This window comes from Mya arenaria, chromosome 12 (genome assembly GCF_026914265.1).
Source record: "Mya arenaria isolate MELC-2E11 chromosome 12, ASM2691426v1".
Taxonomy (NCBI): domain Eukaryota; kingdom Metazoa; phylum Mollusca; class Bivalvia; order Myida; family Myidae; genus Mya; species Mya arenaria.
Window position 1 is genome coordinate 5432711 of NC_069133.1, and position 144179 is coordinate 5576889.

General features: G+C 33.1%; 1 pseudogene; it reads right to left on the minus strand.

Moving 5' to 3' along the window:
* Nucleotides 1-11131: 11131 nt before the first annotated feature.
* LOC128211705 (uncharacterized) lies at nt 11132-117324 on the minus strand (annotated as a pseudogene).
* Between the last annotated feature and the right edge of the window lie 26855 nt (nt 117325-144179).

Here is a 144179-nt window from a genome sequence, read left to right on the forward strand (position 1 = left end):
TTAGGAAATTGACTTAAGTTAGGAAATGACTTAATACCGGGAATACCGCCCAAGTGTTGCAAAAGTAATCGCATACATATAACCTTTCATCAAGTATTCTAGATGTTAATGTAAAAATCACGTTTATGTTCAGTTGGAGCATGAATACTCCATGTGTAAACAAGGTACAAGGACAGCAGTCTTGTCCATGCATGATGGTAATGAATTTCCTCCTTGTCTAAACACAATTCGATCAGATATATCCAATGCAGAATTCCGCAACACTGATAGAAAGTGTCTATCACTTTAAATTAGATTGCATTGTTATGCATTGTACACTGGCGGGCTTGAAATAACACTTTCGTATACAAACAGTTGTTCAGGTACAAGAATATCCTCTATTGATAATATAACCAACATAACAGGGAAAGGCTCAGTATCCAAACATTTAACGTCGACCTTTAACTTCAGGCCCAAGATTAAGGCCAAAGGGGCCTACAATACGACATTCACACCATTATACGAGAATAAACACATATTACATACACTTCCAGCAGACTCGCTCATGTCATGGCAGTATTTTCCCAGTATCGCATATGAAAACATTTATAGCATACCCATTTTACTCTTTTATACAGAAATTGCAAAAGAAAATCACTGCAAACATATTTAAAACTTTTCTTGATTTAGTTACTTAACTCCCAACATGACTTCAAAAGACTGTTAATATGGTGCGAATGTTTAATCTCTAGATTCATATACCACCAAGTGAAATCAATTTCTGGGTATTTATAGTTTTAAGAGACCTCTAGAAGTGGTGGTTGTTCAGCCTATGCAGGTATGCCGACTACAAGTAATTGAAATAATGGAAATCTCTATGGGAGTGTCATATCTTGTACGATATACGTTGAGAACCTGGAATAACACTTTGTTCGAATGATTGCAAATACAGAGTTAAGAATGTACGACGAGGCCTGCAGAAACAATTGGAGTCGAAACGCTAAACTAGAACTCGTTAAAAGCAAAATATTACGTTACAACAGACCTTAAAAGAAGTGCACACAAAGTCATGAAACAACAGAGACGGTCTACTGTTGCAGGTCTGGTGTAAAACAATCAAAGTGACAATTTTCCCCACACTACTGACAGTAAAATAGTACTATCTTGACTAAATTATTCAATACAGCTTCGAAACATAACTGAGTATATAAGGATCATTATTAATTAAACCGAAAAATTACATTTAGTGCAGTAATTATTTTTGCTACTGTAGCTTGTAACATACGCTTGAAAGTATTTTGTTACTTAAAGTATAAGCGCTTTTAAACCATTAAAGACTTCATTTAAGTCGCGACAAGTTCTTTAAACTGTAATGTAAACAATGTCTGCGTGCATGCATCTCATATTTAAAGCAAAACATATGTAAAAAGGAGTGATAAATATACCTGTTTAAAATGTATTACGTAAAAACTATAATATGGTATATACATCGTTTTCAGGCGTCTACACCTGTTCATATACGTCGCTCTAAATCACTCAGATTCGCGCAAGCCAATACAATTGATGATATTCATAATGGACGATGCCTAATAAACAAGCGTTTACTTAGTAAACTCCCAGTACGTTATTACCATATTTCATCAGTAGTCGCAAAAGCGAAATATTATCTTATTTGTAATATCCTTGTTGCCTCTTGAATAACTCCCGTTATTGTTTAGATTTTTCTCTTCACGTTAACTGTTACCATGATTACTGTTTGGTTTAAGCAATGTGCGTTAATAGGTTATTTATAAATGGCTGACTACTGGGCTTCTCCTGTATCATAAGTTTGCTAAATTCCATTACACGTTATGAGACAGTAAACACAATTTGCCATCAGCATAGTTTTACTTGTTTCGAAGCAGAACTGTAAAATAATGTTACAGCTTTAATTAGTTTAACGTAGCACTTGTAAGAGCTCTATTGTTAATGGATATGCTGATTGGATAACCTATGCGGATGTGACAATATTTACATGATAAGAAATTTCAATAGGATTACGTTATATTATATGATGAATGTTTAGCTAGAACATGGAATAAGAACTTTTACAATAACATATTTTACAAAACTGCATGGGCTTCAATGTTTTATCAATATCCGTTCCTTGTAAAATGCCCTTGAATGTTTCAAGAATGAGAATTGGACAGCTCGCATACTTACTATTTAATGTTGATGTGCCTTAATAACAAAAATGCCAATAAACTATACCAATCAAATCGAGATTGCTGATCTTCATCATTTTTAAAAATATTGTATTTCCGTTGGAATAGTGCGATTTCAGTGTTATAATAATACGATGGAATATGTAGGGACAGGCCCAGTATCCATAACGTAAACGAAGTTCCTGTTTAGAGGCACAATACTATGGCCCAACAGACATTCACATGTCGCAAAACAATAAGAAACGGTTATACACGTATACATGTTGGGGTCCCGATTTGGGCCTGTCAGCGAGACAGACGTTCACTTGAGCAAGTCTAACGTGATACGAGTAACATACGGTACACTGGTATTGGCACTGCTTTACGCATATTCCCATTAAATTGCAACAATGGACGTAATCATTTCTCTACCAATATCATCAAGCACTCTTTCTGCATTGACAATGATGACATCCAAACATAACTGACGATTCAGAAATCATATTGGTTTGAAAAGAAAATAGCTGTTTATACATGGAATGTCAAATGAAACATCATTGATACTGTCATAGATACCGTTATTCATTGGTGTCAAGGTGTTAATTCAATGTATCTCCGTTTCTCCTACCACCCTCTCCCCCTCTCTCTCTTCCTCTCTCACTTTCTCTCTCTTCCCCTCGCACTCTCTTTCTCTCTCTTTCTCTCTTTTTCTATCTCTCTCTCTCTCTCTCTCTCTCTATCTCGTTCTCCCTCTCTCCCCCCCCTCTCTCTCTATCGAATCTTCTCTCTCTAGCTACATCACACTCTCTCTCTCTCCCCCCTCTCTCTGCCTCTTTCTCTGTCTCCGACTGTACATCGTTGTTTATGTTTTGTGTCGTAGGAAACACATACGGTTCAGTTGTAGTCAATGCTTCAAAATGGCTTATAACGTTTGGTTCATTTAACAGCAACGCTTTGAGATCTATAACACGAAGATAATACGGTATACACATTCATTTTGGGAGTCTAGACGCACAACATCGACCTCGCCTTCAGTATCAGATTCAAGCAAGAGCATCAGATATATGGTAATCACCAAAGTAACAAAGACGAGGCATACAAGACAGCAAATAATTTTAATTCTGGTTTAGTAATCCCAGTGTATTCCTTTAAAACTAGCCATATATCATTGTAATTATGTGCAATATTGCAAGCAATGCTGAAAATCCAAGCATTTAACAAAATATATATTTCCGGTTTATTTTGGAAACAATCAAGCGACATATTATTTCCACTTTAATATATCGAATGTAAAAATATGTTTCTGCTTAGAGTTTTAATCAAATTAGTCATGAATAATTGTTTATGTTTGTACAAGCTTATTATTGAATAGACTGTTGTATTTAATTGTAATATCCTTGTTGCCTTCTGATTATTTACCTTTTATTGGTCGGATCGCTCTGTTAACGTTAATTGTAACGACACTGATGAAATTGAATTCATTCAGTAATACAAACGGGATTTTACTCAGATTGAAACACGAGGAATGAAATTAGTACGAAATATTTGACCGCAATTGATCAAGAATACGTGTCGTAAAAGTAATTATTAATGTACTAGAAACAGAGATGACTATGATAAAAAAAGCAAATATGTGAAGTTTCAAAAACAATAGAGGATACATGTAATTGTATGTGTTTGTGTATGACCACAGTTTTATTCCGTGAATGAACACCACGAGTGGCGTAGTATTGTATCATATACGTGTCGTTTATTACTAAAATAGAGAATATCAAAGCATTTGATTTGGACTGATCCCAAAATCGTTCATGTGTATCTACAATAATAATTTGAATAATTATCCCAGCTTCACGATTAATATTTCGAAGAACTTTTGGAAACAAGCATAACATACTTTAACATGACGTTGAACCAATTATACAATGGTACAACCTATTTATAGCACACTCTTCTTATGACAGGAGATTGATTTAATCATCGTAACACATCCAAAACTACAGTGAAAACTGCAAGGACAAGCCCAGCAGTCAAATAATTAATCAAAACCCCTATTTAGAAGATCAAGGACAGGGCCGAAAACACTGCTTTGTATGATAAACCGGTGTAAAATGGTTTACTACAACACCATAGACATTCCATTACCGTCATTTCAACAAGCGTGGATGGATTCTTTGTTACTTCAATGACCTTCAAAATACCATTTAATTAAGTGCATTGTTTTCTCCATTATACAATGTACTTGTCTTATCTTATTTCTACATGACATGAAAGACTAAACATTAAACAGTGGATATGCACATAATTATAATAGTAGAAATTAAAGGCAATTTCAGGATTAGATAATGGAAAGCCGAAACCATCACAATATGTTTCATATATGATAACGTCGAATATTGCCTATGAAGTGTTGTTTGACATCACGCGAAAAACAATAACCGACTTGGATGAATATCACCTGTAATCCGTTCCAAGCATTTCTGCATTGTTTGAGGATGGAACACAGATAAGAAGGTTCGATATACAATATATAATTGGTCAATTATCTTTACATATTTGCTATCGTTAAGAAAAGGCCCTGACGGTTACTGGCTTGAATTGTAAATTTACGTTCAGAGCTCCCTGTACAGTTATATTTGTTTTTCCTTTCATAAACAGCTTTATCGCAATAAACTAATGCTACAACATCTTTATATAAAATTGTATCTGTTAAAATGTGGTCTGATTATTTCACAGGAAATATTTCCGGAGTAATTCTTAGAGAATGGATTATGCCCTCGGGCAGTGTTGTTAGTTTCTTTCTGTTTATTAACACATTTAAAGAATGAGGTCAACGGTTTGGCGTATGATAACACTTGTCACTGATTCTAAAAGCATAAGGTTATCAATCTAAAAACATGTAAAGTGCTTTAGATGTTTTTTTAGTATGAACTGAATCAAACCGCCATCATGTTTGAAGTAATCCGTTTAAAAACAACGCTAAAACTAATGTTTTGTAGTGAACATGAGTTTGGCTCCTATGAGGCTTATATTTTCAATTTTGTATGTTTTTATGAAAGAAGGACAAGGATGAGATTCTCAGCATATAGGCGAGTGAACACGAGTTCCATTCCGTTTCACTGACCGTTAAAAAGAGGTTATCACATCAGTTTTTGATAAATATATAAAATTTGCATGGCTTCCAATGTGACAGTACATATTTTCAACATGAGGGAAATACTGTTTCCCAAGGCGAAGCCGTTTATATTAAACGATTGACTACAGGGCCTGTTTCTGTAAATTTGATAATTCATACGAAATATAGCAACATCTCTAGAAATCGAGTCAAAGATAAATGGAAATATTTGGCGAGATATTTGGATTTATTGCTGTCATTATTCAAAGCTTTGAACGGTCGATATCAGTATTTTTAATTATGTTGTTAATAACATTATCATTTAACAAACGATATTAAACGTGTATTCATATGTGTATTTTGCTTATCACGGTAACCTAAACAATTCATTATGCAATTGTAAAATAATGCTTTGTGTCTCTGAACTTCAATCTTTTGCGTCGAAACATGTTCGTTCTTTTTACTACTCGGCATGTTGCTGTCATCAATGTATTAATGGCTGCTGGGCCTGCCAACAATGGTGAACATATACAGCGATTCCAAATGTACAGACCAATAATCATGTAACGCTTAACAAAGAGAAGAGAAACACAATTGGATTTCCATGACGAAGGGTGAACATTAACATACAAATTACAAGCTTACTTCACCAACGTAAGATGAATATAAGAACTTGAAGACATGAATGATAGCTTGATCATGTCTTGATGTGTATTTTATTTCAACTCTTGATGGGATTTCGTTAATTCTTTATATATCTCGGTCGTAAATATACACGGACCTAATCTGCGTTATCAATCAACTTACGAGAGGCTTTTCAAAGCCTTATTGTCCCTTAGATAGGGGGTCAATCAGCCGGGAAATTAGATAGACAATTGGAACATATATATTTCAAGCTGATAGAAATGCCAATTTCTCAATAACAGTGATCTAATTGCAGATGCTAGTTAAGTTTAAGTTTGTCTTTAACAGTCAAAACAAAAAAGGCAGATATGGAAGTCCTTACAATACTAACGTTACAACTTTCTGGCATTTATAAATGATTATCAACAATACAGCAAATCAACAACACAATTTCAAACATAAAGAATGTATTTTCTTATCTTTCTGAATTTCTATAAACGTCTGTGTCTTTGATATATAACGTGGATAAATGTTGTAGTCGCTATCGAGTATTAGTACAATCCTGGCAATTCATGTTACCGGGACAATCAATACACGATAATATATTTTAGTTTAACTATTGATTCACAAACATCGACACAGGAGAAGTTAAGATACCACCCCGCCAGCCTGTTTTCAGTATTAATTTCCCGTGACAATGGAAAGACAACTATTTCAAGGAAATTGAAAAATAAAATATTCTGACACTTTTTACTGAATTGAGGATTAATATGTTTTTCAAAAGAAAGCTGCGCAATTTGATGAATAAATGGTTATATCATTCATCTTAATTGCAATTTCCCTGTTCCAGCTTCCAGCTATTGCGGGGATCCAACTGTTTCACTCAAATTGTTACGTTATTGATGAGTCCATAACATCAGCCATGCACACTGGGTTCAATAGAACTACTGCAGCGACTAAAAAGTATTCAAATAGTCACATTACTTATTTCCAATTACTTCCGTACAGCTCTTTGTAAAAGCTTTTTGCTTTTGCGAGTTTCTATTTCACTGTCGAGTTTATTGACTACATGTCACGAATTGCTATTGATTTGTTTTCGTTATGATTTGTTATTTAATAGAACAAATATGTTTAAAACAAGCTTTCGATCGGAAAAATTACGCATGACTTATATTGTCCATACATTCGTAAACAATCGGATGACATCAACGTTTTTTTTTTTCTAATACCAATTAGGTTTAAACTACTTTTTTTAATGGAATATTTGGACTATTGTATTTTGGCTTTTCACGTTTCTTCAAATGGAGTAAATTTATTCATTTACTTTAAATATTTAAATATCCAATAGGTTATTCGAACATTTACTTTCATACCTTAAGATCTATATTAACAAAAAAGTCTAATTTGAACATTTAAAGATGTTTCATCGTTGTTGCAAGCTATTTTGTCACATTTTACACGAATATTTCTTCTAAAATTTTCATCTTACCAAGTACTTTTTTTACAAGGAACAACGTAGAAAACTATTAATCTTAAATAACATAGTTAAGTTATCTTGGTATAATAACTTTTTTATCAAAACTCTATCCATTTCATCCGGCTGAATTTATATATACGACTGTCATGTTTTTTTGGGGTACAATATCTTATATCTAAATTCACACAGTATATCTAACTATATTTTGTCATTAAAGGATTGCAGTGTTTTCGACGTGGTATAGCCTCAAGGAAATAAATCAAAATGTTTCCAGGTGCTTTCAAATGATCAACTAATAAAATTTAAAAAGGTGTACTGCCGTCATTCTATTTGATTCCATGGAAAATCTGGCAAGCGATGTCTTATCTTTATTATATATAGAAAGTGTTCATTACTTCAAAGAAATTTCATGTGATACAGCATGCTTCATGTGTCGTCAACAGTATAATTATTCATTATCTGGTCATTATGCTTACACCGACATTTGAGGTTTTGATAAACTCCCATCAGGATTTTAAAAGCTTACAATTACCAGGCTTAGATAGGATCCATTCAAATACATATAAAAAGTAACTTTTCTTGGTGATATGGTTTCTATATTTTTTCCTGAAATCATTGTTATAAATAGGAACTGGTAACTTGCACGTTACCCTCCAGTCGTATGTAGTGTTGTTTGTATTGGAATTCATGATATCTCGGCGTTTGCGAACTCATACTAGGAACATATTTGATTTTTCTCCTTTTTTATTCCGTTCCTTACAATTATCTAATCACTACCAGATTCCATGAGATAATAGTTATATACTTTGAGTTATGCGGCCTGTTCCTTAAAATTTTGTTGACTTGAACAGTTTCAAAAATGTTGCTTCGACTGGCTGCATTCATTTCCATGTATCTTGTACTAACATATTTGAAGAAAATATATGCGTTGCTTTGCCCCTTTGTACGTGTAATTGCAATACTAAAGTTTATCTGGGAAAACCCAGTAGTCACAAATTTAACGGTCCAAGTTGACACCGACTCAATAACAGATTCTAAAAATTACATGGCTTTCACTGATTCATGTTTAAACCGTGTTGTGAGGTTGATGGCTCTTCAATTGATTGAACTGAAATGAATTGGGCAGCAATCTACTGTGTTGTCGCTTTTGAAATACAATACCAACATGTTTTTTCAACAAAGACGGGTATACTGAATTTAATTATGTTGGTATTATTTTGTAAGACGATGCATTAAAATTACAAGAAATACCATACTCAACGTCTTAATGAACTGTTTTGAAAGTGTACACCTCAGTAAATGTTTGACACAACTTTCCTTTTATATTCCCACCTATACTTCAATCAAAAACAAGGGAAGGAAACGTAGGCTCATCGATCTGACAAATCAAGTCAGATATAAACATGAAAATTCCCTTCGAATGATGAGTTAGGATTGGCCTTGTTCTTTGAAAAACAAACCATTGCCATTGTGAAGAAAGCCGATTCTTTAATAAACCTAATGAGTATATGTAACTATGTGATTATAGTTCTCTCCCTATTTCTTGATGACCTTTTCTCGTCGAATACGAGGGCTGAAAATATGATCAAGGAACTATATTGGTTTCCTTATCAGGATAAGTTTGCTTTTTGTATATGTTTGGAGTAATCGTCAATTGTCGTTTTAATGGTACCGAATTATGAAAAATCTACCACACATTTAGATCCACAGTAAAACAATCACCATTTATTGATTTGTCAGTTTTAAGAATGTACTTCACAGATGCTTTAAGAAGAATGCTTTCCATCAAAATGCTATCATCAAAATAATGAAAACTTATTGACTTCTCACAATGGAGTTTCTCTGAAATTGAGACATTAGGCAGTCTAAACTTGCGTGACAAGAACGCTGAATGAATTTTGAACGCCCACAATGTAATTTATACAGCCGATATGCAGTTAGATCTAATCTAGTTATGTGATTTATCCACGTATATAGGGACTTATGTTTAGTTAATTCAGAAGTAGGAACATCACTGGCAACATTACATCCAGGCATCCAGTTTCATTATCAGGTTTTAAAGATTAGACTGACAATATACATCGATCCGAGATACCAAGATAAGCTCCGCCCCCCTTAGATATTGTAACTACGCACCCCAAGCGTAAATTCAAAATGGCGGCTCTCGCTGCTACGAAAGCATCAGAATCCGATTCTCTCGCGAAGATTCCGGACAATATATCAGCTAAATATTTACCAGATCAAGCCAAACTATCGGGAAATGTTTTAGAAAAGGGATTAAATTACTTTCTACAAGGTTATATTCATGACATTAAAGTTTTGGAAGAGGAAATTATCTGCCAGGTAACCGCGATATGATGGCCTTCAATGAGAAAAAAACGACAAGCCTCATATGTAAAGTGTCGATGTGGAGAGGGATTCCATACGATATGCGTATTGCTCATGCAAGGCAGGGTATGTGGATTTCCATTTGTATTTAATAAATTTTAGTATACTAGTAGCTTTATTCTTAAATATGCATGTGTAATATAAGGAATTTTGGATCGCCATGTCTTTTACATTTCAAGCCGTGATACGGAATGCGAAAAAAATATTTGCAAGTCGTCGAGTAGGGAAAGAAATAATAATTATATGTTGTATTTCAATTTATTAGTTTTCGTATTTCTAGTTACTGCATTGTTTTAGACATTTAACATCTGGAAAGTCAAATGATACTTCACGGGTCAGAGTAGGATAAACACATGCCAATTTCACAGCATGATATCATGCTTTTGTTTTGAGAACTTCTGTCAACAATCTCTGTTTTCATTTTTAAACGATTGAGCGGTCATTGTTCACAGGTGGTCGGCTTAATTAAGTCACTTCAGGGACTCATGTTGCACAACTTCACACATGTTCCTGACCAAAAAAGTTGCACAAGTATTCCCCAACAATGGAATGTGCCAAGGAGATCAAAGATCAAGCCAGTTCCAGTGAACCATGTCGTAGTAGCACGGCCTCGGGAAGGTCGGAAAAGGAAACCTGTCCTTTGCCAGATAGATGCACAGACAAAGCATACAATTTTATATATAATTAAATAAATGAACTACAAACACACAATTCACTTTATTCCAATCATGAATAAACTAACAGCTATTCGATTATATCAAATCGTTTCAGAAGAAGAAATAAAACCATATTACTTGTCTTTAATTACCAGCATATTCTTTTGCAGAGATTATTAAATATAATATGCAGTAATATAATTATTAGGCTCTTGAAAAACCTGAGTATTGTGAATTTTGCTTCCAGAGTCCCAAATGTAGAACCCAAAGACATGCTACATCTGTCTTACCAAAAAGGCACCCCGCTGGAGTATAGAATTTTACCACAAATTCCTACAGTTTCAACACCACTTGGTGATGTGCAGATTGAATCAGCTTTATTATATCAAGTAATCATCTATGTTCTGGTGACGTTGTGAAAATTGTCATAATACGCCAGTAATGAATAGTATAGGCTTATTCAATGTAATATTAGGTTACTGTGTACCAGGTAATAAAACGTATTCAGATAATAAAAGGTTCAATACACACATTACCCACATATATCTTACAATAAATAGAAAACGTTCACATGATGAGTTTTACCAAAAGATCGTTTTACGGTTCAATGGTTTCTTTGAGCGAAAGGGTTTTGGTTTGAACTTTTCTTATCCTTGATAAAAGTATCCTGGAAGAGTGTGAGATGACAATATAACGGCCAAATTTTATTAACTCAATTAAATAATGAAGTTGGAATGCAAAATGACAATATTTTGTAGGTTTTAACTTTGCAAATGAGTCGCTCAGTATGAGTTCGATGTTTCGCTATTTTACTAAACTGTATACCACTTGAGGCAAATGGTGGAATGTTAATTTTTAATGCAACAGCATGAATTTCCTTTTAAATGTTGAATCCTTTATCTACCATAATGACATCTCCATCTTGTATAAATTTACTTTCTTTTAATGTTTTAATAACATCGTAAAATCCTGATTGTTTTGTTAAAGCCTTATCCGAAATAGATCAAGTGAACAGCTCTGACACAAACATCAAACAACCATTAGGATCACAACCTGTCAAACCCTTTAAAGCGTTGAAGATTTATAATCACTGTACATTTGACATTGTAATTACAGTGCACTGGGTGTTTGAGTTTTCACCTCAGAACCATCAATTATTATTAATGTTGTTGGGAAGTCATCGATAGTCTTCTGGCATGTTTTTTTTATAATTGTGTCCCTATGTGGCCAAATTGATAACTGACCGAGCTTTAAATACATAATGTCAATCCATGCTTTAAATCCTACACTAGTTGATTAAGTGCAAAGTCCAAATCGTGTAGCCATATATTTTAACCCGAAACCATGTCGCAGTCTGCAAAGTGTTAAAAACAATGCATCTTTTGGTTGAAAATCATTCAGCTCTCTTCTGCGAGACTCATATTTCATCAAAACCCTCTGGTTTTAAAAATGTCAATAATGCAAAAAAGGTGTAAATATAATTCCTGTATAATATTTAAACAAATTTTTAACTCTTGATTTTTTGAGCAGAACAATATCGACATTTAAATTTTGCTTAACTCCCAACAGTTTCTTTAAACTCTAAATTTCACTACACTTTAATGAAAGTGAAGACTGTAATTCTGCCACTTGGTCTTCTTTTTGTGACAACTGTTCTTTCAGGGAAGCATTCTTAGCGGCTAGTACAAACATGTCCAATGGTGATGTCCCTGAAAATAAATGCATATTATTTTTTTTATATTTTAGACAAGATGTTTAAAACACACGCCAACCCTTTCCCAAGAGTGTGGGAATACCTCTGTTTTAAACGCAGCACCTTGATCTACCGAAAGAGTTCACATCATTAAATGACCACACAACCTGTGAAGACCAAACTTAAATAGAAATCACAGCAAGATCACAGGCATTATCAGAGAGCTGGTTTAAGGAAAGATCAAAGCGTTTGACGGCCTCAAACTTTGGGAAAGTCCTGTACAGGAAGTCTGCCCCATCTGAGCAATTTTTTAATTCAATTTTTGAAAATAGAAATATCAAGGCCCAATCTCTTGAATATGGGAAAAGACATAAAAAAACGCAAAGGAAAGCTATCTGGGGTAATATCCATCACGGCATTTCCATGAAGTTGGATTCATCATAAAGAGTTTTCTTTTCTAGGAGCAACTCCTTATGGGAAGTTTTGCGACACAGGTATGTGTGGTTTAGTTGAAATTAAATGTCCATTTTCCGCCAGAAATATGACAATATCACATGCTTGTGATGAAATACGAGACTTCTGCCTTGAAAATGTTGATGAGAGTTGCCATTTAAAAAACATAATCAGTATTATGCTCAAGTGCAATGCCAGTTACTCATTACTGGTTGTGATTTTTGTGAGTTAATTGTCTACACAGAACAAGACATTAATGTTGAGCGTATTTAACCTGACATACCTTTTATGACTGTAATGTTGAATAAATTGGCAGAATTTTACCAAAAGCATGCATTAACCTACATAAGTTCAAAACAGTAACACTGTATGCACTAACATGGACACTCGGTCTGTGTTTCTACTCCCGGTACAGTGTCTGCATGATCCTCGACAAGCTTTTCTTGGTGTTCTCTGAAATAAATAGTTATAATGTTGATATATTTATATGTAAATTTACACAAAAATCTGTATAGTTTATGTGTAATAAATATGTTCTGTTCTGTTCTGTTGAGTGTTCTGTTCTGTAACAAACAAAATGCCTGTATTAAAATATATTTTACTATAATGCTGTTGTTTTTTATTGAATAAGGAACTGTGGCATTTTAAAAAATAAGAAGAAGCCTACAAAATAATATAGTGTATAGTCTAAGTTTTGCATTTTTAACCTACATTGTACATGTTATTTGGCACACGCCATAACGATACATTAAACTTACACTTACAGGCATGTGATATCTTGTAAATGCATACACTTGAGCATTGCATTTTGTGTATGAATGCTGTCAAATTTTTCCTTTTTAAGTGACCGCTTAGTGGGGAGTTTTCTTGAAAGTGCTTACATATACATAATAATAAAATTAATTAACATGACAAGACTCCACAATGCCAGTCAATAACATACTATACAATAAAACAGTAGTTTAAACAGGGCACATCCATAACCTGATGGAAAATGTTAGAGGTTTCAACTAGCAGGATTATAGAGGTCAATAATTAGAACACATGAAAGTAAACAATATAAACATTTGCGCGGAAGTCAGAATGTTTAATTGAAATAAATGTATTTTTGATCGTAATATTATAAAATCTCATTTTAATATACTAACCTTCGAGCAGACAGCTTTGTGCTTGGTAATACGTTTTACATTCAGTTGCTCGTGTGGCCGTCCACATGCTTTAATCCAGCGTTTGCACTTCTCAATATCTGATTTCGGGGTCGGGAATCTTATAAGTCGTCCCCCATCGCTGAACAATTTTCACATATAATTCAAAAAACTTCAATTATATGCGCGGTTGTAAACAGTTATCGCTGCTTTGTTTTGTGGGTAAAGATGGCGGACGGGACGCTGTGAATAATTTGCAGCTTTCTCATTGGTCAATAATGATTTGATTGATTGACATGTCGGATCGATGTATTTAACCAAATATGTTATGATTCAACCATCGTAAACAGGTTTTTAAATACTCCTGGTAGCAGACAATTGACATAAAATTATTCACATTTTTCTTAGCACTGTTTAGATAATGTCGGCATTATTGTCCACGCTGCAAACATATTTAGTAGTCCTAAAACTAACAGTTTATATAGTTAAAAATTTCAGAAATGCATATATTACCTCAAATGAATAATTATCGTTTAAAGACTAGAAAAATACGAAGGATTATGATTGTTGAAAATCTAGAATATATATTTATCCACTTTACCCATCCTTGATAATTCCATTATAAGTTTAAACTTGATGTGACGACTTGCGAGGATTCATCCACGCTTGCTATTCGATATCATTGTCGCAGCATTGAAGTTCGAGCATATTATTTAATGGGATTATTTTTACTAGCAGAAGGAGTGGCTATTATTTAATTGCAATTCGTTTTCTATTGTTTTCCTCATTCTTTTTAAAATAAACCAATAGCAATATAAACTTTAGTATATAAAGTAATACCTTATTCGAACCTTAGTTTATTGATGGCACGTCGTATAACGGCAAAACCAATGACGTTGATAGAAACAGAAATACAAAACAGACACATTAATATAAACATACAGGTAGTATGGATTACAAGTGAAACACTAGCTTAATATAATTAATGTAATACATTGTAAGTAATTGTTTATTTTTTATTTTATTTTACTTGATCATTATCTAAATGCATGTAACTATATGGCGCCGTGAAAGCCTTTCAGTATGTGACAAAACTGCAACTGAGTCTGTATACATTCATAACTTGCGAATATAAGGGTGCAATCATAAGGTCGAAAGGTTAGACTCGATGTCGTACGATAAACTTCATAACAGTATACAGCCAATGTCGTTTAAGGTTTGGACATGATTGACAATTCCTAATGGATTTCTCTCATAAATGAAAGGCATCCGCCCGACTGCGTGACATGAAGCAATAATCGAGAATATCGCTTTGCAGTTCCTACAGTCAATAATCGAATAATGTTAAATCCCTACATGCTGGCTGAGATCGACTAGACATACTCCCAGTTTCACCGCGCATATTTTCAACGAAGATCGTATATACGCGAAAACTATCATCGACAACATTGTTAATATTCGCCTATATTGTATACATTACAGTATATTTAAATGTATCGACAATATATCCAATAATGCATATAAAATCATCTGCCTCAATATCTTCCATAAATAGCGATCGTAGTTCAGCATTGTTTGTGCCGAATTTTGCAGCACATTATTAATTTCCGAATTATCAACTCTGTGCGCAACCAATGGGATATGGTTAGAACAATCTACCATTTATCATATTTATATGATGTGTAAACACACAACGTAAAACCCGACTGCATTGAAAATGTGGGGTTAATTTGTTCTCATCTATATTTACATATACGTATGCTTACATGCACATGATTATGACTTTATATAAAGGATTTGGAATTATACAAAATAATGGTCTTTAAATATACAATTATTCCAGGGGCTTTCGTACTAAAATAATGGGCATTTGTGGTGATCAAATGATGTTCGTTTCCTGTGTCGACGTTATTTTGATTAGATCGTTATTTTTCGGAGAAACTAATTTATTGTCCGTTAAATGGATACCGGGGTTATTAAACACCTTTGAGTATCTAGCAGACGATAAGACATCTTCTGACATTTCTTCGCAGTATATAATAATTATCTTGATAGATAATGCCATTGTTAGTTTTCATAACGGTATTTCTATAGGGTTAATCCACCTTTTTGAGGTCGTTACCATCTACAAAGGCTCGCAAAATGGTTTACAGCCGGAGTGCGTAGCACCATCACAATATCAGAAACGTTTGTGTTTAAAAATGCTGTTTAATGTCACGAAAATGCAAAAACAGTTAGATCAAAATAACCTCCATAACAGGCGCTTGTGTGACGTCATGAGTGATGTCATTGAAAAAGTTTTACAAGGTTATGATAATATCTCGATTTGTTTCCTGACATAAAACAGACTTGCTAATAGATAAATCCTAAATATGATATACGAGTTTTTTTCGTTCCATGAACAGCTTTAATAACATCGAACAAATTGTTAAAGCTAAAGCAATCCCTCCATATATTATGACATGATGTTTTGATGGGCTAAAACTATCAATCAGGCAAAGTCGAATTGGAAAACGTGAATGTACATAAAGTTAACAAAGAATGTTTGCAACTACTTTTCTTATATATGTTTGTAGATTTTTCGGACGTGATATTGATAAATTGAATGTGGTCACATATCTTCTCATATTTTTTTTTATTTAAACCGCTTAATTTGGAGAAGAGACGCATCACAATTACATATTATTCATTCGATATAGTTTCCTTTGCCCCAAATACCCCATATCGGGTCACCTTCTAACCCCTAAATTTATGATGTTTGCTTTTCATCAGAAACAGTACCACGACAAACGTAGATCGAAAAATGCATACTCATAGTAAGTGATTATTTTATCAACCATTGTTTGCTATTTACATTGATGTAAACTAAACCTAATTTTCTAATAAAGGCATAAATTTAAGTCCTTGAAATAATATATAACACTCTTATTTATGCCATTATTTTTTACAATTCATTAAAGATTTGTGTGTGTTTACGCTGTATGAACGGAGTGGGACACACGAGCGTATTCCATGAAGCGCATGTGCGTTAATTTAAATCAAATAATTAAGCATTGTACCAGTCGGTGAAACATTTCTTTATTTAATGAAGGATGAAACTGATCTTGTTGAATTAGCTGAAATAAAGCGTAGCATCAAAGTCTAATTTATTGCCTTCAATTGTTAGATGCGCAACGACTGCCAAATACGAAAAAAGTCACATACACAATACATTTTTGAGTTGTGAAATAGCAACTAACAATCATTTTCTAAACACAAAAAATAATAATAATTTTGATATGGTTGTCCTAGTTTTCTATTCATGTTTCTATTCTTTTTTCTGTATTTCTATATTAACCCATATGAATTGTAATCTCTTTTGAATATCGACAGGATCAGTAGTTTGCTATTTAAAGAATCATAAAAAACAGGGCATAATTTTAAATTGTTACTCATACATATATATTGTTGGGCCAAGTAAACAAGCAAAAATAGTTCATTATTGGAAGGAATGCATATATATTATTTTAAACTCTTTGTCTTGGTAAGGATATCAAAAATAAACATTTTTATGTAATGCATATTTCATGTTATTCTCAAAATGAGTCATCAAACTACACAAAAATATTTAGTTGTAACAAAAGTAATTGCCGACTTTGTTTTGGTTACATCTAACCGCGAACTACTATCTGATTTGTGTTGCTTTCTTAATACTTTCTTCCATTATTTATCATAGCCAACTTATGGAACATTTATATTATTGATTGTCTAGTATAGTAGGTGAATAGACTTTTAGAAAATATGTAATACCAAATTAATGCAAAACTAGACATACGAGTATTGTCATTTAACATGATCGAACTTGTGTGTATTAGCTCCAGTGAAACCGTGCTTTATGTTTATAATACATTGTCGTTTGGGCCCTTGCCTTGTGCCCCTAAACAGGTTTTTTGTTTTAAATTTATAATTATGGGCTTGTTCCTGAATTTTTATTGCATTATTGGTGTGTATTATACATATTCAATTCTAAATCAGTATATCACTTAATACGTTCTTAAAAATAAATGTATATTTTTAACAAGGATAATACAGCAAAATGAACATGATAACACACTTGTAGATACCTCTGTTTCATTCATTACCTCGTGTGCAAATCAAACACGTCAGGCTGTAGTGAGGCGATGAACTACTCCGGAAATAATGTTGGTCTGTGATAATATTTCTCTTATTATTTCTGACCCTTGGGTATTATAGCGTTGAAGACAATAAGACTAATTGTATGCCGTTGCTTCTCAGGCATGGTAAACATGCTTTTGCAAATGCTTTTCCTCTTCATTTCATTTCCGCTTTCCAACCAATCACATTTCCATCGACGTTTGATACATTTTGTATCATCGATAACAAAAAACCTTGTCAACATAAGCAGACAGGTATAATTGCAAAACTCTGGATTCATATACCACCAAGTTGAATACATTTCTAATTATTTATAGTTTTTATAGACCTATTGATACTGGAAGTAGTTACTGTTCAACATATACAGATATGCCGACCAAAAGTAATGAAATAATGGAAATCGCTATGGGAGTGTGGTATCTTGGATGTTGTACGGTGAAAGAGAACCTGGAATAACAATTTATGTTAAACGAACTGCAATAGCTTTAGCGTATGATCTATAGCCGTTACTTGACCTTGAATGTTCAAAGTATAAATACTGAACTACATGCACACTAGTTATTTAAATTAACATTAAATTATGTTGTGTATATGTTGCAATGATCAGTTTAGTTATAATATAGCTGTTAATGAGGAAATTGCAACTCACTGGGATATCTGGTTTTCTTCATATGAATGCATTTTGTTCTACTGTAGGATGATTGCAAATGCCGTGTTACAAAACTACTACGAGGCCTACAATGACAATAGAAGCAAACACGTAAACGTAGACCCTTTTGAAAAAGCACTACTACCCAACGGACCTTTAACGAAGTGCACACAAAGTCACAAAACAACATCTACTGGTGCAAGTCTGGTGTGAAACGGCATGGATATGGTCTTAGCTTAGGAATGCCTGAAATAAAGTTAATAACTACTGAATTGAATAATTAGGAGCTATTATCATAATTATACTTGGACATATGTTTAACATTTTAACGATCCCGACAAACATAGTTAGATATAACAGATTGTTTTCACTGTCAATTGACAACAGCAAAAGATCTACAGGTCGAAGCTCATAAGAATAGTATCAGCTGATAAACAAGAATGTCTTATTCTGTAAATTAGATTTTGTTTGTATGTGTTTATACAGTACAAGGACCATTTTTATCTGTTGTATGTTTTAACTGTTTTGTAACGGCACTTGTTTCACGATTAATAAAGTAAAGAGTTGCTTCGAATAAAACAAATTATGCGAGTCTCTCGGTATGAAATTGAGACTGTGTTCTTTTTTAAATTGAGACAAATAACACTATTTTATATGTTATTGCTACACTTGTCAATCTAAAAATAAAATACCGAAAGTAAGTTCACAGAATTTTGAATTCACTTGAGAAAGTTACCTAATATGAAAACAGCTTTTCTGTCATAGTTCGATATAGTAATTTTACTCCGGGTTCTGTGTTTATTTTTGCATGCATCTCTCACGGTTTCCTTGGCGACATACAAACAGTATGAATTGCAGCCAATAGCATTGCCAAAAATAAGACAAGCCGTATTTGTTTAAAGATAACCAAAGCAATAAATAAACTTAAAAAAAAAAAATAACCGATGCAACCTTTCGGTTGTGCAATATTGAACTTTCATCACTGTGCCACATTGGGATCGTTCAAACATGGTAATTTTATTAATGGTTTTAAAAGAGTTATGATTTAAACATGGCTCCAAAGTCGTTTATATGATCATTTGTTTTGTACTCCGTTTTCTGTGTTTAATAAGTGCCTTGGATAAAATTCTAAAATAATTAATTTTGTGAACTCAATAAGTTACTGCGCAATAACATAAGTGTGTTTAGACAAAACCCATATAATCTATTTCCCGGAGAACAAAGTAATCGAATGGAGATTATTTCAGATTTCTAATAGAAAATCTGTATTTGTGTCTGACAAACATGATTATTAAAACCACTTGCATTCGCTGAAGTGGGGTTGATGAGTTTAATAAGGTGTGTTCTTCAACATCTCTAAATAATCATATTGAATAAAGATCAATTACATGATATTGTGGTTGTCACAAATGATGAATATTGTACACTTAAACGTTCTAGCTATACCTCACGAGAAGTTCTACGTTTTATAAAACGAATGCATAAAATTGCAAATAGGGACAAACAAAAACAGAGAAGTCGATCAAAACAGATAATTTCGGCAATACTGGTCACATGTTTCCGCAATGATAAAATTTAAAATAGTAATTCTTCGCTGACCAACGAGATTTGTCTACTTGACGGCGACATCTTTGTCGGGCAAATTTAAATTCTGGCCATAGCTTAAACACATATTTGTACGTATCCACATTAACAGTCCAACCCATGTTTAAACGACATGTCATTGTGCATATGTGTATCAAACAATTAACACAAACAATACTTTCTTAATGGATTGCCAGGCCGACTTTTATCATGTTTTGTTAGCAAAGAAAAACGTTTTAATAAATATAATTCGGGTTATATTTCACTAGTAGTTTAACGTATACGTATGTGCACCACGTGCGGTTATTGGAATACCACACAAGTAAAACATGTCCGTCATGCCGTGAAAGCATCGTATGTCTAATGAATGCCAACTGGGTCGGGTCTTGTTGAGAGTGTTATAATGTTTTGGTATGTATAAAAAGAACACATGGACATAAAATGTGCTTGAACAAAATGACTTCTAACGCAATAATTTTTGCATGACTCTAAAAATAATGTGCCCAAAGTATGTTCTTCACATGTAATGCAACATTTAAACAGGCATTACAACGAGCATACACTTACATATCGAGGCCGTATTTTTTATTCATCAGACGTGATAACTTACAAATTTGCCTGCTGATTTACACTTTTACACTTGTGCTCTTGAGGAAAGAGACTGCTCGGCCAATGTGATTAGAAGAACAAAATCTGAACCATTACTAATGAGTATTGCATTATTAATTGAGTTTAAATGTACTTATAAGTATTATTATAAGAAGTTTCTTTATTTCTGTGTTTTTATTTTAGTCAACCGTTTAAGCATGCGATCTACGATCAGCAGTGTATTTTGTTCTCCTATTCTGTTAATGTATCACAGTACAGTTCTGATAAATTGATATTGACTGTATTGGTTACCAATTTGTTTCGATCAGCTGTACCACTTAGATACTGTGAGATAGAAATTATCAAGTGGAATTTACTGTTCGATTTTTGAAATAACAATACCTAATCATTTCTGATAACATATACTTCTAAATCAGACATTGAAGTACTTATTTGATTGATATAACACAAAATATAGAACATAATCATAAATTGTTTGCAAATTAAAAATATGCAAAACAGGGCACACTCTTTACTTGTTATTTAAACATTTTATTTGTAAAGCAAGTCCTATATGCATGTAATCATGGTAACGGGTGCGCAGCATCATGTATTACAAGAATCGAAGTCAGAGATAACCATGCCGGCCTTCTTTATGCGTCAATAAACTTGCATAAATATATATGTGCTAACAGTTTTGAAAATATTAAGCAAAACTATATATTTCCTGACGAAACTGCTTAATGCTCATATAATTGTTATATTTCAATTACAAAATTAATATTATCCTGGTAATTCATTTGCTTACAGACGAAAATGCATTTTATGAAACGGAGTAAATGGAAACAAACGGCTGAAACATTTGCATGAAAATATATTTTCTCACAACGAAAAAAAATCCGACATTTAATAATAACATATCCAGAAATAATTGAAATATTTTTGTCCGCTTTAGATTAATGTCAAACGGTTGTATATTATACGTCCATCTCAAAACGAATTATAAAACTGCTTATCGAACTCAAGGTCGTATGAACGTATTTGAGCCGCCTATCATATGTTTGTTTAACGCAAAACACTAACTACTTCCGGGTTGCGTGTTGCTTTCTGAATAGTTACTTCCACAAATCATCATGACCAACTAATGAAACAGTTACACCCTATTGTATGCCTTGTTGACATACATGTATAAATGTTTGCACTTATCAGGCTTTGTAAGCATGCCTTTTTTCAAATGCTGCTCCCCTCAATTTTATTTCCGCGAACAAAAAAAACATCCGATATTTGATAGATTTTGTATCATAGATAACAATAAACCATGTCACCGTTAGCTGACAAGAATCATCAACTTGAAGTATAATTGCAAACAGAGGTAAAAATGATGTGTTTAATGGCTCGTATAGCGACGGTTGCCGGACACTTTATTATCCTAAATCAGATATCATACAGTGGAAATGTTGTAAAAATTTTAGGTGCCGTCACTTCGCACTCATAGGCTGCTCAATTGCACCGTATCAGAAAATATGTTTTTTTACGAGTTCATTTGAATAGAGATTGAAGGATAAATAGGGATTTATTCTGATTTTTTTTTTCTTTTTCGTCTGCCGGTAAGAAATCAATCCTCCAACTGCATGATTTATTTAATGCACACACTGAATGATTCATCAGCTCATTGTAATGGATTAAAGTCTGGTTGAGGAAACAAGTTTTAAATGTCGAAGTTGGTCGTTAAGCCTACTCTACAGTAATTCAAGATTTTATAGACTTGCTTTGCATTTGATTTGGAGGAAGATTAGGCAAATGCAGAATAATCTGCAACACTGATGGAAAGTCACTTTATTTTTTATCTTATTGCGTTTTTAGTGGCGGATTTTACAAAAAGATTTCGTCAACACTCGAGTTGTCGAGTACATGGATGTCTTTCATTTAAAATAAAGTTGACACTCCAGGGTCTGGCTCAGCATCAAAACATTTAACAATCCACTCTAAATGAAAAGGCTTAGCATTTAAACGCTTAGTGAATGCCTTGCCTTAATGTCCTAAGATCATTGCCGAACGGACGTACAGCGTGAAACACACTGTCGTACAACGATTGAGTTAAACGCTTTGGAAAGGTCAGAGATTATCGGTAGTTCACTTCCATTTACTTGATAATCATTATGAAGGATAGTATTTTCTCTAACCGTGGACGAATAAGCTTATACGGCACCCGAAAAGGGAAGGGAGTAAAGGAAATTCAAGTAACACAGCTGATTGGCGCGCGAAGAATTTCCACACCGGACAAGAGTGATGATAAGCCCGCCAGAATCACGCATTTCAATGCAAGAGATACCAAGACAGAAGAGGCTATTGGCCAGTCGAGAAATTGTTGCTAAATATTATCTACACTTAAATGTTTGGATGCTGGGCTTGTCCCTGAAATTTCCATTTCCACAAATAATCCTGTAACGCTAGAGAAAGAATAGAAGAGAAACACAAGTTGATTTGCATGAAGTAGGGTGAACATTAACATTCAAATTTCATGACAACGTCACCAATATAACATAAATATAAGATATTTGCCATACAAAAATGGCAGCTTGAGCATGTCTTCATGTGTCTTTTCTTTCATCTCCAGTTAAACTTTTGTTCTCTTCTATATATCTTGGTTATTGATATACATGGACATAATCTGCGTTGTCAATCAACTCAGAGAGGCTTTGCAAAGCTGTATTGTTACTTTGACAGGGAGTCAATCAGCCGGAAAGGACAATTTGAATTGGTATATTTGCAAACTGATAAAATGCAAATGTCTCAATAACTGTTTTCCAACTAACAGCTGGCAGATGTTAATCAGGTTTGTCTTAAAATTCAAACAGACATTCATCGTCACAGGTCAAGATTTTGATACCGATTTTGATACCGACCCGCCAGCCTACATTCAGCATCGATACAATCTACAAAAAAAACCACAAATTTAAGGAAAATGAAAATATAAGCTGACACTTTTCATACACTTGAGGATTAATTATTATTAAAACGGAAAGCAGCGCATTGTTATTATGAACTGATTAGATCAATCAGGTTAATTGCAATATCCCTATTGCATCACGCTATTGGGGCGACCCCACTGTTTCACTGATTGGATATTAATGAGTACATGCCATCAGCCATGAACATTGGGTTAAAATGAACTACTGTAGTGACTTCAAAGTATCTAAATATTACTATTCACATTGTTACTTATTTGTAATAACAGTAAAACTGTCGGTAAATGTAAATAATTAAAAATGGGTTGTTTTCTTATGCTTTTTGCGAGTTTCTCTTTCTCTGTCGAGTATGGTGGCTTATTACAGTAAATGCTGCAATTGTTGTTAATTAAATGGTCGTTATGATTCGGTATTGAAAAGAAGAAATATCTGGTAGTCTTTTAGTAACTTTTTGCTACTGAGCTTGTTTCTGTAGCTTTTCGCATAAATATTTATTCCGTGAAATTTAACAAGTACAGCATGATGTCAAGAGTCAGCTAGTAAGCATTAATTGAAGAGGTTCAATGTAAACCTAATACCATAATAATTACAACACTTGGCAAAACATTGCCTATTCAAGGCCAAACGTGGGACAAATTTTCCTAGTTCGGTGGTTGTATGTTGCGATATGGCGCTGTCTTTAAAAATGCATTGTATCCATATTTTTACTTATGTTTTACTTAAGTTTTCGATCGAAACAAACACGCATACTTACATTATCCAAACATTTTTAAACATCGGATAACAATATATTTTATTTTTTTTATTTTTTTTTTAATTAGGTTTGAACAAATTATCAAATGGACTATTTCATTTTCACTTTAATTCAAATGGAGTAAATTTAATTATTTACCTAAAATATGTTAATATTCAATAGCGTTACTTACGATTTTCTGATAGTATGAACATTTACTGTCATGCCTTTAAATAAATATTAACAATAACACTCTAATCTGAACGTTTAAATAATATGTTTCATTATTGTTACAAGCAATATTTATGTTCATATTTGACTCTAAAGTTTCTTTTGAAAATCTAATCTGTCCCAATTATACGGAATCCCATTAAATTTCAATATTTGATGATAATTTTATAAAAGAGTACTGAAGGATAATAAAGAAACGTAGGCTTGTAATGGTGTTTACATTGAGCGAGATCTACGATTCCTGTAAATATTTTATGCACAGTGCACAGTGCAGAAATAATCAATTAAAAGCTGAGGCGACTAACAAAATGCACTATGTATGCGAAAAGCTACAGAAACAAGCTCAGTAGCATAACGTTTAACATAAACCCGGTTTAATGGCACTGGGTAAACGCCAAAGACATAAAACATAAAATCACAAAATCACAAACAAAAAACATGGAAGAAAAGCAAAAAACTCCACAAACAGCTCGGTGCATACACACCATATACAAAAAAAACTAGGAATGTTTATTAAGGATTGTTGGGTACCGCCTTGGAATGGTCAGTAAAATGTAAATCTACTGAGGGTTTAAACCAGTTAAGGTACACAAACCTCACTCATATTCTCGCTCTAAAACTATAATAATTACAACAATTGCCAAAAAATTGCCTATTCCAGGCGAAACGTGGGACAAATATTCCTAGTTCGGTGGTTGTATGTTGCGCTATAGTACTGGCTTTAAAGTTGATAATTTAACGTAAACTGTTGTTGTATTTTTTAAAAGGCAAAAAGGGCAGTATTGTATAAAAAAAAAACGGGTTAGAGGTTATCTATTGTGATATGTCTATTTAATTGTATTCATTATTTTACTTGTGTTTTACTTAAGTTTTCAATCGAAACAATAACGCTTACTAACATAATCCAAACATTTTTAAACATCGGATAACATCATTTTTTTTTCATTTTTTTTTTAGTTACAATTAGGTTTGAGAACAAATTTTTAAATGGACTATTTTATTTTTGGAAACAAACATTTTTTCGCTTTTATTAAAATGAGGATATTTACTTATTTACCTAAAATATGTTAATTTTTCAATACCGTTAATTACGATTTTCTGATAATATGAAAATTTACTGTCATACCTTTAAATAAATATTAACAATAATAATAACGCTTACTTGTTAATTTTGTAGTTATTCGTCAATGTTTAGACAAGGGTAATGCCATGACCATATAAACAAGTTTAAATAATTAGTAGACTCATTTGCCAGTTTACTCGATTTTTATTTCCAATTTAAAGACTGTTATCACATTTTTAATCAGTAAAACAAATGGGATGCGTGCGTGGCCTGTTTGTGGTGTTTGAACGTGCGTATGTGGTGTTGGTTTGTTTGTGTCTCTCGTCCAAGGGCTCTAAACAGACTAAGTTCTTGACTTGTCCCTTTAGATTTCATTGTATTATTAGAACACTCTCGCATAATAGCATGCCAACGAGAGTGATTAATTTAATGTTGTTATAATAACTTGTGTCACTATCGTTGTAAAACAAATATGTATAAACTAAACTTAGAGTTTCCAATGTGAACATGTGCTTTCATTGATGTATGTTCAAACCTTGGTGTGAGGTTTAAGTGAAAATGAAGGGAGAAATCGACTCTGTTATCGTCTTTACCGTCAGGTTATACTGAAAAATATTATAACTTAAAACGATCAAGTTGCTATTTATTTTGTAAGACGTTGCATTTAAACTAAAGTCACTACAGTGTCATATTAAACGTCTTTACCAACTGTTCTGAAAGTGTACCTTTTAGAATGATGCAGACGTTTCCCACCTTCCATTAGCCAAGTTAATGTTCGACACAGTTTTCCTTTTATTTTCCCAACATATGCTTTAGTGAAGAACAAGAGAAAGAAAATAGGTTTATCGATGCTGACAATCATGTCAAATATAAACACGAATAATCCCTTCTCATGTATTGATGACTTAGGAATGGCCTTGTTCTTTGACAGTCGTAGCATTATCATGCTAGAGAAAGCCAAATCAACCTAATGAGTATGTGTATGATTATTGTTCTCTTCCTACACTTAATGACGTTTCCTCGTCCGTCGAATACGATGACTACAAATATTAGGATGGAAACATATTGGTTTCCTTATAAGGATAAGTTTGCTATTTGTGTATCGTCAGAGTAGTCGTCAAAGAATAGCTGTTTAAATGGAAGTGATTCATGAAAAAAGTCTACCACAAGGAAACAATCACCCTTTGGTGATTTTTCAGTTTAAGAATGTGCTTCACGGATGCTTAAGGAACAATACTATACATCAAAATGCTATCATCAAACTAATGAAAACTTATTGAATGCCCATAATGGAATCTTCTCTGAAATTGAGACAGTAAGCAGTCTTAGCTTGCGTGACAAGAACGCCGAGTGAATGTCGATCACCTGCAATGTAATGTATCCACTGCCAGACGATATGCAGTTCGGTATTATCCAGTTTTGTGATTTATCAACGTATATTGCTTATTTTCAAGGAATTTACAAGAATGAAATCACTGGCATCGTAATATCCAGGCAGTTATATGATAGTTTTATTGTTATTTTTTAAATAGTAGACGGACAGATATTTAAGACAAAATAGTAAACCAAATATTTTATATTTAAACCATCGTAAACAAGACTTTAATTCTGCATTCATGTCACATTCATTAAGAAATAATTTTCTACTAAAAAAATCCAACATTCATGCATTTTATGTACAATAAGAATAATTTAAACACAAATAGTATTCACGCATGTCAATGAAATTCACGTATGTTTCAAACGACCATTGTCTTAACGAGGATATTTTGCTCGAATGATACTTCAATTCAACTTAGTTCAATCTGTTTCCTGCAAATTCCATCCTCAAAATTCAAAATATGATAATCGTCGGTTGAAGTTAACTGCTAACCGTACATAATAGAACAAGTATTGTACATGCTACAACTGGTAAACTATACATACCGCAGGTTGTCTCAACCTTCCTAATGATCTATTTTTAAACGGGCTCTTAGAAATGCTGCCGTCACGCATTGTTTTCTTATTTTAAGCATACATCCAACGGGGCATCGGGTCCTAATTTAAGCATTACATGTCATAGCGTACATCAGTTAATTCTCCTTTTGTGGTACATTGTCATTGAAATTGTCTGCTTGTCTGAAGGTTTGTTTTGCATCTTTGTTCCTATGAAACTATCATCTATTTTCAAAAGGGTATTTTATTTTCTGTTCAATGGTTGGTAGCCTTGCGGTCATTTGACCATCCCCGCAATATCTAGCAGACAATAAAATAATATTGTTCACATTTGTGTAAGTACTTTTTCGATAATGTCGGCATAATTGTCCACGCTGCAAACATATTAAGCAGTCCTAAAATTATCAGTTTATAATGTCAAAACTTACACAAATGTATATACCTAAAATAAATTATTTTTATTGAAATACTAGAAAAAAACGAAGGATTATGTTTGTTGAACAACTAGATTATATATGTATCCATTATTTGTTTGATGTGAAGACTTGATATCATTGTCGCGGCACTGAAGTTCGGGCATAATATTGTGTTGGTTTACGTTTTACAAGCAGAAGGAGTAGTTATTTTTTAATTGCAAAGCGTTTTCTATTGATAATTTTTATTTCTTGGCCATCGTCAAATGGTCAGGTTCAAAATGTGTTCATGAATTATAATGATGATCAGTCTTTGCATAAAACTCGAACCTCGAGCAGCACTGACGGTCCGCCTGGCACATATACCATGCTGGTTACCTTGATGTAGTGTGTACCTATTTTAATATAAAGGTTAAAAAAATTCAAAAACTCTCGTTTTAATAAAATAACATGTGAACATTATAAGTCATGTAGTCTGACCGTCACTATACAAGACACACTGCCTCAAGAACAACTTGAAATAATATACATGTAAATATCAAAACAGGATGGTGTTGTACCAAGCGTTCTGCCGAATGAGCCCCGTTAACCTGGTATGTTAATTTATTACCGAGTCGATACGTTAAGTTTACCTGCACACCGTATTATGCCCCGTTACCTGCTTAACTGTAAAAAACATTAGGGACTCGATATGTTTAATTTTCCTAGATACCTGCAGATAGATTATCGCTTCAACTCGGATGCAAGCAGCATGAAAGTTTCACGTATATTGTATTCATTTTTCTTTCAAAAATAAATGCATTAAAATATACTTTGTGAATAGTGTTTACACTGAAAGCGAATCTATATTGGCTCGAGTGTCATCATTCTGAGAGGTTTCCCTAAATCGGGAAGTGAAAATCGTTTAATTTACTAATTACTCATAGTTTTCCATTTAATATTTTTAATGATACTAGATTCTTTATAATTGAGAATATTTGCATTTTAATTTGTCCATCGGAAAATCCTCAAAAATGAATATTTTCTCCAATTTGCATCTGTTACAACATTGTTAATATTCGACTTCAGTTGCAGTCTTGACGTCGTACATATATCCAATTATGCGTATAAAATCATCTGACACATACGTTTCTCCAATACAGCGATCGTAGTTCAGTGTTGTTGTACCACTTTTGCTGCACGTTATCAATTTGCGGATGTTTAACACAATTTATGTGCGCGCAAACAATGCCAAATGGTCAGAAACATCACAGTGTTCGAGACATTAAAATATATATATATATATGATGTGATAACGCACAAACTATTGTAACGTTAATTTTAACGGCATTGGAAATGTGGGGCTCGTTTTTCTTATCTATATTTATATGCACATGATTATGACTTTACGATAAGTATTATCGCTATACACAATAATGGCCTTTAAACCTGCAATAAACCTCTATGGACTTTCTTACTTAACTAGGTGGATTTTGTGCTTATCAAATGATGTTCATTTCATGTGTCGACGTTATTTTGATTATAACGTTATTTTCAAGAAAAGCTAATTTATTGTCTGTTAAATGGATTCTGGGGTCATTAAACACCTTCTACTATCTAGCAGACAATAAAACATATTCCTGACATTTGTTCGCGGTATTTAATAGTTTTCTTGATAGATAATGGCATTGTCATTTTTCATAACGATAATCTTATTTTCATGAATTTATCTTTGGAAAACGATGAGTATAACTATAGTATTCATACAAACAGTGGAAATATATATTAAAAATGATCACCACTTGCTTATTGCTAACGTCAATGCTTAAATGTGAATCAAATCATCAAGATATTTAAGATATGTTAGGTGTACAGGTTTATGCACCCATTTTCACATTATATTTGCACCCTTTTAAAACAATGCATACAAATGATATGTTAGGTCCGTAATCTTAATCTTTCGATTCATGTTAATTTACATCATCAAATGAAAATTTTGGACATATATAATAACACATCTATATTCTGTTGCATCGTTAAGGCAGCTTATTGATGTGCATAAACTGTATTGATGTTTTAGTTGAAAGCATTGTACGACTGTCATTTATCCACGATAACATCTCAGTTCTTAATACTTATGACTTTTTAACGTCTATACATCTATTTCACAATCTTTAGTTACTAACAAATTGACTCGCCTTATCGAAAAAACTTTTGCGAGGGTGAGAACAACTTATATATATGGCGGTTAATGATAAAAAAGTTTTTTTTACCCATGATTGCTCAGATAAATATATCTATTGGACATGCACAGATGTCATTGAAGTTTTAAATTTTGAACTAAATATTTTTTTATTAAAATTCGGTAAATGTTTATATAAGCAAACAATTGGCGTTCCAATGGGTGCCAATTATGCACCTTTACTTGCAGACCTCTTTTTGTACTGCTATGAAAGTGAATATATGTTGAAAATATCTAAGTCCGGAGATCTAGCTCTTATTGATGAATTCAATAGCAACTTTGGATGTATTGATGATATTCTTAGTATGAAAATCCTGTACACCCTTTACAATTGCAACTTAATAAATCTAATACATCCGATTTAAAAGCATCCTATTAAGATCTGCAACTCGAAGTATAGGATTATATAGTAAGTATACATCTTTATGATAAACATGATGATTTTAATTTTAAAATAATTAATTACCTTTCTTTAGATGGAGATGTTTCTAGTTCACCATCATTTGATGTTTTTATTGCACAGTTGTTAAGATTTGCTAGAATATGTACAGATGTCAAAAATTTCAGTTCTCGCAGTGAACTTATGACGGAAAAACTTCTAAAACAGGGTTTGAGATATAATAAATTAAGGAAAACTTTCTCAAAATGTGTTAATGGTCATTATAATCTTATATCAAAGTTCAATACTAGTCTAAAATCACTGATTGCTAATAGTATTGCTCATCCCGATTTTTATATTGATGTTTTAAAGAAAACTCGTACAATTTAAAATTAAAATGTTGCCAGCAGGTAGTTGGGCAGATAGACTCATTGACTTATTTGGATTTTAATAAAAGCGTAGATATAAAGGCAATATTATTAATTTTATGACAATTTTGCAAATTCATTTTATCTTTGAAATCATCTCTAGCTGACTCTACTATGCTTCCAGTCCGTCGATTTTATGAAAATTTTGCAGATTCATGTTAACGTTAAACCGACTGACTGGGACGGAGTGTTTTGGCATTAGTCATTTTGTACAAATAGTTTTCATAGGTAAACATTTGAAAGAAAATATTATATATGTCGCTTTTATTTTTAAGACTTTTTTCTTTATTTGTTCCCAGTTTTAGTACAATGATGATTTTTATTATGAAACTCTATGATAACACAGTTTTATTTCTTTAACTTTATAAGGCAGACTGTGTGATGCTCATAGTTTCAAAAAAATGACTGCATCGTATCTTTGAAAAGTTTTTGCATTAGTTGCTCTGAACTGTATTCCTCCGTCTGCAGATAAAGTTGGGATCTCTTATCATTGAAGTACTTGGGGTTTACCTATTAGTTTATTATTATTTGTTTTATTTTTAAAAAGCCTCAAGTTAATGCATACTTTGATAAGATTTACCTTTTACGTTTTTTCTTTATTTAGGATTGTTGGGATAAGAGTGCGGTTTGTGCACGTAAACTGGTTTAAACCCCCAGTAAATTTACATTTCACTGACCGTACAAGGCGGTACCTAACCATTCATGATAAACATACCTAGTTTGTTTTATATAGTATATATGCACTGTGTTGTTTGTGGAGTCTAGTGCTGTTCTTCCATGTTTCTTGTTTGTGATTTTTTGTTTTTGTGTTCTGTCTTTAGTTTTACCCTGTGCCATTAAACCGGGTTCATGTTTAAACATGTTGCTACTGAGCTTGTTTCTGTAGTTTTAAAGGTGTTGCCCATAGCACCATCGTGTCTTTCATATTACTTATTGTGATATGTCACTTTTGTTTCATATGTTTATCCACCGAAATAACCCCCAAATTTATATATATCCAAAGACTGGGTATGTAAATTATATCGCAATTAAGTATGTATTTTTCGATTTAAATGATGTCAAACTAATATTTGTTTGTAGCAAATCTTTTTGTCATTATCATGATCTGGGACAAAAGGCATAAACAATGGACCGTATATCAAATATATATCAACATCATTGTTTCGATAGTTTACGGTAAACCTCAGCAATAATTTGATTCCGTTAAAAAGCATGTATTTTGCTAGGATAGATCTATCTTTCACTTTTACCCATGATTCATACCAATAATATTTTGGCTAGTTTGAACATTTTAATCATTTGGTTGGTTAACTGTATTTACTTAATATGATTATTATGACCAATTAATAAAAATTCTGGCAAACTTAGATAGGACTATTTTTTGTATTTACTATTTATTGAATGACCCGGAAAACATGAACTAAATTCGATATTTATATCACCAGTGATGCTGAATACGCCGATGACAACGACGGCAAGGGAATGATAATATCTCGACTTGTTTTCCTAAACAGAAACAGACTGGCTAGATAAATACTAGTTATGATGTATTGCTTGAGGATTTTTCGTTCCAAAAACATCCAACATATGTTTGACTTAATTATTATAATAAAACATAATCTTATTTATAATTTTATTGCTGCCCAACTGTTTATAGATACACCATATTCACAGTCTTATTACAAAGCGATAAACCCTCGAGGTTTCTAAACGATTCCAAGCTAAGCCTGTTATTAAATTACACGTTGATTGGTTTGTGGTTAGAGGATACATTTTGAGTACCAATTTAACGGCCATTGCCTGGCTTCACGTATTCAGAATAATGCCATGATATTACGATTACTGACTGGTCGATGCTTACAACTGTCGCTAAAGCATTCCCTCCATATGATATTACATGATTGTTTGATAGCCGATGGGCAATCAATCTGGCAACTTGAAATTAAAGAACATGAATGTACATCAAGTTAATAAAGGAATATGTTTTTAACTACTTTTCTTAAGTATGTTTGCATAATTTGTAGACGTGTTATTTATTCATTTTTTAATGGGGCCATTTATCTTTTCATAACGAATATTTAAATGCCATCATTTGAATAAGAGACACCACCTTAAGACATTGTATTAAGCGTCGCTCTAATCCGATATAGATCTCTTTGTTTCGTTACTCCCATATTAGGTCACCTACTAACCCCCTAATTTAAAATGTCTGCTTGTCATCAGAAACTGTATCACGACATGAGATGCATCAACATTGTAAATGATCATTTTATCAACCATTGTCTGTTATTGACTTTAATGTAAACTTAATCATGTTTTCTTTGACGATATGAGTTAAACAAACAAGATACAGTGTCTTCTTTATTATGATTCGATATTTTATTTGATGTTTTATCGCTAAAGCCAATGCTAGGGTGCGTTAACGCAAAACAAAAACAAAAAAAACAAACAACAACAGTAAACCCCAAACACAATTCATTAAAATGTTTGCGAGGTCCTTACTGTAAATAGGTCCTTACTGTAAATGTTCTGATTCATGGTAATGTACTTCATAACATTTAAGGCTTTGACGTCATTGGTAACATTTCTATTATCTATGTCATCTTTTTTGCAATTTATTTAAAGAATGATCGCTCTTTTTGCGTGCTTATGCTGTATGAACGCATTAGGGCATCCATGAAGCGAAGTAGCGCGTCATTTGGTTGCTGACTCTACTGCGTTCATATATAATTATTTAGCATTGTACCAGTCAGCGAACCATTTTTATATAATGCAAGATGATACTAATCTTGTTGTATTTGTTGAATCAAAAGCATCCAGGTCTTATTAATTACCTTCAATCTTATAATGCGCAACGACTGCCGATAGGAAAAAAGTCAGATAAACAAGTATTTGAATTAATATTATTTTGGAATAATAATTAACAATGATTAAAAAGCATATACTTTTGATCTCGTTGTCTGTTTTTATTAATTTGTCTAACATGTCTTTTTTCATTGTTAATCCACATGAATTATAATTTCTTTCCAATATCGACACGATCAATAGTTTGCAGTTAATGAAGCATAAACCGGTTACAATTTCATATATCTATTTTCTTAAGCAAATTCAAATATGCGCGTTACTATGGGATCGAGTGCTAACAAGACCTTCACTTCAGCATCTATCTCAATATATTTCCGGTACAGGAGATAGTTAAAGAACACCCTGCCGTCTTTCTAATGTATTGATAAACGTACATAGAAAACTTTCTGCTGACAGTTTTAATAACATTTAGCGTGAATGATTGTTTTTTTTAAGAAAACAGCTAATTGTTAAATAAATCTTTATATCTTAATTACAATATTCATTTATCCTGATAAACTTCCGCTGGGTCGGGATACCCGCTTTGTTACTTAAATCGTTACAACACAAATGCAAACGCTATTGGCTTTCAGGAAAAAGGGAGTATATATAAGCAAAAGTGTTGACGAAGTCAGTTCGAAGAATTGGGCATAGTAGATGTATAAGATTATTCTACAACAATCATTATTAACCTTGATTTTACTGAAGATGTGATTTTACGCGATACTCATATGTATTATTTTAATATTGTTCAAAGGGAACTTAATTTGTTCGGAAAATTTGCGCCTGGTATACAAGTAAAAGTAATTCATTATCGCAACGAATGTATCGACAACACAAACAAAACAATTAAAAGTCTTGTCGGGGTAAAGATATTATTTTCAATCATTTGTATAGTTCACGTTTATCTGCAAATGAGCCATTAAACAAAAAACAATCTTGTTAAAAAGGTGTAATTGCCGCCTGTTTCGGTTTTTGTTACATCTTTTTTGTGTTGCTTTCTTAAACCTTACTTTCACTATTTATCATGGCCATCTAATTAAACATTTATTTTGTTAATTGTCAAGTATGTGAATATACTTTCAGAAAAACTGTCAAACCAAATTAATGACCTTACCGATATAAATGTTTTGCCATTTAACACTATCGAACTTGGTGTGTATTCATATTTTCTATGCTTAGTCAGTATATCAATTGAATACGTTCTAAAAAATAAATGTACAGTTGTAACAAGGTAAATACACAATGAGGAACATAGCAAAATCATAACTCTTGTTTATTCATTATCTCGTGTGCAATAGTTATGCGAAAAGCTACAGAAGCAAGCTCAGTAGCTAAATGTTTAAACATAAATCAAATCAAATCAAATCAAACACGTCAGGATCTAATATAGGGACGATAGGAATTCCCGGAAATAGTATTTGTCTGTGATCATCCTCTAATTATGTTTTACATTGAGTGTTTGAGCGTTGAAGGCAAATAAACAAATTGAATGCCTGTTTTTCTCAGGCAATGTAAACATACTTTTTCAAATACCGTTCCTCTCCATTTCATTTCCGCGAACAAACAAATCACATTTTCTCTGACGTTTGACACATTTTGTATCATATATAACAATAAATCTTGCCAACATCAGCTGTCAGGATTCATCAAGTATAATTGCAAATTCTGTTGAAGATGATATGCTTAACCGCTCGTATAGCAAAGGCTTTATAGTCCTAGATCAGATATCATACACTGAAGATGTTGTAAAAGGGTCAAGTGCCTCACATCGCCTGCTGTAATCTCCTATCCTGCCTTTTGTTATCCATTGTTTTTAAACATTTATTGACACATCTTTGTTGTTTGTACAGTGTGTGTCGTTCGTTCAGTGGCCATTAGGGCTCGCCATCATGCCATTCTTGGCTTCTCCCTGTTATTACATTATATTTTTTAAATTTGATTATAAATTTAGGCAGATTGCCATCAGCCTTTTTTTTTAACTCCCAACAGAAGACAAAAGACCAATGATTACGTGCGAATGTGTAATCTCTGGATTCATATACCACCAAGTTATATTCATTTCTAGTTGGTAATGCTTGTAGTGTTTAAGGGAGCTCTTGATATTGGAAATGACAATTGGTCAACCTATATAGTTATGCCGACTAAAAGTAATATAAATAATGGAACTCTCTAGGGAGAGTGGTTTCTTGTATGGTGAACGATGAAAGAGAACCTGGAATAACAATTAAAGTTGAACGAACTGCAACAGCTTTAACGTATAGTCGAGCCGTTACTTGCCATTAAATGTTTAAGGTATTAACACAAATACACATGCACACTAGTAAATTACTATTAAAGTTCAGTGTGTACACGTTACACTGATCATTATAGTTATGGTACAGTTGGTAATGAACAAATTCAAACTAACTGATGTTAATGGTTGCCATCATTTGAATGCATTTTGTTCGGATGATTGCAAATACAGAGTAAACATTTTACGATGAGGCATACAGAGACAATTGTAGCCAAAACGTAATGGTAGTCATATTTTTAAAATCACAATGTTACGATCCAACATACCCGTAAGGAAGGGCACTCAAAGTCACGAAACAACAGAGTCAGTCTACTGGTGCAAACTTGTTGCGAAACGCCTTGGATATTGGTCTCAGCTTTAATAATGTGTCAATAACATTGCAACAATCAAAGTGACCATTTTCCCTGATATCGACGGTAAATAAGTACTCTTTCTTAGACAGAAATTCAGTCAAATAACGTCTATTGTTCCGGTAGCTTGTAACAAACCTATGAAAGTACGTGTTTTGTGCACGTTAAAGCTATAAACGACGTCGGCTTCTATGCAATCGTGATTAGTTCATTAAACTGTAACGTAAACAATGTCTGCAATCATCTTTAATTAAAGCATAAACTATTGTAAAAGGAGTCAAAAATTACCTGTTTAAGACGTGTTACGTAGAGAAACACGATAAGGTTTACACATCATTATTTTCAGGAGTATACACCTTTTGTCCCTAAGATTCGCGCAAGCAAATGAAATAATGATATTCATCATCAACCAACATACTAGATATACACGACAGCAAACAAAATTACTACTAGTTCTTTATCCCAGCAGATACATGTATTGATCCTTGCCGTTTAAGGCCCTTGTCTTGTGCCACTAAACACATTTATTTTTTTTTATTTTTGAAATTACGACTACTATTTTGCGTTGTATTATTGACGCCATAAATATTTACCTTATACACAAACATTGAACCTATATTCCCGGTACTTTCTTGGGACCATATTTCAACAGTATTCATCGGGAACATTGAAGAAATATATATTTGCTGACTGATTTCATGAAATGACGGATATATTAATGTTTTCTAATGCAAAAGCGAAATATTATGTTATTCACAATTTCCTTGTTACCTTTCGATTAACTTCCGTTATTGTTCTGATTCAACTCTTCGCGTTAACTGTAACCCTGATTAACTGTTGATGATTTTTTTATAATATAGTAATCACCAATGCAACCGCTCGCCTTTGCAATACTCATCGAACTCATCTGTGACACATAGGGATCGTTGTAATGTTTGTAATGTTTTTTTAATTGCATTTTATTGTTGTTACTATTGAAACACGGCTACGAAACTCGTTATTGTATCATGTGTTATATACTCCGTATTCTCTATTTAAAAAATAACACCACTTAAATTCTCTTAAATGGGGTTGATAAGATTCATAAGGTGTGTTCTTCAACATCTCTGCTAAATAATCATTTTTACCATAAATAAATTACATGATATCATGAGTGTCATAAATGATTTTAAATTATGAAAACTATACACTTAAACATACTAACTATACCTAAAAATAAAGTATACGTTTTATAAAACGAATGCATAAAATTGCAAATATGGACAATACAACCAAAAAGAAGTCGATCGAAATATATGAAATATGCAAATTCGTAAAGTTGTTCTTCATTTATTAATATTCTTGAAGCTGAATGAACTACCAAATTAAGGTATAATTGGTTACAATTTCCCCAAGAATGCAGTTTAAGATTGTAATATGTCTCTGACTACTTCTATTTTTCAATTAGGCGGCGGCGTCGTTGTCGGGCAAGTTTTTACTTACGGACATTCTTGGAGCATTATAGTTATGATAATTTCGTATAAGTACTATATCAATGGCAATGTAGTCCTTATTTGATTAATATTCACAATATACTCATCTACATTTCTATGTACACACAAATAAAACATAATCTTTTTTGAATATCGAAACGACCTTTCGTTCGCAATTTAAAACAGAAACATGCAAAACAGGGCATACTCTTTGATAGTAGATAACATATATTTTTATAATATATTTATATATTTTTTAAAGCAAGCCCTATATGCATGTAACCAAGGTAACGGGTGCGTAGCATCATATATAACAAGAATGAAAGTCAGAGATTACTCTACCGTTGCGTAGAGGGATAATGATACTATTTCATTATTGGTAAATAGTCCATATATAAAATACAATTGTCTTAAACAACCATACTCAAACCTCTTTTGCATTTAAAGCATATGTCATCATTGCATGTTTTGAAAAATAAACATATATTCAAACAATGTTGATGCAATTTAAACCTGCATTTTATGCACATAACACAATATAAATTTCAGGGATAATAGAAAGTTAGAATATAACTTATATCACCGGCTTTTCATCATACTTAATAGTGTTTTATGAGTGTTTTTTTATTTATCCTAAGACTTGCTGTCTTATATGTGCGCTCATTTTGACACTGTAGGCTCCAGTCTGGTCAGATTTCTGTGGTTGCAATCTTAACAATGAATTAAAATAAATCTATTTATTTTTAAAAGTAAACCAGAAAAAAGTATTGTCATTGTACACTTTGTGTATTTTTATATGCATCTATTATATAACTACTCGAATATTATTATTACCAGGCATGTTAAACTTGTTTTTGTCCATTGATAATGTTCAAGGACATTTCTGGTTAGTGTATCGCAGTCAATACCGCTTTGCATTTATCCATCTTGCATTTATTGAAATTGTTTACGAACATTATTTCTGAGCGAAACCCATTCCAAACATCTTATACGAGTCTATCCGTCTGGCGTGCATTACGAATGTTTATAGACATTACTTTTGAATGCAACACATTCAACAACTTTTTTGCTCCGGCCTTTTTTTCAAAAACAACAAACTTAAGGCATTATTAATGATAAATCAAAGTGAGAACAAAACTAACGCCAAATAAAAGGGCCTTAATATTCGATTGTCCAAGGCTTATGATGAGTGATGAATTTTGTCAGACCACTCCTAAACATGGAAATGTAAAATATATGAATAAATACTGTGATGTGGAGGACGTTTCAATAACATAAAAAAGCCAGATCATCAACATTTGCCATGTTGGCACTAAATACAAAGTGATGATATTACACATGATATATTCCACTGTGTCAAGTTAACGTCTTTTTATATAACAATAAAAAGGTATAAACATGATTACAAAACACGAATATTAAGCAACACAGCACCTTTCCTTCATAACGTGTGAGTGCAACTAAGAACACACCTTTTTTCATGAACATATCCGTCTGGCGTCCTTGAGAATGTACATATACGTTGCTTATAAGTGCAACAAAGCCAACAGCTCTTTTAACTGGTCTATTTGCAAGCTTCACAAAGAAATCATGAGCAGCACATGAATGGTGTAATTACGTAATGTCTTTTGATTCAAGTTAACGAATAGATTTCCTATTTGAGTTGCAATCAGGAAAATGAGAGGCTAGGATTTTACACATGATGTCACAAGCAAACAAGAGAAGAGCTTTCCTACACATTGATTTGATTTTATTGGACACGTCCAACGACCGCACTATTTAGGAGATTGACATTTTCAAGAGAATTCCAACTGAAGCAACAGCGTTACACATATAACCTGATTACAAATCCACATGACACACACATGACACGCACATACAAGTCAGAATGTTATGCATTGTGGATAGTTCCGTACATTAAAATTGTCGGAGATTTGCGTTATTGTTTATATTATGTCAATTATGTATAGTTTTAATCGATGATGGTAACCGCTTTGTACTGAGACTTTACTCCCACTTTACTTTAAAATTACCATTATAACTTTATAAGTAAAGTGTATTGGCAAACAGTGAAGAACTTCTTACTGCATACCAGACATGTATAAAAGCATGCAAAATTAGCAAAACGTTATTTGTATACATAATAAGTGGCACAGATAATGACATTACAATTGAACTATACTTCCACTGAAATTTCTTTTTCAAAACCTTTCAGGGTTAAAACTTAACAAAGATGTAAATAACCAGCCCTCGTCTGTAAACATACGAGAGTAAAGTTTCAAATATTAACCAGAGTGCATGGCCATAACCTCACAATTGTCAAAATGTCGATTAGTATTTTTTTATTGAACATAGAAACCTCATCAGAACACGTATCAACTTAAATACAGTACAGAAAGAAATGCCTGCTCTTATGAGGAATGATCCAGTCATTTAAATACAACTATCCAACAAAGCACGCCTTAACAAGGTTTTATTGGGTCTAAACAATATCATTGTAAAAACTTTTTAAGGGAAAACACAATGAAAATAGATTAAAACAATAAAATATATATCAATGCTTTGAGATATTAAAACGAATTTAATCAATTAACAAACAGTCGGCTGCATCAACAGACAAAACCCCAGTCTTAGAGATAAATTTTGATCATCATGAAAACCATTAACGAACTCAAACCAAACCTCAGTCGAAACCGGTGATGAAAACAATCATCGGAAAAATACTTTAAATAAAAGTCAATCGAAGCTAAACTTTATCTTTGCTTCAGAGTAAAAGATATAAGCAATTAACAACATCAAACACATTATCTAACAAGATATTAAAGATATGTATATTCATGATTAGGTTTTTGGATCAGTATATATGTATGTATGTACGATTGTGTTTTTTTCTCTAAAGAAATAAACGGACTGTGAGTTATTGCAGTTTCAAAGAGAAAAACATTTATGCAACTAAGGAGCCAAGATCAACATGAATTAAGTCTTTAATAATGTAGTTAACGTATTTTAAAGATCATTATTGCATAAAATGTGTGTCTTCGGTCCGTTATCGAGATGCGTTAAATCGTAAAATCCCGGGCGTTATCGGTAGAAAACGTGTATTATTCAGTAAATTCACGTGCTGTTAATGACCGGCTTTTTGTTTTACATAAGCGCTTTCAGGGCTCGCATCATATCAATGGCAACTGAGCGACCTGGTTTCTGACCGAAAGTGGGTCAACGATGCCAACTTTGCACAAAAACAAATTTCAGCATATATAGCTGTATACAAATATCAACAAATTAAATTAACCGCATCTAACTTACATATTTTCTTCTGAGTTGTTTTTCCTGGCAAGCTGATGTGTGTTTACTAGATAGTACTTTCTGCAGTTTTTTTTTACTATTTGTTTGCGTTAAAAGCACTAAATTAAGTCTAAAACGTTCAACTCCTCCGAACTTTAGTTATTTCTGTCGATTTTATTCAGAACAAAAGACTTATATGGACATGATTCCATTACGTCGTATGCAATGAACAAAGAAATTTCAAATATTTGTTTTCACTGATGCTGAAGATGCTGTACATTTTATCAAGAACATGTACACAAAATTTTCAGGCTTAAATTAGTTTTTAAAGCAAATAATGGTTAAAGTAGAACTATATCGGTAATTAGTCGATTACCCAATAGGTATTGTGTGTAATTAATCCCAGTTATCCAGTCAGTTTCCAAAAGACAACACTTTCCTAACGAATCAACACTGCAAAAAATGGCGTCGAAACAAAAATGCAACTGCCGAGATATGTTGCGGCCCAAATCGGGCTTAATGTAAAACATTTTCAATGACATCACTCATTACGTCACGCAAGCACCTGTTATGGAGGTTATTTTGAACTAACTGTTTTTGCAATTTCGAGACATTTAACAGCCTTTTTAAACACAAACGTTTCTTATGGTGTGTATTTTATGCAATAATAGCGATAATACACCCTTTTTCGGGCTGTAGACCATTTTGCGGGCCTTTGCAGATGGTAACGACCTTAAAAAGGTGTATTAACACTATATTAACTTGATCAGTAAGTCGTTTTGGAGAAAGCATTTTAAATCTAAGTATTAGACTATGTCCATTTCTAGACTTAAAGGATAAAAGACCGCCCATTTCCACTTTATGCAATTCCTGTCAAAGTACTCAAATTACGAGCCTTTACTGGACACAACTTAATTCTAAAGTTAAACGCCTAAAGACGTTTATGTTTATATTTAAGGTAAAGTTGTTTGAATAAATCAACCGATTTAATCTTAGTAATATGTTTAAACCAATTCACTAGGTCCTAATACACTAAATACCTGAGTTAAATAAATGGGCTGATGGTGATAACGGTTAGGTCTTCAGAACGTTTTGAAAGATAATAGTAGGGTATCTTGATGAACCGTAAACTTCAGACACTAATGTTTCTCACATCCGGCTGCCTGCATTTAATTTACCTGTACCGCTGGACGGGCCAAAAGCTGTTTTTTATGTTCTTTATGGTATTCAAATGTTCTTATTTTTCCTAAGCTTCAAAAACATATCCAGGTGATGAGTTTAGACTTAAACTTAGATTGATAACTCAAACGATTTTTTTTCCTAAATAAGACAAAAGCAGAATTCGAATCCGGGTACAGTATTGTTCAACAACTGGGGACCATATCAATTACACTACCCTGCACAGATAATCAAAGGTGGTTTTATGTGGCATATCAACGCGAACGTGCAGTATATTATTACTAGCACACACGTTTAAAATATACTCTGATACGGATTAAAGCAATATATAAACACCATATAAACATTGTCAACATCGCAACCAAAGTCGTCATTATTTGATTGTAAGTGATAATGCCTTTTTGAAGGCTACTTTTAAACAACGAAATCACATCTGCAATTATATTTACTAGGCAGTGAGTTATGAGAAACTTTCAACATGCCTAATCCAGCCTGTTATTACTGTTTGTCCTAATAAATAACACACAATAACAAAAAAAACGCAAAAAGAAGTCCTTGCAATTGTTTATACATCCGTTTATAAGCGATACATATAATGACAATAAATTTTCCACATATTCCTCTTGCATACGATGCAATTCAATCTACAGTGGAATGGATCGAAAAACGTCAACCAACACTAAAGTAAGGATACAGGAACAAAAAAAATAATTCATGACGATCAAAATCACATAGGTAAACACGCAGTTTATATAATATTTAAAAAAGGTCGAGTTGCTTTGTTTATACTAGGAATTGGCGGTTGTGTCATTTTCTTAACAACATAAGAGTGTGTTGTCCTATCACTAGACCGGCGTTATTGTTTTTATATTTATACAAGACTTGATTCTACTGTTACAATCGATGAAAATAAAAACCGTGTTTAGGAAGCATGAACACAATATTGATAATTTGACTTCTACTAAAAAGTAAACTTTTGAACTCTGTGTTAATTACAAAAGTCTTGTCCTATCTCTATAGCTCCATCACACTCCCCCTCCCCCTCTCTCTTTCTCTATATATCTCCCCCCTCTCCCCCTCTGCTCTCCCTCTCTCTCTCTCTCTCTCTCTCTCTCTCTCTTTCTCTCTCTCTCAGATTCAAGCAAAAGCACCAGATATATGATTTTCACCAATGTCACAAAGACGAGGCATACAATAAGCAAATAAACTCAGTTCTTGTTTTAACCCCAGTATATTTCTATCAGAGAAGACATATACCATTGTAATTTGGTGACGGATTGCACGCAACGCCAAATACCCAAGCATTTAACTAAATAAATTCCATATTCCTTCTGAAGACAAATACATCGGCATATTATTTCTCCATTAATTTATCGAAAACAATTTAAAAGTATGTTTCTGCTAAGAGATTTAATTACATTAGTCATGCATAATTGGTTCTTAATGAAAAGCTCATTATTGCATAATTTGTTAATTTCAATATCATTACTTTCATTGATTATCTTCATTTATCGGTCAGATCCCGCAGTTCACCTAAAGACACTGATGAATAATAATTTCTTCAGTTCTAAAAACGGGACAACATTTTTTTTTCTAAAATTAATATACGTGGCAGAATGAAATTAGTACGAACAATTGAACCGCAACATTAACAAGAATTCGTTCTCATAAAAATAATGGGAGCCGAGATGTCTATGGTAAGAAAACAAACATGAGAATTGTCATATTAAACAGAGGATACATGTAATTGTTTGTTTATTTAAGACCGCAGTTTTATTCATTGAGCGAACACCAAAAGTATGCGCACGAGATACGTAGCATTGTGGCATATACGTGTTTCTTACGACTTAACATTAAGCAATATAAAAGCATTAGCTTCAGATCAATTCTGAAATAGCCCTTAGGAATATTATGAATCTATCACGAAGCTTAACTATTAATTTTTCGCAGAAACTTACGGATTCAACAGCGCGTAAAAATATGTTTAGAATATATATTTTTGAAACAAATTTGTATTACTTTCACCTGACATTAAACCAACATGTTTATAGCACACTCCTTATATTAAATGAGACTGATTTAATCATCGTTACGCTTTCGAAATTACATTGAAAACTGCAGGAACAAGTTCAGCTGTTAAATCATTTCGCAATAACCCTGTCTAATAGCACAAGGACAGGGCCGAAAAATACTAACAAGAGACATCATAAACCAGTAAAACAGTTTAACTACACCACCATAGACAATCCATTCCTGTCATTTAAACAAGTGTGTTTAGATACATTGTTACTTCATATAACCTTTTTCAGAAACGTCCTGTTAGTTAAATGCCTTGTTAGTTTTTCGTTTAACCTCGTTTCCGCAAAACACCATACGCTCGGGTCGGAATGAACCTATCTTACACTCTCGGCCATGGAAGATACTTATATTCCTAGCGATTTTCTTCATAAATATAGAGAAATTGTAGTTATAGCCAACGACTAAAGCCTTAAGGCCAATCACTATATTAAATTTGGGAAGATTTCTCAAATATGGACACAAATGTTTGTTATTCCGTCCTTAAAGAGAACTGTGCCATAAGTTTATACACCACTATCTAGTTTCCATAAAAATTAACATGTGAAAAGCCAAACAGACAATTTTGCAGAACAATATGGTAAAAGAATGTTATGCCGAATGCTAGGCAGTGTCGTTCGATATGCCTAATCACGCGAAGACGTACGGTATAAGACGAACAACACACGATCGAGTCGTGAGATTTGTATGACAGTGCTCTGAACGGCGATAAGCAACAAGTTTAATAATCATCATAACGCGTATGTTGTGTTTATAAGTTGTGTCTCTAGTTTACTGTGTGTGACTCTAAACAGGATTTATTGTTCAATGATTAAATATTGGACCTGTTCCTGAATACTTATGTGGAAAACTACCGAACCAAGCTCAGTAGCAACAAGTTATAACATAAACCCTGTTTAATGGCACTGGGTAAACGTCGAAAACATAGAACACACACAAAATAAATCACAGACAAGAAACATGTAAGAACAGCACAAAACTCCACAAACAGCACAGTGCATACATACTATATATATATATATAAAACTAGGTATGTTTATCAAGGATTGTTAGGTACCGCCTTAATTTTATAATTCAAACAAGATCTGGTAAGGTCTCTAAAAATCAAGTCACACGCAGGTAAACGAGTAACTTTAAGTAATTGTATGTATTGTTGTCACTGTGGAATTAAGTAAAAAAAAACATTGTATGTTTTTTTTTTCTCAAATTTTATGAAAAGTCGATATCAGTATAATAAACAATGTTGTTAATGGAATTGCTATTTAACAAACGATTTTAAAGAGTACTAATATATACCGACTGATAATGTTTGGTTTTATGTTTTTCATTCATTGTTTTGTATTTAAGAACTTCTTAATAGCCTCTGTATAGCTATATATTTCATAAATTGGAAACTCCCCGACCCTAGAAACGAATAAAACGAATATATTTGAGGTTAATTCCAGAATCAACAAATTGACATAACGCCCCACTCCCATCGTAATAAAAGGCTAAAATTGTGTCAAAACACAGTCAGTTTTGGGCTTATGTATTGCCCATATATATTTAAATAGAATAGAATTATACATTATATTTCAGTTTTAATCTGTTTTGCTGTTGTCCAGTACTGATACAATTACTTGAATATCCCATTTTGACCAAAAAACAATACCGCTTTTTTCAATATATTTCGGTGGAAATGTATGTAGTTCGTTGCAATGCATTTTGGAGTCACAGTGTGCTAACATAGTACCATTTAAAATAACAGACATGCGTTTAAAAACAAGTAGTATATTCATACTTGTTAATCAATCCAAGTATTTAAACAAAAAATATGGGAGAAGGGAATTATACAGAATGTAGAAATAATACAGCGATTGCAAATATACAGACAAATAACCATGTATCGCTGGACATAGAGAAGAAGAGAAACATAATTTGATTTACATGACGTAGGGTGAACATTTACATACAAACTACAAGCAAACGTCACCAACATAAGATAGAGATAATATACTTAAGACGAAAATGACAGTTGGAGCATGTCTTGATGTGTCTTTTATTTCATCTCTTGTTAAACTATCGTTCATCTTCTATATATCTTGGCTATTGATATACATGGACCTAGCGGTACCCTGGACCTAGTTTGCGTTGTCAATGAACTTACAGGAGGCTTTGCAAAGCTTTATTGTCTCTTAGGCATTAGTCATTCAGTGGGAAATTAGAAGGACAATTGGAATTGATATACACATGTATTTGCAAACCGACAACACAATTGTTGATTGTTAACATTTAGACATTAATTTCCTAAAGCTTTTTAAACGTTTGTAACGTTGACATAAATATCTTGGAAGAAATTTGTCCCTATCGAGTATTGATACAATAATGACAATCAATGTAACCAAGACAAAGACTACACGCCAATAAATGCAACGACTTTAGCTATTCACGTACGTTCATCGGCACAGGTGAAGTTTAGATTCCACCCTGCCAGCCTGGATTTCATTATCAATTTACCGTGAATATTAAATAATATTATTTTTGGGAAAAGAAATAATAAAACTATTTCTGCTGACACTTTCATACAAGGATTCATTATTATTTCAAAAGAAAGCATCGCATATTTTTAAAAATTATAGTTTTATAATTAATATGCATTGCATTATTTCTGTTGATACCCAATATTGCGGGGATTTCACTTTTATTGATTGGATATTAATGAACATTTGATTGAATAGAACTTCTGTTGTGAATAAAACATATAATAATTTTCAATTATTTAAAATTACTTATGTAACACATTATGTAAATTAAATGAGTTTTTGTTTAAGTGGGTTGCCTGTTTCTTTTTCTCTGTCGCATTTGGCGGCTTATCACAATGGATGTCTCGAATTATTGTTAACTGTGCGCTGGTTATGACTACGGTATTTCAATGAACCCATATTTGTTATTATAAATCCGAGAAATATAAAATACAGGAAATGCCAAGAATACGAAAGCATGCATTAATTGCAGAGGTTTTAAGTTAAGCTATTTGATGGTTGTATTATAGGTTACGGGTTTAGTAGGTAAACCGATATGGGATATACGGGGCAAAAAAACCCATATCGGGTGAGAGCGAAGTTCGAACCTGAATATAGTTTCCCATGCCCCGTATATCCCATATCGGGTCACCTACTAACTCCGTAACGAATATATCACGTCTACGACCTCTTTAAATGTTTAAATGTTGACTATGCCTCACGAGAAAGTAAACGTTTTATAAAACAAATGCATAACATATCACATATGGGCTATACAACCACAAAGAAGTCGATCAAAATATATGAAAAATGGAAATTTGTAAAGTTATTTTTCATATATTAACTTTCTTGAAGCTGAAAAAACTATCAAATTAAGGAATAACTGATTACACATTTCCCCAAGAATGCAGTTTAAGATGGTAATATGTCCATGACTAATTCGATTGTTCAACTAGGCGGCGGCGTCGTTACAGGAATATACATAATCTTTTTTGAATATCGAAACGACAGTTCGTCCGCAAACAGAAGCATGCAAAACAGGGCATACTTTTTGATAGTAATTAAAACGTATATTTTAATAAAACAAGCCCTATATGCATGTAACCATGATAACGGGTACGCAGTACCATATATAACAAGAATAAAAGTCAGAAATTATTCTACCGGCCGTTTTATGTATCAGCTAACTTGCATATAAATAGATTTGCTAACAGTTTTGATATTTTTATTAACATTTTTATTTGTTGCCAGTGGAAACAGCATTATTCTTTATACTTCAAGATCAATTTTATATAGATGTCAAACATTTGTAAATTTTACGTCTATCTTTGAATAACAAAGCTACCTTCATTTCATTATAAAAAGGCGTTTTAGCCGCCTATTTTCTGTTTGTTTAAAGCAAAACTCTTAGTATTTCCTGGTTGTGTGCTGCTTTCTTAATAGTTACGTCTAAAACAATTATTACAAAGTAATGAAACATTTAAATTGTCGATTGACTGGTAGGTGTGTAGACTTTGATCAACACACTTTAGTGATGGCCTTTTCCACAAACATGTATTGCCATTGAACATCGCATACTTCGTGTGTATAATGCACAATTATTCCATTCAAGTTCGTTTATCACTTGAATTAGTATGTTAAAAAACAAATTCATCCATAACGAGAAAAATTAAATTATAATATCCATGGCAAAATCATATAAATATCTGTTTCATTCATTATCTCGTGTAAACATCAAGCACGTCAGGTTTAAGAGAGGCGCTAAACATCTCAAGAAATTAAAATCGTCTGTGATTTTCTATACAGTACTCTGACCCTTGGGTGTTCTGGCGTAAAGAAAACAAATTGTATGTTTGCGATTTTAATGCATTGTAAAATTGCCTTTTTAAAATGCCGTTCCACACAATTACATTTCCGCGAACAATCAAATAATATTTACTTCGACGTTTGATATTTTGTATCGTAGATAACAATAAACCATGTCATCGTCAGCTGACATGAACCTTCAAGTTTAATTGTTTAGCAGAGGAAAGACGATATGCTTACGCGCTCGTATAGCCGCGGTTGCGGGTCACTTTTTTATTGTTAAGCAGACATAATCATACAGTGAAAACATTGTGGGAAGATCATGTGCCGTCACTGCGCCATCATTTGCTGCTCAATTGAACGGTTTTAGAAAATACGTCTTTTACGAATAAATGTTAAGAGAGATTGAATAATTATTATGGATTTTATTCCAAGTTCTTTTATATTTATCTGCATGGTTTATTTGTTACACACACTGACTGATTCATTATCTCGTTGTAATGAGTTGAATTTTGATTGAGGAATCAAGCATAAAATGTTAAAGTTTGTCGAAGGGCCTTCTCTAAAGTAAAACAATACGCATTTCATAGCGCTCTGGTGTCCTCAAACAGGAGTCTTTTGGCTTATGCAGCAAGTTATACAAGAGTTAAGCACATGCCGCATATAGTGACCTTTATTGTATGCAGGAAAAATGCATTTTGAACACAATAACGCCTTGAACAATTGATAAACCAGTGACGGATCCAATATGTATAGGTTATTGGTTCATACACATCTCTATAGAAATATCTCTATAGAAATATACGAGTATTTTGTCTTATATTAAGGTTGAGGATAGCAGATGATATATATAATGCTATTCAATTTCTGAATGAAAGTACTCGCCATCATAAAACACGCCATTTTTGTTTCCATCGGCGCTTTTAAACAAGCACATACTAAAATAGCAGGCAGATAATGCTTAAGCTTACCAAAATAATAAGATTTCCATAATAACAGATATGCAAATAGCTAGAGCTAAGAAGTATACTCGGTGATGTAAAACATTACACTGTTGACTTGTTCGTACAATTTCCATTTATTCCCATTGTTCTCTTTCCAACAACAGTCTTGATGTAATTAAACGCGAACAAAAAACACATATTATACATGTAGTGCAAATTTTAGTTATTTTCCTCTACTATTGAAAAGTGAGTCTTAGCAATGCCTTAGATATGCTATGAACTGAAGTTAAATACAAAAGTGAACATGGTTGACACACCATTACAGAGAACAACAGTTTAATTTACACTTAATTATATCAAGGCAAGACCAACTCAGCAGCCGGAATCCTACTGGGAACTTGTTTGATGTATTAAAACCCCATTATATGTCGCTTACAGTCTCAAACCAATTTCAAGTTTACCTCTTTCATAAGCTATGTTTTGCTAGTATTCAAATTTATAGATTCGTTACAGTTTCTGAGGAGATGAAACATGAAACATTCTGGTGTTGCATGAAAAATAACAATCCTAACTGGCTAGTAGCTGGAAACAGAGTGATATCTACGAATAAATTATGATATAAAATATGAATTTGGTGCTCATTGTTGTCACTTAAATGTTAATCAAAATATATTAATTTCATTGCCTGATTGACAAGACTTAGGTTGAACATCAACATATAAACTCATATCTAGCCTCACAATTATAACACTTAAGAAAAAATGACCGCTTGAGCATGTCTTGATATGTAGTCATATCGGGTAGTTGATACTGATATACTTGGAACTAATCTGCGTTGCTAATAAACTTTCACGAGTATTTGCAAAGGCCTATTGTACGCGAGACAGGGCATCAATCATGCGGAAATCAAAGACAAACAGGCATTAATACGTTTGTTAACGGACAGAAATAGGAAACATATTTTCCGTGGTTTCTTTAAGCACTTTTTCTGCCTAAAATAGTAAATAGTAAAATTATAATAAACAACCTTTCAAGATATCTTGATGTAAGAGAAGGAAAATTGATGGATATTTATTGGTCAACTTTGTGTTTTAAAAGTATTTGTTTCAGCATTATTACGACCAGCATAAATTTCAGAACGAAACTAGTTATTAGTTGTTTGGGACGCCTTGAATTTTGTTAATCTAGAGTCTCAAACATGTTGGTCAGTCATATAAATTTTCCTTCAAAATTTGGAAACACACATTTGTTTTATTGCCATGCTTGATAATGACCAGTGAAAATGGTTTACTATAATAGATAAGATAATCCATTACCGTCACTTAAACAACAGTGGATAGATTCGTTGTTATTTTATGTAACCTTTATCAGAGACTATCTGTTAGTTAATTTCCTTGTTAGGAGTTATTATTCAATTATTTAATTTCTACGTTATACAATGTTTAACTTTAATTTTAAGGTTGTCACTGCTCAATACTTTCATTTTGCCAAACGACATTTGAAATAAAATCCATAACACATCAAACAACGGGCATGAACATAATTATAATACGGGAAAATAGGAGCAATTTCAGGATTTGAAATTTTAATTGATCGTGGAAAGCCGAAATCATCACGATATGCTTCATATATGATAACGTTCAATATGGCCTATGACGTGTTTCTGAGAGCACGTGAAATACGATATATATATTGAATAAGTATCAACTCTATTTCGTTCACATTTGAGCTACTTCATTAAGGGAAGGAAAAGAATTACATGGTTAGATACAAACACATTTCACATGAGACTCTTAAAAAGGTCAGGTCCAGTTCCAAATAATTGGTCAAATCTATTTACAGATTTGCTTTAATTTGCAAAAGGCTATGACGGTAACTTTTTTTAGTAGCTTTCTGTACATTTATATAGTTTATCTTCCATCAAACTTGTTATCGCAATCAACTAATGCCATAAATTCTTCATATTAGATTTTCTACTCTGATTATCTCTCTCAAAATATATGAGGATTAATTCTTACGGTATGTATGATGCCCTTGGGCAATGTTTCTCGTTCCTGTCTACTTATTAGTACATTTAAAATATGAGGTCAACGGATTTGCGTATGACAAGACTTTTCAGTTATTCTAAAAGCGTAAGGTTATTATTTGAAGACATTTATAGTGCTTCCCTTTTTTAAGTATTCATTATTCAAATAAAACAATTATCATCATGCTTGTAGCAATCCGCTCAAAACAACGCAGATACTTATGTTTGTTGCAATGACATGCTGACATTTAAGAATAATATACAAGTTGGTTAATATTTATATAAACAAAACTACAAAAACAAGCTCAGTAGCCGAAAGTTTAAACACAAACCCCGTTTAAAGATGCACTCTTACTACACCAGTCTGTGTGCACTATTATCTTTGTACAAGTACTTGAATATTCCATATTGACCAAAAAATAAACGCACTTTCAATGATGTTCGGTAGACAGGTATGTAGCTCGTTTCAATGCATTATGGAGTCACACTGTTCTAAAAAAGTACCATATAAAATAACCCGCATGCGTTTAAAGACTATCAATACATTTTATACTCAGCGAGAACCATTCTGTAATGGCTTAGGCGCTAACAAAAACATTGAGGTTGTAAATTCATTCAATGTTGTTGTTGTTTTAAATCTAGATAGAAGAAGAATAATAGAGGAACAATTGACAAAACCTTAACGCACTCTTAAGTTGAAAATGGTGCAAGCAATGTTAGCGAATTTTGACAAGGTGTTGTAATGATTATTAGATAAGCTTCTGAATAATCGAAAACAAAAGAAGAAATAAATCCGAAAGATACATATAACGATATCATCACCTCATGTTCGTCTACATTGGAATTGTGTCTTACATTTAAAAATGTGTTTTTTCACTACTCGGCATTTAACTGTAGTCATCATTGTATAAAGGGTAATACACAATTAGGAACGTATACGGCGATGACAATGTACTGGCCAATAATCATGTAAAGCTGGACAAATAGTGGAAGGGAAACATAATTTGTTTTACATGACGTAGGGTAACCATTAACATACAAATTACAAGCTAACACCACCACGATAAGATGGATATAATATATTGCAGCCAAAAATGACAACTTGAGCATGTCTTGATTTATTTCCTCTCCTGTTAAAATTTAGCTCTTCTTCTATATATTTCGGTTATTGATGAACATTGAAATAATCAATCTGCGTTGTCTTTCAACTTACGCGAGGCTTTTCAAAGCTTTATTGTCCCTTAGACAGGGATCCAATCAGCCGGGAAATCAAAAAGACAATTGCAATTGATGTATTTGCAAACAGATAAAAATGCCAATTTCTCAATAACAGTTCTTCTATGAAAGATGTTAGTTAAGTATGTCTTAAAATAGTCAAACTAAGCGACATAAAAACGAAGTTATGGAGTTTCTCATAATTTTTATGTTAAAGCCCTTCTGACATGATGAACCTCAAAACAGCATATCAACGACACAATTGACGATCGAAAACATTTAGACACTATTTTCGGAAGCTTCTGATCTTTAACTTTTTAAACGTATATATATTTACATTATAAATATATATATAATATAAATATATATTGTTATTCACTCACATTCAGCGGCACAGTTTATATACCATCCCGGCAGCCTGAATTTCATCATCAATCCACCGTGAAAGTTGAATAGTATTTTTTCCGAGAAAATAGGGTAAAACCTTTTCTGCTGACAGTGTTCATACAATTGAGGATTCATTATTATTTTTCTATGAGAGTATAGTTATACACTTTTAGTTAAGTATTTCGAATAACAGTGTTTGATTTTAAAAAGTGTCAAAGATGTTGCTTCGATTGACTTCATTCGTTCCTATGTATCTTGTACCTAAATATTTGAAGTAAAGATATACGTTGCTTTGCTGTCTGTTCTTTTAACTGCTAAACTAAAGTTTAACTGAAAAAACCCAGCTGTCATCAATCCAACTCATGTTTAAATCTTGCTGTGAGGTTAAAGGCTCTGAAATTGATTGAACTTAACTGAATTGGGCAACAGGAATGTGCTTCACAGAATTTTAAGAAAATACTCTTCATCAAAATTTACAAGAAATGTTATAATAAAAATAATGAAAACTTCTTGACTGCTCATAATGGAATTCTCTCTGAAATTGAGACATAAGACAGTGTTAGCTTGCGTGACAAGAACGCCGAATGAATATCGAACGTCCGCAATATAAATCATACAAACAATGTGCAACTCTGTATCACCCAGTCAAGTGCTTTATCCTCGTGTATTGCGACTTCTCTTTCGAGAATTCAGTAGTAGGAAAATCAATGGCAACGTTATACAAAGCAGAATGATACTATTTTTATTACCAGTTTTCCAAGAGTAGGCGGACTCAGATTTTAGTGTCCCAAATATTTGATATTTCTACCATCATAACAAGTTTTAATTCGACATTTATGTGACATTCATCTAGAAATCATTTTAGAAATAAACATTTTATCACAATTGCCTTGACCTTCGACTCAGCAAGGATGCAACACGGCTTCTGTGATTTTGAACCTACGTTATATGTATTAAGCTTCTTAGAAATATACTATAAAACAATTCTGTTTTATATATATAATCTCCTTTAAGTAATTCTATGGGAACATCATGAATCACATTGTTAAGGTGCGTCAAGAACAAGGACTGTTTAATAAATAAGCGATTCGATACGTTTAGTAAACCTAGACACCGTCTGATACCCTGTAACCCATTGAATTAATAAAATAAATTAGTAAGTTGGTACGTTAAATTTACCTAGAAACATACATAGTGGCTTTCGCCTAAACTCGGATGCACTCAGCAGCAGGGCCTCACATCAGCGAATATATGTGATCTCGATATTCAACGGGGTTCATATAAATTGCCAACTGTGTTTTACATGTCAATAATACGATTTAAACATCAAAGACACATTCAGTAGGTTGCAATAAAAAACAAGATCCTGTTTAAAAGCAGATAGCTAAAGTTTAACAGCCACTGAATGGAATACAGACAAAATAAAAACAACACAGGCTAGACCGTACATGCATGTATTAATGAAAATCTTCAGCTTGGTTTTTTAGATACAATAAATATTGTTTAAGCTACCCGAAAAGACTAGCATGCATGCATGTATGGATGAATAACGTTCAGCTTTGTGTTATGAGATACAAAAAATAATGAGCAAACTTCCTGATAAAAACTAACTTTACGAACACTCTTTATAAATCAGATAGACAGGAGTTTACCTTTATATGTATGCCTCCTGCAAGCATATTGAACTTCTTGGGGCTTGTGTTATCTTATAAATTGTGATTTAAGAAGATTGAGAACCTACAACACAAATAAGGTAAATCGCTTTTTTGTTAACACGCAATTAATTGTCATTCCGTGTCAAATATATCATTATTTACCTTTTTCAAACAATTAAAGACAGCGATTCTAAGACTTTCAAGTCAGTTCCATCATGATATTTGATGTGTCTATCAATATAATCTGCTTCAAAGACATAAATCATTGAATGACACATGCAATCTCGGAAAACTGTGCACCTACTGGAAAAATGAACTACAGAACAATAATTTGAACTCCAGGACCCTATTTTAAAAAGTGCATTATCTTGTGCTAAATAAGAAAAGTTAATAAGCATCCATTTTCAAAATTCAAACAAAAAGATAATCTTTGAACATAAAATGTACTTGAGTTATTACACAAAAATAATAAATTAAAACGCCAGTACACGTTTTCCTCTGCAATATTATTTCAATACAATTTTGACAAAATATACTATGCACATAATCCATGAACTAATGCACTTTCATTTTTTTTATGCTCGACATTGAGATTTGTTTTAAGTTTTGTCGTAATTTTGGTGCCAGATCAATCCGGGCATCATTATTTACTACGAAGCTCATTATTTATTCTATTCGTGAAATGTGTATGAGAGTGCTTTATATAGTTTTGATTGTATCATTTTGCAGAGTGTTTTTTATTTATATTTGTATGCATTACAAGTATTCGTTACCGATTTACCGTTTCACTGAATTGGAAATCGAAAACAATATTTCTATCTGAAATGTGAACAATTTACTTGTGACGATGATATACATTCAAACAGAGTGACACTGGGGCACTACTGTTAACAGTTATTTAAAAATGTGAGCGAAACACAATATGGTACAAATACTAGTAGTTACTACACCAATTCCGTTTGTGATTGAAATAATACATAGCTTGTATACTGTTGATATCTCGGGAATTGGTTGCATTAACTATAAAGAGTTACAGCATAACAACTTTCGGTTTCTATAGAAAGCAAAGCATCAACAAGAAAGGCTCCCTTAGATGTGTGTACATACGAGATGCTTTGTCAATGGGAAAATGTGTATACATTACTCATTATTTTCTAAATGTACTAAACTATATTTAAGTGTTTGTGTCTTCGTAAGCTTAAAACCTCGTCAGGAAAACTCTGAAATCAAAATAACGTTCTCCTATCGACGTAAGTGAAAAACAGCGAACTTTTTCAAACAGTGTAAATTTATATTAGGCGTATTTTTCATTTAGCATTCCGAACAGAAGAGAACATTTGCCCATTGTGTCCATGAACAAGGTCCCAAACAAACAAGAAAAGTCAATTTGAACGTACTGCTCTGATTGTATTGGGCATGTTCAGCGGGGAAAACTGATATATATGAGAGAAAATTATTTGTCCGATGTTACCATAATTACAGTTTCTAATGACAGCCAAACACATTTGTTTCGCAATATTTCTACTTTATAAACTTGTTCAGCCAAGTAAGTTCTTTATGAATCAAAGTTACATGAAACTTTACTATGCTAAATTTAATTTTGTTTTATCAAAACAAATGTAGCCAAATAATAAATAAATATGTTCAAAAAAGGTCACAAACACAGTATGTTTTCAATACGTTTTTTATCTAATGTCTGGTTGTCATCAAAAACTGTAATCACGAACCAGTTAACTTAAAAAGTAAAACTGAAAATGCAGTAAACGATCATTATCTCAACTATTGTTATTATTTAGTATATCATTGTGCAAACCATCAATGTTGAAATGTTCTATGTGTTCTTGATTTTCTTTAAATGGAAACTATTCAAACTATTCTTATTCAATCATTTACCGAAAAATATTGACACTCTACAGTAAACAGGTTTGAACCTTTTAATAGTCGCCAAAATGTTTTAGGATTATTCCTACATCGCAAAAGTGAAAATCGTTTTATCTCACTTATTACTCATAGTTTTCAATTGCATATTTTTAATCATACTTTAGATGCCTCATAATTATGAAATATTGGCATTATGAATTGTCCATTGGAAACGCCTCAAAAGTGAATATTTTCTCCATTTTGCCTCTGTAAACGTTAAATCCCTACATGCTTGCTGAGATCCGCTAGACATTCTCCGCGCATATTTTTAGCGAAGATACGCGTATACTATTATCGACAACATTTTTAATATTCGACTCTATTGTATACATTACAGTTTATTTAAAAATATCGACACTATATCCAGGGCCCGTATTCAATAAGCATCTTAGTAACAAATTTCAACTTAGTGAAAAATTGCCTTTTTTTCTTATTTGAATTTTAAGAAAACAAACCATGTTTGTACAACAAAAATAAGAAAATAAGCAAAAATTGGTCAAGGCAATATTTGCATATGAATAAATCTGACGAAAAGTACCAGGTATTTAAAATAATCGATGTTAAAAATTACAAAATTTTCACTAAGTTGAAAATATTCACTAAGATGCTTATTGAATACGGCCCCAGTAATGCGTATTAATTCATCTGATTCAATAGTTTCCCAAAATAGCAATCGTAGATCAGTGTTGTTTGTGCCTACTTTTGCTGCACATTATTAATTTGCTAATTATCAACACAAACAATGGGAAATAGTCAGTGTTTGACAAAAAAAATTATAAAAAGAAAAACACTTAAACAATTCAATTGAAACAATATGGTAGCTATCAACACTATGAACCTCATTTGCAAAGTAAAAATAACAATTACAATCATCGAACAATTTACCATTTAGCATATGTATATAATGTGTAAACACACAACTATATGTTACGTTAAACCTGACTGCATTGGAATTATGGGGTTCATTTTTCTCATCTATATTTACATAAAGATACATTTACACGCACAAAATTATGACATATATTAGGGATTAGGAATATACAAAATAATGGCCTTTAAATATGCAATAAAACCTCATTTGGCTTTTGCACTAAACTATGTTGCATGTGTGCTTATCAAATGATGTTCATTTCCTGTGTCGACGTTATTTGGTTACATTGTTATTTTCAGGAGAATCTCATTTATGTCTGTTAAAAGGATACCGGGGATAATAAACAACTTGGAGTAACTAGCACTAGCAGGCAATAAACATATTTGTTCTTTTTCATTACTATAACCTTATTTCCATGAACTCCAAACTATCTTGAAAACAAATCAGTAACATTGTATCATTTCTATAAATACAGTGGAAATATACTTCGAGATGATCGCCTTCTGATTTTGTTAACGCCATTATTCAAATTCGAATCCAATCATCGATATATATTCAGTACGTAAGTTTTAAAATGTAATGTACCCATTTTACCATAAAATTCCCATCAATTCCCAAATGTGTACATTTAACTGATGTGTCACGAACTTGATGTAGTTGTATCGATTAATGATTATGTACATCATACAATGAAAAACCTTGGATAATAAGATAACACAGCCCTTTGTCATTATTCGTGCAACTTATTGTCGAGAATAAACTGTGTTTAAATTTTGTAGTTAAAAGCATTGCCCGACTGTCATTTATTTCACTTTTAACTAGTCCCCAAAAAGTTAAGTATACTGTTTTGTAGATACGCAATTAATGTGTTGGACCTGAAGTTGATTAATGACAACATCAGTTGCAAAACATAAATGCAACCGTAAAATGCATAAGCAAGTATTTTCATTATATTACCCACATGTTTGCACAGTGGACTGGAAAAGTCACTATTACATCACAGTTGATGTTGCTGATAGTTTGTTTATAATTAATGACATAATGTAGTATACAAAACAGCCCCATTACGGTAGATTACACAGTCAAACTTAAATAAAGTATATGCAACATTAATACGAAATGGGCGGACGTAACCCTAAAATACACCTGGTTTCGATGACGCTAATCGTAAAACTAAGACCTTTTTCTGCCAATGATTATGCCGAACCAAGAAGTCCGTGCAGAAGGCCAACTTCAGCTTAGACAATATACTTTGTCATATTAAATCAATGGTAGTTTGCCCTTGAACAGTAGATGACGCCTATATCAGTAGTAGAGCAAAGGTCAAACTGACGGTTGTTTGGATACTTTTATTCTTTGTTATAACTTTTTAAAGCCTTGACCCCAGACCATTAACATTCAGTAGCAGTGTGCCCTTGACAACCCGATTACCTCGTTATTAGGAGTATTTATTGGAAAGTGGCATGACACAAAACCAGATCGGTTTGACCTTCAGCCAAACATTTCAACTAGTTTGTTCTTGGCTAGTTTATGACTCCTATTGTTTTTGATGCCTTACACCAAAGTGAATATTAAGGTATATGGTATGTGTGCAATTTTGTCTTCTGAACAACTGGCGAACCACTAGACCAGTGGCCATGCAACATACCATGTAGTCTGCTGGTTTTGACGTAAAAAAATCAAAAATATAGTTATTGGTAGTGTGTCTAGACTGAATGCGGTATGGGAAATTAATTTTGACAAAGCGGTGTTCAGAATGCATTCAATGTAAGCATCATTTTAGACTGAACGTTTTGATTTTGTTAAACACGTGACATTCCAATTTTTACGCTGCGAACATTTCATCAATCGAGCAATTGACTTAATTTCAATTAAATCTTCCCCGAGACACGTACATCAGTCGCGCAGACACAGTGGAATTCGCATGTAATCGCGACAATTGCATTACCGTTATCTCTCACCCACAGGAGTAATGAAATGCATTAAATTGATTTGCACAGAATGTCGTTTCGGATATATCTAGTGACATCGCGGCCCGTTTATTATAATCATGTTGTTCTACAGAAGTGCATCATAATATAGTTTTATCAGTTTGGTAATGGTCCGGGTTATTTTAATATCAAGCGCATGCACAAGCTAGTAGTTTAATACGTGTGGTGTTATTGAAACATGTTCTAGTGGTAAATATGGTTCAGCGGTGTAGGTGGTTTGGGCAGTGTAGAGGTATAAGTGGCATAATTGGTAAAGGTGGTGTTGTTATGTTTGATTTAATTGCTAACTCTCGTTAAGTTTGGTTATATCAGGAGATAAGACGTACTTCGTCACAATATTAGTGTGTTTGACGCACATTGTGTTCATATCAACCCCGCAATGATTTTTAAGCAGTATCTTCATTAGTAGTACACAAAAACATTTGTTTCGTTATAAAAACTATGTTAGTACATCATTTTGCGAAAACGAGTTCCCTTTGCATGAGTTTCAATCTTCAAGCTACACAAGATTAAGTTTGTTTCAGAATCATGTGAAATTGTATCACTACTTAGAACAATTTTATAACATACTTTAAAAACAACAGTTGTATTTGTGATGTGTTCATAATTAAAAAACCATCACATGAGTTCAAAGCTGATCAAAAAATAATTTCAGGAAAGGCACATTTCGCTGTCATACTAATTTGACATTCATTTCGTTTAGAAGTATCTTGAAATGATTGATTACTTTATTTAGTGTGTTGATAACAAAAACAGTGAAAACAGATATTTATGTTTTGTAAACCCTGACAAATGGTGCAAGGGTATTCGTAACACTCCTGCTTCCTCTAGTTCCATGAACATGTGATGTGACGTTTGAAATTCAGATTCAAAGCACTGTTAAAAGTATTTTTATGTTTGTAATTTATAACGTGAATGTTTTTTAACAATATATTGAATGGAACGTTATGTCGATAATCTATAACAGTTTTCTGTTTTTGACTATACCGAAATGTCACAGTTGAATGTGCGGTGGTTGTCAGTGGACGGACGAACGAAGACATACCTTTATAATTGACCGTACCAATAAAGTGGGCGTGTGTATAATATTGTGGTATTCCTAAATAGTAGCAATGTCATATCATTCAGACTTTCTACATCAGATCTGAAAACTTAAAGTTAAACTGAACCTGATTTGACACTAGAAAAAAAATGTATTTCATTACATAATATTGTCGGAGATTTTAATAAATTCCCCGTTAGAATATAAAAGAATTATTAAGTAAATAAAAGTTTATATGCTATCGTTTTCTCACAATCTTGCCCTGTTTCGCATCTCATGAAAAGTGTCACTGACTTGCATTCATTGTCGTTGCTTACGCGCTGCAATTACCTCCTATTGTCTACTTCAGAGAACAATTGTTAACCAAGTGTTATTGGAGACTATTAATACATCTTTAAATACCACCACCGATACCACCACCACCCTCTTAAAATCACGGCGTTTTCGCATTTCATCAACGTTGCGTGGAGGGATATTGATACTATTTCATTATTGGTAAAATATTCCATATATGAAAAAAACATTTGTCTTAAAAAACTATGCTCAAACCTCTTTTGCATTTAAAACATATGTCAACATTGTATGTTTTAAAAAAAATAAACGGATATTCAAACAATGTTGATGCAATTTAAACCTGCACTTGTGCATGTGCATAACACAATATAAATTTCAGGGACGATAGAAAGTTAGAATATAACTCATATCACCGGCTTTTTAACATACTTAATAGTGTTTTATAAGTGTTTATTTTATTTATCCTAAGACTTGCTTTCTAATATTATTTGCGCTCATTTCGACACTGTAAGCTCCATTCTGGTCAGATTTCTGTGGTTGCAATCCTAACAATGAATTAAAATGAGTCTATCCATTTTTAAAAGTAAACCAGAAAAAAGTATTGTTATTGTGCACATTGTGTTTTGTACATGCATCTATTATTTAACTACTCGACTAATATTATTACCAGGCATTTTAAGCTTGTTGTTGTCCATTGATAGGGTTCAAGGACATTTCTTATTAGTGCATCGCAGTCAATACCTCTTTGCATTAATACGTCTTGCATTATTGAGATTGTTTACGGACATTATTTCTGAGCGAAACCCATTCCATACATCTTATACGAGTCTATCCGTCTGGCGTGCATAACGAATGTTTATAAACATTACTTGTGAGTGCAACACTTTTAACAACTTTTTTGCTCGGCCTTGTTTTCAAAAACAACAAACTTATGGCACTAATAATGATACATCAAAGGTAGAACAAAAATAACGCCCAATAAAAGGGCCTTAATATGCGATTGTAAAAGGCTAAAGATCAGTGATAAAATCTGTCAGACCACTCCTAAACATGGAAATGTTAAAATATTTGAACAAATACTGTGATTTGGAAGACTTAATAATAACATAAAAAAGCCAGATGGTCAACATTTGCCATGCTGGCACTTAATACAAAGTGATAATATTACACATGAGTTGATTATTTATATTAAATTTTAAACACATTTAATTATGGAACACCTGCCGGGTAAATCACATAATATTCTTAATCTCTGTTGTTCCTGTAGTTTCCACTGTGTTAAGTTTACGTCTTTATATATAACAATAAGAAGTTATAAACATAATTTCAAAACACGAAGTGTAAGCAACACAGCACCTATCCGTCATAACGTGTGAGTGCAACTAAGTACACACCTCTTTTCATGAACCTTTCCGTCCTGCGTTCATTGATAATGTACATACACATTGCTTAAGTGCAACACAGCCAACAGCTCTTTGTACTAGTCTCATTGCAAGCATCACAAAGGTATCATGAGAAGCACATGAATAAAGTCATTACGTCTTTAGATTCAAGTTAACGAATAGTTTTCCTAGTTGAGTTGCAATCAAGAAAATGAAAGAGAAGAGCTTTCCTACATATTGATTTGATCTTATTGGACACGTCCACCGACCGCACTATTTAGACGATTGACATTTTCAAGATAATTCCAACTGACGCAACAGCGTTACACATATATCATGATTACAAATCCACATGACTCGGCGGATCATACAAGTCAGAATGTTGTGCATTGTGGGAAAATGATTGATAGTTCCGTATATTAAAACTGTCGGAGGTTTGCATAATTGTTTATTTTATGTCAGTTATATATAGTTTTAATCGATGATGGTAACCGCTTTGTACTGAGACTTTGCTCCCAATTAACTTTAGAATTACATAACATTGTGGGTAACGTGTATTTGTTTTTAACAGTGAAAAATGTCTTTCATCAAACTAGAAATGAATAAAAACATGCAGCATTAGCAAAACGTTATTTCTTACTAATAATAAACATTAAGTGGCACTGATAAAACCATTTCTGTTGAAAAAATAAATTGCCATTGAAATTCCTCTTTCAAAAACTTTCAGGGCTAAAGTTCAACGTATTTGTAAATAACCAACCCTCTTCTGTATACATATGAGTGCACAGTTCCAAATATTAATCTAAGTTGTATATTCAAATCAAGAAGAAGGTTCATCTCTTAAAAACAAAGGCCAGTTGATAAAATAAATCGGCAATGAGAGGCATCAATCAGTCGAAAAATCGGAGACCTAACAAGCGATCTCTGCATTTGCATTTTCTTGAGTAAACCACTTCTGGAATGTGAAATACATTTGAATGTTTGTAACGCCAGATCATTTCAGCGATATGTACGATGTTCGTGTAAAAGGGAATTCTAAATAACGTTATAGAGATGAGGAAAGTCGGCAATTTCTCACCCAAGATAGGAATGATTTACAATTGTTACAATACTTAGTCAACCAAATGCAAAAAAAAACACGAATGAACAAAAGGGTTGTTTATTTTTAACTAACGCAACACGAGCACCAATGCTTTGCTATTTAAAAGGAATATATACTCTAAAAGCATTTAAATGTTCTGATTCATAATACAAATATGCGCATTAATTTGTTGATTTAACACGTGTTGAACGTTTAATGTAGATATTTTACAAAACGTGTTTTAGCTATGTCAAGAAATTAAAATTTGCTCGACGACGACGCCGCCGTCGGGTTGATAATCGAGTTGGTAATCGACATATTACAATCTGCACTGCATTATTGGGGGAAAGAATAACCAGTTATGCCGTTATTGTGTAGTTTACTCAGCTTCAATGATGTTAATATCTGCACATTTGTACAACTTTGCGAATTTCCATTTTCAATATATATTAATCGACTTTTTCGTGGATGTTTAGTCCCTGTTTGCATTTGCAGTTTTTGCATTCTTTTTTTTATAAAATGTCGACCTTCTTGTGACCTTCTACTCGTTCTTCTAAATAGGTATAGCTAGAATGTTTGAGTGTATAGTTTTCACCAATTTATATAATTTGTGACACCAACAATATCATCTTATTTATCTTTAATAAGGATGATTATTTCGCGGAGATGTTGAAGAACACTCCTTGTTCTACTTATCAACACCATTTCAGTGAAATGTAGTGGTATCTTATCATCCTGAATGCAACTCACATGTGACTACATACACATTTTCTATTAACAATTATAAAACAATCTTGATTATTTCGCCACGGTGGTATATTGTATTGGTTCTGTCAAAACATTAGTTTTATTGAACAATAATAGAATTTACAAAACTACTACGATCGATGTGGCACAGTGGAGTTACTTTAGTATTGTGCAGGCGAGTGGATGATTATTACTATTGACTCAAATTCATTTAATGATTTAATTTGAGCTTCATAATTGTGGCTTAGTTTATTGCCTGGCAATTGAATTGACTGCAATCCATACTGGTAGCATACATTAATAACGCTAATTGCTTATGCTTATTGGTACACATCTAAGTAACGATGGTATACATGGATTGTTCTTTTAGAAATCTTATAAGCCGCTTTTCTTAGAAAATAAATCCCGAAACCAAAGGATAATTATTACAATGAACAGTATGCCAGAATAACTATTTTTATATTGAGTTATATTTCTCCACTGAACTTGACAGTCTCAGAACTGGCGTTTGGTGTTGTTGTTCTTTCAGGATTGATGACTTTAACACTGTCATTCGTGGTATTTACCCTCAATAACAGATATAATATTGTTCATGGTTCAATTGTAAATAAAAACACTGTCTCGATTTTTCTACATAAGTGGCGCCTATTTACTGTATTCCAAGTAACTATATGAGTAATATTAATATTGAACCAACTGCCGTTACAATTTAATTAGAACATAAAACAAATAAAAAGTGTGATACGAACAAACAGAAACTAAATTACAGGGTAAGAGATACTTATTTATGAACTTATACCATGCTGTTAAGCTTTGACCTTTTTGAACATAACTTATCGTAAATATATATTCTATATGTGTTCATTATTAAATACGTATAGGGTAAGTGTTCTTGTTTGTTTACATTTTCAACCTTTCGAACTATTTTATTCTTGCTATTTTATCATTTTTAGAAAATTCTAAATCGTGGTCCGTGTTTTTGAACTCATTAATGACATATTTGTCATCAAAATTTTGATAACAATAAATGTAAACAGAGGATATTGAGAAATAACGGAAGTTCATCAAAAGGTACCAAGAATATTGCGAACAAGTTAATGTTTCGCTTTTGCGTTAGGAAACATCTATATATGCGTCATTTAATGAACACTGTCAGCAAATGTATATCTCATTAATGTTCCCGATAAATACTGTTGAAATATGGGCTCCTGAAAATACCGAAATTATTTATAATTAAATTATTGTATAAGGAGCAATGTTTGCATTGCCCATAAGTACAATGATATATGAAATTTTAAAGTAAGAAAATGAGTATTTTTAAATATTATAGCATAGTATAGGCCATATATTTCAATATAACTTTCATCTGAAAAATTCATGAAAATGATATTATAAGTTTGACGCACTGACGTATATTCGGACGTTATTATGTACGCGCTACATGCTCTAAGTTTCTACAGATATGACATCATAAAACCGAACTTTGCCTTCGGAAAACATGTTCCGTCTTCATCTCTCGTTATATAATTGATTCAGCTTTTTATCATGAGTTGCGTTCACGTTTCGTTAAAAAATGATGAAAAGTGTAAAAGTTGAAATCTGTGAAAAATGTGTTAACTTTACATAATAAAGTTGTTACATACTAAAAACAAATTGTTTTGTCCACTTTATGTTTATTAATGATTCATTGATAGTTCAAAACAATATATAATATTTTATGAATGGAATGCTTTTGCTACATTTGTGAGCCTCGACCAGTCAATAATCGTTATAACATAGCATGATCGTGAAGACGTCAAGCTAGGCATTGCTGTTAAATTAGTACTCAAAGCAATCCACGTATAATTTAACAGGCTTAGCAGACATTCGTTCAGTAATCACGAAAGTATTCTGCTTTGTAATGTTACTGTTTATATGGTTTATTTGGACACAGTTCGGCAGCATAAAATTAAACATTTTATTATGTTTGTTATAATAATCCAGTCACACATATGTTGGTTGTTTTAAAAACTGTTCATTGATAAACACAGCTCATACATCATACATAGCATTTAATTATTAGCTATACTGTTCTGTCAAGGAAAACAAGCCGTGATATTATAATAGCCTTGACGTAGTTGTCTTCGGCGTCGTCATCATTTGGGTGCAATATCTTCATTATTGCCAACTTCTCCAAACCAATACAAAATATTTAAATCGAATTTAGTATCTGTATGACGGGATATATTAAGTAAGTGAAAACAAAATAATAGTTCGATCTAATTGTTAATAAAATTCAACTTCTAAACAACCATATACAGACATCACATGTAAAATAATGAACCCGAAGTAAAATCAGTCATACATCAACAACGGTTTCATTTATCTCACCTTAGTCAACCTAAAGCAGTAACGCTATGCCTTCATTCAGTTCTATAATGAGAGTATCTCTGTAAAGCAATTACCTATGGTATAACACTATGCCTTTATAGCAGGAACTCGTAGTTTTTTAAGTCTTAAACTTGGTCAAGGAAACTCGTTTCCTAAATTCATTAATTGAACAATGTAATATTTTTAGTAAGAAAGGTTTTGACATCATTTGAATCAACAACATAAATGCCTAATATCGCTAAAAGTTGCCAAAAAGGACGGTTTTCGGCATTAACATGCATTGCCTGTCGATAAATGTGAAGGAGTGATTTGTTAGGAACAATATGTCGTTGGATAAGCATATACAACTAAGAAAAAAATTATAAAGATATCTATCAAGTATACATCTTAAGTCATTTCATGAAACTGATGCCAGAATGATTGTATGCTGGCTTGATTTATAAAAAAGGCACGACATTTTAAAGTAAATGTGCAACTATACTTTTAGTAGTCTTTAATCACATGATTCCTTTATTTACATCACTAGCAGTCTCCAACAAACTGTTCGATTAGCCATTGAAGAGGTCCTCGCAATATATTAAGACATTGTTTTATTTTGAACACCAGCATTGCTTAAAAACAGATATCCTGACTTGATCATAGTACATTTGTTAAGTCAAGGCAGTTTCCTTTATCAACATTGACAGATGATGAAAATGAATGTCTTTAGTGAACAATTCCATTTAAGATAAGCACCTACGCAATCACTGAAATACAGCAGTAAGCGGAAATTTGAGAAATGTTTATTATAAAAGAAAAAGTGTGAATTTATGTTTTTCCTTATTTCAATGAATCGGATAGTTCGCTTTTGGAATAAATCATTTGGTGTTTGCTTTTTTTCTAAAAGACATACACAGCGATTTTATGTGAAAGATAATGAGTTTTGTTTGTTTATTTTATTTTGTTTTTGTTTTGCAAAACCAAACATTGCAAAGGACGCAGAGCTAAACAATACGACCCCAAACCATTCTCTCTCAGGAATGATTGACACATTAACAGTGGAATAAAACAGCAGGACTGATAGGCTCTCGCCATTTAACGGCCCATTGATACGCAAAGATTCTCCCCTGCAGCAGGGAATAAATCATAAGCGAAAAGCATTATTTCTCGGGGCAGGTATTCATCATAAGTCCATTCATCATACAAAACTACTGAAAATATATTAAGTTGGGTTTGAAACAGGACGTTTTGTAATTAACACAGAGTTAAAAAATTTGCTTCTTATTTGAAGTCATATCATAAATAGCTTGTGCTGTTGAAACACGGCTTCCAATCTTATTAGATTCAAACCTGACATATTTTTATTGACAATTAACGCACTTCGTCAAAAATAAATGTTTTTGATCGAAATGTTTAACCATTATGAGCAAAAAAACCTCATATTTTTTTTCATTGTTACACGCCTATTGCTCGGAATTATTCATTCATTCATTTTATATGCAGATTACACGAACTTAAATTTGTATGCAATGATTACAATACAATTAATATCAAGCAATACACCCAGAACAAAGTTTAGATTAGCACCTGACTTGCTTCCCTCTTATAATAACGTAATATACGACTTTTGAGTTGTTATTAGTTTTTATTGCATTTTTGGGTTATTTAGATTCTGTAACTTCAAAACAGTTGTAGACCCAGGCCTCCAATGCATACATGTAACTACGCCACTGTCCATATAATATGACATGATTGTTTGATAGCCGATTGGCAATTAATCTGGAAATTTGGATTTCAACAACATGAATGTACATAAAGTTAATTAAGGAATTTGTTTTAAACTACTTTTCTTTTCATATGAATGTTTGCATGATTGGTAGACGTGTTGATAAATTTAATGGGGCCATATATCTTCTCATAAGGAATATTTAAATGCAGTAATTTGAATAAGTGAGGCCACCTTAAGACATAGTATTACGCGTCGCGTCATCCGATATAGATCTCTTTGTTTCGTTTATCCCATATCAGGTCACCTACTAACCCCGTTATTTAAAATGTCTACTTGTCATTAGAAACCGTATCACGACATGAAATGCATCAACTGTAAATGATCATTTTATCAACCATTGTCTGTTATTATCTGTAAACTAAGGCCACAACAAATTGATCATTTGTTCGTCGGATTTGCCACACCTAAAATTCGAAAAACGAAAACAAAAAATAATTAACATAGAATTTAAATCTGCAACGTCGACTTCGTCTTTTTTAAAGGTATTTCAATGCTTTACATTTTTCGCGACCAAAATTTCCTCGTGTCAGGACAAAATCAGGTCCGGGTAACCGTAAAAGAGCCGATATTTGTTTTCGTAATGTAAAATACACGTTTTAAGTGAAATTTAGTAAATTTAGCGTCGAAGGCAATAATTATTAATGTGTGTTTTAAATTATTCATTGTTTAGTGTTTAATAATAACTAACTAGGATTATGAGTGCAAAACTTATATTAAAATACAAGGACACAAGACAAACAACAATTGAACATGAATTCGTGAGTTATTTTTTAAATTCTAAAATGCATTTCTCAGTTTTCTTATACTCATTATTGTTTTTAACCGATAATAATAATAGGACTTGTAAATGTTTAAGAAATATAACCCCCCCCCCCCCCACGCAGCCACCCCCACCCAGGGTCCGGGGATATACCAGGGATAGCCGGGAAAATAGGCCGTGTTTTAACCTTCCAGTCGGCCTGACAGTGCCGGGTGAATGTGGTAGATTTACCAGGGGTTGGCTGGACCGAAAGTCCAGTAAAGTGACATGTGATTAAAGTTGCCTTTTTCTTACAAGCCCTCATGATATTCTTTTTCAAGGCACGAACCTATAAACCATAGGTTCATGGTCAAGGCGAGGTATTGAAAGGCAAGCATCTTTATTCCACCCCATGCCCTATTAAAATGACCGGTGCCACATTTGTAGTGCTGTTTTAACTATGTAGTCCCGCAATTTAATCTACATAGTCTTTTTTTAGAAATGTTCTCTGTGTTATTGACATTTTAAATCTTCTGCAATGTCAAAATCACTATAATTTTATCATGTGCTTCAAGGGGTTTTAATTTAGACCTGACCCAATATTTGGAAATGCTCAAATGATGAATTATGCACCAGTCAATTGTAACCACGCCTCCCCCCAGGTCCGGGGGTATACCGGAGATAGCCGGGTAAAAGGGCCGTGTTTTTCCTTTCCAGGTGGCCTCGCAGGGCCGGGTGACCGGGGTAGTTTTGTCATAGAGTCAAATTTAGCGGAGATTGGGCCTTATATAGAGTCTCTGGGGTGCGGGGGCATTTGACCGGGGTTTAAACATCAGTTAGTCACCGCAGTGCGGGGATTTTACCCGGGGTTGGCTGGATCGAAAGTCAATGTCCCGGCTGTTCCCCGGGGGCCGTGGTTACAATTGACTGGTGCATTTCTCTTACTAGTCTATAATGTGTTTTTTTATAGTAAGTTATGGAATGAATATAATAGACTTTATTTGGTCTTCGAATAATTGCATGCTAGGAATGCTGTCTACAATATATCCAAGTTTAAATTAAAGTAAATAGTAGAGCACTGGATCTCAATGCCATTTGTTAAATATTGAGACAGATTTTCATGTGATACAATCAAAACCTTTTCATTCATAACTGAGGACCTATGTTTGCAATAAAAATGGTAAGAAATAAACCTTTTTATTGTTTTGTTTTTTAGTTTTCGCTTTGCGCTCGCCTCTGAATTTGCCTTAAATTAAAAAAAGAAAAGAATTCTCTCGCTCGTTCCTACTTTTTTTGGTAAAACCCGTAGAACAAATGATCAATTTGTTGTGGCCTAAACCAAGTTTTCTTTGGCGATATGAGTTGAATAAACTTTCTTGAAATATCTGTGTTGACCCTCTGGTTTGAAACAATGGGTTCTTGTTATCTGATTTATTTGCCATATAGTTTCTAAAGAGTTAGGTATACAGTGTCTTCTTTATGTTGATTTTGTATTTCATTTAATGTAATATCTCTATAGCCAGTGTTAGGATGCGTTACCGCAAAACAAACGCAGCAAACCCTAAACACAATGTATTTAACTGTTTGACAGGTACTTAATGCAATTTTTCAGATTCATGTAAATGTACATCATAACATTTAAGTAACACTTCTATTATCTATTATCATTTTTTGCAATTTATTTAAAGAATGATCGCTTTTTTTCGCGTGCTTATGCTGTATGATCTGGTTGTCATTTTATCCTTTGTCTTACATGTCTGTTTTTCTTTGCAAATCCATATGAACTATAATTTCTTTCGAATATCGACATGAGCAATAGTTTGCAACTAAAAGGTAACGACGCAGTGTTCAAATAACATTGGCTTAAATATCGATGGCAACATTTGTTTTGACAAACTTAAGTTGGCGGAACAATTCAATTCATTCTACACCTCTGTTGCCGATAAATTTATGAGCAAATTGTCAACTACTGTCAACAGGTTTGGTTCAAGTTTTGTATCGAATTTTTATTCTTAGACAGTTTTTCATTCTCAATCACTACAGAGAAGAAAGTATATAAATACTTGAATAGTCTCAGTCCTAAAAAAGCTACAGGCCTAGATGGCATACCCTCTCGTTTTGTTAAGGACTCGGCTTCAATCATTGCTGGCTCCATATCTCACATAATTAACCTTTCCGTAATACAGGGTGTGGTCCCTGATGATCTTAAGTCTGCTCGTGTAGTCCCGTTGTACAAAAAGAATGATAAGACTGATGTTGGAAATTATCGCCCTGTCTCAATCTTGAGCATTGTCTCTAAAGTTTTCGAGCGGGTTATCTATGATCAATTAGAAGAATACCTAGTCCAAAATAGTTTATTATACAAGTATAAGTCTGGATTTAGACAAGGATTTTCAACTGATACCTGTCTGATTCATCTCACAGATTATATTCGCTTTCAGATGGACAAGGGACATTATGTTGGCATGGTCCTCATAGATCTGCAAAATGCTTTCGATACAGTAAATCACTCTATTTTATTGAATAAACTAAAAGCGATGGGTCTCAATGAAATGTCCATTAACTGGTTTACCTCCTACTTGTCTGATAGAAGTCAGTTAGTTGAAATTTCTGGTAAATACTCCTCCTCAACAACTATTTCCTGTGGTGTGCTACAAGGGTCAATTTTAGGGCCACTTCTTAGTAAATAAGTTACTGCTTTATGCAGATGACTCAGCAATTCTTGTGTCAGGTAAAAGTAAAATGGAAATAGAAAACCTGTTAAGTAATGACCTGAATATTGTTAGTCAGTGGCTCATCTGCAATAAACTTTCCCTGCATCTTGGAAAGACAGAGTCTATACTATTTGGGTCCCAACAACGGTTGAAATCCCAGTCCAAACTTGATATTCAATGTAATGGCCAACCTATTGAATCAACGACTTCAGTTAAATATCTTGGAGTAACCATTGATCAACACTTGTCCTTTGAGTCTATGGCAAGGTCTATTATTATAAAATCAAATGCAAGGCTAAAATTTCTGTACCGTAAAAGTAAATTCCTCACCGTACATACAAGGAAACTTCTGGTTACCTCTCTTATACAATGTCACTTTGACTATGCATCATCTGCTTGGTATAACAGTTTGACACAAGATTTAAAGAATAAATTGCAAGTCACACAAAATAAGTTAATGAGATTTGTGTTGAACTTACAACCTAGGTCACATATTGGTAAAGAGCATTTTTCACGTTTACAGTGGTTGCCAGTTGTAGGTAGAATGAATCAAATAACATTATGTCATGTATATAAAATCAACTCCAAACTTTCCCCTTTCTATTTAAGGGAACAGTTTACCCCCATCAATGAAGTTCATAAATATCCTACCAGGTTCAGAGTTAAGGTCGATGGTATAAATAATTTAATGTCGGAATGCAAGAGGTTTGCAATTCTTAAGGTCAAAGGCTTTGGTGGCAAATCTTTGGCTTTTAATGGTTGTAATCTTTGGAACAGTCTACCACAGGATGTGAGGGATGCCAAATCTATTTCTTCCTTTAAAAGCAAGGTCAAGGAACACCGGTTTAATTACTGTATTTGCTCTCCTTTTAATGCAATTTTACTATAAGTTCATTTATTTCTTATATTTTTTTAAACTGTCATGCATAAAGATAGATATTTCAATTACATAGTTAGTTTTACAGGTCAGTTTTTTCATGGCAATATTCATCTGTGATATCCATATATTTTTATCTGATAAAGCTTTAGTTGATATTGTTACCTAGTCACTCTATTTACAATATTTTGTCAAAGCCGCATATTGTTCCATCATTTTAGCTATTTAATTTATTTATTTATGCAATTCAATGTCTTTCCTTGATAACCACACTGTGATAATTAAGTATATTTTGTTTTGAGTCTTCCTATGTCACATAATACTATATTTTAAGGACCACAATGGAAATAAGAGTTTTATTTAAACTCTTTTTTGTGATATCCTTAACATGTAATGTTGATTGACATGGCTGTATTAACTCATACAGTTTGTTTACACCTGTATGTCTTAATTTTAAAATTGCCATGTAAATTGTACATTTTATGTTGAAATAAATCTAATCTAATCTAACGATTTCATATATCTATTTTGTTTAGCAAATTCCAATATGCGCGTTTCTTTGGGATAGAGTGCTTACAAGACCTTCACTTCAGCATCTATCTCAATATACTCCCGGTTCAGGTGATATTCAAAGACCACACTGCTGGCCTATTTATGTATCGATTAACGTGCATAGGAAACTTTCTGCTGACAGTTTTGATAACATTTAGCGTGAATAATTGCTTTTTTATAAAACAGCAAATTGTTTAATAAATCGTTATATCATAATTCCAATATTCATATATCCTGATTAACTTCCGCTGGGTCGGGAATCCCGCTGTGTGACTTAAATCGTTACAACACGAATGAACACGCTAATGGCTTTCATGAAAAGGTAAAAGAAGCAAAAGTGTTGTCGTAGTCAATTCGAAGAATGCACATAGTAGATTTATAAGTTTACAATATAAGTATCTTCCATGGCCGCTCGTGTAAGATATGTTCATTCCGACCCGAGCGAAGGGTGTTTTGCGGAAACGAGGTTTACCGAGTTTCCGCAAAACACCCTGCGCGAGGGTCGGAATGAACCTATCTTACACGAGCGGCTATGGTTGATGCTTTTTTCTCCCACCTCAGTTAAACACAATTAAGTAAAAATGTGCTTTTTGCTGGAACTCTTTTGTGCTTAGTGAAAATAATTGCGTACGGATATGCGATAGTTCGTGGTTGTCATGGATATTCGCGCAGTGATTCAGAGTATGTAAATGGTCTGATCGGTCTTAAAAAAGTTCTAAGAAGAGTAAAGCATTATTTCTTGAAAGGTGTGAGAAAACTGTTTTCTGGTGACATTTGAAGTGAGAAATAATTAACTAGCGTTCTAAATATTGCCACAAGACAAGGTTTCCATGATGCACTACAGACGACAGTCTTCAACAAGGGTGGTAATTACAATGTGGTGACCATAAAAAGAAGTTCCATACGGGCATTTTATCTTCGCCCGTGGGCAAGATAAGAATTTCTAGCATGGTTAAATTAATGGATCTACTTATCTGAGGTGGGATAATATTCTTTCTTAACCTTGATTTTACTGAATATGTGATTTTACGCGATACCCATATGTATAATTTTAATATTTTTCAAAGAGACCTTAATTTGTTCGGACAATGTGGTATAGAAGCAAACGTTGTTCATTATCGCAACGAAAGTATCGACAACACAAGCAAAACAATTAAAACGTCTTTGTCGGGGTAGATATATTAATTTCAATCATTTGTATAGTTCACGTTTATCTAAAAATGAGTCATAAAACGAAGAACAATCAAGGTGTTATTGCCGCCTGTTTCGGTTTTTGATACATCTTGTGTTGCATTGTTGAACCTAACTTTCACTCTTTATCATACCCATATTTTTAAACATTTATATTGTTGATTGTCAAGTATGTGAATACAGAAGGGAGACTAAGTACGTAAAACCAATTATGGTAAATTTCTCAATTCTGTGATTTACTGTTTTTGCGTTTCATCACTCCTTATTTTGTATGTATATTATGCATTTCTGTAGCTCAAATGCTTATTTTCTTTGTTCAATATTTTCTGCAATAAATACTGGTTAAACCATGTATGTAAATAAACTTTCAGAAAATCTGTCAAACCAAATTAATGAAAAACACTTGTGGTTTCCTTATATACATGCATGTTTTCCATTTAACATTATCGAACTTGGTGTGTATTTATATATTATATGCTAAGTCAGTATATCCATTTAATACGTTCTTGAAAATAAATTTACAGTTGTAACAAGGTAAATACACAAAGAGGAATATAGCAAGATCATCCATACCTCTGGTTTATTTATTATCTCGTGTGCAAATCAAACACGTCAGGATCTGCATGGACGACAGAATTTATCGGAAATAGTATTTGTCTGTGATCATCCTTTAGTTATGTGTTACGCTTGAGATTTTGAGCGGCGAAGTCAAATAAACAAATTGAATGTCTGTTCTTCTCAGGCAATGTTAAAATGCTTTTTTAAATACCGTTCATGTCCATTTTATTTCTGCGAACAAACATATCACATTTTCTCTGAAGTTTAAAACATTTTGTATCATAGATAACTATAAATCTTGCCAACATCAGCTGTCAGGATTCATCAAGTATAATTGCAAATTCTGTGGAAGATGATATGCTTAACCGCTTGTATAGAAATGGCTGCCGGACACTTTTTTGTCCTAGATCAGATATCATACAATGACGATGTTATAAAGGATCAAGTGCAGTCACATCGCCTGCTGTAATCTCTGTGTTTTTATTTAAATTGAGACATTAGCAGTACTTAATATGTAGTCGCTGTCAATTTAGAATTTTAATACCACGAATGACAGTGATACAGTGTCCAATGTTGACAATAGAAATACCGAACGCAAGTTCACAGATTGTTAAGATCAGTGGAGAAAGTTTTCTAATTAAAACTTGAACACAGATATTATGGCATCGTGTTCATTGTAGTATTTTTACTCCGGTTTCCATGTTAACTTTATTTTTTTCAAGGCCAAACGGCATACTAGGTGTCTTTGACAAATTATCCATATTTGCCATCATAACTTAGATGTTTGCCAATATTTAGTAAAACCTAGCCTTATTTATGTAACAACCAACCCTAAATTTTTATAAATATAGTAATCACCAATGAAACCGATCGCCTTTGCATTACTCAACTAACTCAACAGTACCACAGAGGGATCGTTGCAATGTTTTTTAATGGCATTTTAGTGTTGTTATTATTGAAAAACGGCTACGAAACTCGTTATAGTATCATTTGTTTTATTCTCCGTGTTCTCTGTTTAAAAAGTTCTTGGAATATAGTTTCTAATAATTAGTTTTGTAGACTCAATAAGTTACTGCGCAATAACGTCTAGTGTTTTGACAGAATCCATACATTATACCGCCCCGGAGAACATGGCGATCGAATCAAGATTATTTCAGATTTTGAACAGAAGATATGTATCAAGGTGGGTGTGTGTGTGTGGCATACAAGATAATAAAAAAACAGTTGAATTCTCTAAAATTGCGTTGATCAGATTTATAAGGTGTGTTCTTCAACATCTATGCTAAATAATCATTTTTATTAACATTCAATTACATGATATGGTAAGTGTCACAAATGATTCGTAATTGTGAAAACTATACACGTAAACGTACTAACTATACCTCACAAGAAAATATATAATCACGTTTTATATTACGAATGCATAAAATTAAAAATATGGACTATATATTTACAACAACTAAGAAGTCGATCAAAATACTTAAAAAATGGAATCTCGCAAAGCTGTTCAAGTTTTCATATTAACTTTCTTGAAGCTGAATAAATTACCTATTTACGGTATTACTGGTTACACATTTTCCTAAAATGCAGTTTAACATTGTAGTTTGTCCCTGACCTTTTCAATTTGGCGGCGGCTGCGTTGTCGGGCAATGTTTTACTTCCGTACATTCTGGAAGCATTATTGTTAGTGTATTATCTTATACGTGTTATTTCAATATGTTTCTTTATTTCTGTGTTACTTTTTTCCGTTAACTGTTTAAGTATGCCTAAACTAGGTATCAACGATCGAAAGTGTAATTTGAAACCCCATTCTTGAATTGTATCATGGTACACTTATAATGTAATATTATTTTATGTTTTGGTTGCTGATTTGATGAAATCAACGATACAACTTAGATATTGTTGGATACAAATGATCTTGAGAAATTTACTGTTTCGTTTTCGAATTTTGAAATAGTGATAACTAATCATTAATGAAAATATATAATTATAATTAAGACAACGCATTTGATTGACATATCACAATTTATTCATCTACATTTCTTTATATACACAAATAGAACATATTTCTTTTTTGAATATCAAAACGACTTTTCGTTCGCAGTTTAAGAATAAGCATGTAAAACAGGGTTTAATCATTGATAGTAATTAAAACATATATTTTTATAAAGCTAACAATATGCATATAACCATGGTAACGGGTGTGCATCATCATATATCATAGAGCGAAAGTTAGAGATTTTCCTGCTGGCGGTTTTATGTATCAATTAATTGTCATAGAAATAGTTCTGCTAATAGTTTTGATATTATTAAACATAATTATTTGTTGCCAGAGGAAACAGCTAAATGCTCATTATATTGTTATATTTCAGGTACAAAATTATTGAATCCTGGTGATTTGTTTGCGCTAGTCGCATTTCAAAAATGACGAAAATGTTTTTTTTTTAAATGGAGCGAATACAAAACCAAAGTGAAGTAGCATTTACACTTTTTTAACAATGAATTTAAATCATATATTTTATGTTAAAGATAATAAGTAGAAATAATTTAAATAGTTTTGTCAGCTTTCTTCGATGTCAAACGTTTGTTTTATTTTACTTCAATCGTTAAACAAATTATAAAATTACCTATCGAACTCAAGTTTATAAAAATGCGTTTTAGCCGCCTTTATTATGTTTGTTTAACCCAAAAGGCTAAGTATTTTCTGGTTGTTTGTTGCTTTCTTACTTCTAAATATAATTATTGCAAAGAAATGAACATTTATTTTGACGATTGACTAGAAGATGAGTAAACATTGATCAATACTTATGCTAAACAACACATTTTAGAGTTGGCCTTTTCGAGAAACATGTATTGCCTTTGAGCATTGATTACTTGGTTTGTATAATGCACAATTATTTCATTCTCAGTTCGTTTATCAATTGGATTACAGTCAAAACCCGTTGGTTCGAATTCGCTTGACTCGAGTTTATCGATGGCTCGAAGAGAATGTTAAGGACAGGTTCTTTTATGCTGAACGTAAGCATCCCCGCTGGGCTCGAATTATCCGAGGCTCGATGTATTTTCGCAGGGCCCTTTGAGTTGGAGCCAACGGGGTTCGACTGTAGTATGTTAAAATACAAATTTATCCATAACGAGAAAAACTTAAATAATAATGTCTTTGGCAAAATCATATAAACATCTGTTTCATTGATTATCTCGTGTGAAGACCAAGCACTCAAGGTTTTAGAGAGGTGCTTAACATCATTCGCATGTGATTTTCTATACAGTATGTATAAACTCTGACCCTTGGGTGTTCTAGCGTTTATAAATCAAATTGTATCTTTGCGTTCCAATGCATTGTAAAATTGCCTTTTTCAAATTCCGTTCACCATAATTTCATTTCCGCTAACAAACAAATCACATTTACTCCGACGTTTGATACATTTTTTATCATAGATAACAATATAACAGGTCACTGTCAGCTGACAGGAATCATCAAGTTTAATTGCAAACAGATGTAAAGATGAAATGATTAACCGATCGTATAGCGACTGTTGCCGGACACGTTATTATTCTCGATCAGATATCTTACAGTGGAAATTTTGCGGGGATATCAGGTGGCGTCAGTTCGCCATCATTGGCGGCTCAATTGAACCGTTTTAGAAAATAAGTCTTTTACGAGTAAATGTAAATATAGATTAGATAATTATTATGGATTATATTTCAAGCTGTTTCAAGCTTGTCTGGATGGTTTATTTGTTACACACACTGACTGATTCATCTGCTAGTTGTAATTCATTGAATTTTGGTTTAGGAAACAAGCATTTAATGTCAAAGTCTGCCGACCGGCTACTCTACAGTTATACAATACGCACTTCATAGCGCACTGGTGTTTTCAAACGGGAGGCTAATGGTCTATGCAGCATGTTATGCGGAGGTCACTCACATGCCTCATATTGTGACCTGTAATGTATGCAGGCAAAATGCATATTGGACCCAAAAAGGCCTTGAACAATTGATAAAACCAGTGACGGATTGTTTTAACAAAACAGTGCAGATAAGGTACTGGCATATAAAGAATGACGAAAATTGCCATTTGTTAACCTAATTTTGAATCCATCGCTTGGTTCACTTTCATCGTCAATATTAAACGTTCTCGGAGCTATTTCTACATAATACAATCAAAACAAATGGAAAAAATTACTTAAGAACGAGAGTACAGGTCAACTACGTACAATAAGTAACTACAAATCCAGGTTACCATGGGAACGTTCGGTTTTAAACTTCATTTTCCAATATTCATGAAAAAAATTGTGTATACACATCTCTAAAGAAATTGGAATTTACGAGTAAAACCCATATACAAGATGCTATATATGATGCTGGTCAATTCCTGAATGAAAGAACTCACCATAATAAAATACGTCTATATTGTTTCCATCTGCGCGTTCAAACAAAAACATACCAAAATATCGGCAGATAATGCTTTAGCCTACCAAAATAATAACATTTCCATAATGACAGACATGGAGATAGCTAGAGCTAAGACTGTATACTCAGTTGATTAAAAGCATAACACTGTTGATTTATTTGTAAAATTTCCATTTTAATCCCATTGACCTATTTCCATTGACACATATAGTGTAATGAAACGCGAACAAAAACAAATTATGATGCAAAATATAGTTATTTTCCTCTACTCTTCAAACATGAGAATTAGTAATGCCCTTAGATTTGCTATGAACTGAAGTCAAAAACAAAAGTGGTTGACACAACACCACAGAGAACAACAGTTTAATGTCCACTTAAATATAAGAAGGCAACACAAACTCAGCTTCCAGAATCCTACTGGGAACTTTTTTGAGGTATTAAAACCCCATTAATATGGTGCTTATAGTTTCAAACCAATTTCAATTCAGTGTTCCCCTTTCAATACTTTGTTTTTGCTCATTTTCAAATTTATAGATTCGTGACATTTTTTGAGGAGATAAAACCGTCTGGTGTTGCATGAACAATAACAATCCAAACTGTGAAGTAGCTGGAAACAGAGAGTCTACGAATAAACTGAATTTGGTACTCCTTGTTGTTACTTAAATGTTAATAGAAATGTATTCATTTCATTGCCTGATTGACAAGACATCAACATATAAACTAACACCAAGAATCACAATTATAACACTTAAGACAAAAATGACCGCTTAAGATTGTCTTGATGTGTACTAGTCTATTTTATCTCGCATCAAAAAGTCATTGATCTTCTTTACATATCGGGTAGTTGATACTGATATACTTGGAACTAATCTGCGTTGCCAATCAACTCACACGAGGCTTTGCAAAGGTCCATTGTACATGAGACAGAGCGTCAATCATCTAGAAATTGAAGACAAACAGGCAATAATATTTTTGCTAACGGACAGAAATAGGAAACATTTTTTTTCCGTGGCAGCTTTAAGAACGTGTTCTGCTTGAAATAGGAAATAGTGATACTATAATTAATTACCTGTCAAAATATCTTTATGTAAGAGAAGGAAAATTTATGGATATTTATTGGTCAACTTTGTGTTTTAAAAGTATATGTTTCAACATTATTACGACCGGAATAAGTTTTCAGAACGAAACTAGTTATAAGTTGTCAGGGACGCCTTGAATTTTGTTAATTTAGAGTCTAAAACATGTTGGTCAGTTATATAAATTTTCCTTCAATATTTCGAAACACATGCCATGCTTGATAAACCAGTGAAAACGGTTTACTACAATAGATAGGATAATCCATCACCATCACTTAAACAACCGTGGATAGATTCGTTGTTATCCTATATAACCTTTGACAGAGACTACCTGTTAGTTAAGTGCCTTGCAAGGAGTAATTATTTAATTTCTCCGTTATGCAATGTCTAATTTTAATTTTAATGTCGTCACTGCTCAATACTTTTATTTTGCCAAACGACATTTGAAATGAAATCCATAACACATCAAACAACTGGCATGAACATAATTGAATGCGGGAAAATAGGAGCAGTTTCAGGATTTGAAAGTCAAATTGATCGTGGAAAGCCGAAATCATCACGATTTGCCTCATATATGATAACGTCCAATATTGCCTATGACGTGTTTCTGAGAACACGCGAAATACGATATATATATTGAATAAGTATCAACTCTATTTCGTTCCCGATTTTGCTGCTTCATTAAGGGAAGGAAAATAATAACATGGTTAGATACAAACACATTTTACAAGAGACTCTTAAAATATCAGGTCCAGTTCGAAATAATTGGTCAATTCGTTTTACATATTTGCTTTAATTTGGAAAAGGCTACGACGGTAATGCTGGCGTTGTTAACGTTTGTTAATAACTTTCTGTTCAATTACATATTTTAACTTATATTAAACTTGCTATCGCAATCAACTTATGCCATAAATTATTCATATTAAATGTTCTACTTTCTGTTAAAATGTATGACGATTAATTTTTGCGGTATCTATTATGCCCTTGGGTAATGTTACTCGTTCCTTTCTTCATATTAGCACATTTAAATAATTGGGGTCACCGGATTTGCGTATGACAAGACTTGTCAGTTTATCATAAAGCATAAGGTTAAAAATTCGAAGACATTTATAGTGCTTCAGCCTTTTAAGTATTCATTATTCAAATAATAAAATTATCATCATGTTTGTAGTAATCCGCTCAAAACAACGCAGCTACTTATGGTTGTTGCATTGCCGTACTGACATTTTACAACTATAGAGATGTGGCTTAATATTTATATAACAAAACTATAAAAACAAGCTTAGTAGCCTAAACTTTAAACATAAACCTCGTTTAAAGGCACCGGGTAAACGCCAAACACATCGAACACAATCAGAAACCACAAACATGGAACAACAGCACGAAACTCCACAAACAGCACACTATATGTAAACTACATTAAAAATTATGTGCAATTATCAAGGGTTGTTAGATACCGCCTTGTAATGTCAGTAGAATGGAGTTTAAACCAGTTTGTGCGCAAAACCTTCCTATTATCTTTGAACGTGTACTTGAATATTCCATATTAACAAAAAAAAAAAACGCTTTTCAATCAATTTCGGTGGACATATATGTAGCTTGCTTCGTTGTTTTTTTACTAAGCGAGGAAATGAGAACCATTCTGTAATGGCTTAGGCGGCAACAAAAACATTGAGGTTGTGAATTCATTCAATGCTGTTGTTTTTTAAATCTAGATAGAAGAAGAACAATACAGGAACAATTGACCTTAACCCACTCTTTAGTTGAAAATGGTGCAAGCAATTTTAGCGAATTTTGACAAGGTGTTGTAATGAGTTTAGATAAGCTTCTGAACATTTGAAAAAAAGAAAAAAAAGAAATCCGAAAGATACATATAACGATATCATCATCTCATGTTCATCTACATTGGAATTGTGTTTTGCATTTAAAAATGTTTTTCTTTTTTACTACTCGGCATTTAACTGTAGTCATCATTGTATCAAGTGTAATACATAATTAAGAACGTATACGGCGATGACTATATACAGACCAATAAACATGTACAGTTTGACAAAGAGTAGAAGGGAAACATAATTTGATTTACATGACGTAGAGTAAACATAAACATACATATTAAAAGCTATTACCACCACGATAAGATGGATATAATAAATTTTAGACAAAAGTGACAGCTCAGCATGTCTTGATGTAGTTCATCTCCTGTTAAAATTTCGTTCATCTTGAGTTCTATATATCTCGGTTATTGATGAACATGGAAATAATCTGCGTTGTCAATCAACTTACGTGAGGCTTTGCACAACTTTATTGTCCCTTAGACAGGGGGTTAATCAGAAGGAAAATCAAAAAGACAATTGCAATATCATTGATATATTTGCAAACTGATTGAAATGTCAATTTCTCAATAACCAATGGCAGATGCTAGTTAAGTTTGTCTTAAAATAGCCATACTTGGCGACATAAAAAGGAAGTTATGGATTTCCTCACAATTCTTAGGTTAAAGCCCTTCTGACATCATGAAACACAAAACAGCAAAACAACGACATATATATATATATATATACACTGGAAAAAATGTATAGCCCCTTTCGAGTAATGGAACAATTCCGATTATCAATGTAACCAATACAGAATAAACGACTTAAAAAAACAACGACACATTCAGCGGCACAGTTTAAGTTTAGATACCATCCCACCAGCCTAAATTTCATCATCAATTCACCGTGGTAGTTGAATAGTACTATTACCGAGAAAAAAAACTATTTCTGCTGACAGTGCTCATGCAATTGAGGATTCATTATTATTTTCTGTGAGAGAATAGTTATAAACATTAGATTAATTGTTTCTTAAACTGTGTTTTACTTTAAAATTGTCAAAAACATTGCTTCGATTGACTTCATTCATTACCATGTATCTTGTACTTAAATATTCGAAGTAAAGACATACGCTGCTTTGCACTTTGTTCTTTTAACTGCTAAACTAAAGTTTGACTGGAAATAATGAAAACTCATAATGGAATTATCTCTGAAATTGAGAAATAAGACAGTGTTTGCTTGAGTGACAAGAAAGCCGAATGAATATCGAACGTCTGTAATATAAATACTACAGACATTGTGCAACTCTGTAACTTTAGAGAATTCAAAAGTAGGAAAATCACTGGCAACGTTATACAAAGCCGAATAATAATATTTTGTATTATCAGTTTTCCAAGAGTAGGCGGACACAGATTTCAGACAAAATAGTGACTCAAATATATGATATATTTCTACCATCATATAATATATTTTATTTCTACCATCATATATATATCGTATCTTTGAAAAGTTTTTGCATTAGGTGCTCTAAATTGTATTCCTCCGTCTGCAGATAGAGTTGGGATCTCTAATCATAGAACTACTTGGGGGTTACTTATAGGTTTATTATTATTTGTTTTATTGTTAAGTTTCTTAAGTAAATGCATACTTTGATAAGATTTACCTTTTGAGTTTTATCTTTATTTAGGATCGTTGGGGTAAGAGTGAGGTTAGTGCACATAAACTAGTTAAACCCTCAGTAAATTTACATTTTACTGACCGTTCCAAGAGAGTACCTAACACTCCTCTATAAACATACCTAGTTTTTTTATATATAGTATGTATGCACTGTGCTGCTTGTGGAGTTTTGTGCTGTTTCTCAATGTTTCTTGTTTGTGATTTTATGTTATATGTCTTTGGCGTTTACCCAGTGCCATTAAACCGGGTTTATGTTTAATATTTTTGCTATTGAGCTTGTTTCTGTAGGTTTTCGCATAAATATTTAATTCGAGAATTATATGACATTCATCTAGAAATCGTTCAGGAATAAACATTTTATCACAATTGCCTTGACCTTCGGGTCAGCACGGATGCACTCAGCAACATGGTTTCTGTGATTTTGAACCTACGTTAGAGTTATTAAGCTTCTCATAAATATACTGTAAAACAATTATGTTTAAAAAAAAAAATCTCCTTCAAGTAATTCTATGGGAACATCATGAATCACATTGTTAAGGTGCGTCAAGAACAAGGACTGTTTAATACATTAGCGAGTCGATACGTTTAGTAAATCTACACACCGTCTGATCCCCTGAAACCCACTGAAACTATAAAATAAATTAGCGAGAAACATGCATAGTGACTTTCACCTCAACTCTGATGCACCCAGCTTCAGGGCCTCACATCGGCGAACAAATAAGGTCTCGATATTGAACGGAGTTCATATAAATTACAACTGTGTTTTACAACTTCAATGTCAATAATACATTTTAAACAACAGAGACACATTCAGTAGGTTGAAATTAAATAAGGATCCTGTTTAAAAGCAGCTTAAGTTTAACAGCCACTGAATGGGATACACACACAATAAAAACAACAAAGGCAGACCGCACATGCATAGCTACCCGATAGAACTAACTAACAGATCATGCATGCATGTATGAATAAAAAACGTTCAGCTTTGTGTTATGACATACACAAAATAATGTGTAAACTACCTGAAAAAAAACTTTAAGAACGCCCTTTATAACTCAGATAGACAGAATTTGACCTCTATCAGACTCCTCAAGGCATATTGAACTCCTTCGGGGCTTGTGTTATCTTATCAACTATAATTTAAGAAGACACCTACCACACAAATAAAGTAAATCGCTTTGTGTTTGTTAACACGCAATCAATTGTCATTTCGTATATAATGATTATTTACATTTTCCAACAATCAAAGTCAGCGATTCTTAGACTTTCAGATCAGTTTAATCAAGTTAATTGATGTCTCTATCAATATAATCTGCAGCAAAAACATAAATCATTGAATGTCAAATGCATTATCGGCAAACTGACCACCTACTGAATAAATGACTACAGAACATTGAGTTGAACACCAAGCCCCAATCAAGTGAAATACTCAGTCATTTCTCAATTTATTTTTAAAGGGCATTTTCTTGTGATAAAAAATAAAAGCTGATAAGCATTCCTTTTCAAAATTCAAACAAAAATATAAGCTTTGAACATAAAATGTACTTGAGTTATTACACAAAAAAATAATAAATTGAAACTAAAGTACACGTTTTCCTCTGCAAAATTATTTCAATACAATTTTGACAAAATATTGTATCTACATAATCCATCTTTTATTTTTATGCTTGATATTGAGATTTGTCTTAAGTTTTGTCGTAATTTTGGGACCAGATCATTCCGGGGATCATTATTTACTACGAAGCTCATTATTCATTATATTCGTGAAGTGTTGTATGAGATTGCTTTAAATAGTTTTGATTGTACAATTTTGCAGAGTGTTTTCTTTGGTATATTTGTATGCAATATTCGTTACCGAGTTCACTGAATTGGAAATCGGAAGCAATATTTCAATCTGAAATGTGAACCATTTTTTGTGACGATGATATACATCAAAACAGAGTGGCACTGGGGCACTAGTGGTAACAGTTATTTGAAAATGTTAGCGAAATGCAGTATAGTATAAAAACTAGTAGTTACTACACCAATTCCGTTTGTGATTGAAACAATACAAAGCTTTTATACTGTTAATATCTCGGGAATTTGTTGCATTCACTAAAAAGAGTTACAGCTTAACAACTTTCTTTAAAAAACAAAGCATGAACAACAAATGCTTCCTTAAATGTGTGTACATACTAGATGCGTTGCAGTAAACAGGAAAATGTTTATACATTCCCCTTTTTTTCTAAATATAGATCTACTAAACTTTATTTAAGTGTATGTATTTTCGTAAGCTTAAGGCTTCGTCAGGAAAACCATTAAACCTGACTGCATTGGAAATGTGGGGTTCATTTTTCTCATCTATATTTACATATACATATATTTATACGCACATGATTATGACTTTACATTAGGGATTAGGAATATACAATATAATGGCCTTTAAACATGCAATAAAGCTCATTGAATCCAGACCATAAACATTCAGCAGCAGTGTGCCCTTGGCAACTTGTTATTGGGAGTAGTCATTGGAAAGAGTGTGTGTGGGTACTTTCTACAGTGACATGATAACTTTAACGGCACGAAACCAGATCGGTTTGACCTTCAGCCAAACATTTTAACTAGGTTGTTCTTGGCTAGTAAATGAGTACTATTGTTTTAAATGCCTTACATCAATGTGAGTATCAAAGTATGTGGTATGTGTGCAATTTTGTCTTCTAAACAACTGGCGAACGACTTGACCAGTTGCCATGCAACATCCCATGTAGTCTGCTGGTTTTGACGTGAACAATTCAAAGTTATAGTCATTGGTAGTGTGTTTGACCTAAAACAAATAAATGCGGTTCGGTTACTGTAGTTTTACAAAGCGGTGTTCAGAATGCATTCAATGTAAGCATCATTTTAGACTTTAAGTTTTGATTTTGTTAAACACCTTCCATTCCAATTTTTACGCTGAGAACATTTCATCAATCGTAGCAATTGACTTAATTTCAATTAAATCTTCCGCGAGACACGTACATCAGTCGCGCAGACTCAGTGAGAGTCGCATGTTATCGCGACAATTGAATTACCGTAATCAATCACCCACAGGAATAATGAAATACACTTAATTGATTTGCACAGAATGTCGTTTCGGGGATGTCTCGTGACTACGCAGCCCATTAGTTATAATCATGTTGTTTTACAGAAGTGCATCATAAATTGTTTTAAAAGTTAGGTAAAGGTCTGGGGGTTTTTTTTTGGAATTTCAATCGCATGCACAAAATAGTATTAAAATACGTGTGGTGTTATAGGTAATTTATTGATACATGTTGTATATGTGAAGTAGTGGTAAATATGGTTCAGCGGGATAGGTGGTTTGGGCGGTGTAGAGGTATAAGTGGCATAATTGGTAAAGGTAGTGTTATTATGTTTGTTTTATTTGATAAATCATAATACAGAAGATAAAACCTACTTCGTCACAATATAACTTTGTTTTTAAAGTATAACACACATTGTGTTCATATCAACCCCGCAATGATTTTAAGCAGTATCTTCATTTGTAATACACGAAAACATTTGTTTCATTATAAAAAGTATGTAAGTACATTATTATGCGAAAACAAATCCCTTGCATGAGTTGCAATCTTCAAGCTTCATAAGATGAATTTGTTTCAGGATCATGTGTTATTTTATCACTACTTAGTACAATTTTATAACATACTTTAAAAATGTTTCAAAGCTGATGATTGTTTCTTATTTTAGGAAAGGCATGCCCAGTCACAATTCTCTGTCATACTTATATGACATTCATTTCGTTTAGAAGAATCTTAAAATTATTAATAACTTTTTACCATGTGTTGATAACAAGAATAGTGAATACAAATATTTATGTTTTGTGAACCATGACAAATGGTGCAAGGGTATCCGTAACACCCCTGCTTCTACTATTTCTAGGAACATGTGATACGACGATTGTAATTCAGATTTAAGGCACCGTTAGAAGTATATCTATGTTTGTTATTTACAACGTGAATGGATTCTTAACAATATATTGAATGGAACGTTATGTTGATAATCAGTTTTTTGTTTTTGACTATACCGAAATGTTACGGTTGAATGTGTGGTGGTTGTCAGTGCACGCACGGACAAAGACATAACTTTATACTTGACCGTACCAATAAAGTAGGCGTGAGTATAATATTGTGGTAACCCTAAATATTAGTAATGTTATAGCATTCAGACTTTCTACATTCGGATCTGAAAACTTAGAGTAAAACTGAACCTGATTTCCACTACAAAAAATATATTTTATAACATAATTTTGTCTGAGATTTTAATAAATTCACCGTTAGAATAGAAAAAAAGTATTATTAAGTTTAAAAAGATTATATGCCATCATTTTGTCACAACACTGTTTCGCATTTCATGAATAGTGCTACTGACTTGCATTCCTTGTCGTTGCTAACGGGCTACAATTACCTCCTATTTTCTACTTCAGAGAACAATTGTTAACCAACTGTTATTGGAGACTATTTGATTGTCTACTGTTATTGTGACGCCTTGACATCTTTAAATACCACCACCTATACCACCACCACCTTCTTAAAATCACGGCCTTTTCGCAGTTCATCAAAGTTGCGTTGTCTTAGACAACCATGCTCAAACCTCTTTTGCATTTAAAACATATTTCATTATTGTATATTTTAAAAAATAGATCAGATATTCAAACAATGTTGATGCAATTTTAACCTGCACTTTATGTGCATAACACAATATAAATTTCAGGGACGATAGAAAGTTAGAATATAACTTATATCACCGGCTTTTCAACATACTTAATATTGTTTTATAAGTCTTTTTTATTTATCCTAAGACTTGCTGTTTTATCTGTCTTATATTATTTGCGCTCATTTCGACACTGTAAGCTCCAGTCGGGCCAGATTTCTGTGGTTGCAATCCTAACAATGAATTAAAATGATTCTATCCATTTTTTAAAGTAAACCAGAAAAAAAGTATTGTTATTGTTCACTTGGTGTTTTGTACATGAATCTATTATATAACTACTCGAATACTACTATTACCAGGCATTATAAGCTTGTTGTTGTCCATTGATAATGTTCAAGGACATTTCTTGTTTGTGCATCGCAGTCAATACCTCTTTGTATTTATCCGTCTTGCATTTATTGGGATTGTTTACTGACATTATTTCTGAGCGAGAACCATTCCATACATCTTATACGAGTATATCCGTCTGGCGTGCATTGCAAATGTTTATAGACATTTTTGTGAGTGCAACACATTCTACAACTTCTTTGCACCGGCCTTTTTTCAAAACAACAAACTTTATTATTAATGATACATCAAAGGGAGAACAAAAAACAAAAACGCCAAATAAAAGGGCCTTAATATGCGATTGCCCTACGCTAAAGATGAGTGATGAAATCTGTCAGACTACTCCTTAACATGGAAATTTTAAACTATATGAACAAATACTGTGATATGGAAGAGGTATTAATATCATTAAAAACTCAGATGGTCAACATTTGCCTTGCTTGCACTAAATACAAAGTGATAATATTACACATTAAGTGATTATCTATATTCAATTTTAGACACAGTTAAGTATGGAACACATGCCGGGTAAATCATGTAATATTCTTAATCTCTGTTGTCCCTTTAATATTCACTGTGTTAAGTTTACCTCTTTATATATAACAGTAAAAAGGTACAAACATGACTCCAAAACACGAATTGTAAGCAACACAGCACTTATCCGTCAAAACGTGTTAGTGCAACTAAGTACACACCTCTTTTCATGAACATATCCGTCTGGCGTTCATTGAGAATGTACATACACATTGCTTATTAGTGCAACACAGTCAACAGCTCTTTGTACTAATCTCTTTGGAAGCATCACAAAGGTATCATGAGAAGCACATGAATAACATCATTACGTCTTTAGATTCAAGTTAACGAATAGTTTTCCTAGTTGAGTTGCAATAAAGGAAATGAGAGGCTTTCACACATGATGTCACAAGCAAACAAGAGAACAGCTTTCCTACATATTGATTTGATTTTATTGGACACGTCCAACGACCGCACTATTTAGAAAATTGACATTTTAAGAGAACTCCAACTGAAGCAGGATCATACAAGTCAGAATGTTGTGCACTGTGGTAAAATGGTTAATTGTTCCGTATATTAAGACTTTCGGAGATTTGCGTTATTGTTTATTATGTCAGTTATATAGTTTTAATCGATGATGGTAACCACTTTGTACTGAGACTTTGCTCCCACTTTACTTTAGAATAACATAACATTATATGGAAAGTGTATTGGGTTTTAACAGTGAACAACGTCTTACAGCATACCAGAAATGAATAAAAACATGCAACATTAGCAAAACGTTATTTGTTATGAATAATAAACAATAAGTGGCACAGATAAAACCATTTCTGTTGAAATAAACTTCCATTGCAATTCCTCTTCCAAATACTTTCAGGGCTAAACTACAACATATTTGTAAATAACCAACCCTCTTATGTGGACATATGAGTGCACAGTCTCACATACTATTCTAAGATGCATATTCAAAACAAGGAGAAGGTTCAACTCTTGAAATCATAGGCCAGTTGATTATTAACTCGGCTATAAGAGGCATTCATCAGCTGAAGAATCGGGGAACCTAACAAGCTATCTCTGAATTTGCATTTTCTTGAGTAAACAACTTCTTCAATGTGAAATACATTTGAATGTTTGTAACGCCATACCATTTCGGTGATATGTATGACGTTCGTGTAAAAGGGAATTCTAAATATCGTTATAGAGATGCGGAAAGTCGGCAGTGTCTGAAGAAAACAAAGAATTAAAAGATACGGCAGAACATTTGCATTATGTAAATGTGTCCGCTTCTCATCAAAGATAGGAATGATTTACAATAATGTTACAATACATAGTCAACCAAATGCAAAAAAATAAAATACTACGAATAAACGAAAGTATTGTTTATTTTTAACATACGCAACAAGAGCACCAATGCTTTGCTCTTTAAATGGAAAATATACTCTAAAAGCATTTTAAGTGTTCTAATTCATAATACAAATGATTTGTTGTTTCACCACGTGTTGTACGTTTAATAAATAGTTTACAAAACGTGTCCAGAAGTTAAAATTCGCTCGACAACGACGCCACCGTCGGGTTGATAATGTCTCTTGTTAAGAGACATATTACAATCTGATCAAAATTTTGATAACAATAAACGTGAACAGAGGATATTGAGAAATAACGGAAGTTCATCAAAAGGTACCAAGAATATTGCGAACAAGATAATGTTTCGCTTTTGCGTTAGGAAACGTCTATGTATGAGTCATTTAATAAACACTGTCAGCAAATGTATATCTCCTTAAAGTTCCCGATGAATACTGTTGAAGAAAATGAGAATTCTTAATTATTATAGGCATAGTATAGGGCATATATTTAAATATAACTTTCACCTTAAAATTTCATGAAGCATCCCAATAGTGATCACATAATATATGATATGATATATTATAAATTTGACGCACTGACGTATATTCGGACGATAATATGCATGCGCTACATGCTTATAGTTTCGACAAATATGACGTCATGAAACAGAACTTCGCCTTCAGAAAACATGTTCCGTCTTCATCTCTCGTAATATATTTTTTTGTCATGAGTTGCGTTCACGTTTCGTAAAAAAATGATGAAAAGTTTAAAACCTGAAATCTGTGAAAAATATGTTTACTATACATAAGAAAGTTGTTACAAACTAGAAACAAATTATTTTGTCAATTTATGTTTATTCATGATTCATTGATAGTTCAAAATAGTATGTAATATTTTATGAATGGAATGCTTTTGCTACATTTTTGAGCCTCGACCAGTCAGTAATCGTTATAACATAGCATGCTCGTGAAGACGTCAAGCCAGTCATTGCCGTTGAATTAGTACTCAAACCAATACACGTGTAATTTAACAGGCTTAGCTGACCTTCGTTCAGTAACTTCGAAGGTATTCTGCTGTGTAATGTTACTGATTATATGGTTTATTTGGACACAGTTCGGCAGCAATAACTTATTGCAAGACATATGTTGGATGTTATAAGAGCTGTTCATCGATAAAAACAGCTCATACATCATACACAGCATTTAATTATAAGCTATACTGTTCTGTCAAGGAAAACAAGCTATGAGATCATCATAGCCTTGACGTCGTTGTCTTCGGCGTCGTCAGCATCATTTGCGTGCAATATCTTTATTATTGCCCACTACTCCAAACCAGTACAAGATATTTAAAAGATTTAGTACCTGTATTACGGGATATATTAAGCAAGTGAAAACAAAACAAAAGTTCGATCTAATTTTTAATAAAATTCATCTTCTAAACAACTATATACAGACATCACATGTAAACAAATGAACCCAAAGTACAATTAGTCATACATCAACAACGTTCTTTTTTTATCTCACCTTTGTCAACCTGAAGGAGTAAACACTATGCCTTCTTACAGTTCTATAATGAGAGTATCTCTGTAAAGTAATTCCCTATGGTATAACACTAAGCCTTTATAGCTGGAACTCGTAGTTATTTACGTCTTTAACTTTGTCAACCTAAATTCAATTAATGGAGCAATGTAATATTTTTAGTAAGAAATGTTTTGACATCATTTGAATCAACAACATAAATGCCTAATACTGCTAAAAGTTGCCAAAAAGGACGGTTTACAGCATTAGCATGCATTGCCTGTCGATAAATTTAAATGTGAAGGAGTGATTTGTTAGGAACGATATTTCGTTGGATAAGCATATACAACTAAGAAAGAAAATATAAAGATATCTATCAAGTATACATCTTAAGTTATTTTATGAAACAGATGCCAGAATGATTGTATGCTGGCTTGATTTATAGAAAGGCACGACATTTTAAAGTAAATGTGCAACTATACTTTTAGTAGTCTTTAATCACATGATTCCTTTATTTACATCACTAGCAGTCTCCAACAAACTGTTCGATTAGCCCTTGAAGAGGTCCTCGCACTATATTAAGACATCGTTTTATTTTGAACACCAGCATTGCTTGAAAATACTCGGACGTTTCAAACAGATATCCTGACTTGATAATAGCACATTTGTTAAGTCAGTGCAGTTTCCTTTATCAGCATTGACATATGATGAAAATAAATGTCTTAAGTGAACAATTCCATTTAAGATAAGCAACTATGCAATCACTGAAATACAGCAGTAAACGAAAATTTGAGAAATGTTTATTATACAAGAAGAAGTGTGAATTAATGTTTTTTCCTTCTTTCAATGAATTCGGATAGTTTGCTATTGGAATAAATCATTTGTTGTTTGCTTTTTTTCTGAAAGACATGCACAGTTTTTTTTTTCTGTAAAATATAATTTGTTTTGTTTGTTTGTTTTATTATGTTTTTGTTTTGCAAAACCAAACATCGCAACGGACGCAGAACTAAAAAATAGGACCCCAAACCATTCTCTCTCAGGAATGATTGACACATTAACAGTGGAATAAAACAGCAGGGCTGATGGGCTCTCGCCATTTAACGGCTCATTGATACGCAAAGATTCTCCCCTACAGCTGGGAATAAATTATAAGCGAAAAGCATTAAAAACTCGGGGCAGGTATTCATCATAAGTCAATTCATCATACGAAACTACTAAACACATATTAAGGTGGGTTTGGAACAGGACGTTTTGTAATTAACATGGAGTTCAAAAGTTTGCTTCTTATTTGAAGTAATATCATAAATATTGTTATGCTGTTTAAACACGGCTTCCAATCTTAATGTATTGTAACAGCAGTATCAAGCTTTGTAGAAATATATTAACTTCCACGTCGGCCTTGTTGTAAGTAATGAAAGCCTGGTGTAAGAAAACTAACCATTCGCCAACGTAAACAAAGCACTTTTACTAGCAATAACAACGTGACGTCGTATTTTACACTTCCCTATTCTGCACAATGCTAATACCACTCCTCATTCCAATGGATATAACTCGGACTGCACCCATTTTGAACAGCCCCATTGCATACCATACCCCAATAATTTGCAACATGTCGAATTTTAATCCTTGATTATACACATCAAATGCTACGTTTATATTGAATAATTACATAGTTGATTATGTGTTAAAAACATTCAATGAACACATATTTGTTAAACGCAACAGTGGTTTTAGCATGGTTATTTAAGTCATATATGTATCGGTGGCATGTTTTTTTATGAAAGTAAGATAATCATTATCTTTCCGGGTATTTTTGGTGAAATGCAAAAAGAAAAAAGCCGCGAAATATCATATAGCTTTTAATTGAGAGGGTGGTAGTGGTTGTGGTGGTGGTGGTGGTGGTGGTGGTGGTTGTGGTAGTGGTGGTAGTGGTGGTGGTGGTGGTGGTGGTGGTGGTGGTAGTGGTGGCTCAGCAAAAATTAGAAGCCAATAAAACATATCCTGAATGAAAAGACAAACGGGCGTAGATCAGCAGATTCTATGGCAAAAAGTTGAACGATGATGTGGCAGATATTTTCTTTTTAATTGGGAAATTTCTATCTATGATAAAGTTATGTAATAAAAGAGTGTCGAAAACAGGTTAAATTTTACTCGAAGCATTAAAGCCCCAATGCCAGATGAGAATAAATAATAAGGTTAATAAAAAAGGGTATAAAGCTATGATAGAGTCTCATATATTCCCGTAGTCCACACGATGCTTTATTAAAAAGAATGAACTGGAAATGGCAACGATATTCCTAACTGGTTCACTGCTTGACTACCTGCTAATGAGGAAGATAAATGGGCGGAGCATAGCGCTTCGCAAACAAAACCTGAGTAGTTGCCAGATAAGACTGGAGAAAAAACTAGAGAAATATTGACCTTTTTCAAATGAAATTGCATATAAAGAAAATTAAGCTCCTGTTTCTAAAATAAATGTGATGCAGGTTTTTTAAATGAAAAAAGTATCAATGTTTTGTTGTGTTAAATCGCAGATACGTACAATCTCATGCTTTTGTAATATCCGCTATTTGGGGTATGACTCAGTAAAGTTTGGCAAATCATAAAGAGTCTTAAAAAGCTAGAACTCTGCCGCAAATGTTGATATTTGCTCAACGACTTTCTTTTTAACGTTAACAGTTTGGTTGTTGTGTGTGGTGGTTGATTTACGTTATCACGTTATGTTATCAATGTATGGTCTAAATATTAAAATACCTACCCACTAATTTGAAAGTCCTCGTGGTTAGATTTTTTTTATTTTTACATGACTTTACCGGCTTGGATTCGCAACAGACTAAAACCCAGATATTATTTATACTAAATTGTATTTTACATTAGCAATTCCGATGTCATAGAGCAAAACAATGACAAATTAAGTGCTTTCAGATGAATACCCGTGAAAACTATTTCAACCAAAAACTTGCAAATGAAAATCATTAGTATGAAAAGCAACATGGAATTTTAGGTATTCAGAAAGTCAGTTAATTTCGGAATGAGGTTGTGTGTGCTACATTTTGCGTTTTTGCATTTTGTACTTGCGATAAATGCATTATTCTGGGGTATAAAAATGATAACGAAGATAAACAGAAGTCATTTCGATATACATACAAAATAAAATTTAAAATTACGTAAACATAATTGGACTTTAAGATCCGAATCAAGAAATTTTAAACGTTATAACATTGATAGTGTTTACAGCAGCCACACCATTATAGTCAATCCCATTATATCGGTACGGGTAATGACACTGTCTTTCGTACTTCCGTCCGTCCACTAAAAACCACCACGCGTCCAACAATGACTTGTTAGTATAGGTAAGAACGGGAAACAATTATATTACATCAACATAACGTTGAATTTAATCGATTGTTAACAAACCATTCACGTTGTAAAATTATAAACATGAAAAAACTCCTAACGGTGCAACACATCTGAATTACAAACGTCACTACACATGCAGATTGAAAGGCAGTGGAAGGAATACCCTAGCACTATTTGTCATAGTTTACAAACCATGAATGTCTGCTTCACTCTTTTTTTGTAATAAATCAAGACATTTTGAAATGAAATGAGTGTAATACTAATCTAACACCGAAGTGTGAATGAAAATATAAATTTCAGGTATTTAAAGTAAGATTTAAAAGTGTTTTATACATTAGGTTTTACTAAGACGGGAGATGAAACTGTATGAAGATATTGTGATAAACCTTAGCTTTGACTAAGCCAACAGATGACACTGCGTGAAGGCATAGTGTTATACCTGAGGGCTAACTTAGGCAAGCGATACTCTTATAATAATAATAATGTATAACGTGTTCTACATTAAGGTTGACGTAGGTGAGATAGATGAGACCGTTGATTAATAATGACTGATTGTACCTTTGGTTAATTCTTTTTCATTTGATATATGTATTTGGTCGTTTAGAAGTTTATTCAAAAGTCACCGGACTTTTTTTGTATTGACTCTATGTTTGATATCCCGGAAAGCATGTACCAAATTCCATATTTATATTACCAGTGATGCTGAATACGCCGAGGATAACGAAGTCAAGGGTATGATAATATCTCGACTTGTTTTCCTTAACAAAAACAGTTTTTCACATAAGTATTGCTAGATAAATACTAGGATTTTTTTTTCGTTTCTAAATCATCCAACATATGTTTGGCTGGATTATTATAATAAAACATAATCTAATTTGTATTTTTATTGCTGCCCAACTGTTTATGTATACACCATATTCACAGTAAAATTACAAAGCGATAAACCCTCGAGGTAAATTACACGTTGATTGGTTTGTGGTTAGAAGATACATTTTGAGAACCAATTTAACGGCTATTGCCTGGCTTGACGTATTCAAGATAATGCCATGGTATAAAGATTACTTACTGGTCGATGCTAACAAATGTCGCTAAAGCATTCCCCCCCCCCCATCAGGGGCCTAGCAAGGCCTAAACAACTTGTAGGCCCGATGGTTCTAGGGGAGTTCTTGAATGCCCATCCCAAAGATTTCGTTCTAAATTAGAAGCAAAATAGTTGAATTTGGGAGCATTCCAGAAGAAAAACAAAAGTCACAATTACATCCATTTTATATGCAGATTACACGAACTTGAATATGTATGCAATGATTACAATGAAATTAATATCAAGCACATCACCCAGAACATAGTTTAGATAAATACCTGACTTTCTTTTCTTATAATAACGTTATATACGACTTTTGACTTGTTATTAGTTTTTATTGCATTTTGGGGTTATTTAAATTCACTTCAAAACAGTTGTAGACCCAAGGCTACACTGCATATATGTAGCTACTTCACTGTCCATATAATATGACACGATTGTTTGATAACCGATTGGCAATTAATCTGGAAATTTGGATTTCAAGAACATGAATGTACATAAAGTTAATTAAGGAATTTGTTTTAAACTACTTTTCTTTTCATATGAATGTTTGCATAATTGGTAGACGTGCTGATAAATTTAATGAGGCCGTATATTTTCTCATAAGGAATATTTAAATGCCATAATTAGAATAAGAGAGGCCACCTTAAGACATAGTATTACGCGTCGCGTCATCCGATATAGATCTCTTTGTTTCGTTTATCCCACATCAGGTCACCTACTTACCCCGTAATTTAAAATGTATACTTGTCATCAGAAACCGTATCACGACATGAAATGCATCAACTGTAAATGATCATTTTATCAACCATTGTCTGTTATTTACTTTAATGTAAACTAAACCAAATTTTCTTTGGCGATATGAGTTGAACAAACTTACTTGAAATATATGTGTTGACCCTCTGGTTTAAGATAATGGGTTCTTGTTGTCTGATTTATTTGCCATATAGTTTCTGTAGAGTTAGGTATACAGTATCTTGATGTTGATTTTGTATTTTATTTGATGTAATATCGCTAAAGCCATTGTTAGGGTGCGTTACCGCAAAACAAACGCAGCAAACCCCAAACACTGTTTTTAACTGTTTGTCAGCTCCTTAATGTAAATGCTCTGATTCATGTTAATGTACATCATAACATTTAAGGAATTGACATAATAAGTAACGGTTCTATTATCTATTTTTATTTTTTGCAATTTATTTAAGGAATATTCGCTTTTTTCGCGTGTTTATGCTGTATGATCTGGTTGTCATTGTATCCCTTGTCTTACATGTCTGTTTTTCTTTGCAAATCCACATGAACTATAATTTCTTTTGAATATCGACATGATCAATAGTTTGCAGTTGACAGGTAGCGATTTCATATATCTATTTTGTTTAGCAAATTCCAATATGCGCGTTTCTATGGGATCGAGTGCTAACAAGACCTTCACTTCAGCATCTATTTCAATATACTCCCGGTTCAGGTTATATTCAAAGACCACACTGCCGGCCTATTTATGTATCGATAAACGTGCACAGAAAACTATAATGCTGACAGTTTTAATAACATTTAGCGTGAATAATTGTTCCTTAAGAAAACAGCTTATTGTTTAATCAATCGTTATATCTAAATTACACTTTTCATATAACCTGATTAGCTTCCGCTGGGTCGGGATACCCGCTGTGTCACTTAAATCGTTTCAACACGAATGAAAACGCTAATAACCTTCATGAAAAAGGTAAATAGCAGCAAAATTGTTGTCGTAATCAATTCAAAGAATTTGGCAATGTAGATTTATAAGTTTATTCTACAATATTCTTTCTTACCCTTGATTTTACTGAATATGTGATTTTTACGCGATACCCATATGTATACTTTTGATATTGTTCAATAAGACCTTAATTTGTTCGGACAATGTGGTATACAAGCAAAAGTAATTCATTATCCAACGAATTTATCGACAACACAAACAAAACAATTAAAAAGTCTTTGTCGGGGTAGTATAGTTCACGTGTATCTGAAATTAAACAAAAAACACACTTGTTAAAAAAGTGTTATTGACGCCTGTTTCGGTTTTAGTTACATCAAACCGCGAACTACCTTTTTTGTTTTACTTTGTTTAACCTTACTTTCACTATTTATCATGGCCATCTTATTAAACATTTATATTGTTGATTATCAAGTATGTGAATATACTTTCAGAAAATATGTCAAACAAAGGTAATGAAAAACATTAGTGCTTACCTACCGACATATATGTTTTGCCATTTAACACTATCGAACTTGGTGTGTATTTATATATTATATGCTTAGTCACTATATCAATTGAATACGTTCTTAAAAATAAATGTACAGTTGTTACAAGGTAAATTACAAAGAGGAACATAGCAACTTCATACATAACTCTGGTTTATTCATTATCTCGTGTGCAAACCAAATACGTCAGAATCTGATGGGACGATAGTATTTATCGGAAATAATATTTGTCTGTGATCATCCTCTAATTATGTTTTAGCCTTGAGTATTTGAGTGTTAAAGTCAAATAAACAAATTGGATGCTCGTCTTCTCAAGCAATGTAAACATGCTTTTTTCAATTACCGTTCCTCTCCATTCCATTTCCGCGAACAAACATACCACATTTTCACTGACGTTTGGCACATTTTGTATCATAGATAACAATAAATCTTGCCAACACCAGCTGTCAGGATTCATCAAGTATAATTGCATATTCTGTGGAAGATGATATGCTTAACCTCTCGTATAGCAAAGGCTGCCGGACATTTTATTGTCCTAGATCAGATATCATACACTGAAGATGTTGTAAAAGGGTCAAGTGCCGTCACATCGCCTGCTGTAAACTCCTATCCTGCCTCTTGCTATCCATTGTTTTTAAACATTTATTGATACATCTTTGTTGTTTGTACAGTGTATGTCGCTCGTTCAGTGGCGATTAGGACTAATCATCTTGCACTTCTTGGCTTCTCCCTGTCATCATTTCCTTTTTTTTTAAATTTGATAATTTTATAAAAAAACTATGTGAAACATTACAGAAACAAGCTCAGTAGCAAAACATTTAAACATAAACCCGGTTTTATGGCACTGGGTAAACGCCAAAGACATGCCCTTAGCCTTTTTTAACTCCCAACAGGGGACCAAAGATCGTTGATTACATTCGATTGTGTAATCGTTTGTTTCATATACCACCAAGTTATATACATTTCAAGCTGTTAACGCGTGTAGTGTTAAAGGGAGCTCTTGATATTGGAAGTGACAATTGTTCAACCTGTACAGATAAGATGACTAAAAGTAATGCAAATAACGGAACTCTCTATGGGAGCGTGGTATCGTGTATGGTGAAAGAGAACCTGGAATAACAATTAAAGTTGAACGAACTGCAACAGCTTTAATGTATAGTCGAACCGTTACTTGCCATTAAATGTTTGAGGTATAAACGCAGTTAAACATGTACATTAGTGAAGTAAATTACTATTACATTTCGGTGTATTCATGATGCACTGATCATCATAGTTATGGAACAGTTGGTATTAACTAATTGAAACTAACTGATGTTACCGGTTTCCATCATTTGAATGCACTTTGAGTTGATGGTTGCAAATACAAAGCACAATGGTACGATCCAACATACTCTTAAAGAAGGGCAGGCACTCAAAGTAAGGAAACAACAGAGTCCGTTTACTGGTGCAAATTTGATGTGAAACGCCTTGGATATTGGTCTCAGCTTAACTAATGTGTCAATAACATTGCATCAATCAACGTGACTATTTTCCCTGATATCAACAGTAGATAAGTACTCTTTCTTAGACAGAAAAGCTACATGCAGTGAAATAATGTCTATTGTTCCGGTAGGTTGTAACAAATCTATGAAAGCATTTGTATGTGTAGTTTGCGCTTTAAAGTTATAAACGACGTCGGCTTCAATGCAATCGCGACTAGTTCAATTAACTGTAACGTAAACAATGCTTGCACTCATCTTTATACAAAGCATTAAATATTTTAAAAGGAGTTGTCAAAAATTACCTGTTTAAGACGTATTACGTAGAAAGATACGATAAGGTATATACATCATTATTTTCAGGAGTCTACACCTTTCGTCACTAAGATTCACGCAAGCTAAAAAAATATGATATACATCATCAATAAACATACTAGATATACAGAACAGCGAACAAACTTATTCCTAGTTCTTTATCCTAGCAGATACATGTGTTGACCCTTGCCGTTTGGGGCCCTTGTCTTGTGCCCTTAAATAAGGTTGTTGTTGTTGTTTTTTTAATTTACGACTACTATTTTGCGTTGTATTATTAACGCCATAAATCATTTTACCTTATACACAGACATTGAACTTAATATATTCCCAGTACTTTCTTGGGACAATATTTCAACAGTATTAATCGGGAACATAACAGAGATATATATTTGCTGGCTGATTTCATGAAATGACGGATAGATTGATGTTTTATAACTGAAAAGCTACATATTATGTTATTCAAAACTTCCTTGTTACCTTTTGATTAACTTCCGTTATATTTCAGCTTCAACACTTCGCGTTAACTGTAACCCTGATTAACTGTTGAGGACAAATAGTTCATCTTCTATCAACATAAAACACATTTTTTATCCGTTTTATGTCTTAATCGTATTGTAACGCATTGGATCCATACATTTGATGCATGATACTGGTTGTTACAATTTAATTCATAATCAAAGTGTTACTTCTTATAAAGCAAACATGACACACTAATGTAGAGAAATCGAGACTGTGTTTATCTTTACCTTGAGACATTAACAATATTTAATATGTTGTTGCTGTCATTTGGGAATATTACTACCAAGAATGCCAGTGATACATTGTCCAATGTTGACAATAGAAATACCGAACGAAAGTTCACAGATTGTTAAATTCAGTGGAGAACGTTTACTAATTTAAAATATTATGGCATTGTGTTCATTGAAGTATTTTTTGACAAGTTATCCATAGTTAACATCATTACTTAGATGTATGCTAATATTAAGTAAAACAAGTATAAAGCTAACAATATGCATATAATCATGGTATCGGGTGTGCAGCATCATATATCATTAGAGTGAAAGTAAGAGATTATCCTGCTGGCCGTTTTATGCATCAATGAATGTGCATAGAAATAGTTCTGCTAAAGTTTTGATATTATTAAGCATTATTATTTGTTGCCAGGGAAACAGCTAAATGCTCATTAAATTGTTATATTTCAGGTACAAAATCAATTGAATTCTGGTGATTCGTTTGCGCTAGTCGCTTAGTGACGCAGCAGTCTTTTATGAAATGGAGCGAATACAGTGAAGTAGCATTAACACTTTTTTAACAATGAATTTAAATCCGATATTTTATGTTAAAGATAATTAGTAGAAATAATTTAAACATTTTTGTCAGCTTTTTTCGATGTCAAACGTTTGTTTTATTTTACTTCAATCGTTAAACGAATTATAAAATTACCTTTCGAACTCAAGTTTATAAAAATGCGTTTTAGCCGCCTATATCATGTTTGTTTAACGCAAAACGCTAAGTATTTTCTGGTTGTTTGTTGCTTTCTTACTTCTAAAAATAATTATTCCAAATAAATGAACATTTATATTGACGATTGACTAGAAGGTGAGTTAACTTTAATCAATTTTTATGCTAAACAACATATTTTATTGTTGGCCTTTTCGAAAAACATGTATTACCATTGAACATTGAATACTTGGTTTGTATAATGAACAATTATTACATTCTAAGTTCGTTTATCAATCAAATTACAGTCAGAACCCGTTGGCTCGAATTAACTTGGCTCGAGTTTATCGATGGCTCGAAGTGAATGTTAAATACATGTTCCTTTATGCTGAACGTAAGCAACCCCTGATTGGCTCGAATTATCCGAGGCTCGATGTATTTTCGCAGGTCCCTTGGATGTCGAGCCAAAATCATATAAACATCTGTTTCATTCATTATCTCGTGTTAAGATTAAGCACTCCAGGTTTTAGAGAGGTGCTAAACATCTCAAGACATTACAATTGTCTGTGATTTTCTATACAGTACGTATTAACTCTGACCCTTGGGTGTTCTAGCGTTAATCAAATCAAATTGTATCTTTGCGTTCCAATGCATTGTAAAATTGCCTGTTTTCAAATTCCGTTCCCCACAATTTCATTTCCGCTAACAAACAAATCACATTTACTCCGACGTTTGATACATTTTTTATCATAGACAATAAAACAGGTCACTGTCAGCTGACAGGAATCATCAAGTTTAATTGCAAACAGAGGTAAAAATGAAATGGTTAACCGATCGTATAGCGACTGTTGTTGGACACGTTATCATTCTCGATCAGATATCTTACAGTGGAAACTTTGCGGGGATATCAGGTGGTGTCAGTTCGACATCATTGGCGGCTCAATTGAGCCGTTATAGAAAAAAAGTCTTTTACGAGTAAATGAAAATAGTGATTGAATAATTATTAACGACTTTATTTCAAGTTTGTTTTATATTTGTCTGGATGGTTTATTTGTTATACACACTGACTGATTCATCAGCTAGATGTAATTCATTGAATTCTGGTTAAGGAAACAAGCATTTAATATAAAAGTCTGCCGACCGGCTACTCTACTGTTATACAATACGCACTTCCTAGCTCACTGGTGTTTTCAAACGGCAGTCTAATGGTTTATGCAGCATGCTATGCGGGGCCAATTACATGCCCTATACAGTAACCTGTATTGTATGCAGGAAAAATGCATATTGAACACAATAACGCCTTGAACAATTGGTAATACCAGTGACGGATCCAATATGTAAAGCTTATTATTCATACACAATTCGAATGAAATTGGATTTTACGGGAGTATTTTGTCTTATATTAAGGTTGAGTATATCAGATGATACATATAATGCTGTTCAATTCCTGAATGAAAGTACTGGCCATATTAAAATACGCGTATATTGTTTTCATCGGCGCGTTAAAACAAACACATACTAAAATAGCAGGCAGTTAATGCTTTAGCTTACCAAAATAATAACATTTCCACGATGACAGACATGCAAATAAGTATAGCTAAGATGTATACTCGGTTGATGTAAAGCATTACACTGTTGATTTTTTCGTACAATTTCCATGTATTCCCATTTACCCATTTCCATCAACAGATTTAGTGTAATGAAACGCGAACAAAATCATATTATAATGCAATATTTAATCATATCCCTTTATTATTGGAAAGTGAGAATTGGCAATGCCCTTTGATTAGTTATGAATTGAAGGTAAATACAAAAGTGGTTGACACAACACTACAGAGAAGAAAAGTTTAATGTCCACTTAAATATATCAAGGCAGTACAAACCCAGCTGCCAGAATCCTACTGGGATCTTGTTTGAGGTATTAAATTCCCATTAATATGGTGCTTATAGTTTCAAACCAATTTCAATTAAGTTAACCTCTTTCAATATTTTGTTTTTGCTATTTTTCAAACTTTTAGATTCGTGACATTTTTTGAGGAGATAAAACATTCTGGTGTAGCATGTACAATAACAATTTAAACTGTGAAGTAGCTTGAAACAGAGAGATATCTACGAATTAACTATGCAATAAAATATTAATTTGATACTCCTTGTTGTTACTCAAATGATAATTAAAACCAAGAATCACATTTATAACACATAAGACAAAAATGACCGCCGCTTGAGAATGTCTTGATATGAAGTCTATTTTATCTCGCATCAACACGTTATTCGTCTTCTTTACATATCTGGTAGTTGATACTGATATACTTGGAACTAATCTGCGTTGCCAATCAACTCACACGATGTTTTGCAAAGGTCTATTGTACGTGAGACAGGGCGTCAATCATCTGGAAATTAAAGATAAACTGGCATTAATATTTGTGTTAACAGACAGAAATAGGAAACATCTTTTTTCCGTGGCAGCTTTAAGAACTTGTTCTGCTTAAATAGTTAATAGTAAAATTATAATAAATAACCTTTTAATATCTCTTTATGTAAGAGAAGGAAAATTTATAAGTTATTTATTGGTCACCTTTTTAAAAGTATATGTTTCAACATTATTAAAACCAGCATTAGTTTTCAGAACGAAACTAGTTATTAGTTGTTAGGGACGCCTTAAAGTTTGTTAATTTAGAGTCTCAAACATGTTGGTCAGTCATATAAAATTTTCCTTCAATATTTGAAAGCACGCATATGTTTTATTGCCATGCTTGATTAACCAGTGAAAACGGTTTACTACAATAGATAAGATAATCCATTACCGTCACTCAAACAACCGTGGATATATTCGTTGTTATTATATATAACCTTTGTCAGAGACTACCTGTTAGTTAAGTGCCTTGCAAGGAGTAATTATCTAAAAAAATATCCGTTATGCAATGTCTAATAAAATCCATAACACATCAAACAACGGGCATGAACATAGTTATAATATGGTAAAATAGGAGCGATTTCAGAATTTGAAGGCAAATTAATCGTAGAAAGCCGAAATCATCACGATATGCTTCATATACAAAAACATCCAATATTGCCTATGACGTGTTTCTGAGAGCACAAAATATGATATATATATATTGAATGAACTCTATTTCGTTCCCATCTTTGATACTTCAATAATGGTTATTACATGGTAATTACATGTATATATATGTGGTTACATACAAACACATTTCACAGGAGACTCTTAAAAATATCAGGTTCAGTCCAGTAATTGGTTAATTCTTTTTACATATTTGCTTTAATTTGGTAAAGGCTATGACGGTAACTTGCTGGCGTTGTTAACTTTTTTAGTACCGTTCTGTAAATTTATATAGTTTAACTTCTAAAAAACTTGTTATCGCAATCAACTAATGCCATAAATTCTTCATATTAGATTTTCTACTCTGATTATTCCTCTCAAAATGTATGAGGATTAATTCTTACGGTATGTATTATGCCGTTGGGCAATGTTACTCGTTCCTGTCTCTTTATTAGCACATTTAAAGAATGAGGTCAACGGATTTGAGTATTGAGAGACTTGTCAGTTATTCTAAAAGCATCAGGTTATTAATTGAAGACATTTATAGTGCTTACTTTTTTAAGTTTTCATTATTCAAATTATACAATAATCACCATGTTTGTAGGAATCCGCTCAAAAACAATGCAGATACGTATGTTTGTTGCAATGACATGCTGACATTTGAGAATAATATAGATGTTGGTTAATATTTATATACAAAAACTACAAAAACAAGCTCAGTAGCCGTAAGTTTAAACATTAACCCCGTTTAAAGATGCACTCTTACTACATCAGTCTGAGTTCAGTATTATCTTTGTACAAGTACTTGAATATTCCATAATGACCAAACAAACGCACGTTCAATGATGTTCGGTAGACAGGTATGTAGCTCGTTTCAATGCATTATGGAGTCACACTGTTCTAAAAAAGTACCATATAAAATAACCCGCATGCGTTTAAAGACTATCAGTACATTTTATACTTAGTGAAGAATTGAGAACCATTCTTTAATGGCTTAAGCGGCAACAAAAACATTGAAGTTGTTAATTCACTCAATGTTTTTAAATCTAGATACATGGAAAACAATACAGGTACAATTCACCCACCTTAACCCACTCTTAAGTTGAAAATGGTGCAAGCAATTTTAGCGAATTTAGACAAGATGTTGTTATGATTATTAGATAAGCTTCTGAACAACTGAATACAGAAGAAACAAATCGGAAGGATACATATATCGATACCATCATCTCATGTTCATCTACATTGAAATTGTGTTTTGCATTTAAAAAGTTTGTCTGTTGTACTACTCGGCATTTAACTGTAGTCATCATTGTATAAACGGTTATACACAATTAAGAACGTTTACGACGATGACAATATACAGGCCAATAACCATGTACAGTTGGACAAAGAGTAGAAGGGAAACATAATTTGATTTACATGACGTAGAGTAAACATTAACATACATATTAAAAGCTATTACCACCACGATAGGATGGATATAATAAATTTCAGATAAAAATGACAACTCAGCATGTCTTGATGTAGTTCATCTCCTGTTAAACTTTCGTTCGTATTCTATATATCTCGGTTATTGATGAACATGGAAATAATCTGCGTTGTCAATCAACTCACGCGAGGCTTTGCACAGCTTTATTGTCCCTTAGACAGGGGGTCAATCAGCCGGAAATAAAAAAGAAAATTGCAATTGATATTTTGCAAACTGACAGAAATGCCAATTTCTCAATAACCAATGGCAAATGCTAATTAAGTTTGTCTTAAAATAGTCAAACTTGGCGATATTAAAAAGGAATTTATGGAGTTCCACACATTCTTTAGGTTAAACCCTTTTGATATCATGAAACACAAAACAGCAAAACAACAATATATATATATATATATATATATATATATATATATATATATATATATATATATATATATATACCTGGAATACTATTATTGTTCCTTTCGAGTAATGGAACGATTACGATTATCAATGTAATTAATACAGAATAAACGACTTAAAATACAACGAGTTTAGCTATTCACTCACATTCAGCGGCACAGGTTATGTTTAGATACCATCCTGCCAGCCTGAAGTTCATCACCAATTCACCGTGATAGTTGAATAATACAATTACAGAAAAAAAATATTTCTGCCGATAGCATTCATATAATTGCGGATTTATTATTATTTTTTCAGAAAGAAAAGTTATAAACTGTAAAGATTAAGTGTTTCGTATGAGTGTGTTCGACTTTAAAAGTGTCAAAAATGTTGCTTCAATTAACTTCATTCAAGTCCATGTATCTTGTACTTAAATATTTGAAGTAAAGATATACGTTGCTTTGCTCTCTGTTCTTTTAACTGTAGAACTCCAGTTTTAATGGAAAAACCAGCAGTCATAAATCTAGCTCATGTTTAAATCTTTGTGTGAGGTTGATGGCTCTAACATCGATTGAACTTAACTGAATGGGGCATCATGAATGTGCTTCACAGATTTTTAAAGAAAGTAATCTTCATCAAAATTTACAAGAAATGTTATGATCAAAATAATGAAAACTTCTTGACTGCTCATTGGAATTCTCTCTGAAATTGAGACATAAGACAGTGTTAGCTTGCGTGACAAGAAAGCCGAATAAATATCGAATGTCCGCAATATAAATCACACAGAAAATATGCACCTCTGTATCACCCAAGAGTTTTATCCTCGTGTATTGCGACTTATTTTTAGAGCATTCATTTATAATAGGAAAATCACTGGCAACGTTATACAAAGCAGAATAATAATATTTCTATTATCAGTTTTCCAAGAGTAAACGGACACAAAGTTCAGAAAAAAGTGACCCAAATATTTAATATTTCAACCATTACATACAAGTTTTTAATTCGGCATTTATGTCACATTCATCTAGAAATCATTTATCAAATAAACATGTTATCACAAATTGCCTAGACCGTCTCCGTCTCAACACTGACGCACAGAGCAACATAGCTTGTGTGATTTTGAACCTACGTTAGAGTTACTTAGCTTCTTATTTTCTCATAAATATAAACCTAGACACCGCCTGTGATCCTGCAACCCACTGAAACAAAAAAAATAAATTAGCGAGCGAGTTGATACGTTAAATTCACCTAGAAACATGCATATGGGCTTTCGCCTCAACTCGGATAAAACCCAGCGTCAGGGACATCGGCGAATATATATGGCCGCGATATTCATCGAGGTTCTCTTGAAAGCATATTGAACTCGTTCGGGGCTTGTGTTATCCTTTGAATATTAATTTAAGAAGATTAAGATCCTACGACCCAAATAATGTAAATTGCTTTGTGACTTTTAACACACAATCAATTGTTGTGTAAAATAGATGATCATTTACTTTTTCAAACAATCAAAGTAAGCGATTTTTAGACTTTCAGGTCAGTTCCATCACGTTAATTGATGTGTCTATCAATATAATATGCAACAAGAACATAAATCATTGAATGTCAAATGCAATCTCGGCAAAGTGAGCACGTAATAAAAAAATGACTACAGAAATTTGATTTGAGCACCTGGCCCAAAACAAGTGAAATACTCAGTCATTTCTCAAACTATTTTTAAAGGGCATTCTCTTGTGCTCAATTATAAAAAGCTGATAAGCATTTTATTTCAAAACTGAATCAAAAATATTATCTTTGAACACAAAATGTATTTAAGTTATTACACAAAAATAAAAAAATTGAAACTCAAGTTCACGTTTTCCTCTGCAATATTCTTTAAATACAACTTTGACAAAATATTTTATCCACATAATCCATGAAATAATGCGCTTTTTTGGTATTACTGATATTGAGATTTGTCTTAAGTTTTGTCGTAATTTTGGGGCCAGATCATTATTTACTACAAAGCTCATTATTCTTTCTATTCGTGAAATGTTGTAGGAGAGTGCTTTAAATAGTTTTGATTGTACCATTTTGCAGTGTTTTCTTTATATATTTGTATGCATTACAAATATTCGTTACCGAGTTCACTGAATTGGAAATCGAAAGCAATATTTCCATCTGAAATGTTAACAATTTTCTTGTGACGATGATATACGTTCAAATAGGGCGGCACTGGGGCACTAGTGTTAACAGTTATTTTAAAATGTTAGCGAAACGCAATATGGTACAAATACTAGTAGTTACTACACCCATTCCGTTTGTGATTGAAACAATACATAGCTTGTATACTGTTAATATATCGGGAATTGGTTGCATTCACTATAAAGAGTTACAGCATAACAACTTTCTTTAGAAAATAAATCATGAACAACAAAGGCTTCCTTAAATGTGTATACCTACCAGATGCGTTGCAGTAAATAGGAAAATGTGTATACATTCCTCATTGTTTTCTAAATATAGATCTACTAAACTTTCTTTAAAGTGTATGTGTCTTCGTAAGCTTAAGTCCTCGTCAGCAAAACATTAAACCTGACTGCATTGGAAATGTGGGGTTCATTTTTTTATCTATTTTTACATATACATATATTAACACGCACATGATTATGACTTTACATTAGGGATTCGGAATATACAAAATAATGGCCTTTAAACATGCAATAAACCTCATTGGGCTTTCGCACTAAACTATTAGGCATGTTTGCCTATCAAATGATGTTCATTTCCTGTGTTGACGTTATTTTGATTAGATCGTTATTTTCCAGAGAAACTAATTTATTGTCTGTTAAATGGATACCGGTTTTTTTAAACACCTTTGAGTATCTAGCAGACGATAATGCATATTTGTTATTGTTAATTTTCATAACGATAACCTTATATCCATGAGCTCCCACAAATCCTGAAAAACATCAGTAATATTGTATCATTCCTATAAAAAAGGGGAAGTCTACTTTGAGATGATCGCCTTCTGATTTTGATAACGCCACTATTCAAATTCGAATGCAATCATCAATATAATAATATTCAGCATGTAAATTGTAAACTGTAACGTACATAATTTCACATATAATTCGCACCAATTCCCAAATATGTACATTTATCTGATATGTCAGGACCTTTATGTAAATGTATTAATTCATGTTAATACAATCAAAAACCTTGGAAAATAAGGTAACACTTCTCTTTGTCATTATTCGTGCAACTTATTGTTGAGCATAAAGTCTGTTGGTATTTTGTAGTGTAAAGCATTGCCCTACTGTCATTTATGTCACTGTCAACAAGTCCCAAAACTTAAAAAAGTTAAGTATAATATTTTTGAAGACACGCAATTAATGTGTTGGACCTGAACCTTTTTGCGGAAATATTGGCGATGCCATAAATCGGTGCATAGTTAGGAAAAGACCAAACTTAAGTTGATTGTAGGGAACATCAGTTGCAAACCTAAATACAACCGTTAAATACATAAACAAGTATTTTGATTATATTACCCACATGTTTGCATAGTGGAATGGAAAAGTCACTATTACATCACAGTTGATGTTGCTGATTTGAGTTTGTTTATAAGTTATGGCATAGTGTAGTATACAACAGCCCCATTACTGCAGATGACACAGTCACATTTAAATATAATATATGCAAGATTAATTGGAAATGGGCGGCTTTCCAGAAGTATCCCTCAAATACAAATTGTTTCAATGAATCGTCATACTTAATCCTTTACCTGCCAATGATTTTGCCAAACCAAGAAGTCCGTTTAGAAGGCCAACTACAGCTTAGACAAGATACATTGTCATATTAAGCGTCAGTGGTATTGTGCCATTGATCGGTAGATGACCGTATATCAGTAGTAGAGCCAAGGTCAAACTGACACTTGTTTGGATACGTTTTTCTTTGGTTTAACTTTTTAACGCCTTGACTCACGACCATTAACATTCAGTAGCAGTGTGCCCTTGACAACCAGATTACCTCTATCATTATTGGGAGTAGTCTTTGGAAAGTGCGGGGGGACTATTTTCTACAGTGACATGATAACTTTATCGACACGAAACCAGATCGGTTTGACCTTAGGCCAAACATTACAACTAGCTTGTTTTTGGCTAGTAAACTCCTATTGTTTTGATGCCTTACATCAATGTGAATATCAACGTATATGCTATGTGTGCAAGTTTGTCTGCACAACAACTGGCGAACCACTTGACCAGTGGCCATGCAACATTCCATGTAGTCTGCTGGTTTTGACGTGAACAATTCAAAGGTAGAGTCATTGGTAATGTGTTTGACTTAAAATCAATGCGGTCCGGTAAATGTAGTTTTACAAGGCAGTGTTCAGAATGCATTAAATGAAAGCTTAGACTGATTGTTTTGATTTTGTTGAACACGAGCCATTCCGATTTTTACGCTGCGAACATTTCATCAATCGTAGCAATTAACTTAATTTCAATTAAATCTACCACGAGACACGTACATCAGTCGCGCAGACTCAGTGAGAGTTGCATGTAATCGCGGCAATTACATTTCCGTAATCAATCACCCACCGGAATAATGAAATACATTTAATTGATTTGTACAGAATATCGTTTCAGGGATGTCTAGTGACTACGAAGCTCGTTAATTATAATCATGTTGTTCTACAGAAGTGCATCATAAATAGTTTGGTAAAGGTATATTTGTTTTTTTGGAATATCAAGCGCATGCACAAGCTAGTTATTTAATACGTGTGGTGTTAAAGGTAGCGTTTTGATACATGTTGTGTATGTGAAGTAGTGGTAAACAAAGTTCAGCGGTGTAGGTGGTTCGGGCGGTTTAGAGGTTTAAGTGGCATAATTGGTAAAGGTGGTGTTATTATGTTTATTTTATTTGATATTTTTCGTTAAATTTGGTTATATAAATAGGTAAGACCTACTTTGTCACAATATAAGTGTGTTTAAAGTATGACGCACATTGTGTTCATATCATACCCGCAATGATTTTAAGCAGTATCTTCATTAGTAGTACACGTATACATTTGTTTCATTAATGGTGCAAGGGTATTCGTAACACTCCTGCTTCTTCTTGTTCCATGAACATATGATTCAGATTCAAGGCACCGTTAGAAGAACTTTTATGTTTGTTATTTACAACGTTAATGGTTTCTTAGCAATATATTGAATGGAACGTTATGTTGATAATGTTGTGTATTTAACTTCAGCCAATAGCGACACCTCTTGCTGATAAGCCACGCCTATGTACTACTACATGCTGCATGCTATCACAGTAGTTTAGTTCTCAATGACTGTTCTCAAGTACTAGTAATACACCGTAAAACTGTTGTTATTTCTTGTTGTAAACACAACAGATAATCTATAACAGTTTTCTGTGTTTGACGATACCGAAATGTCATAATTGGACGTGCGGTGGTTGTCAGTGGACGGACGGACGAATACATACCTTTATAAATGACCGTACCAATAAAGTGGGCGTGAGTATAATATTGTGGTATCCCTAAATAGTAACAATAGCATTCAGACTTTCTACATTCGGATCTGAAAACTGAGAGTTAAACTGAACCTGATTTTGACACTATTTTATGACACACTTTTGTCGGAGATTTTAATACATTACCCGTTAGGAAAGAAAATGTATTATTAAGTTTAAAAAACGTTTATATGCCATCGTTTTTTCACACTCTTGCCCTGTTTCGTATTTCATGAAAAGTGCTACTGACTTGCATACCTTGTCGTTGCTTACGCGCTGAAATTACCTCCTATTTTCTTCTTCAGAGAACAACTGTAAACCAAGTGTTATTGGAGACAATCCGACTGCCCCTACTGGGAACTTGTTTTTGAATTCAAAACGTATTAAAATGTCGCTATTAATCTAAAGTCAAGTTCAATTAGGTTTTACACCTGCAAAATCTGTCTTGCATAGCTAATTGTTTGGCAAATATTTAAATTAAAGAATACTCAATTCCTAGGAGAACAAGGTTTTTGAATGAACATGCAAAAATCTTACTCTTAAATCTTTCGAAGCAGAGAGAAAACTACGAATAAAATAAGAGATACATAATGAAGTAGGTACTTATTATTGTCACTGAAATGACCTTCCAACACACAATCAATTCCCTGCTTGATTGAAATGTATCATCGTTTAGCCTAGCCTCCAGTGTCAGTGTCACACATATTTTACAAAGAAAAAAATGACCTCTTGAGCATGTCTTGATATGTCTTATTTCATCTCCTATCAAAAACTCATTCATTTTTTTTCCTTAAAGTCAGGTAGTTGATAATAACATACATGGAACTTATCTGAGTCGGCAATTTAATTAAATGAGGACTTGCAAAGCTTTTATGTCCACTAGAATGGGCACCAATGTTCTTGAAATAAAATAACAACTGGAATGAATATGTAAACGGAGAGAAAAATCAAGTTATCAAAAACAAACCTTTTACGGCATCTAGAAGATTACTTCGTCTTAAAACAGTCGATTGTGCAATGACTATTAAACCACATTTTTAGAGAACTTGATGTACGTGAAAGGAAACATGGATACGTAATAACTATAATTTCTTAAATGTGTTTATGCACGACTAAATTCAATTTAATGACTAGCATGAGTTTTTGCATAAGAACAAGTAAATTCAGGGTCGCAGTTGGAGCATGAATATTCAATGTGTAAACAAGGTATAGACACCAGTCGTATCCTTGTATGATTGTAGTGGATTTTCTTGTTGTCTAAACTCAAGACAATTCGATCAAAAAGCGTTCAGATGAATGGAAACTATTTTTTGGTTTGCAGAAAGGTGTAGCTCATGCAGAATACTCTAACACTGAACGATAGTATCTATCTCTTTAAATTAGAGTGCATGGTTATGCATTGCACAATGGTGGGCTTGAAATATAGCCATCGTCTACAATCGAGTTTTCACGCACAAGAATGGCCTCTATTGATAATATAATCAACTTTACAGGCAAAGGCTCGGTATCTAAAACATTTAACGTCGACCTTTGACTTGAGGTCCAAGAACAATGCCACAGGGGCACACATTACAACACTCACATTATCATACGTCAACAAACACATGTAACGTGCAAATTTTAGTAGACTCGCTTATGTTTTGGCAGTACTTTTCCCGATAATGCATATGAAAACATTTATAGCATAGCTATTTTACTCCTTTATACAGAAATTGCAACAGAAAATCAATGAAAGTATAATAAAAAGCTTTTTGTTTCATTTAGTTGGTCGCGAACCCGTGCAAGTACATTCTAGGTAAGTTTGAAAACTGAAAACAAAACCTCACTCCACAAGGACTCATACGCAACCTGACGGATACTTTATCCATTTAGCCTTTTGGTGATTCTTGTTATTAACGTTATTCAAAATCGTGGGTTCAAGCCGTCAGTATGTTAGTCGTAAGACGCTTATGATTTGTCACACTGTATTTCGTCAAAGAAAAATGTGCATGTTAGAAAAACTTGAGCGAGTCCCTTTAAAGTTGTTGTTATAACTGATGGGGTAAACGATTTAGTTCAAGTAATCATCAGCACACTTTTATCAACATTAACGTTAAATGTCTGCTACTGCAGGATTAGTACTAAGATAACACCATCCTCTTTGTTTCAAATTGTAGTTTAAACATATTTAAACTATGGGCGACTGTGTATATGAATGAGCCATCATGATTAGAAAACACTCAAAGAGAGAACACATCCGATAATGATCAGTTTACAGGCAAGTAAGGCACACACATCACCTAGCACATTCATGCGATAAGTCGTTCATAATTGAGGATCTGATATGATGTGATGTCCTTTCATAAGCAGAGCATTATTTATTTAATATAACAAAACATTTATTGCTAACGATAATATTATGTTATGTGTGATAGGGTGAAAACGGTGGTAGTTCTTGTAGTAAACTAACAATAAAGGCATGTATTGAAAAAACATAAAAGTTAAGTTATTAAACTATATAAACAAATAATCGTTCAAGACACATGCAACAACTAGGATGACTTTAGCCCTGACACACTGTCGCGTCATTGTCTAAGAGATGCGGGGAGAATATTGTTCACCTCAAGAGCCATAGGAGTTAACTGATGTCGCAAGATTTCGGAGGAAGGATAACTAGTATCTGCGTTTCTCGCATGTCGGTTCTTTTAAGAATTATACACTGTTTGAAAGAGCTTTCTAGTAAAAATTTCGCGACGCCTATGTGTTTTGTCAAGTTTCATTAACATTATCGTCAGTTACTGCATATATTCGATGTATACCGGCCCTCATCAGGTCATTTCTACAGACGAATGATACATGGCGTATAATAAACGGAATAAAATACTAAAATTTAATAATGGAATCACTAACAAAAAGTCTTTGACAATGCCAAATAAATGTATGAAACTGTGCGGGATTTCTGTGTCTGCATCATTTCGAAGTTCTCTTTTTTATCAATTCAGAAGAACCGGGATAAAATCAAAACCACTCATCTGTTTTGCTATACATACAGAACTTGAACATACTTCTCGTGCAGTTCCGTAAAACAATCAAAACAAATATCAAAAATGTTTTGCTCTAAAATCGTTCAAAGCCGTTCAAGGTTCGTATTTTTGGCGCATGATATTGCAAAGATATCGTAGAGCAACGATTTGAACATTTATCCGAATTTACTTTGACGAATTGTGTCCTTCCGCGGCGACTTCGGGAGAATATTATATCGCTGTTTTCGCCGCATGTCACCACATATATATTGTCAGTTTGAGGTATTATTATTTTCGTAAATGAAAAGAATGGCTTTGACCCCTACATTAATTCATACATTTTTGCTGTTTGTACAGTGCGTGTTGCTCCTTCGGTGGCCATTATAACTCATAATCTTGCCATTTACCAGGGTTAAAAAATGATAATTTCATGAGACGAGATGCCCCCAGCTACTTATCCCCCAACAGGATTTCAAAAGACTGTTAATATCGTGCGAATGTTTAATCTCTGGATTCGTATACTACCAAGTTAAATCAATTTCTAATTATTTATAGTGGTGATTGTTCAGCCTATGCATGTATGCCGACTAAAAGTAATGAAAATAATGGAAATATCTATGGGAGTGTCGTATCTTGTAAGATATACGATGAGAGCTTGGAAAAACAATTAAAGTAAAATGAGCTGAAAATGCTTAAACGTATGATTAGTACCCGTTTCTTGCCTTTAAATGCTTGAAGTGTAAACAAAGAAGAACATGCACACTACTAAATTAAATTAACATTTATATCGGTTAGTATATGTTACAAGGATCATTATAGTTATATTACAGTTGGTAATGAACAAATTCAAACAAATTGAAATTACTGGTTTTCATCATTTTAGTGCATTTTGTTAGGATAATTTCTAATACAGAGTTAACATTGTACGAGGAGACCTGCAGCGACAATTGTAACCGAAACGTTTAAGTAGACCTTTATAATATATAAATGTATATAATAGCTGACAGTTTTCATTAAAGACGGATACATAGATGTTTTCTAACTCCAAAGCTAAATATTTACTTATTTATAATGTTCGTCCTGCCTTTTGATTAACTCCCGTTATTGTTGATATTCCTCTCTTGGCGTTAATTGTTACCATGATTACTGTAAGATTGAAGCAATGTGCGTTTAAACAGGGTATTTATAATGGTTGATTTCTGGGCTTCTCCTGTATCTGACGTCCAAACGAACTAAGTTTGACGTAAGTGTCTTTTTCAATGACTCTCTGTCTCTCTGTCACTTCCTCCATTGCTTTATCTCTTCCTCTCTCGCTATCTCCCTCTCTCTCTCTCTCTTCCGATCTCTCTCATCCCCCTTCTTTTTCTCCCTCTCACTCCCCATCTCTCTCTATCGTTTCCTCTCTCTCTCCAACTCCATCACTCTCCCCCCTCTCCCCCCTCCCCCTCTATCTTTCTCTATCTCTCTCCCCCTTGCTCTCCTCGCTTTCTCCTCCCTTCCCTCTCTCTCTCTCTCTCTCTCTCTCTCCTCGCTTTCTCTTTATCTCCCTCTCCCTCTCTCTCTCTCTCTCTCTCTCTCTCTCTCTCTCTCTCTCTCTCTCTCTCTCTCAGATTCAAGCAAAAGACCAGATATATGATATTTACCAATGTCACAAAGACGTGGCAAACAATACAGAAAATAAACTCAATTCTAGTTTTTAATCCCAGTATATTCCTTTCAAAGAAGGCATATACATATACAATTTTGTGACGGATTGCACGTAACGCCAAATACACATTTAACTAAATAAATTCCCGATTCCTTCTGAAGACAATCACATTGGCATATTATTTCAACATTAATTTATCGAGAACATTTAAGATATATGTTTCTGCTAAGAGCTTTAATTTCATTAGTCATGCATAATTGGTTCGTAATGAAAAGCTCATTATTGCATAAATTGTTAATTACAATATCATTACTTTCTTTGATTATCTAACTTTATCGGTCAGATCCCGCAGTTCACGTTAATTGTAAAAGCACAGATGAAGAATAATTTATTTAGTTCTAAAAACGGGACAGCATTTTTACTAAAATTGATATACGTGGCAGAATGAAATTAGTACGAACAATAGAACCGCAAAAATAAACAAGAATTTGTTCTCATAAAAGTACTAGAAGCCGAGATAACTATGGTAAGAAAACAAATATATGAATTCTCAAATTAAACAGAGGATATATGTAATTGATTTTGTTTGTGAAAGACCGCAGTTTTATTCATTGAGCGAGCACCACGAGAGGCGTTTAAACATTAACCAATATGAAAGCATTAGCTTCGGATTGATTTCAAAATAGCCCATGTGTATCTTCAAGAATATTATGAATATATCACGAAACTTAACCATTAATTTTCGCGGAAACTGACGGATTCATCAGCACGTAAAAATATGTTTAGAACATATATTTTTGAAACAATTTTCTATTACTTTCACCTGACATTAAACCAACATGTTTATAGCACACTCCTTATATTAAATGAGACTGATTTAATCATCGTTACGCTTTCGAAATTACATTGAAACTGCAGGAACAAGTCCAGCAGTTAAATCATTACGCAATAACCCAGTCTAATGGCACAAGGACAGGGCCGAAAAACACTAACAAGATACATCATAAACCAGTAAAAATGTTTAACTACACCACCAAACACAATCCATTACTGTCATTTAAACAAGTAAGTTTAGATTCATTGTAACTTCATATAACCTTTTTCAGAAACGTTCTGTTAGTTAAGTGCCTTGTTGGGACTTCATATTGAAGTTTCCCGATTTACACTGTAATTGTTCAATTTTAACTTTTCACTGCTCAATACTTGGAAAAACATTTGAAATAAGAGCCCAAACACATGAACCAAATAGTATGAACAGAATTGTAATACAGGAAAATAGAGGCAATTTCAGAATTATAAAGTCAAATCTATCGTGGAAAGCCGAAATTATCAGGATATGTATCGTATTTGATACAGTCAAATAATAGCATATGACGTGAAGGCTGATAGCACGCGAAATAAATAATGAAAGCTGATTTCAATAAGTACTAACTGTATTCCGTATTTTCAAGCATTTCTGCATCATTTAAGAAGGAAAAGAATTTTACAAGGTTATATCAAAGACAATTCTCAGCAGACTTTATAATATATCAGGTTCAAGGCGAAGTATTTGGTCAAATATTTTTACATGTTTTCTATCATTCAGGAAAGTCTCTGACAGTAACTTGCTTCTGTTGTTCACTTACGTTAATATCTCCCTGTACAGTTATAGATTTCAACTATCAACCGCATTATTGCAATCAACTAATGTCAAAATTTGGTCTGATCATTTCTCAGAAATATATCAGGAGTAATTCCTAGAGAATGTATTATGCCCTTGGGCAAGTTTACTCGTTCCTTTGTGGTTATAAGCACATTTAAAGAATGAGGTCAACGGCTTTGCGTATTACAACGCCTGTCACTTTTTCCATAAGCGTTAGGTTATTAATATCGAAACATTTATAGTGCTTAAGTAGTTTCTTTAAGTATTCATTAAATCAAATCGTTATCATGTTTGAAGTAGTCCGTTCAAAAACAACGCCAATATTTATATTTGTAACAGTGTTATGCTGACATTTTATTCTAAATAGAGATATTGATAAAACCGAAACATTTATTTTATTATAACCCTAAATATTTGTTTCTACCACAAATATGTTTGAAGTTTTAAGCGTGAGGTTTGTTCACGTAAACTGGTTTAAACCCCAAGCAAATTTACATTTTACTGATCGTTCCAAGGCGGTACCTAACAATGCTTGATAAACATACCTAGTTTATTATATAGTATATATGCACTGTGCTGTTTGTGGAGTTTTGCGCTGTTGCTCCATGCTTCTTGTTTGTGATTTTTTCTTTTTTTGTTCTATATCTTTGGCGTTTACCCAGTGCCATTAAACTAAGTTTATGTTTAAACTTTTTACTACTGAGCTTGTTACTGTAGTTTTTCACATAAGTTATGCTTTGCAGTGAGATATGATGATGGCTCCATTGAGGGTTATAATTTTAATTTTGTAATTATTGTGGTGTTTTAGTACAAGGATGAGATTCCCTGCATATAGACGAATAAACACGAGTTCCATTGAGATCACGTTTAACTGACCGTTTCAAGGCGGTAGTAACATAAAATATAGATAAATACATTGTAATGCGGGTTGTTTGTTTGCGGTTGATGGACGTTTTGTGCATCTCGTTCAGTGCCTTATAGGCTTTTACATTGTGTCTCTAAACTGAGATATTTTTCAATGTTTGTCTACGCGGTTTGTGTTGTAGCTTTCATGATGTTATTAATTTGGATTTCCAATTGGAGTATATTTGCAATTTAAAGGCTAAGGCGACATGAAAGAGAACTATACTATCACCATTCCATACATGAACGATTTTCAATGTATAAATAGGAGCAATTTTCTTCCTAAATATGGAGAAATTATAGTAATAACCAACGACGGAAGCCCTAAGGCCAAACACTATATGAAATTTTGGAGGATTTCTCTAATATGGGCACAAAGGTTTGTTATTCTGTCCTAAAAGAGACCTGTGTCATAAGTTTATACACCACTAACTAGTTTCCCTAAACATTTACATGTAAAAGGACAAACTCAAGATTGGCAAAAAAGTCCAGCGTTCAATGTATATTGCTGTTTATTACCTTAACATTTAAATAAACATCAATCGATTGAAAATAAAATGTTGCAAAAGTAAATCACGACTCCCCTATTCAAATTCACTTAGATAAATACAAAGCACCGTTATTTTTCAAGGAAGCCTAGCTGCACCAGGCCGGAAGTAAGAAACATTCTAGTCCAGCAGAACATATCTTATCTCTGAAATATTAATGAAATTTTGCTATCTGATTGCATATATTTTACTGGTTTCATATCAACTTTAAGTTAATATGTAATTTAGTCTGTATTCAACAAAATATCAGTTTGAGGTAGCATTCTAAATCTCAAATATAGAGTGGCATTTGTTTCAACTTTCCATAATCGATGCAACTCCGCTAAAGAATAGTATATGACCATTGCATCTGAAAGCCTTTTATTTGCATTGAACATTCACAAAGTATCGTACAGATAAAGACAAATAATCAAGAAATGACTTAGACAATTTTGCAGAACAATATGGTAAAATAATTTTATGACGAATGCTCGGCAGTGTCGTTTGAGCTGCCTAATCACGCAAAGACGTATGGTATTAGACGAACATCACACGCTTGAGTCGCGATATTTGTATGAGAGTGCTCTGAACGGCGATATTCAACAAGTTTAAAATCATCATATCGCTTATGCGATGTTTATACGTTTGTCTCTAGTTTAATGTGTGTACCTCTAAACAGGGTTTAGTTTTCAATCATTAAGGACTGGAACTGTTCCTGAAGTCTCAATTTTATAATTCAAACGAGATATAGTAATAAAATAACAGGCATGCGTTTAAAGACAAATAGTATATTTTATACTTAGGAACTTACGAACGCAACATCTTGGGATATGTTCGGATCGCAATGCATTGCATAACGATATACATGAAAACTATTGATCTTGTTATTGTTTGTATTGTGTCAGCAGATCCCGTAAAATAAAAATCAACATTTTAGAAAGTGTAAATTTATTATATTTTTAATGTATTGTTGCCATAAGTGTTTCAATATGACGTTTAAAAGTGATTTCAAGTCGTTGATCTTTTCCCACGTTATTGTGACGTCATTTGAAAAAATGTTTCCGGTTACAGTCGGGTCGTTCTACTTATAGAATGGCTAAGAAAAGAATACTGAAAGGTTTTCTTAAATGAAATGAAATATTTTTTAACATTTCTTGAATAAAATAATGAACTATTGGTGAATAAATAAGGAATGAATCGGGGTTGATGTCATAATCGGGGATATGAACGCAATTGGGCTGGTCAAAGAACGCGTGGACCCCAAAAAATTTGACCGGCCCAATTGCGTTCATACCCCGATAATGACATCAACCTCGAAAATTCATTCCTTATACAAATACATTCAGCTTGTGAATCCATGCAAGGATTTAAAAAAAAATTACTTATGGAAGAAGGGAATTATACACAATGAAGAAAGAATAAGGGGATGACAAATATACAGACAAATAACCATGTAACGCTGGAAATAGAGTAGAAGAGAAACATAATTTGATTTACATGACGTAGGGTGAACATTTACATACAGATTACAAGCGAACGTCACAAACATAAGATAGAGATACTATACTAAAGACGAAAATGACAGTTGGAGCATGTCTTGATGTGTCTTTAATTTCATCTCCTGTTAAACTATCGTTCATCTTCTATACAAATTCTGGCTATTGATATACATGGACATAGTCTGTGTTGTCAATGAAACTTACGTGAGGCTTTATTGTCCCTTAAACAGTGGGTTATTCAGTGGGAAATTAGAAGGACAACTGGAATTGATATATACATGTATTTGCACACTGATAGAATAAAACTTCTCAATAACAGTTCGTAAATGGCAGATGCTAGTTAAGTTGGTCTTAAAACAGACAAACTTGGCGACAAAAAAGGAAGTGATTAAGTTCCTCACAATACTTAAAGCCTTCTGGCTTTTATAAATGATGACATCCCAAACAGCAAAACAACAATACAATCGATAATTGTTCAAGTTAATTTCCTAAAGCTCTTTAACCGTTTGTAACGTTGATATATATACCGTGGAAGAAATTTCTCCCTATCGAATATTGATACAAAATAGACAATCAATGTAACGAAGACAAAGACTACACGTCAATAAATGCAACGACTTTAGCTATTCACGCACATTCATCGGCACAGGTGAAGTTAAGATTCCACCCTACCAGCCTGGACTTCATCATCAATTTACCGTGAAAATAAATAAATTGTAATATTTTTGGAGAAAATTATATAAAAGATTTTCTGCTGACAGTTTTCATACATTTGAGGATCGATTGTTATTTCAAAGAGAAAGCAGCGCATATTTTGAAAAACAACATCTAAAAATATGGTTATATAATTAATCTTCATTGCAATATCCCTGTTGATTCCAGATATTGCGGGGATTCCACTTTTTCACTATTATTGATTGGATATTAATGAACAGTTGATTGAATATAACTTCTGTAGCGAATACAACATATATAAAGTTCACTCATTTAAAATTACTTCCGAAAACATTTAGAAAATTAAATGAGCTGTTGTTAAAGTTTGTTGCCTGTTTTTTTTTCTCTGTTGCGTTTGGCGGCTTATCACAATGGATCTCTCGAATTGTTGTTAACTGTGCGCTCGTTATGACTACGGTAATTCACTAAACACATGTTTGTTGTTATAAATCCGAGAAATATAAAAAATACAGGAAATGCCAAAAGTCAGAAAGAATGCATTAATTGCAGAGGTTTTAAGTAAACCTATAACCAAATTTCAACAATTGCTAAATAATTGCCTATTCCATGCTACTCGTGAGACAACGTTTCGTAGTTTGATGGTTGTATTACAAATGACGGGGTTATTAGGTAAACCGATATGGGATATAAGGGGCAAAGGAAACGATATTGAGTGAGAGCGAAGTTCGAACCTGAATATGGTTTCCTGTGTCTCGTATATCCCATTAACTCCGTAATGTATATATCACGTCGACAACCTGTTAACATGTTTAAATGTTTCATTATTCATCGGAATATTCATCGGAATCGGAAAATAGACGCCATTTTGGTACGATATAAATTATATAAATTTGGCGACCCAATATGGAAAAAAATAGGGTCACCGCATGACCAGTCCTGGACCAATGGCGTTGCGTCATTGATGTTGGAGGCATGATATGTTGAACTGAACTGAACTGTTGTAGAATTTATTTAATTGCATATAAGCAAATATTGAAGTGAAAAAAATGTAAGATATTAATTATTGTTATATGTCTGTTTGGTTGTTACAAGTCTTTTACTTTTATTATACTTATGATTTCGATCGAAAAAGATACAGATAACTTACATTGTCCATGCATTCGTATGGACCGGATAACGTCTATGCTTTAAAGATTGCTTCGAATGCGAATACGGTTTGAAATAGTTTTCACCTAAACGTCTGTTATATTTTTTGGCAACAAATGTTGTTGTTTTTTTTTTTCAAATTTGTTCAAAAGGATCATTTTACTTAGACTTATGAACAAACATCAACTTGCAGAAAGCGAAACATCAAAGCCTGAAATAATTAGATATAGCGTTCCAAACAATTTTCTGATTATTAGCTCAATTCCTATCACATCTTTTTGTCAGAATGAGTTATTGTGACATGTATTTGTATAGCATCCATTATTAGGTATTCATATTCATTTAATTGTTAAGCAACATGCAAACAAAATCCAAAGATTTATTTTAATCATTTTGAGTATTGGTTTCCACAAAATATGGCTGAATTCCTATTAAAGTCATTTTCTTCATAACTACTACTAATTAATTATTTTGACCTTGTCATGAATGGGCAATGTGTCATCGATAATATTAAAAACAATATCTAACACCTCTAACAGATGTACCTGTGTCTTGATTATAGCATGAAGTCATTGCTACAAATCGCGCTCAGATATTCATGATCTGCCTACAACGATGGTGTGTCGTTTTTTCATAAACTCTAACTAGGAAATTGTAAGGTTGCACTTACCAGGCTTAGAAATGACCCATTCAAATACATATAAAAAGATCTTTTAATGCAAATATGGTTTATCTTTTTTCTTGAAATCATTATGTCTCAAAAACATTGGTTACATGCACGTTACCCTTCCTTTGTATGTATGGTTGTTGTCTCGGCGTTTTCGAATTCATCATAGAACCAAGTTGCATCCGCTTCCTTACAATTTTGCTATAAGAGTAAATGAACAAAAGAGTTATTACCTTTCTTTAAGTTAGGCGGCCTGTTCCGTATAACTGCGTTGAATTTGAAAAGTATCAAACAGTTTGCTCCGACCGATTGCATTCATTTCAATGCAACATGCTCTTCAGTATTTAAGGTAAACGCAAACGTTGCTTTACTCTACGTACATGCAATTCCACTACTAATATGTTAATTTCGAAAACCTAGCAAACACAAATTTAACACAAAGTTGACACAGACTCCATGAGAGATTCCGGTTACCGCAGTAGTAAGCGCCTTCGCTTCTCACTTAAGCGATCTGGGTTCGATTCCCAGCCTAGGCGCATGTAAGTTTGGTTTGTGGTCACCAAGTCGGACAATAGGTTTCCTCCGGGTACTCAGGTGTCCCCCACAACACAAGAACACACTCTCGCATAAAATCGTGCCAACGAGAGTGATTAATATAGTGTTGTTATAGCTTGTTTCACAATCGTTCTAAGACAAATTAGTATAAACTAAACTAAGAGATTCAAATGTGCACATGTGCTTTCATTGATTCATGTTTAAACATTGTTGTGAGGTTGAACTGAAATAAATTAAGGAAAAATCCACTCTGTTGTCGTCTTTACTGAAAAATATATTTCCAAAATGCTTATTCAAAACAAAACGCGTAAACTTAAAACGATCTTATTGGTATTGTTTTTGTAAGACGTTTTGAAAGTGTCATATTCAACGCTTTTATCAACTGTTTTGAAAGTGTACCCCTCAGAATGATGCACACCTTCCTCACTTTCCATTAGCCAAGTTCATGTTTGACACAGTTTCCCTTTATTTCCCAACATTTGCTTCCATGAACAACAAGAGAAAAGAAAGAAGGTTAATTGATGTTGTCAATCATGTCACATATAAACATAAAAAAATCCCTTCTAATGTATTGGTGAATAAGGAATAGCCTTGTTCTGTGACAGCCGTAGCTAGAGAAAGCCATTTATTTAATAAACCTAATGAGTGTGTGTAAGTGATTATAGTTCTCTTCCTACACTTGATGACATTTCCTCGTCCATCGTATACGATGATTGCAAATATTAGGAAGGAAATATATTGGTTTCTTTATAAGGATTTCTTGTGTGTACGGTCGGAGTAGTCGTCAAATAATTGCTGATAAAATGGTAGTAATTCATGAAAAAATCTACCGCATAATTGGATCCACAAGGAAACAATCACCGTTTATTGATTTGTCAGTTTTAAGAACGTGCTTAACGGATGCTTAATAAACAATAATATATATCAAAATGCTACCATCAAAATAATGAAAAAAATATTGAATGCTCATAATGGAATCCTCTCTGAAATTGAGACATAAGGCAGTCTTGGCTTGCGTGACAAGAACGCCGAATGAATGTCGATATTCCGCAATGTAATTTATACAGCCGATATGCAGTTAGATATCATCCAGTTATGTTATTTATCCACATATATTGCTTATTTTCAAGGAATTCAGAAGTATGAAAATCACTGGCATCGTTATATCCAGGCAGTAATATGATAGCTTCATTATCAGTTTGTAAAGAGTAGACGGACAAATATTTTAGTGAAAATAATAAACCAAATATTTTATAGTTCACCCATCGTAAACAAGTTTTTAATACTGCATTTATTTCACATTGATTATGAAATAATTTTGTACAAGAAATTCCACCACTAATCACTTGTAAATACAATAAAAACAATTAAAACACAAAAGAAATCACGCATCTATATCTTACCGTCAATGAAATAAACGCACTTTTCACACGACTATCAACGAGGATATCTTAATGGAATGATTTCAACATTGTACAATCCGTTTGCTGTAAATTAATATAATAATCATCGGTTGTATCTAACTGTTAACTGTTAATAACAGAACAGGCATTCTACATGCTACTACTGGGGAAATATGAATACAGCGAATGTCGCCACCATCCTAATCATCTGTATATTAAATGGGCTCTTGGAAATGCTACCGTCAAACTTAGTCTTCTTATTTAAAGCATACAGCCAACGAGGCATCGGGTCCTAATTTAAGCATTAAATGTAATGGCATACATCTCCTTTGGTGCTAAAAAATCTATAGTCATTGAATAATTCTGCTTGTCTGATGATGCTCATTTGTTGCATTCTTAGTTCTTTTGAATATATCATCTATTCTCAAGAGAGTATTTTATTGTCTGTTAAATGGTTGCTAGCCTTACGGCCGTTTAACTATCTCTTAATATCTAGCAGACAATAAAAAATAATGTTCTTAACATTTTTCTTAGCGCTTTTTAGATTGTGTCGGCGTTATTGTCCACGCTTCAAACATATTTAATAGTCCTAAAACTAACTGTTTATATTGTTTTAATTTTAACGACCTCCCATTTGTGTTTGCAAATCCCATATTTCGCAAACACAAGTACCCTTTAATAATGATGTAATCGAATACTGGCCTATAATGTTAAAAGGCTTCATATAAATATGATTTTGGTGTTTTTTGTTTACGAAATGTTTTCGGACGTTTGTCATATTGACCCGCTAATTTTAGACCCCAGCGTTTTTTTGCAGAAAAAAACAGGGTTTTTTTCACACTCCCGCGAGATTTTTCTCCGGTTTTTGAAAAGCTTGGCAAAAATCCCGCGGAGTTTCAATAATACAAGATTTAAGTTATATGAGCACACAAAAACATCTTATATCGAAAGGAGCCAATATGCTTCGACATCGGAAGTGAAATAACGCAAAAAAACAACAACAGCTTTTCAGTACTGGGTTATTCTCCTGCGGGATAAAACTCCCATGTTTTACAGATAACACACAATCTATAAATACGCCCACTTTTCAGCTATTATTTTATTGTTATGATCTTAACTATCACTTGGTTTAGGATTTTGAAATACACATTTTTCATTAAAAAAATAAATAATAATGTTGTTTTTTTATGGGAGAAAACCCCAGCAAAAAACAGTTTTGACAATTAATGATTTAAAATGCGATTATTACTCTTCATTTAAAGCAAAAACAAATGGTTTTACATATGTATCTTATAGTTTTAATATAACACTCATGTTAATGAGGTAATTGATATTATAAAAGGTAATTTTACTTATTTTGAAACTTGTGAAATAGTGTTATGTAACCTTTGTGTTTTTTTGTAATCTTTTTAACCGACTTAAAAATACTGCATAAAAGAAAGAAATAAGTGACGTTAATGAGTTGTAACGTTAACATGTTAATATTGCGTACAATTGTTTAATTAATGGTACTTGAATGTGCTTTAAACCGGTTTAACACAAACATACAGTAATCAATACTGCTGGATATTACGAAGGTGTCAGACGAATTATTTTGTGCTTCATCGAATGTAAACAAAATCACCGAGCTTTGACATAAAGTTTTGCAAAATTGATATACCAAACACCCATGGGTAAGTCAATTTTTTTGTTTACATTTTTGTTTGGCTTGTTGAATATGTACAGTTAAGAAGTAGGACAACTCGTTAGTTATGCACCAGTCAATTGTAACCACGGCCTCCCCAGATCCGGGGAATAGTGGTGCCTTTGACATTTGGTCCAGCCAAGCACGGGTAAAATTCCCGTCCCACGCCAAATGCCGAAGTATCCTCCCTAGGTAAGGCCCATTCCCCGCTATTTTTTGCGCGAAGGTGTGTTTGTTTATACATTAAGTTATTCGTTACAGCCTCACTTCGTCGGACGTGGAAAACAATATTCTCATCTGAAATGTGACCAATATAATTGGTCAAATGATAAAAATTATAAGAATGAAACATAGGGGTACTATTGTTAATAACGATTTTAAAATGTGAGCGAAACTACTCTATTTTCGCCGAAAAAGCAATGGGCACGTTATTCGCTATTGAATCATTGTTGTTTAAGATTAACACAAATTTGGCTTAGTGATTATCTGCAAATTGCTGTTTGGTATGTGTACATCAAAGGATGTAAAACACTCAAATGTTTGAAAGTCAGAAAGGGAGATAATCGTTATCAAGTTATAATATGTGAGTCCATTAAGTTTTCATTTCAAAACGGTACCTAATAGTGACGTGCAATAAACAGTGTGTGGATACTTAATAACGCTATTCGAACATAGGCACGTTATTTATTGCTCGCTAATATTACATATATGGTATAAAATAGTGTACTGCACCCATTCTATTCGTGATTGAAATAGTTTATAGCTTGTATATTTTTAATTCCTTGGGAATTCGTTGCAGTTACTATTAAAAGGATCGGTAGACTGAAGGATTCTATAGAAAACAAGACATGATCAAATGCTTCCTTAATCTTTTACATATCAGGCGCCTTGCAGTAAACGGAACAACGTATAAACATTACTTTTTTATTTTCGAAATACAGTTAAATTAAACAATACTATAATTAATGTGTTTTCTTAGGCTTAAACCTTTGCGATGCTGAGCATTCAAACACTGGTTTAACCAGATGTTTTCGGTTCGTGTCTAAAATCATTTATATCAGATGTATAAAATATTCTAATAGTTGAAACTATCCATGCTTTAGATAGAAGAATCAGACATTCTCTAAAATCAACATTACGTTCTGCTATTGATCTCAGTGCAAACCAGCCAACTCTTTTCAAACGGGCAGTGGTTATTTTTGGCCTGTATGCTGTATGCCTGTAGCTTTCCAATTAGAATAGACAATTAGCCCACTGTGACAATGAATGAGGTCCAAATCAAACAGGAAATGTCATTTAGAACATATTGGTCTGTTTGGTTAGGGGAAACAGATGCATATATAGAGAGAAAATTATTTGTCCTATGTTACTATGCTGAAAGTTTATAATGACAGTTATTCGCAATATTCACTATTTCGCAATATAGCTTCTTTATAAAGCTTAATCAGCCCAATCATTATGAATTAAGGTTGAATAAACATTTTCTGGGCTAGATTTATATTCATTTTTCACGTCATGTTTTTAATGCTTTTATATCGAAATATTTCGGCGCTTCGTTTTCATCAGTAGATAAATTAACAATTAGAAAGGATGTGACGTCAACGTCATACACTGTTTACTAATGGCACGTCGTCTAGCGGGAAAACCAATGACGTTAAGTTTAAAACAGACACATTAATATCATGAACACCAAGTGTCCAATGAAAATGATATGCATAATGTATTCAGGTTTGTATTTCTAATCATATCTGTCGGACTGTTTTGGTTTTATGCAATGATGGTGTTTGCATATCAGTTATCTGATGTGAGACAAGGCGATGTCTGAATATGATAGCTACCCTAAAGCTGGCAATACAAATATTATTGTCCATCGAAAACGCCTCAAAAGGGAATATTGTCTCAGTTTTGCCTCTGTACAAGTTAAATCCCACCACACTTGAAAAGATAGATTTGATATTCTCCCTATTCCATTACGCATATTTTGAGCGGACATCGTATTTTAGCGTAAAATTGTATTGCCAGCATCAATAAACAGAGGTGAATATTCTAAATGTGTGTATACAATTATCTGACTCATTATTTCGCCAAATATAGCGATCGTAGTTCTGTGTTGTTTGTGCATCATTTTGCTGCACACTATTTGTTTACAAATCATTAACAAACTTAAACTGCGTGCAACAATGGTAAGTGGTCAGAGACATCACAGTTTTCAATATAAAAAATAACAAACAACAACATTTCAGTTGAAACAATATGGTAGTCAACAACACTATGACCATAGTTTGCAACAAAGTGAAATTACCATTACAATCATGAAATGATCTACCACTTACCATATGTAAATGATGTGTACATACACAACCTAATGTAAAGTTAAACCTAACTGCATTGAATATGTGGTGTTCATTTTTTCACCTTTATTTATATGTACTTGATGATGTCATTACATTTAAGAATTCGGAATATACAAAACAATGCCTTAAATGGTACAATAAACTCCATTGGCTTGTAGACTATACTATCTGGCATGTGTGCTTATGTAAAGATGTTCATTTTCTGTGTCGAGGTTATTTTTATCAAATCGTTATTTTTCAGAGAAGCTAATTTATTGTCTGTTAAATGGATTCCGGGGTCATTAAACACCTTTGAGTATCTAGCAGACAATAAAACACATTCCTGACATTTTCTCGCAGTATATTATAGTCATCTTGGTAGAAATTGTCATGGTTATTCTTCATAACGATAACTTTTTTTCTATAAATTTCTACCCTTCTCGAAAAAGTTATGTATCATAATATTGCTCCTACAAAATATTGTTGAAATGTACTTCGAGATGATTGCCATCTGTGTTTGTCAACACCAATAATCAAAATAGAATCCAGTTGTTAACAGTTGCAAAACATAAAGCAACTGTTAAAAGCAAGCCTTTGCTTACATTAAACACATATATATGCATAGTGACGTGTTAAAGTCATAGATATCTGGTTTAGATGGCGCCAACCGCCAAACTAAGACCTTGTCTGCCAATGATTTTACCGAACTAAGTAGTCCTTGCTGGTGGTCAACGACATCAGAGACACGATGCAGTTTCCTATGTCTTCAGAAATAGTTTGCCCTTGGTCAGTTGAAGACCCTATATTTACAGTCAGTAAATAAAAGGTTAACCTGACAATGGATGTTGTTTTGATAATTTGTTATAATTTTTGACCTTAGACCGTGAACATTCAGTAGCAGACTGTTCCTGACAACCCAATTAACCATAGCGTTATTGGAAGTGGTCATTGAAAAGGGAAATGTACGTTCAACAGTGACATGACACCTTTGCCGACACAAAACTAGATCGGTTTGACCTTTGCTGATACATTTTAACTAGAAGTTTGTACATGGCCAGTAAATGACACCTGTTGTTTTTGATGCCTTACGTCAATGTAAATATCACTGTCTTTATTGTGTGTGCAACTTTGTTTTCACAACAACTGGCGAACCACTTGACCCCGAGCCATGCAAAATACCATGCATGTTAATGGTTTTGACGTTGTATAAATCAAAGGTACAGCCATTGGAAGTATTTTCCGACTTAAACATATGAATGCGGTCCGGCAAATGTTTTTTGACAAAGTTGCGTTTAGGACGCATAATTTGCTAAACGCATTTTAGGGAGAGATATTGATACGCTTACTTTATTGGGAAATATTCCACCAGTACATATAGTTCTTAAAACACCAAACGCAAACTTCTATTGTAATCAAAACATATGTCTTCAATGTATGTTTTAAAGAAAAAAATATATATTCAAACAGTGTTAATGCAATTAAACGTAGCAATTAATTAGTATAATACAATACAAAGTTCAGGGACAATAGAGAGTTAAGATATAGCTCATATCATCGGCATTTCGACCTACTTAATACTGTTGTATAAGTGTTTGTTATTAATTATGAGACGTGCTGTAATACACTTGCGTTCATTATGACACTGTAAGCTCCAGTAGTGTATAAAAGCGTCATTTTATTTTAGACCTTCTTTGAAACATAACTGTTATATTTAAAATAAAATATCGGCTAAAATGTAAATATATATGGCGTCATGTACTGCATATTCGCAGTAAAATACTATTTAATATTTCTCGAGTTATGGTATTGAATTGAGAATCTACTTGCTGTCATTGTCCATGGCGTCTCGAACCAATTAACGCCAACAAAAAAATGAAAACTTCGAATTTTGTAAGCCTTTCAACGTTATGATTACAGAGGATACTTGGGTTACAAATCATATTACTAACACATCACTTACACAAACAAAGTTCGAGCTGGTCATACTTATGTGGTTGCAATTTAAACAATGAATTAAAATGAGTTTTTTTGTTTGTTTTTTAAATAAAAGCAAAAAGGGTATAATTATTATAAACATTGTGTTCTTGTATATGCATCTGTTATATGTTTATTGGAATCTTTACTGACCAGATAGATTTTAACTTCTTGTTGTCCATTGATAATGTTGAAGGATATTTCTTGTGAGTGCATTGCAGTCAATACCTCTTTGCATGAATCCGTCTTGCACTTTCGCATAAATATTGCACTTATTGAGATTGTGTACAGACATTATTCCCATTCAATACGCCTTATACGAGTCTATCCGTCTGGCGTGCATTACGAATATTTATGGACTTTACTTGTGAGTGCAACACATTCGACAACATTTTTTACCGGCTTTTTTTCAAAAACAACAAAGGGATATGTAATGATATATAAACAAGAGAAAATTAATAGCAGCGTCGTGCCAAATAAATGAACTAAATATGCGACCGCGCTATTAGGGAAATTGACATTTTCAAGAGAATTCCAACAGACGCAGCGTTTCACATATAACATGATCACAGATCCCCATGACACGCACGAGCAAGCAAACAAGTCAGAATGTGGTGCATTGTGGGAAAATGATTGATAGTTCAGTATGGTGTAACTGTCGCAGGTTTGCGTTATTGTTTATATTATGTATTGAAATATTGAAATGCTGATTTTGGCATCAATTGCATATCAATAAAGCTTAAATGACTGACAGTTTGGTACTTGCGTAAACAATTGTTTTAAATGATGATATATATATTTGTAATGTACCCGTTGAATACTGTTGAAATATGGTCTACCTAAAGTACCGAAATTATTTTTAAGTTTAATGATTGTATATAGAGCAATGTTTGTATTATCGCCCATAAGTACAATGATATTATGAAATAAGCACTGAATGCAAAAAAAAATTCTGAATTAAGAATATTATAGGCCATACATTTAAATATAACTTTCACCTTAAACATTCATGAACCATCCAAATAGTGATCAAATTAAAAAGAAATGATATTATAAGTTTGACGCACTGACGAATTTTCGGACGTAATTACGTACGCGCTACATGCTCTACGTTTTGACAGATATGACGTCATAAAACGGAACTTCGCCGTCGGAAAACATGTTCCCGAAAACATGTTCCGTCTTTATCTCTCGTTATATAAATTATTAAACTTTTTGTCATCAGTTGTGTAGACTTTTCGTAAAACGTTGATGAAATGTGTAAAACTCGAAATCTTGAAAAATTTGTTAATTATACGAAATAAATGTTGTTACAAACTAAAAACAAATTATTTTGTTTACTTTATGTTTATTCATGTTCTTAAATACGAAGTTGACAGATTGATAGTTTTAGCCCATCGGCTATGAACACATTATATTATAGTTTATGGAGGGAATGCTTTTGCTACATTTGAGCCAGTCAGTAATCGAAATAACATAGCATGGTCGTGAAGACGTCAAGCCAGGTAATTGCCGTTAAATTAGTACTTAAAATGTATCTTCTTACCACAAACTAATCAACGTATAACTTAACAGGCTTAGCGTACATTCGTTCAGTAACCTCGAAGGTATTTCGCTGTGTAATGACACTATGTGAATGGTATACCTGGCCACAGTTGGGCAGCAATACATTACAAAAATGTTTTGTTTTAATAATAAATTTAGTAAAACATATATTTGATGAAAATAAAGCTGTTCATCGACTTCCACGTCGGCCTTGTTGTAAGTAATGAAAGCCTTACGGTGTAAGAAAACTTACCATTCACCAAACGTAAACAAAGCACCTTTACATTTATGAAACATTATTTGAATTGTTTATTTTAGTGTGTGTTTGTTTTTGTTAGTTTGCTTTTTATTGCTGTTTTCTTTCTTTTTCGTGTGTCCATGTATTGCACTCGAAGTTGAATTTTGCGTTTTATGTGGGAGGAATATGTCATAAATTGTTTTTGAATATAGTTTCATGTTGTTTATAAATGGACATTTACATTATAAAAGAGACATAATTTAGCGAGTTAATTTGTTTATATGAATGAAACAAAAAATAATGTGTTGAATTATAAATGCGTCTTGAAAATTTCTTATATCTTAAAGGAGCACCATTTACTTTAATGCAATTTGCTATTGCATTTCATCATGTTAAAACCAATTGACTTTCTTGAAAAATCAAACCGAAAAAGCCACCTAAAAGGGCTTGACTTTTGTTTTAATCGTTACCGTTAAATGAGTTAAACACGAAAATGCATATAAATAAAAACATGGACCAACCTATAGTGTACGCCTATAACTCCCGAATACAAAAACGCAGATAAAAATATATATATATAAAAAATTAGTCAACTTTGAATGTATCTTCCAAAAAGACCGAGCAGTTTTTAAATCATTTACAATACCAATAAGATAATCATGATCTTCGTCTTTAGATATGTCACTAAAAAGTATCAATGTATATGTGTATATTTGTACCTCGGCGTTTTGGATAAAATCTAATGCAGTCCGAATGCTATATTCTATTTATGTTGGCCATGAATGGATTAAAATGTGCTTTAAATGTTGTTTATTTCTTACTTTTTTTAACAAAACTAGCAGACGACCATTTAGTTACAAACTTATTAGATTTAAACTTGACATTATTATTTTATTGACAATTAACGCACTTCGTCAAAAATGAATGCTTTTGATCGAAATGTTTAATTATTATAAGCAAAACAAACTCATATTTTTTGTCATTGTTACACGCGTATTGCTCGGAATTACCGCGTATGTGTTTTTGCAATATCAGGCTCTTTAAAACGAGAATGAATATTCCTGAAAACGGACATAGCATGTCTTCCGAAGCCGTGTTCCCGTAATCGATACTATAACGTCACATATATACGAACACAGAGCGGACATAACTCAAATGAAAATTATTCGATCACTTTTTATACCATACTAAATGCCTGAGATGCAAGTTACAACTTAAGATTGTTAGCATGAAAGTAAGAAAAAAGGTATGATCCAACGCATCTCAATATACATGTACATATTAACAAGATTTCCATAAGCTGAAAGCGGAAAGTACTTGAAACTTCAACCCGATATTTGGCATGAAAGATAAACTTGTTAATAAATTGGCCAAAAGCTTCAAAATTATATTGTTGTTGTTTTTCACTCTTTGGGTTATAGCCTAAACAATCGAATACATGTTTAACAACTTGACCTTGAGTTATGGCCTACATACATTAGTAATAAACGCGATTCGCCACCATCTCAGAGTTACCATTTGAGTCGTTGTACACTCTCCCATGGATGGATAGTTCAAAATCCGAAATACATAAAAGAAATCCATATTTTGACCATTGTCCCCTTAACTGCGACATGACCGTTGCCGTTAAGGTATATGTCTTGCAATTGACACGTTGCGCTGTCATAATGAAAACGACAAGTTTGATTTTTAAACCACCATTCACGGACAAGATACGATTTGAATAACGATGCTGTCTGACCCTGACAAGTTTTTGCTTGAGACATTTCTTTTGTTTCATCATCATCATCATCATCATCATCATCATCATCATCATCATCATCATCATGACATCTATGTGCGTATCATAGGGATTTGTAATCATGTAATATGTGTATCACTGTGCGTCAGCTGGGATTGTCTTGCAAATGTCATTCTCGTAAATTGCAAGGTAGTTGGACATGTAAATTTAAATCATATCAATGTATGAGCTTTTTTTGTTGCTTGTGACATCATGTGTAAAATCGTTGCCTCTCTTTTCCTGATTGCACCTCAGCTAAGAACATTATTTATTAACTTGAATCGCACGGCATTGCATAATAACGTTATTTATGTGCTGCTCTTTCTGGACTATTCATGATGCCTTTATGATACGTTCAAAGATACCAGTGCAATGTTCATGTACAAAGTCAGACGGATATGTTCATGGACAGAGGTATGGTCTGAGTTTGCACTCATAAGTAAGGACGGCCAGGTGCGTAATGTGATGCTGAAAATGCGTGTTTTACAGACTATAAGAATGAGTTCTTTAATAAAATCGCAACTATGGCAAAAAGTTGCAAGATGATATGGCAGGTATTTTCTTTTTAACTGGGAAATTTCAATATTTTATAAAATTATGTAATAAAAGAGTGTCGAAGTATTAAAGTAATAACGATGAGTATAAAGCTATGATAGAGTCTCATATATTCCCGTAGTCCACACGATGCTTTATTAAAAGGAATGAATTGGAAATGCTAACGATATTCCTAACTGGATCACTGATTGACTATCTGCTAATGAGGAAGTTCAATGGGCGGAGCAAAGCGCTTCGCAAACAAAACCTGAGTAGATGCCAGATAAGTCTGGAGAAAAAACTAGAGAAATACTGACTTTTTCAAATGAAATTTCATAAAAAGAAAATTAAGCTCCTGTTTTTAAAATAAATGTAATGCAAGTTTTTTTAATGAAAAAGTATGAATGTGTTGTTGTGATAAATGGCAGATACGTACAATCTCATGCTTTTGTAATATCCGCTATTTGGGGTATGACTTAATAAAGCAAATCATTAAGACAATCTATTTTAAGATACTTAAAGCTAGAACTCTTCCACAAATGTTGATATTTGCTCAAATATCGTTTATGAAGCCTTTCATTTTAACATTACCAGTTTGGTTGCTGTGTGTTTGGTTGATTTACATTAACATGTTATGTTATCAATATATGGTCAAAATATTAAAATACCTACCCACTAATTTGGAAGTCCTCGCGGTTGAGTGGAATAAGTGATTATTTTTTTTTATAATTTCTACTTGCCTTGACCGGCGTGGATTCGCACCCGAATAAAACCCAGATAGTATTTATACTAAACTGTATTTTATATTAGCAATTCCGATGACCTAGAGCCAAACAATGACAAAATAAGTGGTTTCAGATAAATACCCGTGAAAACTATTTTAACCCAATACTTCTTAGATCAAAAATGCAAATCATTAGTATATAAAGCAACATAGACTTTTAGGTCTTCAGAAAGTCAGTTAATTTCGGAATGAGGTTGTGTGCGCTAAATTGTGCGTTTTTTTGCATTTTGTAATTGCGATAAATGCATAAATTTGGGGTTTAAAAATGATAAAAAAAGATAAACAGAAGTCATTTGGATATACATACAACATAATGGGACTTTAAGATCCGAATGAAGAAATATTGAACGTTATTACATTGATAGGGTTTACAGCTGCCACATCATTATATTCAAGTCCATCATATCGGTACGGGTAATGAAAAACTACTATCTTCGTCCTTCCGTCCGTCGACTGAAAACCACCACGCGTCCAACCATGACATGGCAGGATAGGTAAGAACGATACAATTATATAATATCAACATAACGTTGAATTCAATTCATTGTTAACAAACCATTCACGTTGTAAAATTATAAACATAAAACACTCCTAACGGTGCAACAAATCTGAATTACAAACGTCACAACACATGCAGATTGAAAGGCAGTGGAAGGAATACCCTAGCACTATTTGTCATGGTTTACAAACCATGAATGTCTGCTTCACTATTTGTTGTCACACTTATACATATTAACTACCTATATATTAATACCACATAAACCACTAAACCACCTACACCACTATGCTCTTTATACCTCCATACCGCCAACATAACCTATACCGCTACACCAGATATTCAATGTACCAGGACACTACCTATAACACAACACGACCTAAACCATTAACTATTAATAATGCACTTATATTAAACAACATGATTATAATTAAGGTGTTTCGTTGTCAAACTCATCCGCGAAACGATATTTTGTGCAAATCAATTAAATGTATTTCATTATCCCAGTAGGTGATGAATTACGAAAATGCAATTGCCGAGATTACATGCGACACTCACTGAGTCTGCGCGAATGATTTATGTGTCCCGCGGTGGATTTAATTGAAAAACAAGTCAATCCCTACCATTGATGAAATCTCTTCAGCGTAAAACGTGACATAGTACGTGTATAACAAAATCAAAACGTTCATCCTCAAAAATGTCTTACCTATATTGCATCCTAAACAACGCTTTGTCAAAATATATTTGCCGGACCGCATTTATATGTTTTAGTCGCAACACACTACCAATGACTGTACTGTTTGAATAATTCAAGTCAAAACCAGCAACCTAAATTGGATGTTGCATGGTCGAGGGTGAAGTGGTTCATCAGTTGAAATTGCACAAAAAACATAGACAGTGGTATTTACATTGACGTAAGGCATGTCAACAATAGCAGACTTTTAATGGCCAAGTACAACCTTCTAGTTAAAGTGTATGGGCCAAAATAAATCCGATCTGGTTTTGTATCGATAAAGGTGTCATTGTTGAACGTTCCCTTCACTTTTCAATGACTACTCCCCATAAAGATAAGGGTAATCGGGTTGTCGATGGCAATCTTTTTGGTTAGGCAAAATCATTGTTAGACAAGGTCTACGTTTGACGATTGGTGCCATCGGAACCAGGTGTCCTTAAGGTAACTTCTTGAAAGCGCCCAGATTACTTAACTAATGTTTCATTTTTTATAGTATTTTCACTGTGTTATCTGAAGTTATTGGACTGTTGTATTCTAACGTACATCATACATTATAAACAAAGTGTAATCAAAATATTTTGTGATGCAATAATGATTTTTACGTGTCATTGCGCAAACATGTGGATATTAGAATGCAATACTTGCGTATACATTAAACATTTGCTTTTTGGTTTGCAACTTTTTTTGCATTTCCTAAACATTTCCTTGCACCGGAATAATGCATCGTCGAAATTTCAATTTGAAACTAGTTTCAGATCCAACAAATTAAAGGCGTATCTTGAACAAGATGATGCCTGTTAATTATAAGTTTTGGAACTTGTAAACAGTAATCAAGTCACAGTCGCACAATGCTTTGAACCAAAACGTCAATACAGTTTATGCACAAAAATACAGCAATAAGTTGAAGAATTATTTTGTTTTTCCAAGGTTTATGAGTTAACCATGTATATTAACATGAGTAAAGTATATTTACATTGAGGTTCTGCAATATCAGTTGTATGCGTTTATTTGAAAATGGGTAAAAATCTTGTGTGTAAATAAGTACATATCATTGTACAACTTACGTGCTGACATGATGAGTGGGGATTCGAATTTGAGTATTGGCGTTAACAAAGGCTGATGGCGATCATCTCGAAGTATATTTCCACTGTTTTGTATACGACTAATATAACGATATTCATCTTTTTTTCAATAAGGTTAGGAATTCTTTGAAATAAGGTTATTTATAGAATAATTCATGGTCAACCATGGCTTTTGGTTTATAATTGCCCCAGTTGAAGGAATAATTGCCCTCGGGCAATTATTTTCACTGAGGCAATTATCAACCAAAAGCCATGGTCATCCATGTATTATCAAGTATAATACATATGTTTTGTCATTTTTAAATGATTTTAAATGGATTTAAAAACATAGTTTTGTGGAATAATGAAGGATATGTCATATATTAAGCATGTAGTCTGAAAGTCTTAGAAATGAGAAATAACAAAATGGTTTGGAATGGCATTAGCTGCGAAAAAAAAACGAGTGACTGGAAGTCAAAATAGCAAACACTTTCGTACGTGTTTTCGGAATAAGCCTACAATTTTTCCATTCTTCAAATATTTCCTGTTTTATATCGGCAGATTGTGACGTTCATTTCAATAGGTGAGCACAGATAGGGTCATAAGAATGACCCTAGCCATTTCGCTGGAATAATTAACATTTCTCAGCGAATAAAGTCAAACAAAACGTTTCAACAAAACATTTCCTTGTATCACTGCTTTATGCCCTTTACCGAATGTAAACATCCGGTACGGTTTCGGGTAGTACTCGTTACTGAAATACGGAAGGTGTCATTATTGGTAAATCTAATTTCACTTTTCTTGCACCGATAGTTCCATTTTAATCCCTTAAAAGCTTTAAATGTTTAAATGTTTGCCAACCAAATATACGGCGGCTATTTTTATTTTCGTGAAAGTTACGTCAGTGTGCACGTTCTGGTCTTCGTCAGGCAATTATGCCATAACCGCCCTGACGTGCCGTAATAATTCAGGGGCGGCGACGATAATCATTATTGCGGGAACGAATTTCTTTAGTAAAATGTTACTATTTATAGTAACATGTGTATTATTGTATGATAGATTACAATGATATTATCTATCAAGATAAGTATTATATACCACAAAGAAATGTCAGGAATATTGTCAGCTAGATACTCAAAGGTGTTTAATGACTCCGGATCCCATCAAACAGACAATAAATTATATTTTCTAAAAAATAACAATATAACTAAAATATAATCGACACAGAAAAAGAATATTTGTTGATAAGCGCACATGCCAAATAGTATAGCCCGAAACCCATGTTTTTAATTGCACGTTATGGAGTCATTGTCCCTTTTATCCTGACACTTGCATACAACTCGGTTCAATAACAAGGTACCGTGTAAATTTTAGTTTATTATGATAGTAGAACACGTGATGTTTATCCACAGTCAGTTTGTCATGTAACCGCGAAAACGGACGTTTTACAATTCTTAAATATCAGAGGAAAAACACAAATAATGTTTCAGTATCTTATCAATAGTCAAACAACAACCGACCTCAACAATCACCCGCCCATTAAGTCCAATCACTGCATAATAATGACACTGGCAAAACAATCAACCAGAAAATCTACATGTGTAATGAATATCTTACCCCACCCGCAAATGCTGGAAACTGTGCAGCATTCAGCGATAGTTAACTTCATTTCTGTGGTGAATGACAAAATCTCACCTACAACAGAAATGAATTATCCCTTTGTCGGTGCAGTTCTTAACATCCAACAATATCAACATGAATTAAATCCATTTAACATGGCGATTGTTTGTAAACACTCGTGACTTGCAGAATATTTGTTACATCATCAGACGATATTTGGTGGCTGATTCATGTTTATGCTCCTTGTTATGTTCTAAATTGATATTGACGTGTTAAAATGCAGTGAATTTGACTATAAGCGTATTGAAAAAAGATGAACAGTTTTTAAAACTATTTCGGGGGCGATTTAAACATGGATATAGAGTGTGCTAAAGTCACCAGGGAAAGTTTTCGGTTCACCCGATAAATTACTCCGCCTTGCCAGATACTCTTTTTCCATCCACGGCACTAACCTAGTAGTCTTTTTACCTACAATGTTAAGTCATAATCATGTGCATATGAACATAAATATGTAAAAAAAGATGAGAAATAAGCAAGCTAATATTTCCAATGCGGTCAGGTTTAACGTTACGTTAGGTTGTGCATGTACACATCATATATTCATATACGTTTGATAGGTTATTTGGTGATTGTAATGGTAAGTTTAATGTGTTGCAAATGGGAGTCATAGTGTGCTCAAAACCATTTTGTTTCAACTGAACACATTTTAATTTTAATGTCGAAAACTGTGATGTCTCTGATCACTTCCCAATGTTTGCAGGCAGTTAAAATGTTTTGATAATTCGAAAATTATAATGTGCAGCAAAATGATGCACAGGTTTGGTTCCGTCTCGAATATCTTAATTTGATTATATAGCTAATAAACATTATACCAGACGGCAAAGTGATTAGATATTTTGGTTTGTACTGTCGTCTTTATACGTGTCTTAGAGAAGCTATTTTATTTAGAAATCGCATTATATCACATCAGATCACTGATATGCAAACAGCATCATTGCATAAAACCAAAAACAGTCCAACAAATTTGATGATATCACATCCTTGGACGTTTGGTGTTTAAATATTACGATATTCGAATATTGACTGTAGGAATTACAAATCGATATTTCTTGACATGCCACCTAGTCGGGCTGCTGCATTTTAATCTATGAGAGAATTGCATTTATATTTAGGAAAGAATCATTTTCATAATTCATCTTTGTTAGTTTATCTTCTGATAAAGGCCTAACGACGAAATGTTTAGATACAAAATTTTAGAAAACCAACAACACAATATGTGTGTGTTTTGTATATTATTGATTATTGTTTGGAAATTTTACTTTGATAAACGACATTTATTAAGCCCATTACATTTTCCTCAGACCTCATTTCACAAAGACCTGGTTTTAAATAGACATATTGGGCTTATAAATGAAATGTATATGGCGAAAAACTGTCAATAGAACTGTTTCCTGGTTACATCGGACTTATAACTTTCTGTCATATATCTCTTTTTCACCGCTAAACATGCCGTATCCAAACAGACCAATATGTTCTAATTGACTTTTCTTGATTGCTTGGGAACTTATTCATGGACTCTATGGGTCAAAATTTTCTTTTCAGTTGGGAGAGCTGAACGGAAAATATGCCAAACATAGACATTGCCTGCTTTAAAGAGTTCACTTGTTCACTGATGTCGATAGCGAACATTGTGTTGGTTTCAGAATTTGCCTGATACTTTCTTAAGCGAAAAGTGTTTTAACAATTGGAACATTTAATAGACATTATATAAATCATTTTTAGACACTAAACGAAACGAAAATATCTGGTTTAACCAGAAACACTTAAGCTTATTAAGAAGACACAGAAATATGATAAACAACATTTCTCAATAATTAAGCAAAAATATCCTTCTAGAGTAAAACTTGTACGTGAGTAATTACTAAAATATTATAAATGATTTCGACCCAAGTACATGTTTTACTCTAGAATTATATTTATATCAATTCTTGACATTTTTTTACTACTTTGCTAATTATTCAGTGTTATCCAGTAAGATAGTGTATAAAATAAGTTTAATTGCAGCGTGCTTTCTTTGCTTTTGTGTATAGATTAAGATTATTCGTTACCGTTTCACTGACTGGGGCATTTAAAAAAAATAATGTGAAATGTAAAGAAAATACACGTACTTGTTAAAATGATAATCATCAATAAAAAGGGTCATTATGGCTCTTCTGTAAATGATTATTTAAAAATGTGAGCGAAGCAGTTCTATTGTGCCGAAAAAGCATTAGTCACGTTATTGGAAATTCATTCATTTTAAATTTAGCTTTTCAACGCTTTACTTCAATGATTATCAGTTGCTGTTTGTTATATGTTCATTAAAGGAAGTAACACACTCAACTGTATGAAAGTCGAATAAAAACATAATCGTTTTCAGCATATTATATCGGCTTCCGCTTATCTTTCATTTCAAAACGGTACCTGGTAGAACCGTTAAATACACAACGTGTGCATAGCAACGCTATTCCAATATACGCACGTTATTTATTACACGGAAAAATTACCAATATGGTACACAACAGAAGCTACACCCATTCTATTCATGAGTGAAATAATACGTAGCTTGAGTACTGTTAATATATCGGGAATTGGTTGCAAAAACCATACGTTCTATCAACTTTCTGTGTCTTCAAAAATACAAGGCATGACCAACACAGGCTTCCTTAAATGAGTGTACATACTAGATGCGATGAAGTAAACAGGAATGACGTGTAGACACTTCTCATTTTTTCTAAATACTGATATCATA